The 106,475-nt window shown below is 52.6% G+C and overlaps 1 protein-coding gene across 1 annotated transcript; it reads right to left on the reverse strand.

Annotated features, from left to right (window-relative positions):
* Positions 1–5,078: 5,078 nt before the first annotated feature.
* ARK2C (arkadia (RNF111) C-terminal like ring finger ubiquitin ligase 2C) lies at positions 5,079–104,451 on the reverse strand. The gene is made up of 8 exons (XM_055324328.1): positions 104,391–104,451; positions 19,150–19,465; positions 17,566–17,676; positions 12,612–12,741; positions 10,682–10,786; positions 10,258–10,353; positions 5,747–5,853; positions 5,079–5,216 (listed from the first exon to the last, which is right to left on the reverse strand). Exons 1-8 carry the CDS (start codon positions 104,449–104,451, stop codon positions 5,099–5,101), a joined length of 1,044 nt encoding a protein of 347 aa, XP_055180303.1. The 3' UTR covers positions 5,079–5,098.
* Between the last annotated feature and the right edge of the window lie 2,024 nt (positions 104,452–106,475).

The raw sequence follows: 106,475 nt of genomic DNA on the forward strand, positions 1-106,475 counted from the left end.
CCCACAGAGGCCCCTAGCAGAGGAGGGAGGGGATACTAGGAGATCAGACCACCAATCCCAAATCTGTGTCCCAGGGCTCTGCTCAACACCAAAGGTTCCAAGAGAGGACAGGATGGAGTGCCAATCCCAAACACCACACTGTGGGGCTGATATCCTGTCTGCCCCAACCCCACAGCTAACAACACATGGATTTCAACTTGCTCTGCAGAGGCCCACCAAGCCTGTGAGGGCAGAGGTCCCGCGTCTGGGCTGTGTCAGCCTAACCTGCCTCCCTGTGTCCCGCAAGATGCTCTCCTTCTCTCCACCCCTCCATCCTTTCTCCTCCCCTGACTTCTGTCCTGAGAGGGGAGACAGTGCAGCGTGGTGCCCCCCCCTTCTGTGTCAGTCTTTCTGGATCTGAGAGACCCTAGACATGCTCCCCTTCTACCCCCTCAGCCCTGCTCAGAAGGCTGAGACTCAGGGAGGTCAAGTGACTTGTTCAAGGTCAAAGGGACCTTTGCAATAGGGCTGGGCTGAGAACCTGAGCCTCCTGATCCCCCAGTCCAGGGCTTTTCCTAATAAATCAGGCTTTTTGGCTTTCAGATGCTCCTGCTGGTAATGTCTGAGGGGCCTAGTTCTGGAATCAGAGAGATTTGAGCCCAGGTGGAAAGAGTGATCCCCAGTGTCCCCCCCTCACTCCACCGCCCGACTTTGCTAGGAGAATGGAGACAGCATGGGTTGAGGTCGCAGCAAGGGTAAGGGAAGAAAGAAAAACAGGTGAATGATGGGGGGGTTGGGGAGGGGGCCAGGGTAGCAAGTGAAAGGATTAGCCCAGTCTGCTGACAAGTGCAAATTATATTTATATATGTGCTAAATACAGTCACTATATTGGAGTTTTTTTCACTAGGTCACAGCATACAGAATCAAAGGTTTGCATTTCGTATGGAATGTATCCAAAGAGGCCAGCACCACAGTAGGACAGCTTGCAATCACACACCCTGATAGTTTGGACGAAATAAAGTTCGCGGAATTTTATTTAAATTTTTTTTTGTATTCATAGTTGGTTTGTCATCGTACCAATGCATGCAAAGCATTCCACTCCCAGAAACAACGCCAAAATGAGGTAATAGGAGTAATAAAAAAAATTAGTATCCTTTCTAAATAAATAAATTATAATTAAAAATGCAAAACAACTATAAAAATAATTAAATAAGAACCCACGATATCTACAAGTTAGTCATAAATTATGATTGTTAAATATAAGGCATTTAAACTCACAAAACCCTGTAAACTAGCAACGTGCCATGTTTTTTGTTTTTTGTGTTTTTTTTTTCATTTTTGTTTTTCTATCAGCTGAAATCGCTCTAGCATTTGCTCTACGCGCAGGAGATGAAACACGACAGGGGGACCTGACAGACGTTGCTACAGCCCCACGCGGGGAGTGTTTGTCCCGCCAGCAGGCGGGTGGGGGGGTGGGGGGAGTGTTTGAGGGATTTCTTCAGGAAAAGAAAAAATGAGAGAAAGAAAGATCTGGTGCTTTTTTTTTTTCACCATTGAAAAAACTGTGCTTGTTCATTAGGCGTAAAGAGTTGAGAATACTTGCAGGGAGGCTGGGGACATTTGCAGAAGAGGAGCTTGAGTCCTGCCATGGTTCTTGGCCAGGGCCAGAGGGCCCAGGGGGCGCCGGGTGGGGGGGGTCCCGGCTAGAGGAGGAGCCCCCCACCCACACCCCTGCCCGGGCAGGCCGCCTGTGGCCTGTGGCGTTGGTTTCATGGGTTGGCGTCCTTGGCGACCCGCTGTGGCCAGGGCTGGGCAGGCCCAACTTGAATCCTGGGGTGGCTCTCGCCCCAGAAGGCACTCATGCGTCTCAGTCAAGAAAGGGTCTGAGTCCCTTGAGTTGAGCAGTAGGAGCACTCCCGGGGTTTGGGGGGGGGGGTCTCTCCTCCCGGAGGTGGTGGGTACAAGCTGCTGAGGCCTGAGCCTGCCTCTTCTTCTTCTTCTTCCCAGGCTCCCCGATGAGGGAGAGGGGGGCTTCAGGGGAGCAGAAGCACAGACCCCTCTCCCGTGTTCTCACCCAGAGAGCTGTCCGGCTGGGGGCCTGGAGCTGGCGGTAGCCTGAGTCCACGTCCCCTCCTGCACCCACCTGCAGGGTACGAGGGCCCCCAGAGAGGTGGGGAGGGGAGGGGGCTTTAGGATGCACCCCCAAAGTCAGCGATCCCCGGCCCAGTCAGCGCCTCGGGTTAGCCTAGGCCCCCAGAGCCTGCCCAGAGCGAGGCGGGGGGCAGGGGCTGCAGCCCACACTCAGCCTCCGGCCAGTGTCACCCCCAGAGTAGTTTCCCGGCTCTCAGCAGGCAGCCCTACCGCTGGAAAGATGCATCGATGTCAGGGAGGATCAGAGGATCGGGTGCTGGAAGGAGACTTGGCAAGCATCTAGTCCAACCGCCTTGCATCACAGCTGGGGAAACTGAGGCCCAGCAGTGGGGCATGCTTTGTCATTGGACCCCGGACCCCAGCTCACGCACCACCTGGCTCGGCGCAGACTCCCTCTCCCCGCGAGCCTTCTGAACCAGCCTCAGAGAGCACGAGAGCCCCAGTCCCAGATGGGAGCGACCTTCCCAAGCCACCCTGGCTGCCTCCAGGGTACAGCAGGCTGGGGACAATTTCCAACTTCCCGTGGCTGCTAGTCAATAGCTCTCCCCAAAATCCTGACTCGGAAGCACTTTCTATACCCGTGGGGTCTCCGGCCTTTAGCCCTCGAGACACAGTCCGCAAGCTGGAACCACCGAACTGGACTGGGTAACGCACATTGCTGTTAACCCTGTGTCAGCTAGTCATCATTTTTGTGCTATTTTATGCGTCTTGGCTCCTCGGCTAAAAAGCCTAAGCTCCTCAAGGCAGGGTATTGTCCTCTCTCCCAGCACTAAACAGGCACTCAGGAAAGATTTTCTAGAACACCAGAGTATTGGTGCTGGGAGAGGCCTCAGGCTGCGTCAGATCCTCTAGTAACCCTCCCACCAGAAGCCAGCCACATCCCCCATTCTGTGCCTGCAGGTGTCCAGAAGAGCCATGCCTCCACCTGACAGCTCTGGTTGTGCTAGAAGGTTCTACCTCAATCCAAAATCTACTTCTAGGGCATTTTTACCCATTGATGCTGGATGTACCCTTTGTAGCTGCAATGCAGACTCAGATTTCCTTGACCTTACAGGATTTCCTCATGTATGGGTGGAATATCTTGTCCTCCTTAGTCTTCTCTTACTGATGTGAGGGCATTGAGACTGGAGTGGGGGTGGGAGGGGTGGGCAAAGGGAGGCTTTGAGGGCAGTGCAAATAAGGGAGCAGGGAGGGGCAAAGGAAAGGAGTGGAATTCCAGTGGGCTGGAGTGTTCCACCTGTGGGTGAGGACTACGGGGTTGGGGTTGGAATTTCATGGATTTTTCCCATCTCCATTCTTCTGTCCTCCCGTCTCCCTGCTCCCTTTGAGGTTCACAAAAATTGTGGGGGTGGTGCGGAAAGATACATTGTGTGCTGTCACTTGGAACTCCCAGGTCCCTCTTTCCCACCACCCCCATCCCTAAACCCCAAAGGTGGTTCCCAGGAGGGAGCATGAATTTGTTGGGTGGATAGTGTCAATCCTCACAACATGTGGGTGAGGTAGAAGAAGGGGGAATGGGGGTGTACTGTCGTTGGTCTCCCCTCTAAGGAGAAGGAAAATGAGGCATAGAGAGGAAAAAGGGACTTGCCCAAGGTTATCAAAAAGTCAGAGAAAAAGCCAGAGACTAGGGACACAGGGCCTTCCCAAACCCAGCCAATACGGTCTCAGGACACGGGGCCATCTTTGGGGGACTCCATCAGGATTGGAGACATCCCAAAGGGAGCTGCGGGCCCTCCTTCAGGTCCATGGTGTTTGACCTCACCCCCTGAGTGCTAGCCAAGAGCACTTTAGCCGGGACCGAGTGTCTACCACTTATGCTATCATATCTTCATCATCCAGTTAATTTTTTGCATAGGGAGGCAGTGACCAAATTGCCTCTTTGTGATGGGGCATACGCACAGGTGAAAGGAAGAGGTGGCATGAGCAGGGACACCCTGGCTCTGAGGAAAATGGGTGAGCAACTCGAGCTGAAGGCTGGCCTCTTCCGAATCCCATGTGAAACCGGGGGACATGGCTGGAACTAGGGAGATGGGTCCCAGAACTGGGGAGCCCTCCTTCGAGACAGACTCTCCCCTGCTCCTACTCAAACTCGGCTTTCCTCACCCTGGCTGAACCCCCTCAGGGGCCCATCTAAGCCTACCCCCCATCTGCTCCTTTCCCGGTCCTCCCCTTCCCCAGATGCTCCCCCTTCCACACTCCACGCGCTGTAAACATGAGAAAAACAAAAGCAAAGGAAAAAACAAAACCAAAAACAAAACAAGAACTACCCCCCCCCAACCTCCCAACCTGGGTGAAAAAAAAAATCATCCTTTTTTCACCAGAAACAGGATTTGGCTTTTTTTTTTTTTTTTTCACCTTGGATTCCTTTTTCCTTGTTTCTCGTAAAGACGGGAAGATTTGGGCTGTCGTTGGCTGGTTCAGTCAGGCACCAAAACAAGGAACTCAATGAGAAATATTTGGTGCGAATTCGTAATAGCGACATGTCCACCACAAGATGACTAGAGCACCACACACAACATTTTTCTTAAGCTAACATGCTCCGGCTGCCATCCACAGAAATAGCTAGAGACCCCTACATGGTTTCTACGTGGTCGAGAGGTATATATACAATCCTTCAAAGGACAGGATTGAGGGGCCTGTCTATCAGCTAGGGCCTTCCAGGTCACATCCAGATTCTCAGCAGCGTGGGCCCCCCTTCCCACCCCTGCTCCGGGCACGGCCAGCTCCCTCCCGCTCCCTCCCGCACAGCGAGGTGGATGGGGCAGTCACCATTCTGGCTAGTGGGGGGGCCTCCCCCACCCCTCCTTTCCCTCAGACGCTGATACCGCCAACTCCTCTTTCCACAAAATGTGCTTGCAGGCTTTTCCTCTACATCAAATGGCTCAGAAGGCAAAGTTTGGCTGCAAGGGCTATGGCCGTGGGGGGACCTGGTGAAGGAAGATGGGGCGTCCACTGGCTAATTCCTCCCTCAGCTGTCGGCTCCCAGTTGTGTCTCAATGTCCACTCGGCAGATGGGACATTTCTTGCTCATGGCGAGCCACTGGTCCACACACAGTTGGTGGAAGAGATGCATACAGGGGAGGCGCCTGGAAGAGAAGGGAAGGTCAGGGGACTGGTAGGAAGGGAGGGGTCTGGGGCAGGGCCAGGGATGAGGCCATACAGGCTATGGCAGGTGGGGGGACCCACCATGGCACCCCTGGGTGGTAGGTCAAAGAGGAGTTTGGGGACCCTGCCCCAGAGTGTGAGGCTGTGGCTGGGATGGGAAGTCACAACAGGAAGGAGCACCCCATGGCCCTCCTCCTCCATGAAACCCCTTCAGACCAGCCTGAAACAAAGCCATGACTTTGTCTTACACCCACCCAGGCCAAATAGCACTGTGTTCTCTTATGCTTTGTGTCCACTAGTCCAAACCAATAAGCATCGCACATCTAGAACATTCCACCCCCCACTTTCCTAGAACCACCACATAGCACACGATGGCACACTTAGCACATACACACACAAGAGAACAAGCACCGTACCCCTGACATACAGCATGTGAGTGGTCACTAATACCTGCAGGGGCGGCTGGGGATGGTGGAGGGGGAGAGAGAGGGACCAGAGGTTGGTCTCCTACCTCACATCTTCTCCGTCTTCCAGCATAGATAGACAAATTGTGCATTTCTCATCTGTGTCCGACTCCTCCCCCTCTTCCTTCTTGCCCTTGCCATCCTGGGGTCTTCGCTATGAGAAGTGGAGGAGGAGCATTAGTTACCTGGAGCACTCACCTGGTGACCGCTGTCTTTCAACCATAGACTCCCCCTCCCTTATCTGTGAGGCAGTATCCTTCTAAGTTCTTCAGGAATCCCCAGACTTGGGTGGTCACCCCAGATCCTTCTCCCAGCCTCCTCCTCAACTCTTCCTCCTTGACTCAGGATACAGCTGTGGTATCCTGGCAGACATACGACATAAAGTTCGGAAAGGAACCAGGTGCTTAATGAATCGAGCTATAGCAAAACTATGGCTTGTGCATAAATGGCTTCCCCTTCTGATTTCTCTCATATTGTCCATTCCTCCTCACATCCTTTCCAACCTAGATCCCTGCCTCCAGGCTTCTCCCTCCATATTCAGGTCCAGCATGTTTCATCCATCCATCCACTTACCCATTTACTCATCCACCCACCTATCCACTCACTCACCCTCCATCCACCCAGTGTCTCACCCATCCACCCATCTACCATTGCATCCATCCATTCATCCATCCATCCATCCATCCATCCATATACATCCACCCAACCACCCATCCATCCACTCACCCACTCAACCATTTACCCACTCCGCCTCCAACCACCCAACCTTCTATCCATCTACCTGTCTACCCTTCCATTCGTCCATCCTTTCTTTCTTCCTTCCCTCCTTCCTTTCTCCCTTTTATTCAACTAAGGTCTACTCATTTATTCATTCATTACTAGATGAAGGAAAAATTCCTCAACTCCTATAATTTGTATCATACTGTAATTTTATATATTGTTAGATCTCTTCCCATCCAGCAAAGTCCTTTAAGATAGGCACTGGCTCCAACATGAGTTTGGACATCATGCAGCCTCTGTTTATACTTGTTGACTTTAGTTGAACTCTTTTAAATCCTATGCTAATTATTTGAAAATAGTTAACTGCTATTTAGAAAGTTCCAAGTTCTTAGACGGTGTGGACCATGGCTCACCCTTCCTTGGGTACTGTTCCACACTTGGCCAAGCAGAAGGTACATCATCTGTGCTTAAAAAATATTCTAGGGAGGAAGAAATCTAATCAGTGAATGAGATCAGCCCATCTTTCTTGTTCCCATCTCCATGCTGTGCAGTAAAAAAACCTGATAATATCCATGGGCAGAAAACTAACCCTTCAGTCCCCACTCCAGAGAGAAGCAGACTTGAGGTCATTTTGCCAAGAGAAAAATCTAAAGAGTCACAAGATTTAAAAACAAGCGAACAAACAAAAAAACACCCACAGAATGATTATGACCTTGGGGCCAGGCCTAGACGCTAGGTTCCCCCACTTCAGTCCCTGGCACTGAGCTCTGGGGTTCCTTAGTCTGATGTGATCTCTAGAGAACTGTAGCCTCACTGGAACATAGAAGAAAACTGATACTCTGCTCTCAGCTTCTGTGAGCCCTATACACTCCAGTTGCAAACCATGTGATCTGATCTCCACCGCAGTAAGTGTTCCCTTGTCTAGAAACCAGAAAATCAGAATTACATCCATAGCCTCATATAATCATCATGGCTTTTGAGTATAAATGGAGTCATGAACGTCTAACAGCCCAGCTGTGTTTCTGGGAGGAGTGGCCTTTCTTCAATTGGTCCTTCAAGAAAAGGGATGTTCTATAAAAGATACTAATAAGATTCACTATTTGCCTATTTTCTATTGTTTTTTTCCCACCATTATTCATTATTTCCCTTGTATAGTTAATGATTTCAACTGAATAGTCTTACCTTGTTTCACTATGACTACTCTGTATTTCTTTGTTTAAAAATTTATTTATTTGAGAGAGAGAGTGAATGCAGGGGGGAGGGGCAGAGGGAGAGAGTCTTAAGCAGACACCATGCTGAGCAGAGAACCCAACTCAGGGCTCCATCTTAAAACCCTGAGGTCACAACCTGAGCCAAAACCAAGAGTCAGATGCTTAACCAACTGTGCCACCCAGGTGCGTCTCATCTATATTTCTTAAATAATTGTCTCTTTTCTTTTTTTTTTATTTCTTTTTTCTTTTTTTTAAAGATTTTTATTCATTTATTCATGAGAGACAGAGAGACGCAGAGATATAGGCAGAGGGAGAAGCAGGCTCCCTGCGGGGAACCTGATGTGAGACTTGATCCTGGGACCCCGGGATTATAACAGGAGCCAAAGGCAGATGCTCAACCACTGAGCCACCCAGGTGCCCCAATTATTGTATCTTTTCAAATATTATACTATTTCCTCTTTTGTATTTTTAATCTTTTAGGTCTTCTGGGTTTTGTCTTCTCATTATCTGTGTAACTTTTATTTTAACAGTGACTCTTCTCAGCATTTATTTCATATTTATTTTAACCTCTTCCGCCTGTACCTTTTTGTCCTTCACATTTCCTTTCACGTCATTGTTATTGGTTTTCATTTTGTCTGTTGTTTTCATATCTTTGCCTAATTCTTATTTTTTGTATTTATCTACGTGACTATATTTCTTTTAGATTTTTTATTCTTTTATCATCACTATTGTAAAATAAGTGAGCCCTATTTCAAGGTGAGAGCGGTTCACCATTCCTGACCACTCACCAGATACGAGGCACTGTGCTAAACTGTATATGCATTGTCCCTCTGAATCCCTGGAGCACCCCTTATGGTTGCTACTAACACATCATTCCTATTTTCCATTAAAAAGGGCAGAGGAGGGTTCAGAAAAGCCAAGTAAATTGTCCAGAGCTACAATGCTATCAGTGGTGGTTATGGACTGAATGTCTGTGCTTCCCACTCCCAAATTCATATGTTAATCCCCTAACCCCCAATGTGATGGTATCAGGCGATGGGGCCTCTGGTAGCTAATTAGATTTAGATGAGGTCAGAGCCCATATGATGAGTGCCCCTGTAAAAAGAGGAAAAGACACCAGAGCTTCCTCTCTCTGCCATGTGAAGACACGGCAAGAATGGAGCCCTCTGTAAATCAGAAAGAGAGCTCTCACCAAGAACTAAATCTGCCAGTGCCCCGATCTTGGACTTCTCAGCCTTGAGAACTGTGAGAAATAAATGTCTGCAGTTTAATCCACCCAGCTAATGGTATTTTGTTATGGCAGCCCAAACAAAGACAGTAGTAAGACTGAAATTAAAAACTAGCCCTGACTCCAACACCTAGTGATCACAACCATTGTGCCCCATTGCCTCATGAGGCAGTGAAGATGGGCTCTGGCTTGAGCATTTCTCACTCCAAGTTTCTCAGCACTTGTCAAGCTTTTAATTCTTAAATTAAAAGAAAAATTGTGTACATAGCAGAATTTATTTTGCAGAGCAATTTTAGTTTACATTATACTTGAGCAGAAAATACAGCCCATTCTCATATCCCTCCCCCCTCTCAACACACACACACACACACACACACACACACACACACAGTTTGACCTGTTATTAACATCTTGTGTTAGTGAGATCCATTTGTTACAATTGATGACCAATAGTGATATACTGTTATTAACTGAAGAACTTTAGTTTACATTAGGGTTCATTCCTTGTGTTGTAGTGTCCTATAGGTTTTGACAAATGTACAATGTCATGTGTCCACCATTACAGTGGCATTCAACAGTTCCACTAAAAATACCCTGTGATCTCCCCATTCACTCATCTATACCTCCCCCAAAGCCCCTGGCAACAAGGGATCTTTTAACTGTCTAGTTTTACCTTTTCCAGAATGCTATATAGTTGGAATCATACAGTATGCAGCCTTCTCAGGTTGACTTCTTTCTCTTAGGTAACATGCATTTAAGGTTCCCTCATGTCTTTCCATGGCTTAATAGCCTATTTAAGAAAATATTGGAATAATATTCCATTGTATGGATGTAACACTGTTTGTTTAGCTACTCACTTATTCAAGGACATCTTGGTCGCTTGCAAATTTTTTATTTATTTGAATCTTAAAATGTTTTAAAAATCAGATTCCTGGGTTCTAAGCCTACTCCACCTTACTGAGCAACAACCCTGGAGAGTCTACCTCTATAGGCCTAGGGTGGAGCCCTGAGCGTATGGCTTTAAAAGCTCCCCACGTGATCTTGATGCTCAGTGAGGATTGAAAACCCTTGCCTTAGTTCTCCATTTGTCCACACACAGGATTGGACTTGAAATTCTTTTCTAAGGTATATCTTAGTCTTCATGGCAGGTGCTCCCTTTGCCCACCTCCTTCGGATAGGAGCATTCGCATACCTGTACACCTACCGAACACTACCCACTCACCAGCCCATGTGTACACTCACACCCAGCCCTCCTCTTTTGTGATGAGAGGCACTCCCATCTCCCCTCCTGGTCACACCTGACAGAGACAAGGGATAAGACTGTGGGAAAGCAGCACAGCTTCAGAGCATCTAAACCACAACCCCTCAACTACACAGGCTGAACTGCTAGCAGACTCACCTTCTTGTATTTGTGGGGGAAGGTGAATCTCTCAATGGTGTTCTGTACAGCTCCCCGAGTCACATTTCCCAATCTGTCCTCAAGCTGCAGCAGCTCCTGCAAAGAGAAAAATGTGAACATGTGCACTCTACATGCAAACCACTCATACACACACACATACACACACATGCACACACAGGATGAGGGGGAGGGACACTGAGAGACGGTTAGCAGGAAGCATTCACATAGCCATCAGGAAGAACTTCTCTGGTACTGAAAGACCCCAACATTTTTACTCGCTCTCTCCTTTTCTCTCTCTTACTCTCAACCCTGAAGCTCCCCACAACCTCATCTGCCCTACCCACCAGCAGGAGAAAGGGAGAAGGGACGATGTACAATAACTGTGTCTCCACCAGCTGGAGCTGGACAGAGGGGCAAGGCGTACCTCGTAGCTCTCCCGCACTGCAGAGGTGTGTCTGCTGGGGTTCAGTCCCTGGAGAGCAAGGAAGTGAAGCTGAGGGTATGGGTAGTTTCGGATTTCATGGACGACCTGTTGGGGAGAAAATGCCTCAGATAGGATTCCAGGCTGCATGAGCCCAGCATCCAGCTCCTCCCCCATAACCGCCAATCTGTACATCCCCCGAGATTCTTCAGGCAGAAGTGCTATCTTTCCTGCTCCTACATCCCCCGTCCTCATCCAGAACCAAGCCTGTGCCAGACTAGCCCCCCCAAAAATAGCAAAATCAATAAATATAAATTAAATATAAATTAGTAAATACATATACTACGTCCTTATATAATTAGTAAGATGACTAAGCTGATTGGGCATTTATTTCAAGGCAGGCACAGTCTGGGCACATCACACGATTAACTAATTGAATGATCTCATCTGATCTCGAATGTGGGTACAATTACTAGCCCCATTTCACTGGTAGGGGAAATGAGATACAAGTAGATCAAGTAAGGACCTGAATTATGCAACCAAGTGGTAAAACCACGACCTCAAACCCAGGCAGTTGAGTGACCTCAGGCCACTTCCTTCCTTTCTGCTCTGTACTGTCTCAGACGGTGCCTCAGACAGTAGAGTGTGGGCCGGATTCTGTCTAGGAGGGGCAAGTGAGAGCACAAAATCTAAGCACCAATGACTCTGTAATCAAGGTAAATAATATTTTAGCATAATAGACCCAATAATTGAGATAGGTAATGTTTTAATACAGTATTTGTTTTAAAAATCAAAATTAATGCGAAAAGTCCATAATGAACAAAATATCCAGATTTTAAATGAAGACTGGTTCTGACTCTGTACTGGCATGGCCCTGCCCCACTGATCTTGCCTTAGCCCTGGCTTTGGGTCAGAGGGACCGGATTTCCATCATAGCTCCTCCACCTACTTACTGCATAGCACCTGTTACTTCACCTCTCTACGCCTCAGTTTGCCCATCTGTAAAACAAGGGTAATACCCTGTTTTGTGTAAGGTTGTGGGGAAATTCGTGTGAAGTACTTAGGACAGTGCCTGCCATGCATTAAGTGCTCAATAAATGTTAGCTTTTTCTTAAAAAGACGGTGCTTCATAACACCAACCATAGACCCTTAGAGCTGACCAGGTCTTCAGAGATTACTCATCTAAACCTCTCATTGTACAAAAAAAGGAGACTGAGGAACGGGATGGCTAATGGCAGAGACAAGGGCTGGAAGGGGGGAAGTGCACTGTAGGGGCAGCAACACCCACAAACTGTCTGGAGACAAGATTTTGCAATTGGTCCTTTGCTGCTTCAATGGCGTGTCTTCACCTTTGCTCCACGTAGCTTGCAATGCCAGGGAGCCAACCTGCCCCCTTCTGCAATCCAAGCGACCTGCAGTGACAAGGACCAGCCCCCTGCAGAGAGCAGAACTGGATCAGCAGGTCAGGCCCCAGGGCCACCTCTGGGGGCTCCTTTGTCCCCTGTGAGAAGGACGCCAGCCCTGTGAGAAGGACAAGGTGGGCATCTTCATCCCATTTCATGGATAAGTAAAATCAAAGCCCAGGGAGGTGCTGACCCCAAGAAATTAACTAAGTGAGGTGACAATGAGGGATCACCCTGCTTCTTCTGAGCCTTGAGCCTCTTCCCCACAGACCACAGCCCGCCAGGCCCTCCTTTCCCTCCTCCAGTGCCCACCTCGGTCCTGCTCATAGCACTGACTTTAGTTCGGCAGATGCTTTCAAACCAGAGCAGGAACAGGAGTGTGAGGAGACAGTGGCGGCAGGGGGCGGGGGGGGGGATGATAGCATGACAGCAGGACACAGGGGAACAGAGCCGCTGGCTTTAGCCCACCATTGGCACCCAACAGGCAGGCAGCCAGGGCGTCCGCTTCCTGGCAGGGCCATTGCACTCACCATCTGCGTGGAGGAGGAGTTTCTGGGGAAGTGGTGCATTCGAGGAGTCGCTAGGTAATGCTGATAGTGCTGAGGGATGGGCCGTACCTGGAACTGGGCAGGACTCAAGCCGGCGTCCACACTGAGATCCCTGCGGGGACATGGCCACAGTGAGCCCCAGGGTGCTGTGGTCCAGCCATCTGGTTACAAGAGGGACCTCTGACTTCTGGCCCAGGGACGAGAATCAGAGTCACATGGCCCCAAAGCTGCAAGGGACTCAGCTTCCCCCTTCCCCCTTCTTCCTAGTGAAGAAAGCAGAGACTCAGGGAGGAAAGGTGCCTGTCAGGCCTGAGGGGTCCGGAACTGCCTACGCCTCATAAAACATCATAAAATTAGTGCACCAAGGCTCCCTCCCAAGACAAAGCCCATTCCTGAGAGAAACGCTGAAAGAATCCAAGTAGAGCCAGTCAGGGATGCAGAGCAAAGGGGAGATATGTCAGGTGGAGGTGGAGGGGCAGAGTTCATATTTGTGCCACCGTGGGAAAACCCCAGAAGAGGGACCCTGCCCCCCACCCCAACAAGTACAGGAAAATTCATTTCATGTACAAATTAACCAGTCATTGCAACTGAAGAGGAAGCAGGGCTCCTTGGGAAATGGCTAATTTCAGGCCTGGGGCAGAAAATGTGCAAAATGATTTGAAGCCTCTTGTCCTAACTGAAAGGGAGGAAGTTATCAAGGTCATGGCAAAAGGATTCGGGAACCATCCTGAAGGAGTTCCCACTGGTCAGAGTTTGGACAAGGGGCATGTCAGAGAGCATAATTACAGCAGATGGAAACTCATAGAACAGGTTCAGATCCGTGAGAGGGAAACAACGTTAAAGGAAACCGGTCCCACAAGGGACAGGAGGGAAACTGAGTGGGGACAAACAAATTAGGGAGAAAGACAAACCAGGAGAGACTCCTAACTCTGGGAAACAAACAAAGGGCTGAGGAAGGGGAGGTGGGTGGGGGGACGGGGGTACTGGGTGACGGGCACTGAGGAGGGCACGTGATGGGATGAGCACTGGGTGTAATATTATATGTTGGCAAATTGAATTTAAATAAAATATTTTTAAAAAAAGTAATAACTTCCCCTCCCTGAAGAAAAGAAAATCAGTACATTTGAAGGATGGTGGGGAACTGATACTTCATCCTGAAAACTAGTAAAGAAAGGGATATCCTGCCTTTCCTCTGTTAACTGTACGAGGGTTGCCAAATGATGAAGGGAAATTTCTCCTTAAGAAAACTTTCTAGCTGGGCAGCCCCGGTGGCCCAGCGGTTTGGGGCCGTCTTCGGCCTAGGACGTGATCCTGGGGACCCGGGATCGAGTCCCACATCGGGCTCCCTGCATGGAGCCTGCTTCTCCCTCTGCCTGTGTCTCTGCCTCTGTGTGTGTGTGTGTGTGTGTGTGTCTCATGAATAAATAAATAAACTCTTAAAAAAATAAAGAAGAAAAGAAAAACTTTCTAGCTAACAAGTGAGGAACGGTGGAGTTACTTGTCACCTCTCTGCATCCCCAAAAGGATAAAAGCTTCTGGCAAAGATCACCAATTGCGGCTCACATCACAGAAGGATGGACAACCGGCTTTCTGCCAGGAGAATGCACCCCCTATGAAGTGTTTCTGCCAAGATATAGTAAGGGTTGGATGTGAATCTGCTCAACCCTTGACCTACGTGCTAGTGCACAGGGAATGGAGAAAAACTGAGGGAAGCTGTGAGGTACGCCAGAGTGCAAGCAGCAAAATGCAGAGAGGGGGAAATTCCATAGAAAAAGAGGCTCAAATTTCTTCAACAAATACATCCAGACTAAGATAAAAAAGATATGGGGAGCATTTAAGGAATATCTGGTCCAGATGTGGTGTGTGTGTGTGTTTGTGCGTGTGTGTGTGAGTGTAAAACGATGTGCATATACTCCTGTATTTCCTGAATATATTAGCCCAAATCCCTGGAATAAGTCTTCACGAGCCTGTCATTTGGGAAATGAGCTATATCCTCTTGGATCTGACTAGAAGCAAACTTAGAAATCCAGCCATCCAGCCTCTGGGATTCCCCCCAGATCCTGCTGAGGCTGGAAGAGTGGCCCAAGCTAGCTAGTGAGGACCCCTCCCCTGCCCCCTGGGCTGAGTTCCAAGCCTTGCCTGGGCTCATTCTGTTGACCCACCTCAGGGAAAGGTGTTCCATGGGGCACCCCCCTGTGACAGATGCTCTGACTCTTAGCATTTACCCAGCAGCCTCAGGGGTCCCATCAAATTCAAAGCAGCAAATAGATACTCAGGGAATTCTACGGAAAGCAAAGTCCCAAGGAACGTGTAACAGAGTCACCCTGATTACGAAAACACTAACTGGAGGAACAATGCTACCTTGACCCTCGGATGAGTGGGATCACCTGTCCAGGTCGGCCCTAGGTGGGCTCCGGGATTCCCCCTTTAGCATCTCACTGGAGAATTCCTTCCAAAACCCAGGACCCCTGAGCAGGGGATGATCCTTGGACCTGAAAGACCCTGGGCTGGGACTTGCCCTGAGGACACATCAGCCCCTGGAGAAGCAGTGTCTCCCACCTTTCGCTGTTGCTCCAGACTGGGAGAACCCGGCCACGTTTGGAAAGGGTCATAGTACCTTACAGCCCTGAGGCCACCAGGCTAGCCCAGAATGGTGTCCTGGAGATGTCCTGTGGCCATTGTCTCAATGCACAGTGTTTGTCAGTTGTGTCTAAATATCAAGCTAAACTTTCTCTCCCACTCACTATCAATGGCCTTGAAGCAGGCTGTGGTCTGGTTGCTACAAAGACCCTTATATTCTTCCTGGGGAGCTTCAGGACCAGCACCGTCTCACAGGTGCATCTGGAGGCTTTGCAGAGGCAGAGCTGCCTGCAGGAGAAGGCTAGCAGGAGGCCTTTGTCCTCCATCCACTCTTTCACAGGTCCCAGGTGTCCTGGGGGGTGGGGGGTGGGGGTGGGGTGGGGTGGGGCTGTGCCTGGCCAGGGCTAGGACTGGGTGGTGGAGCAGGGCTCAGTCAGACATGGGCGGCACAGCTGGAAGTATGAAGCCAGGACTGAGTCAGAGAAGGAGCATGATGACGACAGAGACATTGGAGTTCAAGGTCAGGGTCGAGTTATCAGGGATGAGTCAAAAAAGGGGCCATATTTGGGATTGATCCCCCAAGACCTGCTGCTCCCACACACTCCACCCAGGCCAGGATGCCCAGCTAAGAGAAGCTGCCTGCGTAGGGTTCAAACCTCCTAAAGTAAGGGGAACAGGCCAGGCAGAAAAAGCCCAGGGTGGACCCAGGTGTGACCCAGGGTAGGGGCCTCCCCTCGACTCCTGCTGATGCCTCACAGGGCCCCAGTCTTTGTGTTTCTCAGGCCAACAGAGGTCAGGGGGGCAGAGTGAGAGAAGCGCAGGAGCAGGACTGGAGATCTGGCGAAGGCAAGCAAGCTGGCAGGGCTCACACCTGCACTGCTCCTGACACCTGTCCAGGACGATGCTCACCACTCACCCATGTCACCTCCCCTGGCCCCACTTGCCATGCTGGCTCCCATGTGTTTATTCAAATCACCCGGTGTGTGCTGAATTGAATTAAATTGGACAGACTTGACTGCTGAGGGACAGAATTCAATCCAAACTGCAATTATATCTTCCTGATTTGAATCTGCTAATTAGAAAAAGCCTGGGCTGAAAAGTTGGCTGCTGCAGTGTAGCCTATTCTTTTGAGGAAGTATTCAATTTAACAGAGCGTCCCCCAGAGCCAGCAGAGGGCTGGTGGACACGGGACCACTTAGAACAACTATTTCCTGCCTCTGGAAGCACCTTTCACATGCAATCAGCTGAACCCTCCAGCTTTTGCACCATTCCTGGATGTCTCATTTGCGTGACAGAGGGCTGAAAAATGACATAGTACACGTCTGGCTTTCTTAAAAAAAAAAAAAAAAAAGTCCATCCTTCTCCATAAAAGTGTTTTGTTTGTTTTTACATTCTTTAAAACAACAACACCATTTTTGACCTCAAAGTTGCCAGAGCAGCACTAGGACTTCCCGGATACCCTTCCCCCAGGCTCCCCATTTGTTAATGGTTTACTATTTTGCTGCATTTTCAGCTCCTCCTCCCTCTCTCTCCCGCATACGTACACACATCTACACACACACACTTCTCTGTGGGGTTTTTTTTCCTGAAGTATTTAAAAATAAGCCTCAGGCACGATGCCCTCTAAACCTAAATGCCTAGTGAACTGTACATCTTTATCAAGTGTTGGGCTGTTTGGAGGGCACCCAAGTTTATGTCGGCCAAGTCCTGAGCTAGATCCAAAGTCCAGGGGGACGGAGGACCCAAAATCAAGCAACATGGCATCCCAGAGCCATAAAGACCTCTGTTTCAAGTTCAAGAGATTATAGAAGACCTCTCAGGGACCTGGCTCCTGATACCATGGCAAAGCCCTCAACCTCTTTCCCCAGCTTCTATCCCCACTCCTTACCTCCAACCCTGCTGGCTCTGCCTCCATGAGCCTATGTTTGGTCTTGCTGGCTTGCCCTGGCTCTTCTCTGTAAGATTCCTCAAGGTCCACCCCCTCCAAGAAGGTTTCCTTGACTAGCTCGCTCCTGAGACTGTCCTTTCTGCCTGCCTCCCAGAAACCACTGGTTTCCAGCCCTCATTGACCTTGGGCAATGTTTTGTATCTCTTTCCCCTCCTCCCCTGCAGGACCATGAGCACAGAGCCCCAAGCTGGGCACATGATGCTATCCAGCGGCATCCTGAGCTAATTGCTGAAACCAGGCCCAGTGGGGGCCCTTAAGCTTTGAGGGTGTCTGGGGGCACAAGCAAAGGCTGGAGCTTTAGGGCTAGGCCTTCTGCACCATTCAAAGTGAAGGAAACAGTAACTTCATGGATCAGGCAAGACCCTCCTCCCACCCCCCCTTCCTTGCTTAGGGACCCCAAGGACTCACCAGTCAGTGCCCTCAGCCAAATACCTGGGCTGAGGCGTCTGGAGTTGGTGGCCGAAGTCGAAGCTGGGGTGGAGGCGGTGTGGATGGACAGACACACGCTCCTGACTCCGCCTGCACGGGAAGGAGGTGTCAGGGCTGCCCAGGGCCAGCGCAGCTCCCATGAGCCTGAGCCTACAGCCTACAGAGCAGTGGCCTTTGTCCCTCTTCCCAAAGTCCAAGGACGTTCCTAGCCAGCAGCGACTGATAACTCAAATATTCCTACTGTCTGGGGACTGCCCCCTACATACACCATGGCCTTTCCCTCCGTGTGTCTACAGCCAGCCACTTGTCCCACCCAAACTCTCTGGCCTCCTCTGCTCCTTCTCCTACTTCCTCCCTCTGAATTTGGGGTGGGCTGTCTCCAATACACATAGATGTGCCTCCTGTAGGCTTTCCCACACCTGTGCACCCCTCAGCTCCTGCCACGCCCCTCTCTCCTCCAACCTTCTCCACACTCTTCCCAGCTTTCACCGCCCCAGGGAAAGCCACCACCTGCGGGAAGACCTCCCTACACACTCCAGGCATGGTGACCTCTCCTCCCTCCTACCTGCTGCAACATTCACCTTTGCCCCCAGCACCCAAACCCCTGCGGTCATGGATACTTAGAGCCTTAGAGTCCTTGAGACTCCTTCATGGGGTTCATTAGGTCAAATTTATTTTCATAATAACACTCGGATGTTATTTGCTTTTTTCCTCTCATTCTCTCACAAGTGAATGGTGAAGCTTTCTAGAAACTGCATGCGATTCTGCAGTAGAATGAATACAGCAGACATGAGAACACAGCTGTCTTCTATTAAGCCAAACATTAAAGAGATTACAAATATGTTTTTAAAAAAAAATCCCCTCCTCTCATTACCTGTCTATATAGCTCCTTTTCAAAAAAGATACTATTGGTGTTAACATATGAGTTTGTTATTGCATTTTTAAACAAATTAATACATATTTTTAAATCTCTTAGTTCTAATTTCCAAGATAGTAGGTGTCAATAGTTGTAAACCACATAAACAGAAGCTTGTGTAATCCTCAGTAATTTTTAAGAGGGTGAAGGGTCCTAAAACAAAAATGTTTGAGAACTACTGATGTAATCTCATTCTCTTGACAGTTGAGGCTCAGAGAGGTGATGTGACTTGCCCAGGGTCCCACAGCTATTTCAGACCTAGTATTGTCTAATTTTACTCTCCATTGGTTTCTTAGCTGGTCCCCCCAAACAGACCATGGGCTTTCTGACAGGAGGACGGAAGCAGCTGTGTCCTTTGGGGTTGCTTAGGGAACTTAGGTGTTAGAACCAGATGATCATGAAGCTGCAGGGAACATGAGGGATCCCATCTCCCACACCTTGAGCACTATAAACCGCCAGGTACTCGGCCCCAATCCCTACACCTGGGTGATGTGACAAGGACACACACTGGCTACCCAGGAAACCCGCGTCGGGTCCAGGTGGCGCTCACTGCCCGAAAGGAACACCTCTAACTGGAGCAAAAGCTGCCTCCCCACGCCGGGAACCCCCAGGTGACCCGCCCGAGGCCCCGCCCCGGCCCCGCCCACCTCGGGTGCGAGACGAGCCTGCGGTGCTGCGCTTCCAGGAGCTGCTGCTGCAGGAGGTATTGCTGGTGCAGGGCCTGAGGTAGGAAGGAGGGACCTGTGACGTCCTGGAACTGCAGGGTGGGCAGCGGAGTCAGCGACTGGTGCAGGGTGCCGCTGTGCTGGTGGGCCGGGGCCATGTGGGGGCTGAGGCCCGGCTGCGACTGCACGGGGTGAGCCAGGGGGAAGTCGGGCGCCAGCTGCTGCGGCTGCGGGGGGCCCAGGTGGAAGTGGCGGCAGGAGGTAGCGTGAGGATGCTGAGACCTTTGAAAGGGGGCACCTGGAGAGGCAAGGACAGAGAAGACTCCGTGAGGACCCGCCCTGCGCCCCTCCCCTGCCGAGGGGACGCCCCGCCGCTGGCAACACTGGGGGCCTTCACCGGAGCACAGCGATGTCACTGCTTTGAGATCCACGTGGCCATCCTGAACCAGCGCAGGTGGAGGCTCTGTGCGGCGGGGGGGGGGGGGGGGGGATTATTCTGCGCAGCGAGCGGAAAAATGAACATACTTGTTAAAGGCGTTGTAAGGCCCCTGAAGGCAGTTGGGGTTTCCTAAATTAGACTCCTCCCATGCAACTTCATTGGCCCTACTGCCCCTTTTAGGAGATGCCACCTGCAGAAAACAGAGTCCAGCCTAGCCAAGGACCCAGCCCATAGGGAGCCCTGATTTCCAGAGACAAAACAAGCAGGCATTGTTTCCCATGTAGTTTGTGAACAAGGAGAATCCAAAAAGTCACTTTTATTTAAATAAAAATGAAATATTTTGTCACGATGTTATGATTACTTTAAAAGCATGCACTTCTGGGAATGAGCTGGGTTCAGAATATGTTTCATCTAAGTCTCCTATTGACCTTGATGACAAGAAAGCCTTGTAAATTCTCCATGGGGAATGATCCAGCTTTCACCATGGGGGTCCTTTACTAAGACAAGAGAGAGAAAGGACTTGGCACTTCAGAAACGTTTCCAGGGGCTTCCTGCCAGACATGGCAGGTTCAATACATATCTGCTCTTTCCAGACCCCACTGAAATGAGAGCAAAGGCATAACAAGATAAATAGATAAGGACGGAGAGAACAGTAGAAGTGACACGCGCAGGCAACAGATGTCAGCAGATTTTTGGAAGATGGAAAGCAGATGGAGGAATTAGCAGAACTGAGAAACCGGAAACTGAGCACCTACCGAAGGGGTGGTCAACAAGAAGTGGACAGATCTTTCCACCTATGCTGGAAAGGACAGGAATTGGAGGTGCTGGCTACTTTGGAAGGCAGGAGAGAGGGCTACCCATTATAAGTCTGTATGAGGACCTGTTCTGTCTGGGGCTTCTCCCCTTTCCCATGGAGGCACGGACTACCTACCCCGCCCCCCCTTCACCCTGACATTTTGTAGAGAAACTGGGCCAGACAGGCTCCAATAGAGGAGGGCAGGTGTGCAGCAGCATGTTCAAACAGGGGCACCCCTTTCTGCCACTTGGTTCTGAAAGCACTGTCACCTAGCACACTGGAAACTGATCCCAGAAAGCGCTCTATAGATACTTCTGGTTGGGAGTGCTCTAGTAAAATGGTTGGGTTCCCCCATTGGCCACTCTAATGAAGCCCATAAATTTAAAAAGTACACACACACACACACACACACACACACTTATGCACGATTTCCAGACAGCTTTAGTGACCTACTCATCACTATGAACAGATAAGCCCAAGGGTAACCAGTCTCTGAGGAAGACTCCTGGATGAAAACAGAGAGAATATATCAAATTTTAAAAAGAAGAAAAGAAAAAGAACTCAAAGGAACACAGGTAACACACGGACCAGGAAAAAAATAAACTTCAAAACACTATGATGAATATTCTCTGAGAAATAAAATATTGGATCCATGAAACAAGAAGCTTTTTTAAAAGGAACTATGAGAAAACAAGAAAGAGAGCTGTTGTAAATTAAAAACAGAAGAATAGAAGATAAAGCTGGGGAAATTTCCCAGGAAGCAGAACAAGAAAACCAAGAGATGGGAAATAGGAGAAAACCGATATAAATACAGAAGGATGGGTTGGAGGTTTCCATACGTGACTAGTGAGAGAGAAAAGATGGAGGAAACAATGGGGAAGAGATTATGAAAAATATTGCAAAAAAATATTTCCTAAAACTGATGATCTGAGTTTCTGGATAGAAAAGACTCTCTGAGTGTGCAGCAAAATAGATGGGAGAAGAACTCCACACTGAGGAATCTGTGAAGTGTCCAAACTGTAGGAGCAAAGATGATTCTCACACTTTGCAGAGAGAAAGCAAACAGGGGCCACACAAAGAGTCAGGAGGACAAACAGCATGAGATTTTTCAAGAGCATGAACACAGTAGAGCAACTGCCTTCAAGGTACTGAGGGGAAAGAAGATTTCAATCGAGGACCTCATGCCCAGCCGAACTATTGATTGATCTAGTCTGAGAATAGAATAAAGACATTTCAAACATGCAGGGTCTCAAAACAAACAACCTTCTCGGCACCCTTTCTCAGACATAAACCCAGAGAGAGGAGCAAAAAATAGGGGATAAGCACTTGAAAGACATGGGCTTTCCCAAGCTGGGCAGGGACTCCAGACACCATTTCAGAGGACAACAGGAGGATGGGTGCTCCAAGAGGGTGTCTTGGAGGCAGGGATGGAAATGATAGGATTACTGAGAGATTTTAGCCACCCAAGCATAGTATTTGAAGGAATTTTGCAATTTGATGGAGAATTTGGTAAGAATTTATACAAATGTCATAAAAATCAAGGCAGCCAAAAAAAAACAAAAACAAAAACCAAGGCAGCCAAAGAATAAAATAAAGTAAAATAAAGGGTAGTTATTACCTCCAAGGAAAGAAAAAGTTGTGCAAGGAAGTGTAATTATTATGCACTGCTTGTTTTGGCAGTGAACAATATTTATCTATGAATAATAAAACTAACATTAAACTATGTTGGAATGGAAAAGGACGTTTCTCTCTTAAGAATAAAATATATTATGTCAAAATGGAAAAATCAACAAACAGCATTATAAGAGATTATTTAGAAAGTTACTTAGTAATTTATGTATTTCGGGAAGTAGATACCCAAAGACGGGTGGGCATGTGTTGAGCTTTGGGCTGTAGGGGAGGGCAAGGGGCGGACACATTACCACCTGTAGCTTGTGTCTCGGTGCTTTTCAACTTTGTAAATGATGTGCACATCATCGATAGGTTTTTTAAAAACAACTACTTATAAATCCAAATGAAAATAAGAAGAATTTCTGACTGCCCTCAAATGAGCTAGGAAAGAATCTTCTAGATGGGTAATTTCTACCAATATTCTGGATAAGTAGGGCCTCTCTGCCCATTGAATTCTGGCTTTGCTGAATCCCAGAGCCTGGCCGGAGCAAGCAGATACTAGATTCCCCTTCTCCCTCACTCCACCACCTGTTGTCACGCCTGACCATCAGAAGAGAAGAAGGCTGGTCAACCCAAAATTCCAGACACATCACACACATCCCCACTGAGGGGCCCTTGCTCACATGTCACCGGCTGCCTTCCTCATCTTTAAAGGTCACCTCTTAGCTCTTCTCAAAATGCCACCCCTGCCCACCACCTCCTCTGAGCTCCTGGAGAATGCCCTATCTGCACCACTCATTTGGCACCTGGCAGGGGATACCTTGAGCTGTGTCTTCACACTTGCCGCCCCCAACTGGCTGAGCTTCGTGTCTTACTGTTTCTGGATCCCCACGCACCTATCTGGGAGCTGGCATTCAGTGAAGACCTGCTGGATGACTGTCAGAGGGTTTGAGGGAGGGACAGCCTCTCCAGAGACTGGTAGCCCTGAGACTGGTTGATGGCAGACTGGTTCGAAATTGAGAGGAAACGGGAATGGCAGGAAGGACTGGGTGAGCTCCAGGTTTGAAAGCTGTGGCTTGGTGGGGACAGCGTGGGCCAGGCTGCCCAGCATCCTGCCATCAGTGTGCCCACTCTATGAGGGGAGTCTTCAGATTTCCATGAAGGCCCATTAGGAAGAGGGCCCACTGACCCCCCCCCCCCAGCCCAAAGAGGCTGTGCTCTCCTGCCACCTGGACCCTCTAGGTGGTGCCCTGGGAAGGAAGAGAAAGTGCCCTCTCTGCTCTTCCGGCCTGTTCATTTGTCCATGAACCAAAGTGAGAAAGGGGAACCAAAGTGTCCATTTGTCCCATATTTCGGGCAGTTTCTACCTGCAAAGCCCCTTTGACTTCCATTCTGGGATTTTGGGTCCCTCTCCCTCCATCCCCAGAGGATTCTGAGTCTTAGCATCCCTTCCCAGGAGGGAATTAAAGCTGGGGGACAGCCATTCAGGGACCCGGGGCTCTCCTCCATCCTCTGTCATTTAGGGTCTGTGAAAGGAGCAGAGAATAGCTATTCTAACCGGTCTCTAAGACGGGAGCAGTGAATTCTCAGCGTAGAATATCTGGGCCTGTGACAAGCCAATGATCAGTGACGTCTGAACAGCACTTACATCCCAAAATGCCCCCATCAATAGACAACCCACAATTTTTCCCATTAGAGTTACTCCCTTTGGTTAAAAAAAATTATCTCCAGATGTCCCTGATTACACTATCCACTTATCATACTTCCTCGAGGCTGAAATGCCATCGATTGCGAGCTTCAGCAAGAGTGAAATAACCTTTTGAGAGAGTGGGGAGCATGAAGGAGCTCCCACCAACAAGGCACCCCACCAAAGAAACACACCAAGTATAGGACACATATTAGTTTTGGAAATGGAAGAAAAATGTGTGCATCTTTGAATTCAGAAAACCAGTGCTCGTAGCTGAGAGTTGGCTAGGAGCAAGCTCCTTCCAGCGGAGGGGCCCCCGGGCCTGGGCAAGGTGGAGCAGAGCTCGGGAGGGAGCCCCCGCCCCGGTCTAGCCCTACACAGCTGTAGCAGGGGAAGCACATGGTGCGGGGCTCGCCCATGCCCACCCACCTGGCACACATGGGACACAGCAGGTGCTCCACAAATGCCTGGGGATTGGTGACTGACTTGTGCCTCGTGGGCTGGGAGCCCGAACAGACTGGCAGCTGGAGAGTGGGTGGATCTGGGGACAGCCCCACAGGGGAGGGAAAGGTGGGGGGAAGCCAAGGACTCTGGGGCTAAGGGCTGGGGGCACGGTGGGCACAAGTAACAGTGACAGAGGCCCCAAGTCTCTGAAAGGCTCACTGACCCTTATCTGGGAAAGGACAGAGCAGAGATTTGAACCAAGGTCTTTCCTGAAAGCAAATTGTCAACGGGAAGGAAGGCACAGAGCCCAAGGAACTAGGAGGCTTCCCTAGCAGAGGTGGCCGTGAGGGGTCCTCCCAAGGAGGAGGGTGGTGCAGAAACGAGGCCAGTCTGTGAGTTCGGGCCTAGGGGCAGAGTCAAGGGGCTGGAGGGGTCAGGGGGCAGCCTCAGGGCCAGGCCTAGGCCAACGAGTCAGAGTACCAGCAACAGTGACGGAGACAGCAGAGCCATGAGGCCTAATAGGCTCTCCAGAGCAGAAAGCCTCCTGAGTGGGAGAAATGTTCTAGCTGCTTTCTCCTCTGGATCAACATGTTCACCCTGAAGTAAAGGAGCTGTCATCCCCAAGAGTGCAGGGCCCAAAGACACCACCTGCACGCCCTCAGACAAAGAGGGAAGGGGAATAGGACAAAGGCAATGGTGGGAAGGTGACACCTCCTCGCCCTGCGCTGCTGCGCATGCAGGGGCCCCTGGTGATAGCAGCTGCTAGCGGGTGGCTCGGGCACAAGGGCTGCCCACAGGCCCTGGGGCAGAGTCTCCCAGCTGACCAAGGAAGCTCCCCTGCTCCTCCCAGAGAGATGGGACCCTGGGAGCATAGGATGGGACCCAAACCCTCCAGGTCTCCGGGGACACCGGCCTGGTGTGTCCCAGCCTCTCCCAGCCAGTTCTCAGGGTATCAGGTTCCCACTGTCCCACAGCTCGCTGACCCAGCATCACCCTCCCTCAGAGTTGGAGGCAGAATAGGCGGTGGGGTGGAGAGGGGTGCTGAGCGGGGCCCACAGAGTCAGAAGGGAGGGGATGCCCCGAGACTCCCTCCTCAGGGTCCCAGGGCTGGGTGGGGGAGAAAGAGGATGGGAAACAGCTGGAAATCTGGTCCCCACTGAGCCCTTTCCCAGAAGCCTGGGCTGGGGTCAGAGTTGACTCCTTTCCAAAAAGCTTGCTCTTGAGCAGCAAAGCAAACCAGTCTTCTCTGGCTTCAAAGCCAAAGTCCTAGAGGTCAGGGTGCCTCCACTTGCCGTCAGACCCAGACAGGACATCAGACATCTCTGGGCCTTAGTTTCCTAGACTTGTGACCCACAACGACGACACGTGATCCTATACACCTGCTAGAAGGTCTCAGCTGCCTGAGGCTATGAGCTTCTTCCCACCAGGCCTCTCATCTTGCTCCCTGGGAAGCCAAGTGGAAAGCACCAGAAGATGTTTGTGGACTGACTGCTGTGCTGGCCCCCAAGGGCCCCCAACTGGAAACCCAGCCCCAGGTCTCCTGCTGCAGCCTCTCTTGGGATCCGTGTGATGCCCAGCATCTGAAGCAGGCTCAGTCCAGTGAGAAGCAGGGCAGCCCGGGGCTGACCTTCAAAACCCACCTTCTAAAGGGCTACCACGTTATCCTAAAGCCCAATTCTGAGCATTCCCTGCCCAGATTCCTCCTCCTGGCCTCTCTCTCTCTCTCTCTCTCTCTCTCTCTCTCTCTCTCCTTGCCCTGTGTGACCTTCCCTCTTACCCCTCCCAGACCCTCAGGGGCCTTGCCTCCCTCAGCCCTTTATGGCCATTCTGCTCCTCAATCTACTCAGACTGCCATGCCACTATAGTCTGGACTACCCCGGGGCAGATGCCTGTCCCCTCAGAGCGTTCCAGGGCCTTCCCAGCCACAGGAGATACCCTCCCCATTTCACTGTGGCGTTCCCCTCTTCTACTTGACATTTCATTGTTGGGCAAATTTTACCTCCCAAAAAAGATGTGAAGTGAGTGCTTTTGGGGCAAATACAATGCAGTAGATGCCCTTTGTTCTTAGAAGGGGTTTAGGAATCTTCCAAGGTTTGGGAGGGGAGAGGGAAATAGATAATGAGAGAACAAAAGGGAAGAGGAAAAAGGAAGATGGGGGAAGACAGGGAAGAAAGGGGGAAGGAAGGAGGGAGGGAAGGAAGGAAGGAAGGAAGGAAGGAAGGAAGGAAGGAAGGAAGGAAGGAAGGAGAAGAGAGACCCTCCTTATCTCAGAAAAGGTAAAGATTACATTTTTAGCTAGTAAGAAAATAGCAATATTCAATGAATTGTGGAATCATCGAATATTCAAGCTAAGTGATCCTCAGAGAGTGGCTAGCCCTGTGGAACAGACGAGAGCCCCAAAGGGGGAAATGTGGAGTGTCCTATCCAAGGGCTTCGGGGCAGTGATATCTGAGCTGGGCTGGGGGCCTTGGGAGCATGCTCTCTCTCTGCTCGAGCACTGTGATCCCCCTCTCAGCGCCCAGGTCTCCACATGCCTATGCATGTCCCCACATGGTACTCACAGAGGGGAATCCACCTGTCCAGGGCAGGCGCTGATTGGGAATGATCCACGCAGCCAGGTCGTCCCACCTCCCCTGCCTCACCCCCCTCTGTCTCCCCAGATGCTCCCAGGAGAAAGCATATTCCTGCTTAAGGAGGTAACCATGACACAAGGAACCGGCTGCCGGTGCCCCTGGAGGCGAGACAGGCTGAGGAATAGCCATGCTGATTGAGATTCTTAAGCATGGTCCAGTCCACTTGGGCCTCCCCGCTGGTCTAAGAAAATGCCAAGGGCTTGTCCCATGTTCCCAGCCCCTTGGGTGCTTCCATAGCAGGGCAAAGTGTGGAGGCCTGCGTCCGGGTGCGAGAAGGAGATGTGAGCTACAAGTCAGACTCCCTGTTCTACTCCATGTGGCCCCCCAGGGGCCTCCTCTCTCCTCTGCTGATACAGCTCAGTATTCTTGCATCTGCTGAGCCTCCCAATGGTCCACACTGACTTCTACAGCCAGGGCCACATCCGAGATCCATATGACCAGAAACGCATCCTTTGTGATCCGGTCAGACGCAGGACACAACACTTGGGGAGACAATACAGGAAAGATGGGGATAGGGGGAATAAGTTGTGGGGAGTCTTGAACCGTGGACCAGGAATCCGGGGTAGACTTCAGGAGCTGAGTACTTGATGGCAGACCAGACAAATCAGAGATGAAAAAGAGGGAAAGTGGGCCATCCAACCAGAACCCAGCTCCCTTACCTCACCCAGGTAAATTGGTTTAACCTCTTCTGCTCTGGTCTGATCAACCCCAGGAAGCCTAGTCCCCAGCTCAGCTCTTTGGGCTGCTAGAGATCTCCTTTCCTCCTTCTCCAGGGTTTGGTTCCCAGACCAACAGAGCCTGGGAAGGAAGTGATATGCCCAAAGCGGTCCTCCCTAGCCCAGAGCAGCTCTGTGAATGCTTCCCCTGGGCCAGTCTTTGATCTCTAATGAAAAGCTCAGCTTCTTCCAAGGAACTGAATTCCAGGCTCTCAAACCACTGCTGGGAGGGGAATTTCCATCCTAAGGAAGCCTACTTGCCCTGGAAGGGAGACAATTAAACCACATACTTCCAGCAAGCTGCAAAAAACCAGTGTTTAGTTCCTGTTGCACCCCCCCCGCGCGGGGGGGGTGGCCAGGAGTAGGGGCAGGGAGCCTTGGAACAGAGTGCCCAGCAGACAAAAACCACCTATGGAGAATAGGGCTGTCTTCCAGATATCATCCATCCCAGGATATGCCTTTTCTCCATCCAATGCTGAAGAGGGCTATAAAAACATTCCCAGCACACTCATAAGAGGGCATTTTGCAGAGGGCATTTATGGTCAGGGGACCTCAGTACATGAGGGCAGGGCCTGGGTCTATGTCATTTACCTATATTCCTAGTACCTGGCACAGATCCTAATGCATAGTAAGACCTTGCTGAATGAATGAATGAATGAATGAATGAATGAAAATGAACATTTGAACATGTAGGAAGTAGCACCTTGCTAAGAGCGTTGGTAGTGCCCCCACCCCAGCACATTAGCCTGGGTGCCTTGCCCGAAGGACGCCCATGGGCAGCATCGCGGACAGAAAGGCAGGTGCAAGTCCAGCCTGGTTGAGGGTGGCCCAGCCTGCGAGGTGGTTGCTGTGAACCACAACCTACTCACTCAGAAGAAGTTTCAGACCCAGCATGACACCCCTCCTCCTGCGCTCCTGGCCTCAGGAATTAGGGGTCCGTCCTGCCGATGGCACTGGTTCACTTTTGTAAACCTTGTGCAGGGACGCCTAGGTCACGAGTCACGTGCTCTTCTCGCATTCCTCATACTCCAGTAAATTTTCTTCAAAACAACAACCAAACCCCTACGACTTTCATGAAGCGCTAGGGCGCTACCTGGACCTGGATGTGGTGGCGCTAGCACTGCCCGGGCCGGCAGGCAGGCCAGGTGCAGCAAGCTGCCGTGAGGGACGCTTCCTACCGGGGTTCACAGAACACACGCTGCATGCACACAGGGGTGACCAGCAGCCCTGCGAGCACCCGGGACAGGCCGTGGGGAGCACCACTCCTCGGTGCCCCGGCTCCCAGCAGGACATTTCTGTCTGCTCTGATAAGTCCTCCCGCATGCTCCTCCTCAGAAGAGTGTAGATAGAGTTTAGACCAGGGCCTTCCTCAGAAGCAGGTGTGTTTTGGCAGGATCACAGTTCTGACTGTGGGGTTTCGGAGGGAGGCCAGGGGGGCCAGGCACTGGGGGAGTCGTTGGCCTCCCCAGGCTCCTGAAATCAAGTCGCATCAGTGGGTGGGCATCTGCTTGCTTTCAGAGGGAGCCAGATGCACTTACTGCTCGTGGGCGCCTCCTCGGCCAGCACCCTGGGGTGAGACAGAGACAAAGGAGGGAGGGACAGAAGCCTTTGGTTGAACTACCGGGGAGGGGAGAAGGGAGCACAGGAGATGGGGGGAAGGCTGGGAGGACAGATGGGATATACTGTGAGGGAAGAGGGAGAGGGAGGAGGGAGAAGATGCCTAAGGAAAAGCAGAGCTATAGGGATCTCACAATTAGTGGACCTCAGATGCCTCCTCAGTAGTAAAGGCCCATCTCAGGTCCCCTCCAGTGACCCTATTGGCCTCTCGGCTGCCACAGGCTCGGTCTGTGAGAGCCCCTGCCTCCCTCCACCTACTGGCCTTCCCCAGGCATTCAGCTCATCACGTGGTCTCCTGTGCACTTATTTCAGGCCAGCATCCCTTTGATCAGGTCACCCCAGCTGGCCTAAGAGCCAGCCCCCAGGCCCAGACTACGCCGGCTCCCATGGAGGAGGGCCCCATACAAGCCCTCAGGAGGCCAGCGGAGGCACCTGGCTTCATAGCTCTGGGCTGCAGCCTTGTCTTCTGCAGAATGAGCCAGTAGTGGCTCCGCTCACCTGGCAGGGTGGACACCAGGAGACCCCACCAGGGAAGGTGCCTCACAGGGAATGAGCCCTGCACCCACTCCTCCCAAGCCCCCTTCTCTCCCCATCAAGCCAACAGGCATGGTCCACAGTTGGTCCATGGCATGGTCCCTGGCATGCTCCAGACAGAGGAGCGTGCCCAGGGCACCCAGCACCAGGCCACCCCAGGGCTCCTTGCCAACAGAGGCACTGCAGCTGGCCTCCTACTCCTGGGATTGAACCCAGGGACAATGAAGAGATTCACGGCCCAGTAATAGGGTTCCACTGGAGCCAAAAGCTCCCGGGAGGGAGGTGCTGCCTTGGATTAAACATTGCTCCCTGACACTCTTGCTTTTAGGATGCAATTGTCCCCAACAGGGTAACACGTGAAGTCCCTGATGTTCAGCGTGGGTGACCATGCAGAGTATTCAGTGTGTCCAGAGAGGATGGAGAAGCACGGAGGTGCTGAATGAAGTGGCAGGGCTAGGAGGGAAAGTCTGTCTTTACCTCCTTCGCAGCTCTGCCTAGCAGGCTTGAGAATGAAGACAGGCAGACGGTAAGTAGCCCTTTGCTGGGTCTCAGACTATCCAGCCACCTACGTGCATTTGGTTCCAAACTTGACTGATTCACCCGATATTTGCTGCGTGCCTCTCATGGGCCAGGCGCTGTTCTAAGTGCTAAGGACGCAGCTCTGAATAAAACAATTGAAAAGCCTCGCCATCATGGGATTGGGATCTCATTCTGTATTATCTGGTATTGGCACCGCATAGGACAGTTCAGGGTGTGAAACATGGCTGGTCTACGGTGATACAGACTGCTGGTGTCAAATATGCACCAGACTTTGAAGACCTAGTACAAATGAAATCGTGTAAAAACAAAAATGAAAAACTAACAACTTTCAAACGAATTATATGTTGAAATGATACATTTTGGATATATTGGATTAAATCATGTTAATTATTATTAAATTGTTATTATTAAATTATGTTAAATTAATCATGTTAATTATTATTAACACAAATGTCACCGGTTTCTTTTTACTTTTTTAATGTGGCTGCTAGAAAAAAAATCCAATTATATATATATGTCTTACATTGTATTTCTGTTGCACAGTGTTGGTCTAGACACTAAATAGATATATAAAAAAGTGTGTCATTTAGTGATGATGTTGATAAGATCCATGGAGAAAACTGAAGCAAGGAAGGAGGATGAACAGGGGGAATGTTTCAATTTTAGAGCTGAAGGGCTGAGCTTTGAGCAAACGATATCTGGGAGAAGAGCTTTCCACACAAATGGGTCTGCAGTGCAAAGGCCCTGTGGTGAGAGAAGCCTGGCACTCAGAAAACCATCTAAAGGCCAGTGTGGGTGGAACAGAGTGAGGTAGGGGAGAGTGCTAGGAGTTAAGGAGAGATGGATATTGGGAGATCAGGGAACAGATGGCGTGGACTCTTGTTGGCCACTATTGGATGTTGGTTTTTACTCCAAGTGAAATTAGGAGCCAAAGGGGGTGTCTGAGCAGGGAAGTGCTAAGATATGGCTCGCCCTGGCTGCTGTGTCAAGAACAAGCCATAGGAATAAAAGAGAAGCAGCAGGACCCAGAAAGAGATGATGGGTGGGAATGTGGCAGAGGGAGGCAGGGGTGGTCGGATTCTAAATATATGTCAGGTGTAGAAGCAACCAGATTCGCTGATGGACTAGACATGGACTAGGAGGCAGAGGGCACGGAGGACTCCAGAGCTTCAGTCCTGTGTGACCAAGATTGTGTGGCTGACCATTCAAAACAGTGGCCCCCAACTCCCCCTGGGGGTGTAGGCAGGATTTGTCCCTCATCCCATGGAGAGGCAGAGGTTTTTTCCCTCTACCCCTTAAAGCTGGGTTCGGCCACGTGTCTAACTTTGGCCAATAGAATGTAGTGAAAGTGACATCACACCTGTCCTGAGGCCCTTAATAAAGAGACGTTGCCCATCTCCATGCTCTTGGATCCTGGCTTCTCCCACATAAACAAGCCCAGGCTAACCCACGGGAGGATGAGGGCCACGTGGAGCCGGGAAAGCTCTCCTGGCTGGGGCCATCCTAGGCCAGCCCATCCCAGCCCACCACAGGTGGATGACCCAGCCCAGGGAAGACCAGAGGTCCCCACTGAGCTCCACCCAGGTTATGATCCCACTGAACCGGGAGCTGAAGAAACAGTCGTTCGGAAGCCAAGCTTTAGAAGGGTGGTTTTACAGAAACCAGCGAGCTGGTACAGATGGTGCTGCCATTCGTCGATGCGGGGACTCAGGGTTGAGTTAGTCCGGATGCCTAGAGAGCAAAAGCCTCACGTCTCCCTGAAACACCCGGCGCACCGGGGAGAGGGCCGGCTGGATGAACCCTCACCAGGTAACGGGCCGATGGATGCGTAGATGCGTGAGTGACTTCTCACTTGGCCCCTAAGCACCAGCCAGGTCCCCGCATCGCCCTTCCCCTGACAAAGCCAAGACAGCTTTCAGTGCCTCTTCTCTCTGCCCCCAGAGTCCACCGTTGAACCTGACTTCGGGTGACTTCACCAGTGACAGCAATGGAGACCCGAAACCCGCAGAGCCACAGGCTTCCTCCAGAATGTGAAGCACTGATTTTTAGCCTGTTTTTTGACCTCCCACTCCCAGCCTTTCCCCAGATGTGCTGGCAAAGAGACAAATCAATTGTGTTGTGTTTTTCCTGCTCTCCACCCCCATGACATGTTAATTAGCAGGGAAAATGCCAACAGCAAAGTCAAAAAGGCTGAGGGCAGTCCCCCAGCCCTGAGTAGCCAGCTGGCGCGGCACAGCATGTCCTGACTCTGCCATCCGAGGTCGCTGTCCGCTCCCAGGGCTTCGGGCACTGTGTTTGGCCTCCCTGCTTATCTTTCCTCCACCCCAGGTGCTCTACTTCCCTCAGGAGCTCCACTTCAGTGCCTCCGTGAGGCCGGCAGTACTGTCAGTGCATCGTGTCACCTCTTAGAAAAGCACTTCCCTAATTGACCCTCACAACCACCCAGCACAGGGAATTGTGGGGATTGGCCCCATCTTAGAGATGAAGAAATTGAGGCTTGGAGGGTTAGAGAGACTTACCAACATCACTTGGCCCAGGGCTGGGGATTTGGAGCCTAGTGTCCTCCTGCCGAGCCTCTCTTTCTTTCATTGTCTGCACCATCAAAATAAGGCCAAGAACATCGATGAGGATGCCTCCATAAGCTAATCATAGGTAAGGTCACCGCCTTCGGTTTCCCATGGCATTAACTGATGTCACTTACACTCCTCCTGGCCCAGGGAAGGGGACACTTTGCAGAGATGCAGGGCTCTCCCAGGCCCTGAAACTGCCCCTGCTCCCATCTCCTGGGCTCCAGGTGTCACCTGAAGTGAGGGGTGTTTATGAGCCAAGAATAAAGACCCATCTTGCCAAGGCTCTTTAGAGGTGCTTATATCAAAGGCCTGATCCCACACATACTCTCCTGCAACCCTGATGCAGATTCCCAATTTGCAATGCTCCCCATCTGCAATGCTGTGTGTGCTCCCCATCAGCAGTGCTGTGCGTGTCCCCCGTCTGCAAAACTGTGCAATGTTCCTCATCTGCAATGCTGTGCAATGTTCCTCATCTGCAATGTTGTGCAATGCTCCCCATCAGCAGTGTTGTGCATGCTCCCCATCTGCAATGCTATGCAATGCTCCCCCTGCAATGCTGTGCATGCTACCCATCAGCTGTGCTGTGCAATGTTCCTCATCTGCAACACTGCAATGTCCCCATCAGCAGTGCTGTGCATGCTCTCCATCTGTAGTGCTGTGACAGCACAGAGTGAAAATGTTCACTGGGTACAAAGTGACCCTCAACAAACCTAATATGGCTTCATGACCCTTCCCAGCTCCCCTGTACCCCTCCCTCTCTGCTAAGTCAAGGGAAGCCATGAGGAGCAAACGGTTCCACATGCTGCACTCACCCTTCTGGAGTCTGAGGGGTGTGTGTGTGGGAGGGGTAAGTCTGTGTGTATGTTCCAGCCTGCTCCCTGGCCTGCCGGAATTAGGCTTGCCTCTTGGCCAAGGGCTACACGCAGCCCTGCTTCACCAGGTCCATCATTTTTTATTAAATAGCTGCTCTATACCCAACACAAAAAGGGGGAATGGAGCATTTTCCCTCAAGAAAGCAGTGGGGTACCTCTGTCCTGGCACTCAAGTCCAGTCTTACTCATAGTGTGGCCTTAGGCAAGTAGCCCAGTCTCTCTGAATTTCAGCTTCCCAACTTGCAAAAGGGGCTTCAGGATACTGCCATCTTGACATCAAGGGTGGTCATGGGTTCAGATAAGACATGCTGGGGTAAGGGGTTCTGGAAAGTGTACAAAGACCCCCACTGGGAGGCCTGGCCTGAAGGGTGTCATAGCAAACGGTCACAGAAGAGCCTGAGGGTCTAGCAGTAACGTTAGGTAAGGTCTGCAATTAGAGTGTCTGCATGGCAGATGATTTCTGGAAGGCAACATGAGGTCTGATGGCAGTGGTTCCCAAGTGGGGGGCAGGGGGGCGGGGTGGGGGGAATGTGGTTTTCTCTGCGTACATCCTTTCTTCCTGTGTGGTTTTCAAAATATGGGAAGCATCTCTTAAAAATAATAATAATAATAGTGTTAAGAACAGCAAAATGGGCAAGTTGGTGGATGTTCTGTGTTGTCCTCGCCCCTGTTTCTGTCCTCTCACTTCCTCACCCCAGTCCCCAGGGCAGCCCACGGGGTCTGCAGCTCCTACTCCTCCCCCTAGGATCGGCCTTCCCCATCTCCCCAGTTTAAAGATAAACCAACAGAGGTACACAGGCTCATCACATTTCCCCAGGTGGCAGGGCTAACACAAACAGTACTGGGGTTCAGGTCCTCAGGACTCTGGGGGGCTCCACAGCCACAGATGGTCCTCTGACCCCACTCAGAACCCACAACTCAGAACTGTTTGCAGAGCCAATGGAAGCCCATCCAGTGGTGTGAGTTCAGGCACCAGGGGACAGGTTGTGGGGTGCAGAGGGTCTTCCCAGGGCACCTTCGGTGTCACCACACAGCCCCCTTCGAGATGAGGCTGGGCTTGAGTGACACTGCTTCAGAAAAGGTGCTGCTTTGGGTGTGACCTTGGCAAGGGTCGAGGCAGTCCACCTTATCCTAATGTCACTCTCTGAGAAGAGGTCCTGCTGGGGTTCCCAGCTTGCAATGTTTGAATCAAGCAATTCTGAAAACCCAATTCAAGACCTGCCACCCCAAGCAAGGAAGTTTTACAGGACTTTTACATAGGCCGCCCCCCTGCCCACCGCCTGTCCCCAGCTAAGGCAGAAAGATGCTTGGAACACCTCCAGCCTCTCAGAGAGCTGCAGTGTTTGAAGCCGAAGCCTCACTAATTGCTGAACAACCAAGGCCTCGAGTACTCTGGCTGGGGGTTTGAGGATCCTTGTCAGGGAGACAGGGAGGATTTGCCAGCGACCTTGGCCGGGGGCTCCCCTGTGGGTCTCTGCGTCCTCATCTGTGACAGGGCACAGCGGTACATGGCCCTCAGGTGTGACATCTAGAGGCATCCCTTCCATGATGGCTGCTAGCAGCAACTCCATCGCCATCACAGCTCCTCCCTGAGGTGACCTTGTCCTTCCCCAAGAGTCAGGGGCTGTCAGAACCACCAATAATTCCTTTCCTGTCTTCCCTGCATCCCCTGGCAGGGGAGCATTTCACTGCCATCCACCCTGGAGCTGCTGGGGGTTGGGAGGGGGTGAGGGGGGTGTGTTGCTAGGGAGCTGAAGTGCAGCAAGTGGGAAGAACCAGACAAAAGAGGGGGCCTCTGCAGCGCCACGACTGCGAGGCTGGCCTCCCTGGAGCCATCTCCACCACCCTGGGCTGCACGCAGCATGGGGCTCGGCTCCCAGAGAGATGTGTGACAGGAGGGCACCTGCTCTCTGCTCTCAATCCCACTGTCTTCAGAGCCCAACAGGCAGCTGTGAGTTGCTACCAAGAGTCAAAGACAGTGGCAGACAGCAGACGGGCAGGGACATGTTTGCCCGCTGGCCTGGTGGTGAGCCTCTGGGGCTGCCAGACAACCAAGACACCAGGGCCGTTGGCCTGCCTCCGGCAGCTGGGCAGTCAGCCCAAACCAGGATATGTCCCTTCCACCCCACGGCCCCTGGAGTCCACCCTTCCCTAAACCAGGACACGTGGTCGTAGCAGAATCCGATAAGAGATGAGATTTTGCAGGACGAGGGTGGGGAGACTTAAACTTTGGTTAAACTTGTGGGGGTGCGGGGGGTGCGGGTTGAGAGGTGAGGAGTTGTGCTTTGATTCCCAAGCTTCCGAGCTGAGCCACTCTCTCCCGCTGAGCTTGAGATCTGCACTTGGGGAAGAGAGGGCATTTAAAAATAGCTCGGCTGACTTGAATACCTCTGCTCCCTGCCTGCTGCAAGTCAGATCCAATTACTCTGCTGACAAGAGGCTTTTAGCCCAGGGAGCTTGGCATCTTTGATGCCACTCCAGGGGGCTGGACGCCATGGTCCCCCGGGCCCTCCTCCTCCCAGTGGGCAACCAAGAGTCTAGGACCAAGGGGCTGTGAAGATCACAGGCACACATGGCTCAGCCCCTGGCCATACTTCAGGCACGTCCGGCTACTCGGCTGAATCTGGTTTCCCCGAACAATACCCCCCTCTAGTTAAGGCATATATCACACACAATATTATTATTCGTTTCAGGGGTACCACATATACAACAGGAAGTGCTCCCCATGTTAAGGGCAGTTGCCCTCTGTCACCATACGAAGTTAGTCAGATGTCATTACCTGTATTCCCTAAGCTGCACTTTTCATCCCTGTGACTTTCTTCCTCTATAACTGGAGGTTTGCTTCTCTTCCCTTCACCTATTGCACCCACCCCTCCCCTAACCCCCCATCCCCTCTGTTACCACCAGTTGTCCTCTTGTATTTCTAAGTCTGTTTCTTTTTGTTTGGTTTTGTTTGTTGACTTGTTTTGCTTTTCGGGTTCCACCTGTGAGTGAAATAACATGGTATTATTTGTCTTTCTCTGTCTGACTTAGTTCACGTGGCATAATGCCCTCTGGGTTCATCCACGTTGGCACGAACAGGCAAGGATTTCGTTCTTGAGCACACCTCTTCATGGTCACATTGGGTGAACAGCCCAAATACCTAACCCGTGCCTGAGATTCCACCAGTACAGCCTCAACCCTTTGGAATGTGAAGACTTTTTCAAGAGGCCCCCACTAAGATCCAAGTGAGCCTCCCTGCGATGGATGGTATGCCGCAGTTGAGGACACATATAGGATGTCAACCCCATGAGGCAGGATGTCCACTGTCTGGCTCGCTGCCAGCATGCAGTAGGCACTTTGACAAACGTGTGTTGAAATGACTGCATCCGTGGTAAACGGGTATTGGCAAGAGAATGCAAATGGCTCCATGCAACCGCCTGTCAACTGCAAGAATGAGAAATGATCTCCCGATCCAGAAGCACGTGGCCTATTAATGATAGGCACGTGGCATTATGTCACCACCAAAGGCCAAGTGCAGAGGCCCTTAGGAAATAAATGTCTCTTTTCCTTTCTCCAGCCAAGGTCCCTGCAGTGCTCAGCTTTTGGCAAACTGGCCCAACCCCCAGCACCTTGCCAGTGACCCCGTTGGCCAGCCAGTGCTGGACCTGAAGCTCTTGCCTGTGAGCTTTGCTTTACGTCTCCGTGGAGCTGTCCTCTCCTGTCTACTCTGCTTCTCTCCCTTAAAATCACTGGGTGTTCAGGGAATGCAAACTAAGAGAGCTGTCGCTGGGAGCAAGGAGAGATCTGCAGGATGCAATTTGCCCGTCTTGTTTATGACACTTGTCACTTCCCATCCTGTCCTTTGCCACAGAAGGCTTTGTCTAAGCAACTCTTTACCTGGGTGGAGGCAGGGTCTTGGTCATCTGCCACCCATGCTCAGCCAGCATCTGGCACACACTGGTGCCCGGGAGATGTTTGATAAAAGAATAAGTGTGTGTGTGTGCGTGTGTGTGTGTGACAGAGAGAGAGAGAGAGAGAGAGAGAGAGAGAGAGAGTCCTGTCAACATTACATAGGCACATGTGCAGAATCCAGGGACTACTTGCTGACCACTTTCCTCAGCCTAGACAATTGAGGAAATGATGCATAAAAGTGCGCCTGCCACGTCCTGTGCCAATGACAAGAGTGGGAGGGACAAGAGGCACTTCCCCTTGCTCAGTTGTATTTACACTTCCTTTGTGACAGATTTCCATTTGTTTGTCAGACAGGCCCTCCTCCTCAGCCAAGCCCTGGAATGGTTGTTGGTGATAGCTCTGAGTGTTTCCGGGCATTGCTCCAGGTCACAACCAAGATCTCATCCCTACCAGCACCTTCCTGAGGTGAAATTACCGTGAAGTATCAGGAGCCTTGTGACCTAAGAATGGTGATCCCTCACCAAAGGCCTGGGCAGTGAGCTCACTCTTCAGTCTCACAGCCCCAGGGTTCTGACCTTCCCCAGGACACACACAGCCTCCAATCTCCTTCTTCTCCCCACCTCCTGTGGGAAGCAAAGTTGTGTTCACAGAAGTTGGAATGATGACTGTTGCTGGCACATCATTGGTGAGACATTGAACACCTGGGACTCTCTCATTCATTCTCTCTCTTTCTCTCTCTTCTCCTCCCTTTCTGAAATTTGGGTGGAAAGCAGAAAACAAGTGCAAGGAAAGGAGCTTGACAAGAAGCCAACCCCAGCTAAGTGTTGGCTGCCTTAAGAAGTGGGACCAGCAGCAGAGTAAGACTCTGGCATCATGAAGCCTCAGAGGTGGTAGGTATCTTGGGGATATCACCAAGAAACTGCACCTACCACCCCAACCACATGAGCGAGATAGCACAGCCCACAAGTTGGCAGTAAGATTATAATTGGTGCAGCCACTATGGAGAGGGGTCTGGGGATGACCATGAAAATCACAAAGCCACAACCCCTGTCCGTGGAAACCCCACCTGGCATCCCACAGCTAAGTGCACACAAGTCCATGGAGATGTATACAAACTGGGCACAGTTGCTTGTCAGTTCACAAGACTAGGAACAACCAAGTGTCCATGGATAGTGGCATGTGCATTCAGGGAATATTGTGCAGAGAAAAATGCCCATCATCTCCAGAATGCCTTGGAGCAAAGAAAGCAGGGAATCTGAAAGTTCTCTGAATCCTTTGTCTTATAAATGGGAGGCTAAGACCAAGACAAGAATGAGAGGTCGAAGGCCCTCGCCCTTTGCGGGGAGGGGGAGGGTCTCTCCAGGGTGCCACAACTTCCACCCTAGTCAGATGCCACCAGCAACCCATGGCCCCTCAAGCTCCCCACCCTGGGACTTAGCGACCCAGGGTCAGACAATTCTTTCTCTATTGAATTCAGGTCCCATAGTGCCATTGCTTTCATGCATTTCTTCCTGCACTGTCCTTGGCTACACTAAGGAAGAGTGTGTCACCACCCTCATTTGCACATAGATGTGCCTAGAAACTCAAAACATCCTTCCATCCCTCCACTCCTCAGAAGATCACACCAGTCAAACAGGACTTGCTCGTTCTAGATCACGGGGGCTGCCTCTTTAGACACCATCTGGTTATGGTCAAGGTACCTCCTATCACCCTGCCTCTTCCCTTCCCCTTTAGTGGAAAATGAATTCGCAGACTGCCTTTCTTTGGGAGCAGTACAGGACATCAACATTTCTCTTTCTCAATCTTGGAAGTTTGCTGTTGAAACGATGGCGGACATGCATATTGCACCCACTGTGTGCCGGGCACTGTTCGCTGCCTCACACATGTTATCTTATGTAATCCTCAGGCCCCCATGGCATGGCTGCTGTTATTATTCCCTCCCTCCTAACCGATGAGAACACCAAGGCATAGCGAGGGCAAGTAACCTGCCCAAGGACAAACACGGAGTAGGAAACAGCTCTGTGGGCAGGTAGGCAGTGCCTAGGGAACTCAGACTTGAAACAGAAACCACAACTTACAAAAAGGCCCATGCAATGACTCATAAAACAGATAAACGGCACAGCACAGACTAACTAAGCTCAAATGCTTTGACACCAGCTCCTTCACACCCATATGTTCCAAGATAAGACCACAGGCAAATTGATCGGATGCAATTCCGAACAGACTGGCATGTTCTAAAGATATGACTTCTGACTGTTTCCAGCAACCCGCTAGTTTACAAACTCTGATCAAGACCGTGAAGGATTAATTCCAGCCCCCAAACTCCATAATGCCCCCTTTGGAGGTGCCCCTTGGTGTCCCAGAATGTGTGCCTTCCCTGGCTACAGCGGGCTAAGATACCTACCTGGGGTTGGCTACAGGTGCGTTGCTGGCGGTCTTGGCTTGGGGTAGGGTGGGGTGGGCCCTTCATGAGATAGACCTGGAATTTGAATCTGGGAAGCCTGGCTCTGTGTGCTGAGTGTTTCACCTCTGTAGATGTTGTCTTTCCTCTAGGCAATCGTTATGGATGCAGTGAGCCAAGGTGAAGCCGATCAGATCAGCCTGAGACCGGGTCTGGCTGGGCAGGCACCGAGGTATGGCCAAGGGATGGCAAAAGGCAAGAGCTACCCCTTGGCAGATTTCCCCCTTTCATTTCCTCAATGGCCTCTTCACTGTTCCTGGAAGCCGACCTGAGATTCCTCCTGTCTGCCTGCCTCCGCTTTCCACTGAATCATCCATCATACTGCCTTGTTCTGTTATCTCCGTGGCTCCCTACTCCTTCCAGGACAGAGGCAACCCTTCCCATCTGACTCTAGCCCACCGACCTCTGCCTCACTGAGCTGCTTGCAGGCCTCTATGCATACTGGAGCTATCCTGCCTCCAAATATCTCCCAAGGATGTTTCCTCAATCAGAAATACAGCCCCCCTTCCCAACATCCATCTTCAAACACCTCAACATTCAGCCACCAACCCGCCTCCCCCAGAAAGGCCTCTCTGCCCCCCTCACCAGATCTTTGCCTCCCTGGATCGCTGAAGGTGTCATCCATCTCTGCGCTTCTCAGTAGGCAAGGTTCCCCCAAGCAGCCTTGTGACATTTGTGATGATGTAATGCCTGTGATGTCACCCAACTTTTTGCTTGGGTAGATCTTGCCACCCTACCTACAGTGTACACCCCTTCTAAGCAGGAGTTCCCTGACATGCTTCAAGGCATCAAGCCTAGCACCAGCTCCCATCAAGTGGTTCTTTGACCCGTCATTTTAAAATTCCATCTATGAATAGCTGCTGTGATTCTTTTTTTTTTTTTTTTCCCATGCAAGCCACTGCTGGAGCCCCAGGTCTGGAAACAGCCTTCATATTAGAGGGGGTTAACCTTCTACTTCAAAAAAACAAAAACAAAAAAACAAACTACGCAAGACCTCATCTGCCTAGGGAAAAATTCTTGAAGGAAGTACATCAATAGGTTACCATGGTCTTGTTGGGTGATGGGATTAGGAATGGTATTTTCCAAATTTCTTTTTACATGATTTTATAATGGTGGAAGAAATCAAGCCACATACTAATAATAAAGGTAATTAATATGTTCCAAAGAGAGAAAGCACATGTGAGCGAGCAAGACAGAGCTGATCCCCAGGCCAGCCACCAGTGGCAGCGCTCAGGCAGGATGTCAGGAGACTGGCTCAGAGGGGCAATCTGCTAGCTCCAAAGGTCTGGGGGGGTCTCAAGTGGATGCCCAGGCCAGAGCTGGTCTCCCAGCCTGTGGGGTGAAGGCCACACACTCCCTGGAAAGGGAGCCTCATTCACTGATCCCAATACTTCAAATAGATCTCAAACACAGGGGAATTCAAGGCAGATCAAAGGAAGCCCAACTGTATGCAATAGGATGCAATTTATAGTCCTCATTTCCCCCCAGAGCTGGTAGAGGCAGGGGCAAAAGTCAGGTTTGAGAAGGTTTTAGATAACTCTTAAATAAAAGCTCCATAAATAGTGATTTTTTTAGGTGGAAACTAGGCTGTTTGGGGACAGAGGAAGGGTGGTAGCAGGAAAGACAAGCACGCTTTGCCTGCTCTGTCTCTGGGTGTCCCCGTCAGCACTAGGATTCCGGGCGAGATGGGCGAGTGCTTGTTGCTGCCCGACACTTGTCCTCACTGCCCACTCCCAGGTACCAGCCTGACCCTACCCGAGGGACAGGCGCTCCAGGAGACAGGAGCAGAAGGGGCCCCAGAACCCCACATTTGGCCTCACTGCTGTGGGTAGGCCCTGTGCTCACCCTTCCAAAACAGGCCCACCTCTGACCCCTCTGGGAATCAGATGTGCCGGCCAGGCACTGAGAGCTCCCCTTGCCCCCCAGATCCCAGGGTTCTAGTCCTTGACCTGCCACCCCCTGGTGGGGTGACCCTGGACAGGTCGGGCCTTCTTATCCTTACAACGAGCCAAATGAGAGGCTCCCTATGAATTCTTCAATTCCAACACTTTGTTCCACTCCAAGGACACTCTGGTCTCCTGCTTCTGGGAGACCTGAAACTAAGGACAGTGGGCAGCACATCCTCAAGAGGTTCTGCTCCAACTGGCCAACCCCAGCCCGCACCCACGAGGTCAATGGGCGACAAGGAGCAGAGAACCACCCCAAGTGTGGGCCACCTCACAACAGAGCTGTTCCTCTGCCCAGGGCATCCAGTCCCCAGTTGGTGGCCACTCTCTGAGGAGGCTGCAAAGGGCCAGCTCTGCAGCAGGAGCAGTTTCTGAGTGGGAGGGAGATGAGAAAGGCTACACATGTGTGTGAGGCTGCATGTTTAAATGAGTGAGGGTATGAATGTGTACAAGTGAGGGAGTGGGGGTGAACGTGTGTGGATGAGGGGAATGTGTGAATGGGTTGCATGAGTATGTGGGTGGGCGAGGGTGTATGCAATGTATGCAAGGGTGTACTAGTGTGTGGAGATGTATATGAGGCAAGTGTGATGGGTGAGTATGTGAAGGTATAAACATGTGTATGTCAGTGTGCAAATATGTACAGGTGTGTGAGTGAATATGAAGGGAGTGTGTATGTGTAAGGGGATGGTGAATGAGTATACAGATGTACATGTAAGGCATGCACAATGTGTGTAAATGTGTTCTTGCACGTGAGCGTGTTCAACAGGATTGTGTGTTGAGTGTGTAACGATGTACATATGGGTATGCATGTGTGTGGATATGTACAAGTGGATGTGAGTATGTGGGTGAGCATGAGGGTGTGCACACGTGGGAGGTGAGTGTGAGTGTGTACACGTGTGTGAATGTGGACAAGTGAGGGGACTGTGTGATGTGTGTGGATGAGTGTGTGAGGGCACACACATGGGCACAAACCCCTGCAGAACCTCACTAGGTGGGAGGAAGGGAATGTTGGCCCTGCAGGTTTGATCCAAGGAAGGTCTTAAAAATAACTCGAGAGCACTGCTGCCCTCCCAGAAGTAACCCCAAATCTCTGCAGCCAGCCCCAGACCTAAGACACCGGCTAGCAGGTCCCACTGAATTTCTGATGCCACCTGTCTAAATTAAAGCTATGTCCCCTCCCACCTGCTCTTCTACCTGTCTTACCCTGTGGGGCGTACAGATCCCAGCTGGCCCCACAGTCGGGGCAGGGGACTGAGAACCTTTCCAGGGTCACCTCGTTCTCTTTCTCTCCCGTGCACCCTTTCTGTCCAATCCTCCACCCACTTGTGTCGTTTCTGCCACTTCTCCACCCATGACCCGGGCCCCCTACCTCACCTGTATCTATGGCCCTCACCGTCCCTACCTGGGCCACCGCTGGACCCTGCACCGCCCTGCACACTCCAGCCAGCCGCCCCTGGGTGCCAGCCCGCCAGCTAAATATTCTCTTCTGGGACACTCAACAAGTCCCTCAACCTCCCGTGTCCCAGAGACCAAGCGACCAGTCCGCCACACTGTGCACAATAGACATGTTTGAGACAGTCCACTCACTGTAGAAGCAGATCCTATGTTAAAAAAAGAATCCTATGATGAACTTCATCCTCTCTAAAAAAACTGAGTTTTGCCGTATGATCCTGGGGTCTGGGCTCCCAGTTCAGTGAGGCTCTGTTCTACGGTGGGGAGAACACAGCCTTCAAAGCTGAACAGAGCTGGGTGTGAATTCTGCAAATATCCCCCAGATGCACCAGCTGCATGACGTCAGTTCTTCAACTTCTCGGCCTCACTTTCTCCAGCTTGAAAATGGAACTAATGCTGCATTGAGTTCGAGGAGGGAGCAATGATATTGCGCGTGCTGAATGCATTACACATCTGAAGCAAAACAAGTGCTTACTCTCTATTAGCTTCTTCCGGTCACCCTTTCTCCTGTCCTTGATCTACACCCATCAGATTACTTAGAATTCATTCGAATCAGAAGTTAAGATGAGTTCGGCACATCCGCCGGACATGTGTCTTTCGACTCTGTTATACGAGGGTGCAGCACAGGGGGCAGGGTTTGCACATGAGACCACAGAGCTCCTGAGCAATTTTGGTGGAATCAAGAAGAGCAAGCAGAGGGGCAGACGTTTCCGATCATGAATTGTGTTTAAATTTTCCCACAAGGACAAAAGATGAAATCAAGAAACTTTAAATTGGAATATAAAACACCTTGACAAATTTTTAATGGCTCTTGAAATAGTTTAAAAAGGAAAGGGGGAGCCAGGGGAGCCCGACGAATCAGTAGGGGCCAGTCGAGTTCCCTAAAGGATGGGCCTTGGCGACGAGGTTACCTCGGCTGGGAGACGAAGCATGCCAGAGCGGAATGGATCTGATTTTCACCAGGCATCTGGCATACCACACAAGGAAGCATTCTATAAATACCCCCTGAAATGAATGAATCAGAAAATTGAAGAAGAGTGTTATGAAATGTTTGTAGATGAAATGAGAAATGTAGCCTGGGTAATAGATACTCCACTTAGGTAAGCTGGCCTAGGGAGCGTCAGTTAATGTCAACCCACAGGAGGTGGGGAGAGGAGGGCTCTCTGCAGGAGTGCACCCGGCGTGTCGGTGCCTCACCTGCCTTGGCCAAGTCCACCTGTTCATCCATCACCTGACTGAAGAGCTACCAGTCAGGCCCATCAGCTTGGAATCTATTCTAATCCAGGAGGAATGGACTGTTTGCCGGGTGACACATTCTGGCTTCCATCCCATTCCAATGGCAAAGGCCTAGGAGCATGGACAAACCAACAAGGGAGAGGGAACACATATCTATACAACACAAGAGGACAGAACTTAGAGCTGCCAGTTAGCAAATAAAAATGCAGGATGCCCAGTTATATTAGAATTTCAGATAAGCAGGGGCACCTGGGTGGCTCAGTCAGTTAAGCGTCTACCTTCAGCTCAGGTCATGATCCCAGGGCCCTGGGATCTAGCTCTGCATTGGGCTCCCTGCTCACGAGGGAGTCTGCTTTTTCTTTCTTTTTTTTTTTTTAATTTTTATTTATTTATGATAGTCACAGAGAGAGAGAGAGAGGCAGAGACACAGGCAGAGGGAGAAGAAGGCTCCATGCACGGGGAGCCCGATGTGGGATTCGATCCCGGGGCCCCAGGATTGCACCCTGGGCCAAAGGCAGGTGCAAACTGCTGCACCACCCAGGGATCCCCGGGAGTCTGCTTCTCCCTCTCCCTCTACCCCTCGCCCTGCTTTTGGTCTCTCCCTCCTCTCTCTCAACTAAGTAAATAAAATCCTTTTAAAAAAAAAAGAATTTCAAATAAGAACAAATGATTTTTATTTTAAAAGATTTTACTTATTTATGTGAGAGAGAGAAAGAGAGAGCAGGAAAGAGATAACACAAGCAGGACAGAGGGAGAGAGAGGAGCAGGCTCCCTGCTAAGCAAGGAACCCATGTGGGGCTCAACCTCAGAACCCCAGGATCATGACCTGAGCCAAAGGCAGATGCTTAACGGAGCCACCCAGGCACTTGCATAGTGATTTTCAGTATAAATATGTCACACGCAACATCTGTAGAAGTATATCACATGTAATATCTGGGACACTTTTATACCTATCCCCCCAGCAAAAAAAAAAAAAAAAAAAAAAAAAAAAGCCTTGTTCATTGTTTATCTGTGATTTGAATGTAACTGAGCATCCCATATTTTATCCATCCACCTAGTGAATTCAGTAGAATTTAAAAGGAGTATAAGGCTGGAAAAGCCCACAGCATGTAGGATGTCCTTAACACGTAGATGATCTAATAAATGAATTAGTCAAGAAGAGCCAACCGGCAGGGACTAGATGCCTTCACAGGCATAGACATATGTCAAAGCTCATCAGACTTTACACTTTAAATAACTCAGTTTATGGAGTATCACCTGTAGCTCAATAAGCCTTTCTGTAACAGAGGTGTAGGGTGGGGGGGAGAGTGCATCACCTCACAAACAACCTGACTTCCTGAAGAGCCGGTGAAGTCTAGGGCCTTGCTGGGTATCTGAGGAGGGGTTTTGAGAGTCTGCATGGGATCCATAGTTTCCAATCCCTCTCTGTGTAAACAGGTCTCACGGGGGTCCCCTGCAAGGAGCAGACGAAAGCGGGTGGCCCCTCCCGCAGTGCGAAAGCCCCACTCTGGCAGGAGATGTGTGCTGTCAGCTGGGCTCTTGGGCCTGCATGTGTCTTCCCGCCCTCTTTGAGGAGCAGAGGAGGAGATGTTTCCAAGGCCTGGAGATGTTTCCGTGACACCTGGAAGCCCCCAGGAAAGGGCTTGAGCCACCAGGGCTGATGTGATGGTTCACAGGCACTGAGAGAGTGGCCCAAAAGGTGGCCAACATCTCTCAAAGATGGTGTAGAGGAAAGATGGCAGCATAGAGTGGGAGCCATCCCCCTCTGTGTGTTCCTCGGCTCCATCCTCTGACACCGGTGTCGTCCAGGAGGAGCAAGGTCCTGAGCAGCTGGGTGACCGTGGGCAAGTCACTTTGCGTGTCCAAAGGGATTGGGGTTTTGCTAAGTTCCTTTTGTGCCTTCCTGCTCTTGAATCCATTATAGAATCTAGTTCTTAATTGAATGACACTGAGAGGTCAGAAAAATCCCATAATAAGGACAAAGCGTCCTTGAGTGACAGAGTTGGTTGGAGAAATGGAGGTGGAGTACAGTGCGGCATGCCACCCCCTGACTCTGGCTGGGATTTGGTCTGAGTTTGGAGTAGCTTGTCCTGTCAGTGGGCTGCTGCGAGGTCCTGGGCCATGCCTGGGCTGGTGTTAAAGGTGAAGTGGCTTCTTGGGTCATAGACCCACTGTCCCAGGACCTCGCCCTCACACAGCCTGAAGGAGCAAGCTTTGGCCTCACCTCTGAGCAGGCCCAAGCAGGGCCCTGGGGACCCGGACCTAGGCTTCCTGTGCCCCCACCTCCCATGACCCTGGGGCTCTCAGCCTGCACAGTACATCCTTCAATCCTTACAGGAGTGTCACGCCTCCCAGCATTTCTAGTACAAGTCTTAGCTTTCATGGTGACCACTTCTGCCTCTGACAGCTTTGGCCTCCCTGGATCCCACCCCCATCCCATCCAGCTGCCCATCCAGAACCTGCTGTCCCCAGTAGACCCAGAAGAGCTGAGTTGTACATGCCTCTCTGGGCCCTAATCCTGAGCCCTTACCAGTGCATTTCATCCTAACAGAAGAACAAGGAGGGAAAAATGCAAACAGAGAAAGAGGATTTGGCCCTCGGGAGCACAGTGACAGGGCTGCCGAAAAGCTGGCACAATTCAGGCTGTGTTCAGACCAAGGAAGACGACAGAGCATCCCCGACAGACTGTCTGACTCGGCCCACCATGCTAAGAGGCACATTGACGCATCAGGGAATGTTCTGAACAGCTGGGGACTTGTGAGAACAGGGGGGCGTTCTGACTGCCTAGAAATGACATTATACAGGCGATGTTTTCCCCTGTTTCTGCAGGTCACACAATCTTACAAACTACCCATTAACAGACCAAGGCTCCCCGTTTGATCTGAGTCCATCAGCAAGGGGACGAGGGCCATGATAGCTCACTTTTAACAGTCGAGGAGAAAGCCATCAGAGCCCCTCATAAAGCCACATGTGGTCACTGGGAGCCTGTTAGGTACCCAGTCCCTGTCTTGGGGAACATAGAGAAATGGGTCGTCAAGTCCCTGTCCTCGATGCAGAAACTGGCCAAGCCCAAGTACAAAGATGGCACCCAGAGACTGCCTGTGCAGTCCAAGCAAAAGACTCAGAGGAGAGGATCTGACGAGAGGAGTGGTAAACAAGTGTCAGAAAGGCCTGGCCCATTCTTAGAAGTCAGAGCTGGAGCTAGGGAGGGACACCAGGACATCCAAGTCCTGGGAAATAAAACCAGGGTTGGGGTAAGGGTCCTGCTGTGAGCTTGGGGTGCCCTCTCTGAGGGTCAGGGAGCCTAATACCGAGGGCCTGAAGATCAGAAAACAGCCAAAGTCTGGTCCCATATCTGGGCCCCACTAATCCCGAGGCTGTTTCTTCATCTGTCAAACAGGTTGCTTGCCCCAGTCACCTTTCGGGATGGTGTACACAAAAGTACTTTGGAAAAGTCAACCACAATGTGGAACATGAGGGCTCAGAGTCAGGGAATTGGAGAGAAAACCCGAGAAATGGTCGGAGATGAGTTAGAAGAACAAGAGCAGATCCTAGACCAGAGAGGAGGAAGGCCCACCAATGCTGGATGAGTGGCAGTGGGATCTAAACTATCTAAGTGTTAGTGAGTGTGTGTGCGCTAATGTGCTGGTGCATTAGTGTGTGAGTCGTTTGCTGTCTCCACATCTCTGTCCCCCAGGACTCTGTCCTCTGCCACTGGTCAGCACCCACCACGCATTAGCTAACCAGATAAAACTGGCCCTTCCAAGGGAGTCATATGCCTTTGCCCAGTTCAAGCTCACACATTCCCAGGCAGCCTCACTGCCTGACCCCGTCTAGCCACAGTACTTGATGGAAAAGGGTGTCCCAGTGCTACCATTTACCCCCATGGGCCCCTGAGTAAATGTTTCTCCTTAGGGGTTCCACTGTCCCCATCCAGAAATCCGGCACAGCGGTCCCCACTCAGCCCGCATCACAGGGCAGAGGCAGTTCTGAGCAAAACCCTGTGATTGAAGGTGTTTTGCAATCATAATATATGGAAGCAATTCAGGTCCTACTGAGGACTTTGTTCAGATACAGAGTCCTAGGCCTCAAGGCAGGTTGGCAGCAGCACCATCTCTGACAGCTCCCCAGGGGGCCCCGCTGCACCAAGCACCCCCAGGACCATCTAGCACACCACCTCTTCCAAACCACTGCCCTCCACAGTGATAGGTATGGGTGACACGTCTCATGTGAGATGGGGATCGAAGGAGGAAAGAGGAAAGCACACAGTAAGCACCCACCCCCACCCAAGAGCACCAAGTGGAGGAAGGCAGGGTGATTGCATTTGGGGTGTTTGGCCCAGCTTTCCAGACTTGCCAACCCCACTGTGTCACCACGGCTCACATTCTTCTCCAAGCTGCCCTCACTTCCCCCCTCTCCATCCCTCTGGCCCCGATGTCCTGGCCGCACCATGTGACACAACACGGGACACTGTCCATCCCTGCTGGTTAGTGGTCTCACCTGTGTCAGATTCCTGTCCCTACTCACAAGGGCTGCCTTAGAGGCAAGGGCCTACGTGTCCTCTCCTGGACCAGCCGCAGCTTCCGGCCAAGGCTCAGGCCACCAGATGCTCACTCGATATATAACATCTGGTCTCCTAGCATTTGCTCTTCTTCTGCCTGTCTCCTGCCTCCCACCCTGCCACCTCCTCATGGCCACACACACACACACACACACACACTCACACCCTGCCACCTCCCACGATCACCCCCCAACACACAAACACACGTGACCACACCCTGACCTCATGACTGACACAGTGATCTCTGCTCTCAACCACCACTGAGAAACAGCACACACTGGTCTGATTATTTCCTGATCTGGAGGGAATCCCACTTTGCCTCCCACCCGAGACCTCAGTCCTGCCTCTGGGAAAGGCTGAGGGTGGAGGTGAGAGAGAGGAACGGCACCTCCTGAAGGGCCCTTCCCTCCTCGAGCTGGAGAGCGGACGAGGAGACGCCCCGGCCGGGTCTGCTCGGCCTACACGAAGCCCGGATTCCAGGCCTGGCCGGGGGAGGCTAACCTCGTTGACTCCTGGCAGAAGGCAGCTTCCTGTTTCTAAGAATCTGGGGCTTTGAAAGGCTCTCCCATCCCGGCTGCCCTTACACAGACAGCATTGTGGTGAATCTCAAGCACGGTCTCAGATTTCCCTTCCAAAGCTCTCAGGCTTTCAAAGGAAAAGGGGAGCCAGCAGGCTGCCGAGACACCCGCTGGATTTGGCTAAACTGAACCACTTGGAAGATCAGCAGAAAATCCACTCGACCCACATGGTGCCAAGAAGTTGGGAAGGGTTTCCAGAGCCCCAGGCCTCTGCACGCCCTTCCCTGGACGGCCTCAGCTGTCACGACACAGGTGTGGTTGGCGAGGCCGGCGCTGCCGAGGCTGTCTGGGTGCCTTCTCCATCGCGTCCCCCTTCGGGAGGGCTTGTGTGTCTGGCTTGTGGTCCTGACAGCCAGGCAGAGGACGGGACAGACGGTCTTCTGACTCTCTCGGATTAAGCAGGGCTAAATTCAAGAGACAGGGGGCCCTTAACAATGATGGCTGAGATCAGGTTACATTGACTTAAGTCGAGGTGAGCTCAATGGACTGATTTCATGCTTAACAGCTGAGCACCTAGCGTGTGTCGGGCACGTGCTAGATTCTTAGGCCTCAGAGGTGAACACAGGCCATGATCTCAAGGAACTCACCATCTCGAGAGGTGACAGGAGACCTGCTCGGCATCTGAGCACCTGGAGGGTCTCTGCAGAAGCCTGAACATGCTGACATTTCCCTTTCTCTCTCACTAACAGGGCCTGAGCTTCCAGTGGCCTTCCAGAAAGCCAGATGAGCTGTCCCAGGGAAGGAATACAAACATGGTCTCAGGGGCCCTGAGGCTGTCTTCACTGTCACCGGAACTTCTCAGCCACTCCCCTTAGAGGCAGAGTCTGTTTCCAGGCCCCAGAATCTAGAATGGGGCCGGCTCTGGGACTTGCTCCCGCCAATACAGGGAGACAGAAGCGCCTGCTCCAGTTCCAAGCCTAGGCCTCAGAGGGCCTCACACATTTCCTCTCTGTCTCTCTCGCTTAGGTTCTCGCTTGACCATGCGAGCAAGCAGAAGCTAGCCTGCCGGACGATGAGACTGCGTGCAACAAAAGCCGGGACAGCTCCTGTGTCTGGGCAGGAGTACGGACCCATGAGAGGGCCTAGTCACGAGCAGCAAACCACATGCCCACGAGTGCATCTCACAGAGCCTACCTGAGGCCAAGTGCACTACTGGAGTACGGGGAGTTCCAACAAATGATTACAGTGCTCAGCCCCTGGGTGTTGAGGGGCTCAGTGTGCAGCATGACCATGGCACTAGGTATGGACACGAGCTCCAAAGCTAGCCAGCCCTGCTGCCAAAGGCAAGCAGCTTTACCACTCAGCTACTTCCTCCCATCCCTGCCTGGCCCTGGAAGAGAACTCACAGTTGAGACCCTTGCATTGAACCCATAATTAGCTCACTTTTCCCAAACCCAAGCTCAGGCATTTTCTCAGGTGAGCATCCCCAGCCCCTTGGGAGCTACAGAGAATGAATGAGATCTCATCCTCTGCTGCCAGAATCATGGTTAGAATCATGGTTATAATTCTCGGCTTTGGTGGCAGATGGCAGGTTTGGGTTTGGGTCCTTGCTCTGCCGTGGACTAACTGCCATGATGTTGCTTAACTCACTCAGCCTCAGTGAATTCATCTGGAAAGCAGAGGTAATGATCCAGGTTGGTCCCTCCCGGGGCTGCTAGGAGTATGTGTGATGACATGTAAGGCCATAGTTCTCAAGTGGCGGCCATCTGGCCCCTCGGGAACAGTTGATTGGTTGTCAGGAAGTTTGGGGGACAAGTGATGCTACTAGCAGCCGGGGATGCTACTGAACACCCTACAAGGCAAAGGATTCTGCAGCCCAAAATGTCAGTAGCGAAACCCCTTGGTGTTCAGCCCCAATCCCTGGCACATGGCAAGCGGCAGGGGAGATGGCCCCGCAGCCCCTGGAGAAGGGAGGCTCCCTGCACCCTTCCTGGGAGACTCCTGGTGAAGTAACGCACTGGGTGCCAATGATAGCCAGCCTACCTTCCACCTTTGAGTCCATCCACCCTGTGTGTCTATAAAATGGGATCTCAGCTAATCTGGATGGTTCTAGGTTCCAGCTTGAGTTCCAATAAGGGGAGGAGGTTTCTGAGGTCCTGGTACTCTGCGGCCCTAAGGTGGCCATCTCTACAAACTAAGTGAGGCTTTGCATGGGATTTATAGCACACTCAGAGCAAAGTCCCACATAAAAGTTCAGGTTCACTGAATGTTGCTGGTTCCCAGAGACACCCTGTACCCCCTGTTAGGGCATCTATTTTTAAAGAACCAGCCTGTAATGAAACACACTGGAATCTCCCTTTGTTGATTAAGCTTTGGCTTCCACAGGAATAACCATGGGACCACTTGTCAGGACCCACAGTGGTCCTTGCAGCATCGGGGACGTGAAGGCAAAGCTCCATCTCCCTGGATTCCTGCTTGTTTGGATTTGGGGTGGGGTAAGGAGGGGTCTGTTAAGCCCCACATAGAAGTAAGTAGGAAACCACCACCAGGATAGTTAGTTATGGACATACTTCAAGCCACTCGAGACTGCAATTCTATTTGATCAACCTGGATCTCAGCAGAAACCTCCACCACACTGTGGCCATGTGAGGTGATGAGCTGGGTGCCAAATGGGGCCCCACAGAAGCCAAGTCCGGGACAGTCATTTGGGTGTCAGCTAGCAGGATGGGAGGGAGGGGGAGATGCCTTCCCAGCGGAGACCAATCGAATGTCAGGGACACTTGGTAGGCTAAAGGGAAGGAGCTATGTCAGCGTTGGGTAGTGAGCGGGTATAGAGGCCAAGACACACGTGGGATGCCAGGCCAGGGCTCGTGCCTGTGCCCCAGGAAGATGGCCTCCCACAGTGAAATCAGGGCATGCACTTGATCTCTGGAGGTTCATATTCCCACCCTGTTTCAAGTCTGTCTCTCTGTAAGAGTCCCCTAATCACCTCACCATTCTTAGTCATTTGTACCTAAGTGAGAAAGAGGTTCTTGAGGTAGGAAATTAGCAAGAGTCTGGGTTTGCAGCAAGGTGCGCACTCCCCATGCCCTGAGAATGCTCCTGGGCAGCAGAAACCTGAAGGGAAAGGTTGGGGCACCTAAGGCCACTCTCCTTGCTTCCCATGATGCCAGGAGCCAGTGCCCCTGGAGCCACCTAGAATCCCACCAGGCAGTGGCCACCTTATCTTTTCTAAGCCTCACAGCAACAGGGATGCAGAAACTTAAGTAACCACACAACCATTACGTGGCCGAGACAGGCTTTGAACCCGGGTCTGTCAGACTCCAGAGCTCACGATGAGTTCCCTCGATTTCCAGCCTCCAAACTGTGATTCCACCCTCTTTTCTGCTTTCTGGGCCATCGCCCTGCTGACCTCTGCAGGGGCTGACACTCCTAGGAATTATAAAGTGGCTTCGCTGCGTGGGAGGTTTTAGAAGCCAGAGGACACATCAAGGTTGGACAAGTATTTGGAGTGGAGTGACAGCAGGTCTGAGACCTCACACTTTGGTAAGTCCCTTGAATACGGGCCAGCCTTGGGCCTGCCTGGAGGGGCCGTAGCCCGGGCAGGGCATGAGGCCTCAGAGAAGGGAGGGGAGAACCTGCCAGCAGCTCCGAGCACTGGGTTTCTAAAACCCTGGTGAGAAGGGAGAAGGGGTCCCCCAGAGGCTGCCCTCTGGGAGGCTCTGCTAGGCAGCCTGCGTCCTACGGGGAGCTGTTGGGAAGGAGGAGAGGCAGCCTGGTCAGGCACCACCTGGCCAACGGCCCAGGGCCCCCGGCTGCCCTCTTACCTGCAGTCTGCACTCCACGGCCCCAAACAGGCTGGAAAGATTCACACCAGAAAGCTTTCCTTAAACCTAACTGGAGGGATCCCTGGGTGGCGCAGCAGTTTGGCGCCTGCCTTTGGCCCAGGGCGCAATCCTGGAGACCCGGGATCGAATCCCACGTCGGGCTTCCGGTGCATGGAGCCTGCTTCTCCCTCTGCCTGTGTCTCTGCCTCTCTCTCTCTCTCTCTCTGTGACTATCATAAATAAAAAAAAAAAAATTAAAAAAAAAACCTAACTGGATGTGGTAAGAATAAAACCAGTGCGCATATCCTCTCGACAAGTATTAGAATTCATAACACGATACCCCTTTATGCTTCTGCTTTTATATACAGAGTCACAATGTAGGCAAACCTGACCCATGAAAAATCTGAATTTGTGAGGCCCATGGAGCAGGACATAGCTCCCCACGTTGGAAAGGGTTCATCCTGCACCAGGCGGCTATGCAGCACGGGATGAGTCTGGGGTCCCTAGGTCTCCGTGCCAATGACACAAGGAGGCTGCATCAGGGACTCTGATTTCCCTATGAGCTCTTACATGGTGGTTCTCGGGTTCCTGGGGCTGGACGCAGAGGGAAACCGGACCAGGAGTCACTCTGCCTGGAGGCCAGGACCGTGTGGTGGTGCTAGGTGGCCCAGCCCTAAGCTGGGTGCCTGGCAGGGGCCAAGGACAGCGTCTCCAAGAGCCCTGAGGCTGCTGCAGCACCTGCCAACCTCGACCCCATTCTATGGGTCCTCCCCTGCGTACTGGCCCCTCACCCCACACATGGGCTCCCTCGGGCAGCTTCGGCTGGGCCTGTGCTCACAGGGACAGGGATACTGCCTCAGAGAGCTTCACAGCTCCCAAGAGTGACTCTCAAGACCCGGCAAACAATGCAATCCTGAGTGTTGTCCACTCCCATCAAGTATGGCCAATAAGCTACCACAGGAGGGCACCGAGGGCTTTAGCCTGGAAGAGCCTATGGGGTGAACACCTAGGGCCCAGTACAGGTGGCAAGGAGTCCCCAACTGGTCCCAGTCAAATGCTCCCCTTGGCAGTCAGGAAGATGTGTGCACTGTGTGTGTATTGTTGTGAAATACACCTGTTGTGTGTGTTGTAAGATGTGTGTGTGTGTGTGTGTGTGTTATACGAGGTATTTGTGTCACGTGCCGTGGTGTGGTGTTGGGTATGTGATACGTAGGGTGTGTAAGCTGTGTGCGGTGCACGTGGGGTATGTGTGGTGTGTGTGCTGTGGGGTGCTATCCATGTGGTGTGGTGTGTGCGAGGTGTGCGTGGGCAGGGGTGGCTGTGTGTGTGGTGGGGGCCGGGCTCAGGAGCAAAGTGGGCAGAGGATACTGTCTGGAGATGGACGTGTCCAAACTCTTCACACACCGCCTGGAAAGCGCCCAGTGACCCGGGTCAGTGTTGTGTAAACTTATTTTAACCATCGACAGCCAGAGCGGGACTGCTCAAGTGGAAGGAGAGGTGGGGGCCCCGGGCTGCGCCAGCCAGCCGCCTCCTCCGAGGCCCGGCCCCGAGGCTCCCCACGAAGACCCCAGGGCTGAGGCCTTGTCATTTCTGAGAGTGAGAGCGCCCGGCCTGGGCTCCCGTTCTCCTCACCAGCGGGGGCCGTAGCGTCCTTGGGCCCCAGGAGAGCCTGCAGCGCAGGGCGCCGGGAGCGGCCAGGTCACACGCTGCTGCGAAGGCGAGGCGTCTAGAACCCCGGTCTCCTGCCTCCAGACAACACCACATAACCCCGAGAGGAGCTTCGGCCCTCGAGAAAGTGCCAGGGAACCGTCGGCTGGAGGCGACAAAGCAAGAAGCAGCACCCCGCCCCAGAGCCGGTCTGTCCCCGCGAGGTGGCCCTCGCCCCCGCACGAGCACAGCCCCATCCCACCCCCGCGCTGTGGCACTTTCCACTATGAAGTGTGACGCGTCTCCCTGGGGCACCTGCAGCAGGAACTCCGACGGCTCCACGAGAGCCCCCTCAGGAGCGGTGCCTGTCGGGTCAGGGCTGGTCCTCACGCGGCTCTCGGGCCTCGGAGCCCCGCTCGCAGGCGAGGCGAATCAGCCGCGCCGAGCACGGCCTCCGCTCCCTGTCCCAGAGCGAGAAAAATAGAAGAAACTGGCCTACTTCGCCCCGAGAAGGGTCGGCGCTCCCTTTTGCAGGAAGCCGGAAGTCCACGGGCTCCAAGATGGAGCGCCCCTCAAAAGAGACCTTGTATGCCAGAGCTCGTGCAACCAGCCACGCCGGCTGAGGACACCGGCGCAGTGACCCATCTCCAGCCGCTGTCACTTGCCGTCAGCCCAGTGATGGCTGGTGGAGTGTGTTTCCTGAGGAAAGCCCTCACCCTGGCCGAGCCTCCCACAAGGCCCTGTCCCTATGCCAACTCCGTCCTGGGAGGAGGACTTGGGGAGGCAGGAAGAGGAGGGAGTCACAGGGCCTCGCGACCTTAGGGAAGGCCGTGGGGCTTATTCCGGACAGTCCCCGTCTCCTTCAGCCATGGCCCTCTAACCACATGGCTCCTGCCTGGGCCACCTCCCTTTCCGTGCCCACAGAATGGAGGGCTTGAACCTTGTGACTCGGCCAAGCTCTGCATCCTATACAGAGTGTGCGTCTCCCCGGGGGAGCATCCCTAGAACACACGCAGAATTTACAGCCCAGTTTCATCTATCAGCCTTACTGAGAAAGACTCATGTAAGTGAATTTTCCCCATGACACAAACTTACCCATTTAATTTCCATCCTTTAGTGTGGGAATCTTTCCTGAATGCTCCTCCCTTAGTTTCCTAACTCTGTGTAGTCACCAAATATGATGTGTCCTGCCCTGTTTCCTCGTGAGCAGAATTCCCCAATGGTGAGCTATGGTACAGGATGATTATGTACCCCATCGTCTCCATTATAAGTTCTGCTGTCCCCGCGTGTGTCCTTCCCCTTCCAGCTGATTGTCCTTCCCCTTCAATCTGTTGTCGACTGAGCCGCAAGACTGATAGAACTCTTTGTAAACTAAGAGTCAATAAACTGAAAGAAATCCAAGAACCTATGCCCCGGAGTTAACTTAAGCACATGAGTCCCATGATAGCTACTTCAGTGTTTTCTTCTTTCTTTCTTTCTTTCTTTCTTTCTTTCTTTCTTTCTTTCTTTCTTTCTTTTCTTTTCTTTTCTTTTCTTTCTTCTACTTCTGTGTTCTTATACCTGTTTTTAACTGCCCCAGAGTGGCAGTGTTAAATTTTCACTCATACCCACCTCTCTACACAAACATGTCTCCTGGTTCTCTAGGTTTACTCCTCACTCTGGGGAAATGGAATTTTCTTGGATTTATCCTAAAACCACCTTCCAAAAGAACTGCTTTTTTCTTGTGGACTAAGATTGCCCCGGCCCATACACACACACCCCATCCACACGGCCACCCGAGAAGCCTTCACCACCGAGCAAAGAGAAGCCATGAAGTCAATAACCCCACAGACCCCAACTGAGGACTGCTTCATTTAGTGCCAACCCTGTGTCCTCCCGTGTCCTTGACCATGGCTGAGGCAGACCTTGAAAACAGAATGTAGGCATCTTGCCACCCAATCTCTTTTTGCTCATCCTACAGGTCCCAGAGTGTGTTTCAAGGCCAAGTAGATTCCAAGTCATGAAAGGGCCCTAGGACCAAAGGCATCTAGGAAGCAGTGGGTTTAAAGAGTTCCCAGATAGGGGTGCTTGGGTGGCTCAGTACGTTAAGTGTCTGCCTTCAGCTGATGTCATGATCCTGGGGTCCTAGAATTGAGCCCCACATCGGGCTCCCTGCTCAGTCTGCTTCTCCCTTTCCCTCTGCCCCTGCTCATGTGCTCTCTCTCTCACTCACTCTATCTCTCAAATAAATAAAATCTTTTTAAAAAAATAAATACAACTAAATAAAAAGCTCCCGGACATTCAAGCCTGTAATATAACATGGGAGTGGTAAATTTTCAAGGTAGAGGCAACATTACACACAGCATATGTCAAACTCACCGAGCCAGGACCTAGCACCCCTTGACAGGACATCTTATCACCCAGCTACCTTCTCTCACGTCCCGGCAACAGTTCCAAATAGCCATCAGGCAAGCCTCCCTCAGCCTCCTGGTCTTCATGGCTCAAATGGCAGGGAGTTCATCTAGATTGGGAATGGCAAAGAGGCAAATACAGAACCGCTGTGCCAGCGCGAATCTGGGATTATTCCCACCTGCAGCACTGTGTCAATTCTTTTTTTTTTTTTAAACTGTTAGAAGAAATAGGAGTCTTTTTTTTTTAAATTTATTATTTATGATAGTCACACAGAGAGAGAGAGAGGCAGAGACACAGGCAGAGGGAGAAGCAGGCTCCGTGTACCGGGAGCCCGACGTGGGATTCGATCCCGGGTCTCCAGGATCGCACCCTGGGCCAAAGGCAGGCGCTAAACCGCTGCACCACCCAGGGATCCCCACTGTGTCAATTCTGAAGCTGACCCCAGGCTTGGAGGAAAGTGGCCACGGCCACTGAGGTTGTCTGTCCCCAGCCCAGGTACTGGGCTGGAAGCCTGTGTGCCCCGTACAGGCTGTTCCTGTAACTAGATAACCCCTAAGGTCACCTTCTGCTTCCAGAGTCTGCTCTAGGGGGCCCTGAACTTGGGATTTCAGAAATCCTCCATGGCAGACCCTGGGAGCCTCTCCCTGCCCAGCCTCTGCCTCCAGCGGGGAAGCCGCCTGGGGTTTCTATCTGTTCCCATTTGGTGGGTACTTGGGTCCCTCAGTCAACCTGCCTGCTGGGTTCCAGAGGTCCTCCCCTGGTTCTGACGTCCTCCCTTCCCACCTGCCAGACCTCCACTCCAGCGTAGTTGCAAGCATGGGGCTTTCCACGTTTCTCACAGCCTCAGGAGGACTTCGGCACCAAAGTCGGCATGTGTTTCTCCCCTGTAGGCCCTGAGTACTGCATGTTCTATATAAGTTCCCTGCCCCCAGAGCTAAGCGCTGTTTTTGTACTGGGCTCATTCCCAGAAGTCTTCACTATCTTAAGGAAAGCTGTGTTCCCAACTTTGGGGTACCCCCCACAGCACTGGAATCATGGTGTTGGGGTCAGAAGGAGCAACCTGGTTTCATGCAGGAGCTTATTTTCACCTCACATGCCTACCATGGGACTCTCTAGAGGGGGGGGTTGGCTATCGGTCTTGTTCACAGGTGCCTCAGCTGGACACAGAAACTGAGAACCACAAGTCATCAAGAAACTTGTCTGCTGAGCTGGCCAGAACAGAACCCTGTGCTGAAAGGCACATCAAGGCATCACTGCAGTGGGATATCCCATCCCACCCCACCCTCTACCCCAACCCCCACCCCCGCAAAATCACTGTTTCTCTGACCTGACCACTCTCTCCTTCAGGGATGTTGTGCAAAATGAATCAGATGAGATGTACTTGCAAAATGCCTGGTCAGCACCAGCACCCAGCAGTGCCCATAAACATCAGTGTCCTTGCCCCCCTCAAGCCACTTTGCTGCTACCCAATTCCTGTTCACCATGCCAAAGGTTCTAGAAATCAGAAGGTAGAGGGCTCCCAAAATGACTTGAGACTCATCTGCTATGGGCAGAAGGAAAGAGGATGTGGTAGGAAGGGAAAACAAAATCTTCCTCTGAGAGCTTCATGCCCGGGCTTTCACGCTACATCCTGGATCTTTCTACCCACTTAACTGACAGCGGCTAGGGACAAGGAACAGGTGTGTTTTTATTTACCGCTGTAACCCTACCTATGTGCCTGGCCGTTAGTGATTATTGGATGGATGGATGGAAGGATGGATGGATTGGTGGATGCACAGGTGGATGGTTGGCTGGCTGGCTGGGTGGATGGATGGACAGATGGACAGATGGATGGATGGACAGATGGCAGGATGTATGGATCTGGGGTCAAGTCATAAGATACCATGGAAAGAGAGAGCTGGATTCCAGTTCCAGCCCCAGTACTTCCTGGCCTTAGGAGAAAATGGATATTAACCCTCTGAGGCACTGCTTCCTTCAAACACTGGTGGTTATATCTGTCCCAGCTCCATCATAGCAGGAATTTCTGACTCAAACAGGATGACTACATATATGGTGGCTATTTGGTAAACCATCAGATCATACAAATGCCAGAGGTGATGGTGATGATTGTGATAATGTTGGTGATTAAAGAGTAGCCAAGGTGTCAGAGTCCACAGATCCCTGTACACAGATAGGAAGCCTCTCATTCAGCCTGCCTCTCCAGTGTGGGCACTGAGGCAGCCAAGAAAAGGAGAACAAACCGTGGCATGAGGGGTACCCATTTCCTTCTCACCCGGGAGAACATTCCTCCCTGAACTGATGGGCCAAGGCATTTGCTGCCAAGGCCCCATGAGGCTGTGGGTGGACCCCAATACCTCCTTTTGGCAAAACAACTGAGTGGAGGGCCCAGATGGCCTGGAAGCTTCCTCCGGTAGACGTGGGGCCATGTCTCCAGAGCATCAGAGTTGGCAGACGCCACCATGATGTCATCGAGCCCTGTCCCCTCATTTTATGGAGATGATATTACAGTCTTCTTGGCACGTATTAATAAAAGCAACTCCTCCAGCTCCAGACACCTCGCTGGGCTCAGTTGAAACACTTGTCACTTACAGAGGGGGAAAATCACTTTTCCAAGCCGAAGGCAAACACTGATTTATTAATTAATTACCTCTGGGGGTCCTGCCAAAACCTTAGGAGAAGAGCAAGAGGCCTGGGTGGGGGAGTGGCAGTGAAGCTCTGGGAGGAGGTGGTGGGTGCTCAGCTCACACTCCAGAGGGTGAGAGCTGACATGTTCCGATGAGGGACTGTGAGGTTTGTATTTCAATTTAGATTTTCTTTCTCTGCATTTCAAACAAGGCTTCTTCCTCCTTCTACCCATCAGCAGAGAGGAGAAAAACCTAGGGGATTTAGAAGCTCCAGAGGTGGTTCTCTGTCCAGTAGGATCATCAGAGCCAACATGGAAAACTCTTAGTCTTGGCCTCAACATCCTTGTACATCACCTTTCTCTTTAGAACCCCTTTCTGCTCATGCGCATGTGCCCACACACACGTCTTCCTGGTTCCCAGAGCCCCTCCAGACAAGACGATCTGTCCTCAGTCATTTATGCCCAACTGTGAAGATGCACCACCACCCTCATCTCCCAGAAGAATGCCGCTGTCAGTTAAGTGGGTAGAAAGATCCAGAATGTGAAATCTGATTTAGGGCCCAGGATGAAGCCCTATAATTGGTGGGGTAGGAGGGGCTTCTCCTGGCCCCTGACCTCACATCGCCAGGGCAACCATTGTCTCCAGCTCTAGAGACAAGAGCTGGCGCCAGTGTGGTGAGCAGGATCTCAGAGAACATATGCCAGTGTTGGCTGGACTTATGTCCCATCAAGACTTCAAAACGTTTGCTTGCTGACAGAGAGGTTGAGGGAGCCCTGGAGACTACTCTGGAAATCTCTGAGGAGGAGGGAATGGAGCCATTATATGTAGATGTGTCTGTCTGTGCCAGGCCCAAAGATGTCCTGCAAAGGAGTGAGCAGGACTCAAGCTGCTGTGTTTGCACCCTGGCTCTGGCAGCTGCCAGGGGAGAGGTGAGCCATATTCTAGTTCATGAAAAGGTGCAGAAGGGGCTGGCCTTGGTCCCAAGTGGGAAGAAGTGGAAGGTGGAGACGGATCCCTTTTCTAGCAGGAGGCCGCACCCTCTCCATGCACCTGAGGAAGTGGCTTTGCTTTCACAGGAGATGCTATGTGTGGGCATGTGTGGTAGGGAAGGAATAGGAGAAGATGTGTCCATGGGAACAACCCAAGGAAAAAGCAGTGCATTTGGAAGAGTAGGCAGTAAAGGCCAGGGTTCTTTCAAGAAAGAAGAGGCTCTCAAGTCCCAGTTCTTGGCAGAACCCTAAAGGAGAGGGTCCCTGGAATCCCACACACAGGCACTTACACACCAGGTCGACAGGAAGCCTGGGAGCCATACAGGGAGTCTCAAATGAGCGCTTGTGCATCTCATACCTTCCTGGACTCTTGTACATCATGAAGTGTCCAATCCAGGTTGTTCCAATAACCAGAATGGAATGTTGTAGTTGTGGGACGCCTGGGTGGCTCAGCGATTGAACATCTGTCTTTGGCTCAGGGCATAATCCCAGAGTCCTGGGATCGAGTCCCACATTGGGCTCCCTGCATGGAGCCTGCTTCTCTCTCTGTCTGAGTCTCTGCCTCTCTCTCTGTGTCTCTCATGAATAGATAAATAAAATCTTTAACAAAAAAAAAAAATGTTCTAGATGAAGGGAGGGGTCAACAAAGTAGGTGTGGCAAGACAGGAAGAAGGAGGTAGTGGCCTTGGATGGTAAAACATCCTCTGTGTGTCTCCGTCTTGGGCTCTTTCTGGCTGGAATCCTTCAGCTTTATCTCCTGGCTGTTTCTGCCTACTACTAAGGAAAAATACCCAAATCTTTGAAACAAGGGCAAAAAGGAGACTGCATGCTTTCAAAATCATACTAGAACACTAAGGGTCCTGCCTAGGAGTCCTCTGGCTTTCCAGGGCAAGAGAACCAAAAGTGCAACTGTTGGTGGAACCCAGTCAAGTTAGACATTATCCTCAGGAACCTGGTAAGGTACAAAGGATTTTTGTTCAATGGAGAATACCAGTTTTGTATCCAATTTAGCAATCTTACTCCAGCATCATTTTTCCCATTAATATGTGTGTTTTGTATATACATCCTGTTGATTCCCTCATTAATGACTTAAGTAAAGTTTTGACTTGTGCTCACCATATATTTGTAGGAGAATTATGTCTTTAACATTTTGAAAATCTGACTTCGATGCAGTCTTGGCCTGACCCTCTGTCTTCATCCCCAACACCAACCGCTTCCCACAGCTAGAAGGGGGCCGACCGCATCCCCATATTGGGCAGCCCCTCCCTGTCCCCCAATCTGTCTCACGTGCCTGACTCTGGCCTGACCCTGGCCTAGCACAGGAGAGGATGGAGGGCATGAGGGGGTGTCCTGTGATCTGGGCGCGCTGGCCGGGCAGGCTGGAGTGTGTGAGAGCATCCAGACCTGGGGGCTGTGAGACACAGATGTCTCAGCTGCCTCTTAACCAAGAAAGAAGCCTCAGGCCAGCCCTGGTGCTCCGTGACCCTCTTTCTGTCCCTGAACACAGAGGGAAAACGCTTCCCGGCACCGTGGTGGATGATGAGATGGACCACATATCAGGATGGTTGGGAGAACTGGAAACACATGCTACACGAGCATCCACAGAGCCCGCGGGGTTCTTGGAGTGGGCAGGATTTTACCTTCAGCCGTAGATAAAATAAGCCATGGGAAAATAAGAGACTGACATAAGCCGAATGCATTAATATTAAGACATTAAATAACATACATTTAAAAATATTTTTAAAATCTCATCTCTGAATACCACAGGTTTGCAGAAACCCAGATGCAGCGGGGGCCCAGCAAGGGACTCCATGCTCTGCAGTAAATCTGAAGCCAAGAGCCAGGGAAAAGTGCAACTCTCCAAAAATACCTGCTCCCTGGTGGTCCCTGAAATCCCACCACTAAAGTTTTGTTCCTAAGAGTCTTAAAGGATGTGCTTTTCCTCCCGGAGGACTCTGTGGAAAAAGGAGGATGCTGAGAGGGGCCAAATATCTGAAAGCCTTGGGAGTTCCGAGCAAAGGACAGCCTGTACCCCGTGACTGCAGGGACAGAAGGCCCCGGCAAGAAGGAGGGGATGGAGAAGCAGAGCACTGCCCTGGCACAGGCCACTGTCTCCTGGGGCTGGGCCTGCCCTCCGGCCTGGGATGGGGGAGCCTCGTTCATCAGAGACCAGAGCTGGGTCAGCAAGTGTGGATGGACCCTGACTTCAGCCACGGACAACAGAGGCCATGCTTGGCTTCAACTCCAAGCCAGGCTGGCAGTAGCAGCAATCCCAAGTCACTTCAGAACAGCTCTGCTAACCTTCTCTCATTCCGTGGGTCAGAGGGATAGCATTGCCCCCATTTTACAGACGAGGAGACTGAGACTCTGTAAAGTGTCAAGCCCAAGGTTTTGCCACACTCGCACACATGACCAGAGGAGGCGTTACATTCTCTGTAAGTCCACCCTCTGTCTTTTTCCTTTCTTTTGCACCATGGGGCTGGCTCTGGGGTTGCCCTGAGACTCAGGGAAGCAGGGCTGGGGAGGATGTGATGATGGGGACCTGACCCAGGAGGGCCCTCCATTACCTTCATGTCTCTCCCCCTAGCTAGCGGGGACCACTCAGGGGCAGCCAGCCCAGGGAGTGCAGGCTCTGTTCAGAGCTCCAGGACCCCAGACACTGGGAATTGGGGGATCTCAGAAGCCACCGGCTCCTGGCCCGTACCCACCTAAGCCACTCTAGCACTCAGCAGCGAGCACAGCATCTCCCTAAGGCTGCAGGTTCAAAAGCTTGGGTATCTAAAGGAAGACAGGCCGGGAGCCAGAGTTCACAGAGGTGGAGCACTGAGAACCGAGCCTGGCCCACCGGCGCAGCTCGCCTGAGCCCACTATTGCTATTACTGTTACTATTCCCCTGCTGTTGACCTTGTGCTTGTCATCGCCATGACTACTTTCCTTTATTCCTCTCCATGAAAATGTAAGCAAGTTCCTCAGGGCTCCTTCAGGCCAGCGGACGCCTCTGCACACCCCGAAGATGAAGACGACCCAGGGTACTCCTTCCTCCAGGGCCCCGCCTCCAGGCCCCCTACCCTGGGCAGGGCCAGACTGGCCACTTGAGAAGCAGTCCCTCCCCAAGGGGCCCCCTCCCAAAGGCACATGCACCTGCAGTAGCTCAGTTTCCCTTGTGGCTTCCATACTTCCCAGCAGTGGCCTCGCCCTTCCTCCTCACCTTGGGGCTCGCTAAGTCAGAGGCCCTGGAGGGACCCTTAACCCCCCTCTCCTGTTTGAAAGAGGAAGGCTACCTACCCAGGCTCTTCCCCTCTGCCCCCTGCCAGGAGGGAGGGGGCGGGGGGACCTGTTTTTAAAAAGCTCTACTGTAGCACAGCTTAGCTGGAAAATTTGAGACCAAAGGCAGGAGATATTTCAGGGAAGGGGGTGGCCTCTGCCTGTGGACCTTCATCTTATTCGCTGACATTCCAGTTCCATTTGAGATGAGGTCAGCAAGCAGGTCACCAGTTCCTACTGGCAGGAGCTTCCCAGTGGGCCAAGGACCCCAGGGGCAGGACAGGCCCTTCCACGGCTGCCCTTTGGCGCTCCCCTAACCAGGAGCTGGGGAGCCCCATGCGGGGGCCCTGGGGTCCCTCCCCTCAGACAGATGGCTGCTTTCAGCTGTTTACTCATCTGAGCCGTGCTGGGGGAGGGGGAGGTTGGGCATCCAGCAGTGAAGACCCCTCAGAGCTTCCCCTCAAGCTCCCTGAAGCTTTTCCAATCTTGGTGATGAGTTAGGGAGGAAGGGCTGCAAAAGGTCATCACTTCTCACCCCGCACATCCCCCAGACTGTGCTCAGAGGGCTGCATGTTCTAGAGGACAGGCCCAGGTGCCTGGCTTCTGGCCTGACGCTCACCCCGATGACGGCTGTGCTTTCAGCAGCCACACCACCGCAGCCTGTTTTCGCCCCTGTGGCTTGGGCAGTGCGAGGAACTACAGTGTATCAGCCTGCAGACTAGAGCTAGGCCCCCTGCAGACGTGTGCGGTCCTTAGCTTGCCTCTGAACCATACCTTCTATCTTGCTCCCCCAGTACAAATTGATAAATGTCTGGGGGGGGTCCCTCAGAGCGTTACTGAAGTCCCCTCCCTCCTCCCCCGGGATCTGGCCCAGGAGATGGTTAAAGATCCAAAGCCTCATCTCTACTGTGACTCACCAGCTGCCAAGACCTCACCACCCGCTTCCCAAATCCCTCTTAGAACTGGCCGGCCTCTCTCTCCCTGCCCCACCTCCTTCACATAGCCCCCCATCACCTACTAGCTGCCCTACCCCCCAGATCTGGCTCTGAGATGCCTAATCATGCCAGGTCCCACCTTCTTGTACTCTTTTGCCTAGACCTGATGGCCTGAACATCACACTCTAAATATAGTCTGCATTTATTAGCATATGCTTCTCCCTCTGCTCAAGTGCTCTCAACATTTGCTTATCAAGCTCCTACTCATGGTACAATGCCCCAAACACCAGGCGCTCCCCAAAGCCTTGTCCATCCCCCCTGCCTCTGCCCTCAAGCAAGCGTAATGATGTTCTCCTTTGACTTCCCATGCATCTGGCTCACAGAGCCTTTATACGCACTTTTCTCTCTGCCAGATACCTTCTCTCCGGCTCCACACCCCTTCACCCGACAAAATACTGCTGCCCCACCTCACTTCTTCCTGGAAAACTTCCTCCCTCTGCCCCCTGCCCCAGAACTGAATGAAGTACGCTCCCCAGGGTTCTCACGGCACCTCCAATGGCTCCATGTATAGCCATTTTGCAGCAATGCTGATATTGCCCTTTTTTTTTTTTTAAGATTTACTTATTTGAGAGAGAGAGAGAGAGATGAGTGGGGTTGGCAGTGCAGAGAGAGAGAAGCTGTAAAGCAGACTCTGCTGAGTGCAGAGCCCAAAACAGGGCTCCATCTCACAACCCTGAGATCATGACCTGGCGAAAACCAAGAGCCAGACGCTCATCTGACGGAGCTATTCAGGCACCCCTGCATTTTTTTAAGGTCTTATTTATTCATGAGAGACACACAGAAAGAGGCAGAGACATAGGCAGAGGGAGAAGCAGGCCCCAATGCAGGGAGCCCCATGTGGGACTTGACCCCAGAACCCCAGGATCACGACCTGAGCCAAAGGCAGATACTCAACCGCTGAGCCAGGTGCCCCTAAGTAGACTTTTTTTAGAGCAGTTTTCAGTTTCAATATTGCCTTTGGTCTGCCTCCCTCATCTCACTATAAACTCTGTATTCCAGGCTGTAGCTGGAATAAGCTTGTGTGTCTAGCACGTAGCAGGTTCCAGTGAATACCTGTTGAAGACTAGAGGCAGAGGGAAGAAGAAAGAAGAAAGGATGGAGGAAAGAAGGAAGGAGGGATGACAGCATGTCTCAAATATCCACTCTCAGTTTTACAAAACATTTTTCTTTTCATTAAAGGCTATTTACTAAAGATATAAAAGCACGGGATATAATTTATCCCTTCCCAAGGCCTTCCCTATACAGTTGAAAACAGCTGATTGGCAGACTGGGGGCTGACTTGGAGTTCAGGTGAGGGCTGCACTTGCCCCTGTGAGCATGCAGCCGCCTGGCGCAGGGGCTGGGTGCTGCATCTTTGGGCCACTGCCATCCTCTGGTCCCCTGCACATAAAATATTCTTACCCTGTATTTGTTGAATTAACTTCAAATGAACTGAATTGAGGCTCCAAAAGAAATTCTTTCAAAAAACAAAAAAGAAGAAGAAAGAAAGAAGGAAGGAAGGAAGGAAGGAAGGAAGGAAGGAAGGAAGGAAGAAGAAGAAGAAGAAAGACAGACAGACAGAAAGAAAGAAAGAAAGAAAGAAAGAAAGAAAGAAAGAAAGAAAGAAAGAAGAAAGAAAAGAAAGAAAGAAAGTCCTTTGTGATTTGTTGGCCCATGATTTCACAACATCCCACAGGTTCTGGCCTACTATTCCGGTGGTCGGGTGGGATCTGGGGTCCCACCTGGGAGGCTTCAAAAGACCCCGCACAAAAATATCTCCCCAAGGAGTTGTGTCTTCTGTCTCTTTTACGTCTGCGCCTTCACCTGACAGGAACAAAGTTGCCTGCGGGGCAGGCCGGGGCCACGCTGTGTCTGCCATGTCCTGAGCATGTTGTCCTGCTCATGCTCCTTCGCCACCCCGAACCTCAGTTTCCCTGTCCATAAAGTGGGCATCCTGACACTTCCCTCCCAGAGATTCCTGACACAGAGACGGCAGCCAATCAGGGTCAGTCCCCTCCCTGCCATGCTCTGGTTTTAGGAAGGACAGGTGGCAGCTTTGCTGTCTAGAATCCAGGGCTTCAGAGAGGAGGCTTGGAGCAGACGGCAGGTACAGGGTGGTGTCTGCTGGCCCCCAGCCTCAGGTGAGGGTGCTACATGCCGGCCTGGCCCCAGCACTCATGGGCTCTATGTCATTTCATCCCGGGACAACCCTGGCCAACATCATGGTCCCATTTTACAGATAAGGAAATGGAAGCAAAAAGAGGCGAAGCAAAAGGCCTGGACTCGCAATCTCATGAAGGGCAGGGTCTCGGCCTGTTTTGCGGGTTCCCGGGAATGTAGTAGCTGATCAGGCCACAGCTGTGTGATGTCAGCAGAGCCATGGTTGCCATGATGGATTTACGAGGCACCCACAAGGCTCTCCCATCTGGGTGCTGCTCCCCTCCCCAAGCATCGCCCCTGCTGTGCCCGCCTGCCATGGGGTAAGAAATTCCCTGGGGGCTCTGGGTTTTCACCGAAGAAAACTGCCAGGACCCAAGAGTCATCTGATGAACAGGCCACAGGTCAGCAACTAACACAACAATAAATACACGGTGCTAAGGAAAGGGAGCCTGGGACAAGTAATTCCTGATGGAAGGGAAAGGAACTATCTAGAGCCCAATATATGGATGAGGCCAGAGGAAGTGGAACAAAATGGGGCTGGGGCAGCCTGGAGGGAGCCGGAAGACTGTGGGTGCAGGACAGCTAGGAGGTATGAGGGGTGCACGGGGCTGGCAGGAAGGACAGGCAGGCAGCCTCCACCACGTCCCAGAAGAAACTCAGACAGACTGACACTGATAAACTCGGGCTGAGGGAGGTTTGCAAGAAGAAACCCCAAATCCCCCAGGTAAGGTAAGGACATTTCTAACTTTCTCTGGACCCTCATTGGTGTTTGAAGAGTCTGAGGGGTCTGGCTGGGGTCCAGAGACATGAAGAAGACACTTGGAAGGAAAGCCAAGGGGGCAGGAGGGAAGTGATGCGATGGAGGGAGGCCAGGGCCCCCAGGGACCCAGGATCGCACCTCGATGCCTCTCGAAGACATGCAGGTCCCCCAAGGCAGAAGCCCTGCCATGCTCCCCAAGGAGCTCCTGGGGACACTCCCCCACGCAGGGGGTGGGTTCTCCCCCCAAGTTCAGCCAGAGCACCTCTGCTTCTGTGTGCCTTATTCAGGGGCCTTCGGGTTAGACTCTGTGAGGGAAAGAAAACTGTGGGGCCTTTTTTTTTTTAATTTTAAAAATCAAAGAATTAGAGCAAAAGAGAAGGCGTTTAAAAAGTCACCTGGCTAAGGAAGCAAACTCTGACTCACGGTAAAACATGGTTGAACATGTTAGACATTATTGTGAGTTAAATAAGCCAGTCACAAAAGGACAAATATTCCCACTTATATGAGGTTCCTAGAGTGGCCAAACCCATAGACAGAGAATGTAAAGTAGAGATTGGCAGGGGCTGAAGAGAGAGAGATGGGGCGTTAGTGTTTATTGGGAATAATTTCAATTGGGGAGGATGACAAAATTCTGGAGACGGATGGTGGTGATGTTGGCACAACAACGTGAATGTACTTAATGCCACTGAGCTGTGCACTTAAAATGGTTGAAATTGTTGCAGTTTTATGTTAAGTCTATTTTGCCACCATAAACAATAATCAATAAACTAAAATAGAACTTTTTTTTTTTTGTAAGCTCTATGCCCAATGCGGGAGTTGAACTCAGGATCTCAAGATCAAGAGTTGCGTGCTCCACAGACTGAGCCCGTGGGAGGCCCTAACATAGAATGATTTTAAAAGAAAACAAATGCCACCTGGCTGGTGCACAAGCTGCCCGGGCCCTAGTTTTCCTGTTTGTGGGAAGGGCTCTGTGCAGAGACACTTGGTAGGGAGGGGAGGTGGGGAACCAGGATGACAAGAACACCCCAGCCTGGCCTCGCTTACATCAAGGGAAGAAAAGAACACCAGGGGTAATTAGAAGCACAAGGGGCTGAGTTTTGCCATGGGAACCGCGGCACGGGCCCGCACAGCCCCTTTGTGGGAGCAACGACCCATCTGCTTAGGGAAAGCAGGCAGCTGCTGGAACAGGGCGCTCGGGGTGCGGGGCCGGGTCCAAGGCCTCGCAGGCCAGCCCAGGCCGTGGCCACCCTGAGCGCGGCTTCCCTGCACTCACAATGCCGATACCAACTCCTTCCTCCCGCCCGGATCCTGGGAAGGGTCCAGTCCTGGGGCGAACCACTTGGGCTATTGACACACATGTCTGCTCTAGTGGTTTCAGGCAGGCTGTCCTTGGAGCCCACGGAGACTCTATGGGGGCGCTCAGCCCCATTCTCAGTGTCAGCATGGGTTTGTCAAGCCCCCCTGTGTCCCCAGCATGTGCTCTCTCTTGTCAGCACATCACTTTGAATTAGGTCACCAGGGGCAAGAGACACCATCACATTGACACGCTCTCTGGGATGCATCCAACTAGGCCAGTTCTCCCAGCCAGGACCCCACCCCTCCCTGGCCAGCCCAGTCCCTCGGCACCCCTGGGCTCACTTTCCTCATCCTTCTGGGGGGCCACCCTGACTGTCGGGGTGAAAGAGTAGTGCAACCTTAGCAAGCTTGCATGAAGCTCTGGGGAAATGCGCACTAATATGATCCGGAGCCTTTGGCTGCCGTCGTCATCCCCCAAGGCCGAGCGTTAGCCATGCTGGACCGACAGCCCCGGCATCAGGGCATCACGTTCACAGCCCCGGAGGCCTTGGGCTAATCCGCATCCCCGCGGAAGGCTCGGTGTGAGGACCAAGAAGATGGGGGAGCCCTTTGCACTTGCTCCCTTTGGACCTCTAAACCTACCCCTTAGCACATCCTACACACACACACGCACACAAACACACACCAGCGCAAGTATGTGTGCCTCCTGTTTTCAGAGCAGGGTTGATGATGCCCTCAGAAGGCTCTGGGGAGAGGAGAGAGAGAGGTGAGGCCGCAGAGGTGAGGAGTTTTATTTTCCCTATGCCCCAGGAGGCCTCCTGGACACCACGCAACCCTTACATAACAGCACTGCAGTGTGGTTGGAATAAAGGAAACATGGATTTCATCCCTTGCAAAATGCACAAGACTGAACACGTGTGGATAAAACAGCCTGGCTAGAGGCAACAGAAACTTTTGTTCCTGGGGCCAGAGCAAAAGCAGGCATGGCTCAGGAGCCCTGCTTCCCCTCCACCAAGCCTGCACAAGAGAAGCCCCCGCAAGCCCCCCGAGGCCAGCCTCTCCCAAGACCCTGGCCTGCCTGTTGCCATGGAAATGTGGACCAGGGCTACAGATGGTGGCCCTCTCTTCCAGGACCCAAGCAGACTAGAATGTGCAGTGAGCTGGGGGTGAGCCTGGTGCCCCACATGGGGTGGTGGAGGGGACAATGATGCCCTGACCTCCCAGAGTACTGTTTCCAGATTGCGCGGTGCACCCTCTCACTGATTCCTCACAAGACCTCTGGGAGGGACAGTGGTAGGTTAATGGCTTCCAGCGCTGGGCCGGGAAGAAGCCACGTGGGCGACACCACAACTAAGCGCCATCATTTTTCAACCAGACTTTCTCCAGAATATGCCACCACACTGATCAGCACCCTCCAAAGGGCCCCATGCAGGACCTGGGTTCTCGAGTCCCCCTGAACTTGGCGTTGCTGACATGACAGACAGTCCAGCCTTCAAGGACCTGCTGCCAACCCACAGCCCGGCAGCACTGCCCTCATGGCACACCCCTGTATAGATACCAGTCCCTTTTTTCCACCCTAGAGGACATCTGCCTCATCCCTGGGGATGCCTCTTGACATGGACCATCCGGGACACGGTGGCCAGCTCTCAGAAATAACATGTGGCCAAGACCAGCTCATGTCATAAATAGCAAATGGTTGAATGGATGTGAGTAAACAAACATGAGAACGTTGAGGTTCAAAGAGGCTAAGTGACTTGCCCAAAGTCACACAGCTCGTGAATGGCAGAGCAGAAGCACTGTGCAGACTCCGGGTGCAGGCTGACCTATGTCTTTATTCACAGCCAGGGCTGGGTACACAGTAAGCACTCTGCGACCCTCTAAGCAGCAGAGAAGACCCACTCCGTGGAGCTGTCATGAAGAGATCAGAACTACAGAGCTGAATCGCCATGAGAGGAGGTCCAGCTGCCTTCCTGCTAGACAGTGGATGAGGCTGGAGACCAAACTCATGACAAATCCTGACCAAGGTGACCTGGGTCCCCCTGGCCACAAGGAAGCCAGAGTAGTCATGGGCTTCCTCCTCCTTCTCCTCTCTCCCTTGACTAGATTCTGTCCTAAAGTCCTGGTTTCCCACACAACAGCCTTGGTGATTGGAGCAGTGATGTGGGCCGGGGGTGGGGGCAGGAAGGGAGGTAAATGGGGGAAGAGCAAATGATTTAGCCAACATATTCTATTCTCTGTTCAGGACCCCAACCCCATCTCAGCCAACATCAGCCAGGTCCAACCTCCATCTCTAGAGGTGAATCCCCTTAAGGAGCTTTCAACAAGCCTCCCCTGGAAAGGGTTTCTCTGCACCAGCCCCAGGGCTTATGGAGATCCAGGGAAGCCAACAAGGCCTGGTGCACCAGCACTACCACGTAGGTTCTCGTTCAGCAGCTCTGGGGAGCTGGGAGGGGCCCAGAACACTGCGTGTTTAACAAGCTCCCAGGTGGGGTGCTGGCCAGGGGACTGCCCTTGCAGACTCGCTGGCCTCAGGTAGTGGTTCTCAACCTCAGCTGGGCATCAAAACCATGTAGGGAGATGATTCAAACTATCGATGCCTTCTCCCAACCCAGAGCAGCTACAATGAACATAAAGAGGAAGAGCCGAACAATCTGAATTGTTTAAAGCATCGAAGAGATCCCAACACTTGGGACATCTTGAGCAGCATACCTCTAACCTGATATTCAGGGGAGCTGGGGTCTGGTCTCTGCTAACGCACACGTCACAGGCTGCTGGTGGGGAAAAAGCCAAAGCAGGTTTGGCCTTGACATTGGCCAAGGCATGTCATTACTGTCGAATGACCTATGTTGCCAGAGGTCATTCGAACACAACTCACTCCTTTCTAGAAGCTTTAGACAATATGGGTTTTAAGGGCTGGGTGGAGAGCTACCTTTTCCTTATGAAGGCACTGCCTGATGAAGATACTGGGCAATAGGTCCCACAGACCGGTCTGTCACTCAAGAATCGATGCAGCCCTGCTTCAAAGAGTGGCAGCTCAAGGCTTTGGCACAAATGCATGGAACAGAGGGCCACTTTTCTTCCAAGCAGGAGCCTGCTCACTTTCCGGGTCATTGCTATGGACAAATTATTCCCTCTCATGCGTGCTGAGCATCAATACAATCTTCCAGTTTGAGCTTAGATCCTGAAAATCCCTGAATGGTTGAACTTTAAAGCAGATGGAGACCTCAGGGATCATCTGGTCTATCCAACATCTGGAGAGGGTTGAGCCAGTTGAATACAAGACTAAATCCCAAAACCTCCTTGGAAAACCCCCAAACTCTGCATCTGTAAGAAAGAGATCCCACATCCCCAGCAGATGGACAGCTGGAGAGGAGACTTTTGTCCACCTCAACCCCTGTGTCTTTCTGTTGTGTTTGCTTTATCAGGTCTATGGTTTGGTTTTGCTTGATGATTTATTTCCTTTTTCTTCGAAATTAAGTATATGATGAATTTCCTTTTGGTGTGAATCCCAGAAGCTCAATAGGAGGACTGGGCCCCGAGCCAGTTTCAGAAAATCCATTCTCTCCAGCAGGACCCAGAAGGCTTTTTGCTAGACTTGCATTTCACTCTCCAGGACTGTTTGGTTTGCCCTCATTTCCCTAGGCTCCAGCACCGTGCTGGACAGGTAGGTAGTGGACCATCCGCATGTGCATGTTAGGTAAAGGAGTGAACGGGTGAACAAATGAATGAATTCAACCTAATTCCAGGACTAGGAAGGGTAGAGAAAAATCTCAAGGCACAGCTATACTTGAGCCATTCCAGAAATAAACACCTTCCTCCAAGTCTAGAGGCTTTTCAGAAATCCTACTATGCCTCTATCCTGACTCCTGCCCTTAATGACCACTGTGCTATCAAGAAGTTCTCATGGAATTCTCTTGAAGGCCTCGCTGGGCACTGTCATTCACTAAGAGCATAGGGATCTGGGAGCAACTCTCCATGACCCCTCACCAAGCTCTCAGGGGCTGATCACAAAATGAACTACGGTATCTGAGGGGACATTGGGGAAGTACAGCTTTGGGGCTGGGCTGAGCTTGGGGAAGAAGGGGGATAATACTGTCAGCCGTTCCCAGCTCACTTCCCCCAATCTTCTGGAAGATAAAGCCCACATCACAAGCATGACCTCTTTATCAGACCCCAGTTTGTACCTTTCCCTCAGGCCCCCCCATCCTTTGTTCACAAGGTGTCATATTTCCTTTGCAAATGATCATAACTTCCCTTGGGGGCGACCACCTTGCTCTGCACCTTGCCTGCAGTCATTCCTGCCCCTTGCTCACACTCTGCACTCTCAGGAGAATCTAACCCAAAGTTAGAGCTCCCTGTTACTGAAGAAGGACATGGAAGCCCAGAAGCGAAGTGAGATGTCCAAGGTCACAAAATGAGAAGGTACCTGGTTAGCTTTCAAAGCTGAGACCTGCATAACAAGAGTGAAGAAATAACTCCACATATTTATTTAGCATAGAAAATCCTCCTCCAGAAACTTGTGGAGACAGGCTTCTGGTTCCCCCAGAACGGAACCTCTGGACCCTTGACCCTACATGACCTTGAGTCAGGGGTGTGGGGTGGATAATGCAGACAGGGGATTTGAGTTTCTGAAGAGCTCACCTGGGGGACCCTCAAGGCCAGGGCTTGGGCCACCTGTCATCCAGGCCCCTGTCCTCCCACCCAGATCTGCTTCCAAAGATCAATTCTCCTTCCTGTCCTCTAACAAGAAGGCAGGAAGCTTCCTGGGGAGGACACAGCAGGAGAATCAGGGAAAGGTGATAAAGTAGGGCTATCTGGGAGAACCAGAGCCTCATGGAGTGTTAGAAGCAAGTAGAAGCAAGGCGCGGGGCTGGAGACGCCACCTCACTCGCACTTCCCTTGCAACGGAGAGAGAAACAGACACCTGGGAGCCTGGGAGGGCCACAGGTAGGACCAGAGGGCCCTCCTGAATCTGGGCCATGACTCTTTTCCACCACCCAAACCACCCTGAAGCTCCAGAAAACCTGGTCAACTAGTCAGCTGCTTCCCTCAGCCTCCAGCCTGCAGCCCAGATGGGAGGAGCTCAAAGGAATCCACTCAGTCTGGTCCCCCTGGTTTCTACACTCCCAGGGCTGCATGGCCCTCAGCAAGGGCCACCCCTAACCAAAAGGCAAGGACAGGTTGTCAGAGGAAGCCTAAGGGCAATCTTGTACAACCACCACAGGAGCCACCACAGTGCCCCCAGCCTGTTTGGGGCACTTCCAAAGACAACAAAATCCAACTGTAGACCCTCCTTAAAATCTAGGCATCAAACAACAGAGGGAGGAGGGCTTCCTGTGGTGATGGGTGGAGGATGCCCTGCAATCACCCGCCTGGAGGGTCCCCTCCCCTTTGTGTGAGGCAGGCATCACTAAGGGTCTTGGGGGCACCACACATTGAGGCACCCTGTGATCACTTCAGAGTGCGTTCTCTATGTCCTTGGAGCTTTTACTCTGATGCTTTGTTAGAACACACAGAAACACATCTGAGGTAACCCTTGAGGATTTTTGATCCAAGTAAACTTCTGGTTGGGGAGGAAGTGCATGGTTAAAGGGTGGGAAGAAAAGATCCTAGAAGACCTTTCATCTTTAGGGAAGGGGGTTCCAGGGAGCAGAGCCTGGGCCCGGGCCCTCGAGGAGCTGAGTCTGGAGGTCATGTGCTCATTGGCCGTCCCAGTCGTTTTGTGTGAACTTCTCAATTCTGCTCAGAAAGTTCAAGGAGACCCAAGACACAGAGGCAAGTTCCCTGTCCTCAACGAGCTTGCACAGGCAGGCTGGGGAGACACAGCCAGCTCACTAGCGCAATGGGAGTCCTCCACCTGCCCATAAACCTCCCCCCACACACACACGCTGGACTGTGCCTTGACCACCTGCTCTCCCCCACGCCCCTTCCCCTGGGCCCACAGCACGGCTGCACTCCGAGTAGGTATCAACCAGCACACAGGTAGGAGTGGGAGCTGGGCAGGGGTGAGTCGGGGACCCGAGACCAAAGAGTGACTCCTGACCTAAGGGTGCCTCGAGCTGAGGAGCGGGAACAGGCTCCATTTCCAGGCCAGCATCGCTCCCGAGAAAGCTAGAGTTTTGCAAACCACAGCAGATCCGGCTGGGGGCCCTGCGGTGCGTTCCTTTCAGTCTTCTCAACCCTAGAATAGAGCTGTCTGTTGGGCCAGGTAGAAGGCTTTCACTTCCTCTGCAGCCGAAAGAGGTAGAAGAATGAAGAGTGCTCATCTTCAGAGCCAGATCCAAAGCCCAAAGAAGGAGGGATTTTCTCGGCTGACAGCACAGCAAAGCCACATCTATTCAGATCCCTCTGCCCTAGAAGGTGTTACGATGCCCATTCATTGGCTCCATTCCTATTTATTGAGCATCTACTATGTGTCAGTCCTGGACCGGGCACCTAGGAATATGACAGTGTGCAAATCAGGCAACACTCATGTCCCTGTGAGCTTCCACACACTCAGTCGGAGACGGGCCAGGCGGGGCTTCACTGCACACTCTTCCTGCAGGTGTGGATTCCACACCAGAGCCCTGGTCTGGTCTTGCCGGCTCTCTGCCAGGACCTCATGCTCCGATCTTCCCTCTAGACTCAGCCTCCACGTGCAGAGGTGGAGGCTGAGTGAAGACGTCTCTAAGAGCCTCTGGGCATGAGCTTGCTGTGCTTCTGTCATTTAAAGAAAAGGGTCAGAGGGAACTGTCAGGGAGAAAACTTTGTCAAGTGCTTTGGACACACCTACCAAAATGCCACTGATCTCGGGATGGCCATCAGAGATCCCTCTTGTCTGTTCACCAAAGCATGTTCCCAAAGTTTTGTTGGTCAAGGCTGAGTTGCCTCGAGTCTCTAAGTAACAAAGCTTTGAGGTTTTCAGTAGTTCAAGCGAGTGAGGTATGGCTGTGCCACCATCTGTTTGGGTGGCTTCTGTGGTGCTCTTCAGAGTTTTCAAGAATAGAACTCGAGTCATAAGGAGGATACCTAGGATGGAATTGTGGGCATTGCCAAGAGGAGGCCAAAGCCCTGGTGCTGGTGGGACCTCTACATACACACACACACACACACACACACACACAAACACACAGACCTTGCCCCCAGCCTACTCCTGTAATGCAAACATCTTAACAAAAGTCTGTTATTTCTTTTAGGAGGGCCCTGAGGGACTTGCTGCTCTAAGACAGCAAACCCAGGTCTAAGGAATCTTGGTGGAAACCAACTTTCCAAACTTTCAGAAAACTTTGAAGGGAATCATGTTGTCCTCAAGAATCCATCCCATGGGCCTGCTGGGGCCCACTTTGTGGCCTAGTGGAAAAAGGGGGGCCTTGGAGGGAAAGCCATTGCCTCCAGCCCCTTGTCACCTTAGACCTGTTCCCAAGCCCAGAGCCTGAGGTCTCTTCCCCATTTTTGAGTGGGGATGGGGCAGGAGCGGTTGGCAGGCCAACCGCAGCTGCATTTGAGTTCCATTTTGCTTGTACTCTGTAAATGCTTTGAAATCCTTCTGGGACATAAGTGAGCTATTATCTTCAATGCTGCTCTATTTCTTAATGCCTTTAAGTGGGGAAATGGGGCATGAAGCAGATAAGAGACTCAGTGAGATTTGAGCTGAAAAGCATCTTGGAGATCCAGCCCACTGCTTGCTAGTCCAGTAGAATAAGATCCAAGGATGATGGGAGGGTCATTCTCCCAGGAAACTGCAGAGGTGGGGCTGAAGGCCTCCAGGGTCTGCTAGCTCAGGTGTGGGTAGGGGACAGTCCTTCACACCTAGGCCACGGCCCCACGTGCTGAGTGAGGCCGGGCACTTTCCTAGACAGTCAGCCCCATTGCCCCTCTTTTTCCATAATCACGTATACCTAACAACCACCATGAACATAACATTAACAGGGATCACCAACCAGAATGAGCTTGACAGTCCTTGACAGGGTCCAGAGGAAACTCTGGAGGGCCACTGGGTAGCTGGGCACAAGGGGAGGGATCCTCACTTTCATTGTGTGCACCCTCTGCCTTTTGGATATTATGTCGTGTGCCTATGATGCCCTGTCAAATATTAATAAACATATATCATATATCTATTATGTATGCATACATAACTATTTCTATCTCATTATACATATATATATACATATACAAGTTTCTCTCTCCCTCTCTATTATATACACACACACACACACAAGAGCATATATATATATATATATATATGAGCAAGTTTGTAAGGACTGAGCTAAGATTTTGCTTTGGCACTATAGTGTGCCCCTGGCTTGCCCCTGAAACTAGTGTAACATTGTGGTCATCTACCCTTCAGTTACACATAGATATATCAAAAAATAAAAATAAAATTTCACTTTGGAGAGCAAGGATGAGCGTTCACCTTTTCGTTTCCCCATCCTAAGCCAGAGTGAAGCCCCGCTTAGAGCATCTGAGTGCTCTCAGCAGATCAAGAAGCTGGCACCTAATCCAACTTGACTGCAGGCACTGTGCTGTACAGGAGTAAGACCTCTTTACACCGAGCATCGGGAAAAGGTGCTCCCACCCCAGCTTTGCAGGCCAGCAGTGTGGGTCTCCAGCCAGTCACCGTCCCCCTGCCCCACCCAGCCCATCTCCCAATAGCTGCTCGCTGAGGGCTGCTGGCTGGAGTCTTCGACTGTTTCTATATGCAGAGACCCTCCTTCAAATGCCACATCCCTTGAAAGCCAGCGGGAAGTCTACTGGGATGCTGAGCACTGCCCCTGGGGTCCTCTCTCCTCCATAGCACCGCAGTCCCCAGGGGTTTCCCTAAGAACAACTTGAACAGCCGCAGGCTGGACATCACTCATCTCCCTGCCAGCCCAGGGGCCTGGGGCCCGCCTGGCCCGCCCAGTGCCTGACCACAGGCCACACCCCAGACCTAACTCCTCGTCCCACCTTGTGTACTGTGAAGGGCAGTCCTGGGTTTCCGGGGGTCCTATCAATCACCTCCCACAGCACCCCACCTCCAGGCCCCCCTCTGATAACCTCCTCACTCTGGGGTTCTCTTTCCGATGCTACCTGGTGCTTTGGTCCCAAAAGAGAAGAGAGCAGGGCAAGGCTGGAAAGCAGGGATTTGCCATGGAAATGTTTGAGAACTGGACCAAGCGGCCTGGGTCTCCAGGTTTGCTTGTAAAGGAGGTGATTGATAGAAGCCCAAATGCACTTTCTTAGGAGCCCTGGGATCCCGCGTTAGCCCACAGAAGCAGTAGGACTGCCATGCCCCTCTGTTTGGGGCAGGGGGGTGGAAGCCTCTCAGTGAAGCCAGTGCATGGTCGTCGTATCCTGGGGCCGTACTCCTAGCGCCCTCATCAACTGCAATAGTAACCATCATGACTATGGTGGAGGCCATGACTTAGCTCCCAATATCCATCTTTCTTTTTCCACAGAACAGAACGCCCAGTGTTCGGCTGGCCCACGGCTATCTGGAATAAAGGCAGTGTCCCAGCTTTCCCGTGTTGTTAATGTAATTCTGAGACTCCAATCTGCCCAGTAGGATTTACACAGAAATGGCACATGTGATTTCTAGGAAATGCCTTAAGTTGCAAAGACATCCTCACCTCTTCCTCCTTTGTATCTGGAATGAAAACACAAGGGCTGGAGCTTGAGCTGCCATTGTGGGCCATGAGTGACTGGCAATGGAAGTCGTGAATGACAGAGCAATTAGTAGAGGGACCCCGATTCCCCCTCTGATACTTTGGAGCACCGCACAAGCCTTGAATTACTACCTTCTGGCTTCTAAACAGGTGAGAGAAATAATCTGGATCTTAAACCAAAGAAAATGTCAACTAACACAATGGCCTTTCAAGTGGAGTCCAAGTGGGCTCTGGTCTCGGTCCTTATACCCCCTTTGTTCTGTATGCTCCAACTATGTCAGACTGTTTCTAGGACAGGCCACGAGCCGTCATCTCCGAAATGCTCTTCCCTTGGCTGAGAACTCTTCTCCCACTCTTTGCCTGCCCGACTCCTCCTCACCAGCCCACCCCCATCTCCCATGCCACCTCCCAGGGAGGGGTCGCCCTGACCCCTGCACCAGCTGAAACCCCTGGTTACACCTCCCCCTCCTCCTCCTTGTCATGTTCATCATTTCTGTGAACCCTTTATGTAAGGTTCAGCTTTCCCAGCAGACAGCCCATAACCCCAGCAGGCTGGGCACAGCCTGCCTTGTCCATCCTGGGCCCCCTGGGCCAGGCACAGAGCTCGGGTTGTCACAACTGAATCAAAGTGCATGATTCTTGCATCTGGACAGCTGCTCACATTTCCTTCTCGGTAAAGCCCTGCGAAGTGGACTGTACCGCCCCTGCTTTTCAGGGAGGACAACTGAGGCCCGGCAGGGGGAGGCGCTTTGCCCAAGCTCAGCGTCAGCTCAACAGCAGCGACAGGATGTGAGCCTGGTCCTCCTGACATGGTGGTTGCCTGACAGCCTAGGGGACCTGGGCCTCTGTGGGGACAGGATCTGAGGATGTCACTATCAGGAGGCTCTCATCTCACTGTGGGCTTTTTTTTTTTTTTTAAGTCAAAAGAATATTTCTCGTGCGCATCCCCCAAGCGAACTCTTCTTTAGGCACTGGGGAGCCCATGACGAACCAGGCAGGTGTCATCCCACCTGCAGGGCTCTTCCTGAGTGTGTGAGAAGGGAAATGATGGGGAAAGGAGCGAGGTACGGGGACATAAGGCGAGGAAGGACTGGGCCAGGGGCGCTGGGCTTTATTTTTGTTTTTTCTTTTTATTTATTCATGAGAGACAGAGAGAGAGAGAGAGAGAGAGAGGCAGAGACACAGGCAGAGGGAGAAGCAGGCTCCATGCAGGGAGCCCGACGTCGGACTTGATCCTGGGACTCCAGGATCGCGCCCTGGGCTGAAGGTGGTGCTAAACCACTGAGCCACCCGGGCTGCCCCAGGCTCTGGGCTTTGGAGACATGAGCTAGCTCACCCCAGAGCCCAAGTGACAGTCACTTCTCCCTTCCCTGCAGCCACTGTATCCAAAGGTCACCGAGGACACCTCAGAGCCCCCGTCACCTCCTTCAGGGGAGGAGCGAAACGGGTGACCTAGAAGACATGCTGCAGGCTTTATAACTGCCATGGCCTCATTTTACTGGACTCACAGTTCTAGAAGGCGGCTCTGAGGAGGTCCTCGGAGCCTCTTGCCTGTGGCTGTGCATGCTTTGCACATGCCTGCCTCTGGGCTATCTTTTACTCATCCGCTGGCTCATGCCCCACCCTCCTCCCCATGTACCTGGATCCTCCTCAACCACAGAGTCCTGCCCTGCCCTGTCCTGCTTACCCCAGCATGCAGGGACCCAGGCCTCCTCCTGTAACCCTCACCACCCTCACAGGCTAGGTCACTCTGGGGCCTGTATGGTTTATCCTGGTTATCGGTCGAGTTGTGTCCTGCCAAAAAGACATATTGAAGTCAAAACCCCTGTACCTTTGCATGTGACCTTATTTGGAGTTAGGTTCTTTGCAGACATGACCAAGTTCAGGTAAGGTCACAGTGATGTAGGGAGAGCCCTTACCCAGAGGCTGGTGTCCTTCTAAGGAGGCCACATGTAGATGCAGAGACACCCAGGGAGAAAGCCTTGTGATGACAGAGACCGAGATTGAAGGGATGTGTCTACAAGCCAAGGACTGCTGGCCACCCCAGAAGATAGAAGCAAGGAAGGATCCTCCTCCAGAGCCTTCAGAGGGAGCATGGCCTTGTCAACCTCTTAATTCCAGACTCCTAACCTCCAGAACTGGGACAAAATAGAGCTCTACTGTTTGAAGCCACTCATTTAGCCTTTGGGCAATCTCAAGGTGACCAGTACGATCCTTACCAAGCCTGATGTACTGTGTCCCTACCTGGAAGGCAACTCTGAAACATTGGGAGGAGTCCTGTTCTCCTCCGGACCCCCAAACACAGAATGGAGTAAGTGGAGACTGCGGGTCCCAGGAGAACCCCATGGCATCCTGAACAGGACGCCAGGAAGTCCTCACCCCTCCACTACCCCCTCCTCCAGCACAGCCGAGCATGACGAGGTCATCCCTGCTGTTCTTCTTCCCGACACCTGCTCTGCTCATCCCAGCCGTTGGCCCATTTTTGTGATGACCTTCGTATTGATGGGTCACCTGTTTCTCCCCATCACCTCCCCTAGACTCTGGGCTCCTGGGAGGCAGGGATATCAGGGTTTTGTTCGTGTTTTAATGATGAAACAACTCATTTGCCTTTAAAACTCACAGACACATAAAAATACAGATTCCTAGCTCAGAATGTATCTGTGCTGTAGGGCCTGGGAATACAGATTTTGGCAAAGCTCCACAGGGAACCCTCATGACAGATGTGAGACCTGGACAGAGCCAGTTGTTCCTACCTGAGGCCACCACCACAGCTCAAAGGTACAGGACATTACCTTCCCAACCTGGGCCCCACCTGGCTCTGCAGGAACCCTCCCCAATCTTCAGGGTCTCAGTTTCCCCTGAGTGTAAAACTTGCATCACCACCCCACAACCAGATTTGACCAAGATCTTGAGTGAAGCAAGACAAGAGGGGACAAGAGGTGGCTCCGTGAAAGGAGCAGATGGTAGCATCATGGGTCTGGAAGGGGGCACCGGGGCTCCAGGCACCCACTCTCCTCCCAACCACCTGTGTCCTGGGCTCAATTCATGGGAGTCCTTGGTGGAACCTGACCACTCCCTCCCTGCACACATGCATAAGGCGCACACACACACACACACCACACCTGCCTTGTCCTCAGAGATGGTCCTGAGCAATGGATGGACCCACTGTGCCCCCACCCCACCCCAGCCTCCCCCTCCCATGGTCCTGCCATCAGCCCTGAAGCTCCCCCAGCAAAGAAGCCAGACAGAAGGAAGAGGAGCACAGAAAGGGGACTCCTTCAGCCTATTTGGTCATCAATTAGTATGTGGCTCTGAGCAAGTCAGCTTGCCTCTCTAGGACTCAGTTTCCTCACATGTAAAAGGGGACAGTGAGCCAAGCACTGAGAAAGCCCCCAAGTGCCATGCTGGGCACTCCATTGACTGGTCGGTACCCCTGCCCTGAGGGGTGAGAGCAGGAGAGGCAGCCATCTGACAGCGGGACCCAAAGAACCCACTGGACCCAGGGGCAGGGTAGCAGAGTGGCAAGTCCTGGCTCAGCCTCTATGAGCTCGTGTGCTTTCACCTCTCTGTTGCTTCAGCTTCTCCATCTGTAAACCAGGGACGATGATGGGATCTATCTCCCAGGGTCAGTGGAGGCCAGAGGGGGGCAACGCCCAGAGTGCCTGGTAGGGGGACACTCCAGCCAACCATGAGGCAGGAAGCAGTCAGGCTCGGCCGCACTCACAAGGGTGGCGAGATTCAGCCCCTTCCAGCCTCTGGTGCCCCTGTCAGTGCCCTTGGGTGCAAGGCTCTGGAAGCATTGCCCTGACAATTGTCCCCAGTGTGGACGTGAAGCAAGCACCCCCAGCCGCACGTCACCCCCCCTCCAGCCCCCATTAGAGCACGAGCTCCGTGAGGCCAGGGTGCAGGCCTCTGCCTCACTGCTGCAGCCTCAGGGCCTGGGCTGTGCCGCCAGCAGCACCTGAGAACGAGAGGACCAACGAATGAAGGAAAAAAGGGAGACGAGGCCTTCTCTTTCAGCTTCTACACATTCCTGGCACAGAGGAGGGGCTTAATAAATAGTTCAGGAATGAATTGGGGTTAAGGGGGGGTGAAGAGGGAAGGCGGCATTGTGGACCTGCCCTGAGCCAACCTCATCCTGGCCTAGGGCCTAGCGCCGTGGGAACTCTGCCGAGGAGCGGCCGGTGGCCTTGGCCTGGCAGCCCCACCATGGGCCATGCCTCCTCCCACCACAGAGGCCCTTCATCATCACCTTTATCTCCATCTTCACCACGATCATCATCCATGCCAGCCAGATCCCCCACATGCTGGGGCCGTCCTGGGTACCACCGCACACATTGTGGGGCCCAGCAAAACTTTGGCTCACATGCACACGGCTGGGTTTAGGGAAGGAGACAAGGAGGGGAGCCACCAGGAGGCCAGGCAGGCCCTGAATTCAGGGGTGGTGGAGGCTCAGCAAAGGACATCCCAGGGCACTGGAGGACTGTGGCTGGGGGACGAACGGGAGAAGGGGCAGTCAGCATCCCTGAAGGATCACCTGACCTTCGATCAGTGGACCTCCGGCAGGCATGAGAAGGGGGCTTGGACAGTTGGTCTGGAGACAGAGGGAAAGTCAAGGAAGTTCACATTTTCCTTAGAATATTAACTCTGGGGCATGTCTGTCCTTTCCAGAGCCTTTTAGACAGCAAGTGTGCCCTGCAGTGCTCGCCAGCCCCTGAAGGGTTAGGCAGAAAGAGGACGCTCCTCCCATCAGGCCGGCGAAGAGCCCAAGGCCCCCAGCAAGGTTAACAAGGCTGGTCCTCATCCAAGGGGTCCCAGGAATCTTGTCTCCCGACTTGCTGACCTGCAGCCCTCCCTGATATGCTTGCCCCCCTGAGCCCTGGGCTCAGAGGGGTTGTCAAATGTCAAACACAAGATGAAGGGCGATGTCTATGTTGAGAAAGAAACCTAGGTGTAATGAATCCTGCACATGGCCCTGGAGTTTGCCTCTGAGGGGTTTACAGACTTATTCGTGGACCCCAAAGCTTTGTGAATGGGGAGCATAGAAAAAAGCGGCCAAATTTCATCTAAGAGCCCACCAACTGCAGGGTGAACCATGCCTGTGTCAACCACGAAAAGATTTTTAAAAGGCAATTAAACTCGAGCACATGGGCGTGTATCAGGTGCATGCTGGTTCCAGAAACGTGAAATGCAGACGCATGGTACGGCTCAGAAGCTTACTGGTCTTACTGGTGTGGCCGATGATAGCCGGACGTTGTGGGGACACCTGAGGTTTCCAGGCAGAGAGCCTGGAAATAGTCTAAGCAACTGTGGAGACACTTGTCGAGATTTCTCCTGTGTGTCCCTAGCCCTGCTGGATCTCAGGGCTGACGCAGCCTAACCCCTCCTGTGCCTTGGCCTGAGAAACTTCATCTTTACCATCTGGATGGACAGAAGCCCTCGAATCCGAATGGCCCCTCCCAGTTCACAAAGGGGTTCATCTCCACCCTGACCCTGGGAGGCAGGTCCGATGGTGCCCACTCTCGACCTTCAGCGCACACCTGGGTGCCTTGGAGCCGGCAGCCGAGCCCACGCCCCTAAGCCCGACCCTGCAGGGTAGCCTCCCCATCTCAGATACTCCCCCAAGAGACTGTCGCCCGACCTCCAGAGGCAGGTGCCTCTGCTACTGTGCGTGCCCCTCCCAGGGCCTTCCCTTGAGACAGGTGACCGCAGCATGGGAGGGGACAAAGTAATTCAGAGCTGGGGGCAGAAGGCAGAGGAGATGAAAGACAAGTGGGGAACACAGAGGCTTGTGGCTCCTGCCCTCCTGGTTCAGGAGCGAGAACAGAGACCGAGGGAAGGGTCTGGGCCTTCACCCTGGCTGAGGGCCCTGGGCCAAGCCCCTGCCTCTCTCAAGGCTCTGTTTCCTGTAAGATGAGGGGGTGGAGTGATAAGCCAGATATTCTGGGTCCCTTCCAGCCCTGCCTTTCCAGGCTTCCAGTAAAAGTCAGGAGAGCTGAGTCTTGGGAGACAGGAAGACAGAATCACCCGGGGTGCAGCCAGGCCACCCACCAGGAGCCCTGGGAACTGGGTCCCAGACCTCAGCGTGGGGAGTCTGTGTTTAGTTATTGCTTCCCCTACCAGAGGGTCTGAGGTGGGAACATGGGGGCAGAGGGCATAACACTGGCCTATCCTCTACCCGCCAGCAGCTCCTTGGCCCCATCACTTCTGCTCTGATCCTCTGAGTCCTTCCCCATGTCTCCACAAACCATCTGCCAAGGTGGGGGGAACGAGATGGGGGGGTTCAGGGATTAGGATGTGATACCCCTTACGAGGGGCAGTGGGGTGGGGGATATGGAACAAGCTAGCATTCATTGAGTGCCCACTACTCCCCAGGCACCCGTGCAGAAAGTTCTATGGATCCCATGTCACTCATGCAACTTCTCCGGAGGTTAGAGCCTCACTCTCTCCCAGCAGCCTGACCCAGAGCCTGTGCTCTCGACCCCCTGGGGCCATCCTGCATCTATGGCAGCTACCCTGCCCTGCCCTGGCCATTGCACAGTGCTCAGCCCATGGCTCTCACCGAGTTTTCCCAACAGCCCTGGGGGACGGCCATGATTACATCCCCATTTCTTGGATGAGGAAACTGAGGCACCGAAAGGTTAAGTACCTTGCCCAAGGAAGCAGAGTGCTTGCTGAGGGTCTACTGTAGGCCACCCCCTGGGCTGGGCACTTCCGGTCATCACCTCAGCCTTTGCTCTGACACTTTACTATATTCTTGTGCACAAGATGCAGAATGAGAGCGAGTCTCCAGGACCACAAGAATCTATTAATTGAATGAGTACATCCCATCAATATGGCACAGGGGTTTGATGCCAACATACAGGCGGCTTCTCCCTTCCTACCTTGAGGCTTTGTCCTTGCCTAGTAGTGAAGCCATGGGGGAGGGGGGTGGCGCTAGCCCACCTAGCACAACACGAATGCCGTAGAACATTAGAGAAGTACATGCACAGAACAATCTTTACCTAGAATCAGGGTAATGCCTAACACACGGGTCTAAGAACCAAGTGAGGCAACAATGACCTGTCTCCTCAAATCTATTCTGTCCTTCTATATTAATAGAATCCCCCAAATTTAGCTGGCACATGGCCTTGCAGAGTGAAGACTACATCTCCCAGCCTCCCTTGCAGCCACATGTGGTCATGTGGGCCAGTTCTGGCCAATGGGATGTGTGAGCGGGTACTGGGCAGCATGGTGTCATGTTCCTCCTGCACTTTCCCTTCTTGCTCCATCTGGCTGCTTAGAAAGTGGACATGGGGGTCAACCGTCCTGGACCATGCAGGAAAAGGTCCGACCCTAGGGAGGGGTGGAGCAACGAGAGAGGAGGTACCTGACGACATCCAGGGCCCACCAACCGTTCCTGCCCAGGACCACCACCTGCAGGTGCTGTTCTAGAGAGTTGCTATCCCCTTGAAGCCACCTTGATTTTGCATCTCTGTCACCAGAGCCAAACTTACACCCTACCGAATAAACCAGCTCCACTAGGCTAGGTCATAAGAGTCTCCACAGCAGGTATTGGCATGCTATTTGAGAGCTCTTGTCCACCTGACATAAGTTTGATAAAAAGGCGTCGTGTGCTCAGAAAACCTAAGGCAAACTTGGACTACATTAACACAAGTGTGGATTCTCGACTGGGGAAGGGCATCTGATGGAGTCCCCACTGGCTTCCTTCCCAGTTTATGAGCTTTTATGGGTTCATCAAACTAAGTGTCCTGGATGGGGTCTCAGGCACCCGAGGAGAAGGAAATGAGAGTGTTTGGGCTGAAGAATTCTCAGAAGTCACCCCCAGCAGAGCCAATGTCAAGAGCCAATGGTGGGGAAGGAAAGCCCCAGGCCTGGGAGGCAGAGGACATAAAGCAATAAAGCGGGTCCCCAGGGACAGGCCCAGGAAATGCAAGGGGCAAAGCAAGGGCCAAGGTCACTGCCCACGAGCCACTGCCACCCATCAGGGCAAGATGAGGGTTGTGTGTGTGAGTCACCTAGGCCCTTGTCCTCCACCACCCATCTCCTCCATGGACCTGTAGGGACCAGGGCTGCCAGGCCACCAGTGGAGAAAGATCCATTGGATTCTGTTCCAGAGAACCCCCAGGAAAATAGATGCAGCCCTTGGAGGAAGCCTGCTTGGGTCCATGGAGCCTGAGGATTCCTTGAAAACCCCGAGTCCCTACAGACGCCTTCCCCAGCACGCACGGTAGTCTTCCTCTGTGCCGCAGGGATGCGGCGTTGATGTGCTGGGGCGGGGGTCGGGGGGGGGTGCCCACCTCCAGGTTGGGAACACTGCCTCGGGCCATACAAAGGACATCCATGTCCAAGCTGCATTGAAACCCGGGCCTCAGTTTCTAGGCCATGGAATTTAAAACCTCTTCTTGTGATACCTCAGTTTTCTTGTCTTTCAATTGCCTTAGTAAAAGATAACCCGAAGGTCCACACAAGATGCCTGGGGGGCGATGCCTATAAAACCCTCGGAGGGACGACATTCATAAACGAGTGCTCCTCTCCTGCTTGGCAGAAAGGTCTCCCAGCTGGCTGCCCGGCAACAACGCGGGGGGCCCCGTGGGTGCATGGGTGCAGGGAGACAGCCTTTGCGAGCTTTACTCTTTTGCTCCAGACCCAACCTCCTTCTTTGCGGGCCCTTCTCCTGTCCTTTTCAGGAAACCAGGGAAGTGGGGGGCGGGAATCTAGGGGAAACTACCTGGGCCTATCCACAGGCCAAGACTTGTGCCTCGGCAATGATGTACCAGGCAGGCCTCCTCCTCCGAGAACCTTCCAGACTCAGGCATGTCCCAAGCCCTACCTTAGGCCAGGGTGATCTGCATTTTATTAAGCTCCCAGATGATTCTTACTTGGTGTAGACTCTGGTGTTTGAAGTACCTTGGCTGGGTGATCCCCCAGTGCCTCCCCACCTGGCTCTCTGGGCCTGCAGACCTGCCCACCTGCCGGGACATCCCTCGCCCGCACGTTGCCGGCTCGGGGAGCTCTGGGGCCTCCGGTCTCAGCGCTGCTGTTCCATGATTTATGACTGTGACTCCCACACACGCTCTGGAGCAGGAAAACCCAGCACACTGTTCACAAATTAAATCCAACCCTCCTCTCCTCCCAGGTAATGGGCCCATCTGATGATAGAAGAGCTTATAAACAGCTATCATCAAATTAATCTCCATGTCAGAGAAATAATAGCAGTTGTAAATAAGACGGAGTGTGCCAGGCTTCCCAGCTTGTTAGGACACCTTATAAAACAAGGCAGCGACATTAATACTGCACGGGCTCTTTCATTCCCCCAACCACCTGAGTGCAGAAACTGAGTGTCGAGGGAGGTGTCTCCTGGGCGGCAGGAGGAAACCCCAGCAGAGGAGGGCTGCTGGCCACTTCCCGGCCCCACGGCTTCTTCTCCCATCTCTGCTCAAACTGTTCCCATACCGCCACTGGGGTTCTCTGGGTTGGGGGGGACCGCCAGGCATGCTCCTCTTCCCTTCATACAGCCTCCCCACCTCCTTGTCCTTCTCTCTCTTGCTTCCTGATGGCAGGGTCCTCAATCCTCACCCCAGTTCAAGCCCCACCTTCTCCAGGAAGCCCTCCATGCCTCTTGACATTCAAAAGGGGCTCCTGAGGTTGGTTTTATCCATCACCGGCGGCTAGAGTGGACGCCATGGCAACCCCGCTGAGCCTCCCGCACTACCCCACATAGACGCTCCCCCTCCCGGGTCTCTCCCCCTCCCGGCTCCATGGAGAAAGCAGAGCCCTGAGGATGGGGGCAACTGGCTCTGAGGCAGGTCCGGGTCCCTCAGCTTGGCCGGCCCGACCAGGGCAGACGGAGATGCTCAGGCTTAAATGGAGACATCTAAGCTTGCATTTTGTGAGATAAAGCGAGCAGGTGCCGCGGGCGTACCCAGTGGGTACGTTGCATTTATTTGCACCTGTGAACATGTGTGCATGTCCTGCACATTCCGATCCGGTACAGGTGCTAACGAGTGTGACCGAGTGTACATGCCTTGGCCTACCTGCGTGTGGATTGTGCGTGCACGTGTGCTACACAGGGACGGTGTGGGGCGGAGTGTGTGCTGGGCTTGAGCATCTGCATGCACGGCGATGTGACCATCGGGTGCTAGGGGAACGGTGGGTGATGCGTCAAATGTAGCTGCGGGGCAAGGGCAAGAGGGAGAAGGCCCAGCCCAAGGCATCTGGATAAGGTCATCAACATAAAAAGGTGGGAGGGAAATCCTAAGCAGGGTGGGGTTTGGGACAAGGCTAGTCCCTCCAGGGGCCAAGAACCCCCTCCAGGGCTGGCCTGCAGGGGTGTCCCTGGGAGGGAGGGACCGGCTCACCGCTGACCTCCCTACCTCAGAGGCTCCTCTTCAGCAGGTGAGGTTGGCCCTCCTGGGAGGAAGACTTGGGGAGGGGGAGGACATGGAGCCGGGCAGTCACCAAGTGCTGGGCCACCTTCCATGGTCTTCTTAGGCTCTATGTCCCTTCGGGATACAGAGTTGCTTTGGGCCAGCCCTGAGCTAGGGGACCCGGTTCCCGGGCCTACATCTCCCAGACCATCGCCCTGCACCGCCTTCAAGGGATGTCTTAGGACTCATAGGCGCAGGCACCCAGCGGCCTGTGGCCAGGTGGCACCGGGGGGTGCTGCCAAGGCGGACCAAAGGGCTTGCTCGCTGTCCCCCGGGAGTCACCAGAGCTGCAGCATGCTCCCGGACAGCTAGACCGGGACTCTGCGCATCAGGGGCGACGTGGGTGGCATTCTCCAAACTGGTAGAACATGAGGCTTGTCTGCAGGGACGACTCTGGACAGCTCAAGGGCCCCAGGACTTGGTTGGATAGTGCGGAAAATGCCGCCCTAGGGCCCTACCTCACCGGCCAGCTCTCCAGGCCTCCCGGACCCCACACCCCCCATCCTGCCCTCCCAGGAGGAAGGTAACCCCTGCAAGGTGGAGGAGGGCACTCCGCCCCCTCATTGCTTCCTGGGGGTCTGCCGAGATGTCAGCCTTATTTCCTAGGCCTTCTCGGGCAGTGCCCTGCTCTCGCCCTCAGCCCCAGGCTCAGGACATACCCCTCTGGGCACAGTGTGTGTGCTTCGTTCTTGACAAAAGCCAATCAATCAATCAGCAGCAGCCGTGCGGATCAATGGGCAGCACTGCTCTGCTGACAACCCCCACCCCCCTGCCAGGACATCAGCCTCATCCCCAGACCCAGTGGGCGGCACCCTGCTTCCCTGCCTGCCCTGTGCCCCCCCGCACAGCTGGCAGCCCCTCTGTCTGCACCATACTGCCCCCACCCCTTCTCCTGGCCATGTCCACACTCAGCTCGGGGTTAGTTCCCCAGGCATCGCCTCCCCCAGAAAGTGCACCCACCCCAGCCTGAGAGAGCACCCAGGACCTACCCAGGACCTTACTTTCTGCCTATTCTCACATCTGCTTCCCATCACCCTGACTCTGCGTAGGGTAGGTAAGGTGCTCAGGAAAGCGAGGGGCACAGACAAGTGCTACATGAGCATTTGTTAGTGCCTTTGTCGTCGGTGTTACCCTTGCATCTCCAGTGCCCAGCATGACGCCTAGTCCAGGGCACATGCTCAGCGCACATCATCAGATGAGCTGAACAAATCCATCATCAAATCTGAGCCTCCTTATAACCCTGCTAGGGACCAGTAGGGGCGGGAGGTGGGCTGGCCAGGATTATTCCCATTTTACAGATGAGAACACTTTGGCTCAAAGAAGTTTTCCTTCCTCCCCTTTGCTCCCCTTACCAAATTTAAAGTGCCTCCTAGAAGCAGGCAGAGGATCCTGCTAACAGCCACATATGACGAGAGCAGGCCCGTACTCTGGGCCAGGCATCAGCGTGGACACAGTACACCCCCTGCCTCATTGCATTCCCACTCAGCCTGGCAGGTCAGGATGAGTACCCTACTCTGTGGAGAACAGAACCAATGCCCCGAGAGGGCTGCCCACTTCACAGGGAGGTCATGAGACCCCCTGCAGCTCCCCTTGTGCAGCCTCACCCTCTGCAGGCTCACCCAGGGGATAGTGCATGAACCCACTGGGGGACTTAGGCAGCCCGGCTAGGTAGGGGTGGGACAGGGGACAGAGAATGGCAGGGGAAATGGCCAGGGCCAGGGGAGAGAGCAGGGAGGAAGGGACTGGAATGGGTGGCATGACAATGAAATGAGAGGACCCAATGCTCCAGAAAAGAAAAAAATCAGACAAGGATGACAGCCATAGGACTCTGAACATTCACCTCTTGGATCAGATCGGGGTCTACAGTGGGGGGTAGGGGGGCGTGGGGAAGGTGGATAGGCTGACCTGATAGCTCCCCCAGCCAGTAGAGCTTCAAATCCCCATTCGGGGGAGTGGTTCCATTTCTGCCTTTTCCAGGAGGCCCTCCTGACTCCTCCAGGCCTCAGTGACCTCTACCCATCCCATGCGCCAGCCCTGACCAGTTGCCTGACCAGTTTCTAGCCAGCATGACCATCAGCTTGGCCTCCATATAGCCCGGTCTGTGTTCTCCACATGCTTCAGGGGTGCTCGGGGGGTCTCCCCAGCTTGGCTGTAGGCCAAAAGCTGTCTGCACCTTGGCTGCCCACAGTGCATCAGAGATTTTCATTAACTGCTTATGCAGTGATGCTGAAACATGCCCGGCCCTCTCTTGTCTGCCCCTTTGCCCTCCCTTAGGACGCCCTAGACCGTGCCAGGGTTCCCGGCCCGAACAAATAGGATTGTGTGTTCAGAGGGGATGGCAGGAGCTAGGAATGATCACCTCTGGCTAAGCACCACGCAGGGTTCTGTGTGTGCCTTGTACTTCACCTGGACCTCCACCCTCTCCTCCCCCCGGCGCTGGCACCCATAACAACAACCTCCAGTTTTTCTGATGAAGAGATGAGGCTCAGAGCGGTCCAGAGTCACCTGGCTAAGCCAGAGCTGGACCTGCAGATTTCTGGACACCAGGATCCGTGTGCACCTTGCTACCATTTACTCTCCCCTATTTGTCCTCAAGGAGAGCTGGCAAGCACAGCCCTGCCCTGCCCAGGAGCAGGCCACAATAGTTTCTGTCTGGCGGCCCTTGGTTTCTGTCTGGGGCAATGAAAAGGTTTCCAAAGTGAAAAGTGGTGGCAGTGGCACAGCAGCATGAATATACTCCATGCCCATGAATTGTATGCTGTAAAAGGGTTCAAATGGCAAACTTTATGCGATACCATAGTTCCCCCCCTTATCCACAAGAAATATGTTCTGAGACCCTCAGGTAAGGTCTGAAACCGCAGAGAGCACCAAACCCTATATATGCTAAGGTGGTTTAGGTTTTTTTTTTTTTCCCTATACACACATACCTGGAATAAATTTAATTTATAAATAAAGTACAGTAAGAGATTAACAGAAGCTAATAATGTATTACAACAATTTTACTAAGATGCTCTAATAAAAACTATGTGGATGTGGTCTGGGTCTCAAAATAGCTCCCTGTACTGTACTCACCCTTCTGGTGATGACGGGAGGTGATAAAATGCCTACGTGAGACAGGAAGTGAGGTAAGCGATGCGGGTGCTGTGACGCAGTGTTAGGCCGTCACTGATCTTCTGATGATATGTCAGAAGGAGGATTATCTGTTTCTGGACTACAGCTGACGGTGGGTAATGCAATCCTCGAAATCAAAGCCACAGAGAAGGGGGAGCCACTGTGTACATTTTACTGCAGCCACAATGAGAGCCCTTAGTGTCCTGAGGGGAGCCCTGCATTCCCCACCGGAAGTCTCCCTCACATCCTTTTTTGTGGGAGATTCATCTCCACCTCCTGAACTCCCCACCCAGACTCTCGCTTCCAGTCCCAGCCCTGGCTCTCCAAGCTAGGGAAACAATATGGTAGATTGGCCACCATATTGAAATGCCATCCTTTCCTCTACCCCATCGAAACCCTACAGTCTTCGGCCTCACCCAGTTGTGCCTCTGACAAACCATCACTTGACCACCCCTGTTGGAGCTTCTAGAGCTCAGGTCACTTCCGACTCACCTTGAGTCAAGACCCAAGAAGAGCACTGGCCTCTCAGCATCAAGAGACCCAGGTCCCAATCCTGACTGGGGGGTCAGGAGCTGGCTTTGCAACTGTAGCCACTGGACAGGCTTGGGTTTCCTGTCTGTGAAGAGGAGACCTTGCTTTACCTGACACTCCTCATTCTCTTCTGCAGGAGCACCCGAAGGTCAGAGGGGTGTGAGACAGCCATAGGGGTACGGTCTGGCCCGCCCGCATGAAACATGTCATCCAAGTCCTATATTTTCACTCAAAAGTTCATGCAATATTGGCAACTGGTGACTTGAGAGTTCCTTATTTTCTCCAATATAAAAACCCCCTTTTCCTTAAGATTTAGCAGTAAAACTGGAATCCACACTATGTTTATACCAGGGCTTGGCCAGGCCCTTTTCTGCCTAGAGTGGAGGTTCTGCTCTCTATCGCACAGCCCTCTCCACTCCCCTCCAGTCTGGATGCTTCCAGAAGGCAGGCCAGGACAACCCCACCAGGCTGAGCAGGAGCGAGGACTCTGCACATACAGACGCAGAATCCGTGAGTGCTCGTGTGATGCTGAGCAGCACCTGTTCGGGAGGAGTAGGGACAGTGACAACGAAGCATGTCTCTAATTTCCTCCTCTCATCTTCCTGTCCTTCCTGCTCCTACTTTCCTCCACCTGTCTCTCCCGGGAGAAGGTTGGACTGGTCAAGGACCCCTCAGGATGCGGTGGAGGTAGAATGGGAAAATGCACCCCAGGTTCATGCCTGGGCTCCTCGTCCACCTTCTCCATCAGGCTCCCAGCTCACCTGCCCAGGGGAGGGCTGCCTGCTGTTGTTCCCTTCACCACAGGTAACCTCTCTTCCCCTTGCCCTCCCATAAGCCCATTCCTGCTGACAGGAAGAAGGCTGGGCTCCTGGGGTTCTGGTGGGGCCCAAGCTCCCTCCCATGGCCCCTTACTGCCCTTCCCCTCTGGCTTGGCTCCAGCCCTGCCTCCCGGGCAGCCTCTATCCCCTCAACCAGGTATGGCCTCCAGGGCCCAGCTTCCCTCCAGCCCAGCGGACTGAGCTCCCTCTATAGGCCTGGCTTCCACCTACGCCCGGAGGGATGTAGGTCCACCAAAGGTGAGGCCCGGCTGCAGCCGACCTAAGCCGGTGTCCAGGAGGAGCTTTGCTGAGCTCTGACTTAATAGAGGCCAAGACTCTGTCTAGCTGCCTCTTTTGTCTCCCTCACTACCCAGCTGGACACACAGGCTACTGAGCCTTGGGTGACTGGCCGTGCAGGGAGCCTTTAAGAGGGGTCTATGGACCTGGGTGTCCCCCTGTCATGCCTCACCTTCCCCAGAATCAGATTTTTCAACTCTGCTCAGCAGGGCCATGCCTCATAGGCGGAGGGGTAGGCCTGGACAGGCCCAGGGGTCCTTTCCTCCCCAGTCCATTTCAGCTGCACCTCCAGGGAATGCCCTGGAGGCTGAAAACCCCACAGGGCGGGCCCTCCTTTAGCTGAAGGAAGACTGATAGTGTCTCCACCCCGGAGGGAGGCATCCATCCATCACTATCCACAGAGTTAAGGAACAAGAGCAATTGCTCTAGGAGGGGGGTCGTCCTGGGAGGCAGTCTGGCCCACAAGGCCCCTGCACACTGGGGAGGGGTGGCAAGGAGACCCTGGGCCACTGGGGGAGCAGAGCCCCAGTGAAGCTGCTGTGGGGCAAGGGGGACACTCGAGAGCGCCTCCTCGCCGCCCCCCCCCAATTCCCTCCCACTCTCAGCCCCAGACTGGGAGCAGCAGCTGTTGCAAAGCATCCTGCCCTTCCTGGAGACAGGTGTTGGCCAAATTCTCACTTCCTCCCAGCCTCAGAGAGCTCCTCCACCCCCTCTCCACGCGGCAGGCAGGCGAGTGCTGAGTCAGCGGCCACCACTTCCTCTCCTAGCTGCACCCCAATACCTGGGGGAGTGGCTGAGGCCTGATAGGACAGCCCACTCACTGGGGGGCTCCCTGGCCTGTGCTGACAGGCCCCAGCGGGATGTTTCAGGGAATGGATGCATTCGGGAACAAGGGGAAGGGCCTGCTCGGAGGGCAAACTAGGCCCACAGCGTGGGAAGCAGGTGCCCCCTGAGCTCAGGCCTGCAGGCCGAGCTCGCTGCCCTCCCATGGCCCACCAGGTTGCCCAGAGAAGGTGGTCTAGCCACTGGGTAAAGAGCATGTGCCTGCTGCCCCGAGGAAAGTCAAAGAGGCAATAAAATGTGCTTCTCATCGAGGGGCAATCCCAGTTTTTCAAGCAGGAAGGGGCCACTAGGCCAATCATCCTCCTCAGCAGATAGCAAGTGAGCACACAGCGCAGTGATCCCGGGCTGTAGGTCACAAGGTCAGCCACAACCAGCTGCTAGGGAGCAGGACAGGGAGCCCCCGCGGTTCCCACTGTCCCGAACCACCTATCTGAGGGCCAGCACTGAGCAATGTCATTCATTATTGCTACCGTTGCCGCGGGCTAGCTTCTTGCTTTGTTTCCTACACATCAAGTCCTGTAAGACAGACGTGATGGATCTATCATCCCCATTTGACTGACATCCCCACTGACGGGGCCAACTGAGACCCAGGGGAGGAAGACACTGACTTGCCCGGGATCACAGAAGTCTGTGGTAAAACAAAGACCAGCTCCCGGATCTCAAATGTTTATGCAGACATTCTTCCTTCTCCAAGCCCTCTTTTACCTGCCTTCCCCTCCAGCTATTTGGGTCTATTAATGGGAGGAGCTGATGGTGAGCAGAGAGGCTTTGGAGCTGTCAGACCCATACCGCCAACCCCTCCTCCCCTGTGGCCCATGGCAGCCCTGCAACCTGGTGCCGTGCAAGTGTGTCCTAGGCCCCAGCCTGAGTGCGGGGCCACCATTCAAGGGGAATATTATGCAGCCATTAAAAGTGATGCTCGTAACAACAACATATGAAAGCATGAAAAGGCTGTGACAGGTTACATTAAAAGATGGAGAATGTAGGATTGTTCATTACTGTGTTTACAGCTCAACAAAAAATATACATATGTGTAGGCACAGAAATGTGGGAGGAGTTTTACCGACATGATCTCAGAGGGGTGGACACCTAAGGGATGTTTTTCCCCTTTCAGTTTATTTTCTTTTCTTTTTTTTTTCTTTTGATCTATTTTCTAAACCTTCCAAAATATCATTCTATTACTTCCATGATCTAATATAGACTGAAGTTGTTGAACCACCACCACCCCCACCAAGCTCTTTCTCTTCACTTGAGAAGGGCCAGCCAACCTGTTTGCAAGCCTGTGGAGGCGGCGATGACCCTGCCACCTGCCTGCCCTGGAGTCTCTCTTCTCAAGAAGGGGGAATTTGATGAAAATCATTCAAACTGAGATATCAGGGCGCAGTGGGGTGCAGCTCCTTGGGGAGTCTGTGTCCCAGGAGAGGCTCCAGGGAGAATGGCCTCCTGGCTAAAGATGTGTGCGGACAACCAAATAAAGGGATTCCAAGACTGGAGAGAGGTTTGGGAGGAGTTGTCATGGAAACATGAAGAATTTGTATTGAAGTGAATTTCCTAACCCCACTGGGTGCTAAAAGTCTTAAATCCCAGGACCGTGCCATGGTCCCCTTCCTTCTGTCACTCTTGGCATCTCAAACTCACTGAGCTCATCTCTCCCTGAAATGGACTGTTGTTCCCAATCTTTCCTGTTTGTTCTCCCAGTCGTACTCCCTTCCAGGCACCCCGAGACCTCTCTGCCCTTCAGCCCCTCCACCCGGACTCAGCTCTGCTCACTTCCCCTACGGTTTGGGTTAGGGAAGGCCCCTTGTGGAGCCATCCTTCCCACCCCCCAGGCCTTTGGCTTAGGTTTCCATCAGCCCTGGAAGCCTGCCGTGGCCTCTTCCCTGGCCGCACCCCCTAGGCTCACCCCCACTGTCACCAGCTGCCAGAATGAGTTGTTGAAATACTGCTCTCCCCAGAGAGCTCTCAATGGCTAAGGGAGCAGGTTCAAACTCTACTGGAGCTTCCAAAGGCCTTCAGAACCTGGCTTCCAAGTATCTTCCAGCCTTTTCTCCCACATTCTCAGACCTCGTGCTGCCGAACTCCTAGAGCTGTGCTCTGGGGACAACCATCCAAGGACAGACCAGGGTCCTGGTGCCTCCTGCAGACAAGCACGGCAGCACACCTGCACACATGCCCCTACACACGAGCACACACGCACAAACACACCCTTCCTCATATGTACTTCCTGTTCTTGCCAAGTCAGCAGAGCCTCTAGGCCTTAGCCAAAGTCTCACTCCTTCCCCACCCCCACCCAGAGCCCTTCTTCCTCTTCCTCCCTCCTTAGGTGTACCACCTTTGAGGCACATCTTAATCCCGCCTCCTCAGTCAGGTGATCTCTGAGACTAAATGTGATCCCTCACCAATAGATTCCTACAGTTATAGGGGACGGAGGGGCAGTCACCTAGCAGGCCCCAAGCACCTGCTGCGTGCCAGGTGCTTTTGAATAGCCTAAACACACCCTGTCAGGTATCACAATGGTCATTGTTTAGATGACACTCAGAGCAGTTCACCCTTCCAGGCCAAGAGGCGGCTAGGACTTAACCCCTGGGCGGCCTCAGGCTCTTTCCACCTCACCCAGTCAGACGTTCCGCCATCTGTTGGGGTGCTTTGGCACAGAATGTCTTAGACAGCATCTGGTTTCCTAAGCATTCATCTCCTAGCCTCGGCGTAAGCCTCGGGAGGGCAGGCACCCAGGTACTACGTTGCTTTGGCATCCCCTTTAACGTGGCTCCAAGTAGGTATTCAGTAAACACTCATGAACTAAGTGAGTAAACAAGTGAGTTGAGCAGAAGAACAAATGATTGAACACGAGGACACAGGCATTGCAAGTGGTTATGTTGCAGAGCTATATATGTTTGCTTTTAGTGCTTAAGTCATCCAGAAAATCCTCAGAGTCTCTCTAAGGCAAGCTGTCCCCCCACACGTCTCCCCCAACCCTTCTGGCAATATATTGGCTCCTCTGTGCCTAAGCCATACTGGAAACTAATAAATACTGATTCATGTTCATACTATGTTAAGCCAGGAATTTTTAAATAGCTATTTAGATCCACAGGAAAACGAAGGCACCAATGTCTTGCACCTTTGCACAAGCAGTAGCTGATTAGGACTAAGAGATCAGTCACACCCTGGAATCAAGGGCCTGTGTCTCTTGGCCAGGAAGGGGGGCTCCATGCTGCTCTTGGGTCCCGCGTGGAGTTGTGGCTTTCCTAACACAGGAAACCAGTAAGTTTTCCTGTGGGACACCTTAGGCTATTTAAAGATGGGAGGGATGTGGGGGCAAAGGATGAGGCAGGAGGTGAGCAAACTGTAAGACGAAGAGAGGTGACCCAGTCTCTGTCACCTGCATCTTAGAGCATTGAGACTTCTGAGGATCTTTTCCCCTAAATCTTGAGTGATTAATACTGCTAGTTGGTTTATGGATTACTATTATTTAAGAAAACACATCAATTAAATGGTCCTTATCTGCTGCTAATTTCAAAAGAGTTCTTTCATTTGAAAAGAAGACCAGCGCACAAGAGCTGTGCTTCGTCTTCACTACAAAGTCTCTGGTGTAGGATCTAAGTAACAGATGGCTTTTCCAAAATCCTGGAGTCAAAAGTTATTAAAACGGGTATGTGTCAGATGGTTGACAGAGTAGATACAAAGTACAACGGCTTTGTGATGATTGGCTCATCCAGTCAGGGGAAAGGGCTTCTTCATCTGAATGTGTTTCTTCTGACAATGGGTGAAAATCAAGTAGGCATTTGATAAATTGCTGAAACATGACTTCCCATTAACCCCACCAGCTTTCTATATTATTACTAGGTTACCAGACAGTCCTTACAATGTATCGATCAACTAATTCTGACACACATAACACTAATCTAGAGAAATAGAATCTTAAAGCTGGTTAACATCAATCTAATAAAAGCCACTGCTCTCTAGGACAAAAATGAGGGTCATCACCTGATTTGGGGTAGTTTTTACCATTATTGAGGATAGGTTGAGGAATGGTTGATCTTGCTTTCTCAAACTGGGAACAAAATTAAAATTTTCATGTAAACCGAAATAAAAGGAGGAAGAGAAGCAAAAAAATTTTTTTAAATCCTTGAAGGTTTGCATATCTCTTCTTGCACCGACTACAGCATGAGCCTCCGCTGGGAACTTCCATGTGTGTCCATGTGTCACAGTAAATCAGCTCAGCTTTCCTACCCGGGCTGGGGAGAGCACAAGAACAAAGGGCCAGAGCAGAAAGGGCAGTCATGAGAGGAGAGGAGAGTCCTCCCAAGCCACAAAGAAGGCAAGGCAGCACTGTGGTCAGGCAGGGTGCAATTATGGGGGGACGGAAGGCCAGCAGAGGGGCAGCGGGACCCCGGGAGACAGCCCAGGGGAGGGAGGAGGAGGTATGGCCCCAGGAAGAGTGGCTCCAAAATGATGACCCTATGGAGCAACCGTGAATTTCTTTAATCAACTGATTTCCTTGGTGTCTAAAATGCCTCATTTAGCAAGACTTGTTCTGGGCTGAAACTGAATTGGTGTAAGTGACAAATGCTTGAATTTGGGGGGAATATATCTCTCCACTGGCTTCTCCAACGTAATTGGGAGGGAAGAAAAGATACATGTTAAGGGCTCTTCATCAGATTCAATTTGGGGGTAGGTCCTGACTTCCCTCCTGATCCACACTCCACCTCCTACACACACACACACACACACACACACACACACACACACACTTAGACAATGGCAGAGATCTGGCTTCTTTCTCAAGAGAGGCACCAGGACCACAGATGAGGCAGCTGTCAGGGAACTAGGCTATAATCAGCTTTAACTGGCTTACAGCCGACAGAGGACACAGACCCTCTTATTTCTACGGTAACAGGTCAGGCTGCTGACCCTGGGCTAAATGTGGGGGGTGGTGTTGGTTTCTAGTCCCAACATCTTCCTTATGCAGGATCTCAATGCAAAACTTACACTGCCAGTCTCAAGAACTTAGAGATGCACATAGAAGAGGGTACTTTAAAATTCTAGACCATGGCTTCAATTACATGTAACATGTTACCCCCGGCATGATTTATCAGGACAGTAAATCAATGAGACAGTAAAAGGAAAAGTTAAAACACAACTAAAAATGGGTTTTTCAGGCGAGTCTGAAATGCTACAGATTGCTAGTTAAGAACAGTATCCCTTTTCTCAACCTAAGTGTTAGAGCCCCACCTCTTCACCAGCATCACAAACTGAGTGCCATGTAACTTAGAAACTAAGGTGAAATGTGCAGGCTATGCAGGTGGCCAAATATGAGTTGTCTCTATGTGGTTGAGCTGTTTTGGTGTGGCAGGACAACTGACCCTTCCCACGGCCCCAGAGGTCTATTGTAAAAAGATATGGACTAGTTGAGATTAAAGTCTCCATATCTGTACCACGAAGAAGAAGAAGAAGAAGAAGAAGAAGAAGAAGAAGAAGAAGAAGAAGAAGAAGAAAAGAGAAGAAAAAGGAAGAAAAAGAAGAAAAGAGAAGAAAAAGAGAAAAAGAAGAAAAATAAGAAAAAAAAGAAAGAAAAGAAAAGAAACAAGAAAAAGAAAAGAAAGAGAAAGAAAGAAAAAGGAAAGTAAAAAAAGGCATTCACTCGAATCTTACAATGGGAGGTGGGAGTGGTGGGTGGGTGAGGGTGGGGATAGAAAAGCAAGGGAAAAATCTAAACAGCAGGATACGACAATAAATGGGAAAACAGCAAGAGAAAAAGCACACTAGGTTAATATAGGAAAACTAGTTCTTTATTGAGAGATTGTATATTAGTATTAGTGGATTCTGTGTGTAACAATGTCATCATGCACACGATACAAAAAAAAAAGGCTGGGCCCACCATGCTTCGGAAGGGCAACAGAACAAAAGCAGCGTACAATGAGCAGATGGCCCGGGCTACACGACCACAGTACGTTTCAGCAGGGTGACATCTCTAACCGAGCGCTGTACATTGTCAACTGGGGGATGTAAAAAAATACAGATCATGCTTTAGTTTTAGTACAAGAAAAGGTGAAAAAGATACACAACCAAAAGGATATTTGATACAGAAAAAATTACCCACAAAATAAGAACAGGAAGTAATTCAGCACAGCAGAACACGCTATCCCTGTTTAATGGAAAACCATTTTGCTAGGGATTCTTTTTTCCTTCTTCCTTTTTTTTTTTTTTTTTCTCGCTTTCTTTGCAGATTGCCAAATGGCAATCTGGGGCAGCCACTTGGGACTTGATTTTTGGAAGGGCCCTCGAAGTAGGGACCTTATTCTTACATTACTGCCGTTGTTTTGTTTCAGTTTTCGAGCAGGTCCGGCTGGTCAGGCGGCAGAAGGGAGCCGGCTGTTAAAGGGGCAGCTCTGAGGGCCAGGGCGGATGTCCAAAGATGCTCTTGACATCATACAATTAAACAATTAAGACACCATAGCTAGGGCTCCCCATGAAGCCAGGGACCTTGCTGCACCAAATTTTCAGAGGCTATGGAGTGGCATCAACTGTCATTTCATCAAAGATTTTCATACATGTATACTTATTATTTTTTGCCTCCGACTAAACGTACTCTCTCCACTCATGCCTGGGTGCTGCCAAGAAGCGAGCTGATGGCCACCCAGATAAGTGGGAAACGGGGTGCCCAGAGCCTCCAAGCCAAGGCAAAAGGAATCCACTTAACAGGGATTTACAGTGCAATGTACTCAGCTAAACAAGATGAAGATACAAAAATGGTTATTTCTCTACATCTATTCTGAAATGGCCTACATCCTATACTACTACAATGGAAACTAAAAAGAACAGACTTAAGCTGGCAAGCTATCTAATAGTTTTACAAGAAGATTGTGGTGTAGGACCTTGTTGGGTTAAGCATTAGTATCCTCTATCGAAAGGTCATGAATTCTTATCTCATCGTGCTAAATTTTACCCACAGCCCAACTCACCCTCAGCCCTTGAATTTCCTGTGGGCGTGTTTGCCATGAAAGTAAACTTTGACAGAGGGGCAAAATTTATCTTGGGGGGGGCAGGGGGGGATTGGAGGGAGGCATATTAAAAATAAAATTTAAAGGCAGCTGAGCAATTTGAATTTCAAAAACGTAAAATCGGCATCCTGCAAGGGTATTTAGAGATCCGTGGTATTAATGAGGATGATAATGATTTAATCAGGATAATTATACTTTCAGGCTCAACATCCTTCTTAATCATTTTTGAATTTCTGCCTAGTGTAATGCTCCACACCCGTTTTAAGAGGAAATGCCAAGTAAGAAGACATAATTTGTGTACTGGGGGAGGGGGTTGGCATTTCCAGGGAGAGCTCACCAGGGCACCCCCCCCTTCCCGCCCGGCCTACTCCTCACACACCCCCTCCACACCCCCTCCACCGCTAGGCCGGCCTGAGATAGGGATACTGCCGCTTAAATAGCAATGCTTTCCTCAGATGGAGACAGGAGATGGTTAAGAGGGGTGTCACAATACAGCTAAATGCGGAGGCAGAAGGGTCACAGCGCACACAGCAGCGAGTTGACCATTCACTGAGCTACACAATGAAGAAAAAAAAAAGATTTGATAAATGCAGAATGTCATCATTCTATCATCACACGAAAAAAACTGCGGTTCAAACAGGCCTAAGGGGGCCAACCTTGCCTTTTCGGTTCTGGGGAGAGGCTTAGGGCTGGGGACAGCTGGTCTGGCAGAAAGAGGGCCGGGCTTTCATTTTCTTGCCCAATCGGGCCCCTGGGGCGCTCTGAAGCGCTGGCCCCGCGACCCCACCCCCTGCTCTGACTCGGTGGAGCAGCCCTGGTCGCAAAGGGAAGACATCATTCTGTGCGTGAGGGAGGGGGAGTGGGGGAGGGCCTGAGCCAGCAGGGATTTAAGCAGACTTGGAGTGGGAGAGGGTAGCAGAAACATTTCCAAGAAGAGAAATGTGAGTCCAGAGGCAGAATACAAAAAGGAAAAAAAAAATGAATCTAAATGCATCTCGGATTCGCTTTGGGAGGTGGGAAATTTTGATTAAAAGGAAATGGAAGAAATGTGGAGGGGGGGGTGGGGGGGGAGAAGAGGGGGAAATCAAGCTATTGTTGGAGCAGAAGGTAAGGGAAAGGGGATGTGGGGAAGGGGACCGTGCAAACACACCCCATATATCACAGTTAAAAACAAAGCCGGCGCCGGCCTGCTGCTTTGTCAACGCCTGCCCAGGGCAAAGGCCCGGCGTGGGGGCAGCTTCCCACCTCATCCGCACACACAGCGCAACACCCGAGGGCCGGGCACCCCGCTCCGGCCGGGACCAGGGGTGCACAGCAGTGCATGTCTGACTCCGAGGCGCGCACACACCTCCACACACGCGCACACACACACACACACACACACACACACACACACATCCAAGCGTTTTGAATCCATAGATGCAACTGTCATACAAAGACAATGGGGGTGGGGGTGGGTAGCACAAGGCGATACAAAAAAACGGGGGGGGGGGGTTAAGGGGGAGAAAGGCACGGGACGGGACGGGACGGGGAAATGGTGCAAGTGCCCACCAGAGGGTGGGGGCTGGGGCATGGGCTAGGGCAGATCCCGGAGCCCAGCTCGGCAGCCGGCGGTAGCGGTGACCAAAAGATGAAGGGGGTGCAAACACAGATAACACAAAAACACACATATGCCTCAAAACAAACACAAACACAAAACAGCACCGAATCACAGAAAACCAAGTATGCTTGCACACACACGCGCACGCGCGCACGCACACAGCCATGTATCTCTCTCCTCCTTCCGATCACACGGGGCTAGGTATTAGGGGCAGGGGCTGGGATTCGGGGCCACCGCGTCCGCCGCAAGGAATAAAAAATGGGGCTGGGGAGGGAGGGACCCAAATTCGCCAAACCCTAACTTCACTACAAGAGCCCCCACGAGGGCGGCCACCCCCACACTGGGGGGTCCCCCGGGAGGGCCAGGGGAGAAGCCCCCGCTCGCCCCGCGTCCCCGCGGGTGTGCCCCGAGCCCCCCGCCGCCCGCGGCGCCCGCCCCCGCCCCCGCCCCCGCCCCGGTGCCCGCGGCGATCCACGCTCCGAAGCGGACCCCGAAAGGAAAAAGCGATACCTCTGTTTCGCACAGAGCCAAACACTGGAAGCACGAGATAGCCGACGTGGACCAGGACCATCCTGGCTCCTCGAGCGGCGGCGGCGGCGGCGGCGGCGGCGGCGGCGGCGGCGGCGGCGGCGGCTGCGCGCGGGCCCTTTGTGGCGCGGCTCCGGGGCGCGGGCGCGGGCGGCGGCGGGGCTGCGGGAGCCGCCGGGGCGGGAGGCGGAGCGCGGGGCGCGGGCGGCGGCGGGGCGGCGGCTGGCGGGGAGACAGATGGCCCATGGAAAGGCTCCCTTCCCGGCCCCTCTCGACATTCAAAGGCGCTGGGGCCGCAGCTGCCGCCACACAAAGGCGCGCGCAGCCAATGGGAGCGGAGCGCAGCGCGGCGCGGCCTCGCCGGAACCGCGGGGGACAGCGGGGACCGCGGGCGCGCGGGTGGCGACGGAGGCGGGGGGCCGGCTGCGCGGGCGCGGGCGCGGGGAGGGCGCGGGCAGGGCGCGGGCGCGGGGAGGGCGGCCAATCGCCGAGGCCCGCGGCCCGGCGCGGGGAGGACGAGGTCAGCCCCGCGGGGCGCGTGGAGCCGGGCGCGGGCCCCCGGCCGCCCGCAGGCCCGAGCGCGCGCGTGCAGCGCCCCGCACACACACGCGGGCGGCGTGCACGCGGGACGCGCACACAGCGGGCGGGGGACGTGCACCCCGGCATGTGGAGGTGCGTCCGTGCCTGCCGAGACACTGCCCGGAGGCCCTTGCACACCGCGCACAGGTCACTCGGGGACGTGCGCCCCGGGGCTGGCGCACGTGCGGAGCCCGACTGCGGGCGCAAGTGAAGGTGGAAAGCGAGCGGGCAGCCGCACTCGGGACACACAGACGTGCACACCCCGACAGCCTTGTTAAGGCAGGACACGTGCCAGGAGCACATTCCCAAAGACACACAGAGGGGACACACAATGCAGATATGTACCCTCCCAGGCTCCCTGCCCGTGGCAACGCTTTGTTGCTTTTGCAGAGCACAAAACTCACAATGATTATTCGCTGAATCGAAATCCACTCACACACTGAAGTATGTGCCCCGATTCTATACAGAGACACGCTCACCCAGAAAACCCAGAGCCGCTGGTCACCGTTGGCCCTGCTCTGACACAGGCACAAACAGCCATGTGCACAGACACGCCCACTCCCTCAGCCCTGAAGGCACACATGGCGACGGGGCTAGCGGGCTAGCGGGCTCCTCCGATTCACAGTGGGGGCACAGCCGGGGGTGGGGTCACACGTGGGCCGTGGCTGGCCTGCCAGGTACAAGCCAGTCGAGTGAAGAGCCATCTGCCGCCAAGCCCTGCTGTCGGGTGCGCGGCTAAGACTGTGTCCGTGCACACTCAGCCCGGGACCTGCTATGAAAATCCCCAGCACGACCCTCAGAGCAGGCCCATAGTCCACACCCAGGCCAGGATTCGCTTGTGGAGCCCACCGCGGGCAGAAAGATGGAAGACGCTTCGGACTTTGGGACTTGTCTTCAAAACCCACTGGCTTCTTTATTTGATGAGTCTGGTAAAAATTAGATGGTAAAATCACAGTAGGTACAGCTAAAAGGAATCTAATACAACCCAAACCTTCTCCACATTTTAAAGACAAGGGAAGGAGGATCATTCAATACGTGATGTGCTTGCATCGGGGCACAGGGGTGCCATGCATGGCCCCCTAACATCCTGATCCTTGTAGTGCAGAGGGGGCCCAGGAGGTAAATAAATGCCATACCAGAAAGCCGGCTAGGTGCAGAGGCGGAGCTTCGCCTATATAGGCTGCTGGGGAAGGGGACACCTAGAAGGAGCACCTAGCCCAGCTGGGGGGAGGGCAGTCGAGTTGATGGCAGAAAAGTGACTTCCAAACTGAGACAAAGAATGAAGAACATCAGGAGTGAGGTGAGGCAGAGCAGAAGACACTAAAGGGAAACCGTAGCCTGGCTTTGCCAAGACAGCAGCCGTTTTCCCAGGGGCAGGATCCCAGGGCACATGGTTCTCTCTCTCCACCCCCCAAGCACATGTAACCCTCAGACCTCCCCCCCAAACACCTGTGGCTGCCCCCCAGATGAAGTGGGGGGAGAAACCTC

This window comes from Nyctereutes procyonoides, unplaced genomic scaffold (genome assembly GCF_905146905.1).
Source record: "Nyctereutes procyonoides isolate TBG_1078 unplaced genomic scaffold, NYPRO_anot_genome, whole genome shotgun sequence".
NCBI classification, from domain to species: Eukaryota; Metazoa; Chordata; class Mammalia; order Carnivora; family Canidae; genus Nyctereutes; species Nyctereutes procyonoides.

What these genes read in the sequence shown, in the direction of transcription:
- ARK2C (XM_055324328.1), bottom strand. Translation starts at nt 104,451, where the DNA reads ATGGTCCTGGTCCACGTCGGCTATCTCGTGCTTCCAGTGTTTGGCTCT. An exon ending in TGGCTCTGTGCGAAACAGAG is followed by an intron (nt 19,466 to 104,390) that starts GTATCGCTTTTT and finishes TTGCCTCTCCAG; the next exon opens with GTGCCCCCTTTCAAAGGTCT. An exon ending in CAGTGCGGGAGAGCTACGAG is followed by an intron (nt 10,354 to 10,681) that starts GTACGCCTTGCC and finishes TTCTCTTTGCAG; the next exon opens with GAGCTGCTGCAGCTTGAGGA.